The 144,179-nt window shown below is 35.5% G+C and overlaps 1 protein-coding gene and 1 long non-coding RNA gene across 4 annotated transcripts; one reads left to right on the top strand and one right to left on the bottom strand.

Moving 5' to 3' along the window:
• Positions 1-32,385: 32,385 nt before the first annotated feature.
• Positions 32,386-109,857, bottom strand: LOC149555964 (methylthioribose kinase-like). 3 transcript variants are annotated; one of them, XR_016364596.1, is made up of 7 exons: positions 109,547-109,857; positions 55,056-55,365; positions 54,704-54,878; positions 54,345-54,546; positions 53,141-53,355; positions 52,284-52,762; positions 32,386-32,741 (listed from the first exon to the last, which is right to left on the bottom strand). XR_016364596.1 is itself a non-coding variant. In XM_089830083.1 (6 exons), exons 1-6 carry the CDS (start codon positions 109,745-109,747, stop codon positions 52,597-52,599), a joined length of 1,269 nt encoding a protein of 422 aa, XP_089686209.1. In that variant the 5' UTR covers positions 109,748-109,857; the 3' UTR covers positions 52,240-52,596. The 3 variants fall into 3 exon arrangements, 1 of the variants encoding a protein (XP_089686209.1); XR_016364597.1 differs by having other exon boundaries at positions 55,056-55,368; positions 109,547-109,668; XM_089830083.1 differs by lacking the exon at positions 32,386-32,741 and having other exon boundaries at positions 52,240-52,762.
• LOC149555963 (uncharacterized) lies at positions 52,225-118,543 on the top strand. Its single transcript, XR_016364598.1, has 4 exons — positions 52,225-52,362; positions 90,233-90,405; positions 117,873-117,948; positions 118,109-118,543. It is a non-coding gene; the product is annotated as an uncharacterized LOC149555963 (long non-coding RNA).
• The last annotated feature ends 25,636 nt before the right edge of the window (positions 118,544-144,179 follow it).

Below are 144,179 nucleotides of genomic sequence, written 5' to 3'. Positions count from 1 at the left end.
CTAATATATCAAAATAATTGAGGATCTCCCCAAGAAAAACCTTACAATATAATTTCTTCAAAAAATACATGGGGACCTTGTGATTGTTGCAAGGAGGGGCATCAAAAACCATCCACCATCTATCTCAAAAATTATTTCTAATAGCATTGTGTATGCACCAATGGATGAGGAATCATTTAGTACGCTCTCTAACAGTATTTTTCTCACCGAGTTTTCTAAATAATGCACATATCTAACTGACCACTAACTGAGGCTAGTTGGGTCTTAATGGATTCGAGGGATGATGCCAATTGAGCCCTCATTGGATTGGTTTGTCCAGATTCTTTCAACCGAGCAATGAGACCTTCTAATTCAATTTTTCCTCTCTCTATTTCATTTATTATATTTTCTTGTGTGCCTGGCGGAGGTCTTGCAATTGGTTCAGGTTGTGGAATGTGTTCTTCTTCTTGAGGAGGGTTTTGGTTTTGAGGTTGTTGAGGGTTTTGAGGTTGTTGTAGATTTTTTGGTTGATTATGGACATTTCCTAATAAAAAATCAATTGAAACCCAAATAAATAAACAAATCTAAATGAAATTTGTAAAAGCCCTACAAAACAATATGAAAAACATATTAAACAATGCAAACTTAAGTTTAGATCACATACAGTGTCAGTGTGGGTGCACTTGTGATCTTGGATTTTATCGGCGAGGAAGCATATTGGCAATGGATGGTGCAAAAATGTTGAAACTCTAACCCACATACACGCTACTCTGCGAGAAAAGGGCAAAAAAAGATGGAAATGATGGGCTGCAGGTGTGCAGCCCATCATATATAAAATTTTTATTTTGCTAATAGCGTGTACACGCTATTGAAAATAGAGGAAAAAAAAAGTTGGCACATTTTTGGCACCACAACTCGGTGCATATGCCCCAATACTTTGTATACTTTATTTGCAATATAGGCAATGGAAAGCAATTGAATAAGGGGGAATGGTGAGGCCTTACTAGGTACAGGACCTCATGAAGCATGAGGCCAAGAGGAACAAGAGTATCCTCTCCTTAGCTATCACAATAAGTAGAGGATCCTTAATCATATGAGATGAGTAGAATTGTGAACGGACATGATGTTAAGTTCACCCAATAAGGCTTAAAATTCTAAAATTCTTCAAGGACTTGGCCCAATAGGGAGGAGATTTTCAAATTTTCCTAATAAGATTCTTGCCCAATGCATGATGTATTTTCAAAAACTATTTGAAGTTTTCCTAGTTGGGCTATTATATCCAAAATTGTGGCCCAATTACCCTTCAGATTCTGAAATGGGCTATTTAGCTTGTAAATCTTGATTTTGAAAAGCCTTGGAGGTTGGCCTTGGAGACATTAAAGTTATAAATGCTAAACATTAAAGTTTTGATCTCATTAACAAGGGGCTACAAAATTTAATGAGGCACAAACTAAGTGTGAATTGCTACGATTTTATTGAAGAAATTGCTATTAATTTAGATTGTTTCAATAAGGCCAAATCAACCTTTTGGAGCAACACCTTTTCAACACCTAGAGGTATATAAGTTGGGTGTTTATTCCAATACAATGCCCAACCCAAATCATTTATCCAAGAGAAGATCAGACATTTAGGTCAGTGATGATTTCTCCTAAAGCAACACCAAAACTTCAATATGAATTTGAACCTTGGGGGAGTTACTTGGAAGCAAATCTGAAGCACTTAAAACTTGGGTGACTTGAGGGACATTTATATCTGAAGGAAGTTGACCTCAAAGAAATTAAAGTCATTAAATGGTAAACATTAAAGGGTATGATCTCACTAATGAGGGGCATCACAATTTAATATGAGGAGGCACAAATTAAATGTGAAATGTTGCAATTTTATTGAGGAAATTGTTATTAATTTAGATTTTATCTCAACAAGGCCAAGTCATCCTTTTTGGAGGGGCATCTTTTCAGCACCTAGAGGTATGCAAGTTGGGTGTTGAATCCATATAGTCCCACTGGTAAATGGTTTTTTGGAATGGGAAGAAGATCGAACATAAGCATGTGGATTTTATCAATCTCTAACATACAATAGCTATACAATTTTATCAATGGATGCAAATAATATTACCAATAGTGTTCATTAGTTTCACCAATATTTTATTTTATAAAAGTGTGTCATGGCCAAAATATTAGGGAAAAAAACACATGGATTTTTTTATTTTTTTAAAGGTTAATTAACCCACTATGTTAATACATGTTTGACTAAAGACACACACAAGACACATTAGGTTTTCTAAGGTTCCATAATTCATTTTGTGTGTTGGTTAAATCTCCTACTTGAAATAGGTTACATCATTTAGAACGTTTGTCTAAAAACCTTAAAACTATTACCATTATTTAATTGAACTTTTAAACAAGTTACAATCATTTAATATTGACTATTTCAAAATTATTCAAGATATTTATTTCATAGGTTAACTCAATGTTATAATATTCATCTAACTTAGTCTTAACCCAAAAAGCTATTATTCTTAGTTACATATTAAACTTCATCAAATCTATAAATCATAGAAATTAAATCCCCAAGTTCATTATCTTATTTAAATTTAATCATAAATACTAACTTGCAACCTCTAACTTACCCTTAACTAGCAACTCATTTCACCTCCCCTTATAAACAATTAAATATGTTAAAATGAAACAACCATCTATTCCTTTATTTAGATAATACTATTTTTAAAAATAAAATACAATTAACAAGAGAAAACATCTAAGAGTTTTAAACTAATAAAAAATGGCATCACTATTCTTAATCACATACTAGTCCTAACTAAACAACTAACTTATCCTAACAATCCACCATTCTCATTTTAATAATTTAATATCTAAAATGCAAATCACTTTTACAACTTTATTAAGCTAAAACTATAACTAATACTAATTATAAATCTAACACTTAATGAATAAAACTTTATCTAACACTAATTACTACTAACTAACCCTTACTAACTAAACATTGTAACATAAACTAACCTAACATAACTACTAAATACTTACTAACAATTCCCCTAACTAACTTTTTCCCCAAACATGGGTGGCTTCACAAGTGGGTGGCCCATCAAGCTGGGCCCTCGATTCGGCAAAATTGAACAAATGCTTTTGGGCTGGTAACATACCGATCTATCTCTCCACACTGCCTAAGAAAGTTCACTCATTGCCCAAGGCAAAAATCATGTCCCCAAGAACATTCACTAGGAAATAAGGGAAGCCAAATTATTTTCCTTTCAAATCAAGCTTGAACACTCATTCCTCCCCCCAAGTCAACGTGTCAATCAAAACATTTTGCAAGGATAGTATGGTGTGGTTTCCAAGGCAATCTTCTTGCCCATGTGAGAGAGGAAAGAGGATGAAACAACCTTCAATGGATGGAAGGTGGCGGGAGCGAATAGGAGAATGGGATTGGGTAGGTGGGGTGTTAGGGAGATGGGTACTTAGGCTTCATAAATGCACTTCACTTTGTACCATGTCCACAAAAACCACTCCACACTCTACCATGAATCCAAATCATGTGGGGAAAGCTTGGAGTGAATGGGGTGACATCAGCAAGAGTGAGTTATGAATTACAGTTAATAGGGTTAGGGTTGAGATAAGGTAAGACTAGGATAGGATAGTTTATAGTTTTAATTAATTGATATTTATTTTTATTGCATTTTATAACTATTTATCTCTTATTTAAAAATGGTGTTTAAAATATTAAAAGGGAATCTTTTTAGAGTAGTCTCTATTACCAAAAGAGAATTTAAACTTTTACATATAAAAAGCACAGTGCATTTTTCTCTAAAAATGATAAATTTTCTTAAGGGTCATTTTTCTCACCAAGTGTTGAGTTTTCTCATACAATTTTTAACATGGCATAAGGGGGATAATGTTTTGTTCATTTTCATGGATGAATTAAAGGCATAGTTTTTGATGTTATATTATGCATTCAGATAGGAGTATTTTTTTTTTCAATAGTTACTAACAATGCAAAAAAAAGTAACATTCATTTAAACTGAATTTTCTCTAACACCTAATCATAATCCAAATGCATAACTTCGTGTAACATCTTTTTATCTAACTCCAATTGATCATATGCATATGAAATAAATTATCAAGGGTACAAGGAATGTCATAAGAAAGGAATTGGTCTTTTTTTTCAACATACGTGGGCTAGCCACTTCATAAATATATTTCATTGAAAAACCTAATTCAAGGACTCAATTGGGAAAGAATCAAGAAAGAAACTCAATATCATTATCATTACAAATATAAAGTTAACAATGAATTTTATATCAAGATCATTTTCTTGATGAGAATTCTCCATAACATTTGACTCAAGGACACCAAAACTCTAACTCCAGTTTGGCTCCATATCAAGGTATCAACTACGCTATCTGCAAATTTACATCAAGATAACCATGGAGAATCGAAACTAACCGAATGATAATTAGATTCAAACATGTAGACATATTCAACCAACTAATCTCATCCTAGGTTTGCACAACAGGTTACTTATCAAACCAAGACTAGGGAGAATGTGGATATTTCCAGGGTAGGATATATCAATCACAACACCAAAAAAAAACCTCTTTCAAGGCTTATAATCACAAAGAACTTTTGTTCTTTCACTCCTTATCTCTCCAAACACAAAACATTTTGTATTGAAGATTAGGGGCCCATAACACCCTACTTTCTCTCTCTCCTCATCATGAGGAGAGACTCTACAGTGACCTAGAGTCCAACTAGAGCCCTCCTCCCATACATGGCCACTTCTGCCCTATCTGAGGGTGACTAATGTCACAACAATCCTTACAATTTTCCCCACAAAACAAAATAGAAAACATCAAAGGAAAACAAATAAGAACCCACAATAACTCATCCTCATGTGTTTCATCACACACATGCAATACACACACATGCAATAAGCCTACTTAAGAAAATAAAAACAAAGCATGAAGAACAAGGCCGTGAAGGATCCTACCTTCACGAATGGTTATGACAAATGGAGTTTTTGAGAAGAGTTAATCCTTCTTCCTCCTTCAATCCTAGCTTGACTCTCTCTAAATGTAGAGAATGGGTGAACATCCTTCAACCCTCAAATTGGCAACTAAATAGGCTTCTAAACTCACCCACCTAAAATGGTAATAACTTTATACTTGACTCAAGCATTCTAAGGTCTTCCAACTTGATTCTACCATTAAGACAATATTTTTGGTAAAATGTAAACTCATAGAGATGTTCAATTTTAGCACTAAAGGAAAAATGAGATATTTAAGAGGTCATAAAAGTCAATAGAAGGATTTAGAAGGGTACAAAATGTCCCCAACCCATACACATACGCCTTAGGCACTTGGTTTGCATTAATTTAGGCCTTTAGGGTAATTTTAGGACATATTAATTTGGATTGAAATATTTGAAATTTCTAAAAACCCTAGGAATGCAACTTTTCACTAAACCCTAATTAGGGTAATTTATCTAGGTTACCAATAATTAGTCTTAGGTTACTAACTTAATCAATCTCAAATTGTTAGGTTACTCAGCTAACCCTAATTATCATGTTGATACACATATATGAATTATGAGTGTCAAGTGACACCATAAGATTCATTGTTATGCAATATTAAACACCTTACAATTACCAAATGATACATTTAGATTACGATACAAATAAGATATGAAATGACAAGGTCTTCATCTCTTCATTAGAATCAACCCTGAGTTTCACAGATTATACATAGGATCAATTTTTGATTCTCCGTTAGATTCCATGGTTAATAATCCTACACACTGAATTCGCACATCAATAGCTTGAGAAAAATCACAAGTATATATTTAAAACTCATTTGGATAATCACATTAATCAAATTTTTTTTATCTCATTTCTACTCACATATTTAACCATTAAAAATTGCATAATTGAAGTATTAATCATATTCCTAATTATGAATTCATTTACTATAATAAACCATCATTATGCATACTTATAAAATATCAAATAACATGATTAAGCATTTTAAAGTAAAGCATCACACCACGTAAAATAATATAATAATGTCTAATTCATCAAACAATGTCTCAACATATCAAGTCATAATGTGTCAAAATAAAAATATATCAGATGTGCTCTAATGGGTTAGGGCGAGGCCTCACAAAGTGGTTAGCCACTATAATTTCACCAATACTACTCACCATTGTTTTAAATATATTTTAGTATTTTAGAGTTCAATTACTACCCAATCACATATCTTGGTAATAGAGCTCAGATAAGATAACAATACATTCCAAATAGTAGTTGTACAAAATCAAGTGTTATCCAATTGAAAAATTATAAACAAACACTCCAAACTATTAAAATAAATGAAATACCTCTTTGCACAAATTCATCTTTTCTGTGAACTAATGTTTGAATGATTTTTTGTCCCTCCCACATAAACACAACTTGTTCTCCCTTCATTCTACGTGCATAATTTTGACAATTCAGTATTTGCAAATTTCATACTCCATTATTTTTACTAATGGAGCATCCAATCTTAAGTTTTGATATCCAGTTTGAACCACCTTTTACAAAATCCATTTAAGACATATCCTGCAATAATTGAATTTAAGTCATCCTATTTTCAATTTTCATTTTGTGGAGAATGGAATATTATTTCCATTGTTCTCATCAACACACCCCCTTTCTCTTGGGCGATCTTGCTAGAAAATCCAAACAATTTGGTTGGATTTTTTGAAAGGAGACATATAATCCATACACCTTTATACTAGTCCATAGAAATAAATGTGCACTTCCCACCTTCTGATAAATACCTTGTGGTATAATATTTGTTTGAGAATGTAATAGCGTTAATGGAATTTTGTACAAGATTGAGCATCACAAGAAGATATCCATCATTTTGTAGGGTCCTAAGGTGAGGTTTTCATTTTACAGTTCAAAAGGTGTGATATTACATGAAAAATTAGTATGTAATATGTTATTTTCTAGATTAATAGGTTTTGAGTGACCCTTAGGTTTAGGTGGGCTAAAACATTCAAATAAAACACACCATTCCCATGTAAGGCTAAATGTAGATTAATGGTGTTCTTTTTTTAATTCAAAGCATAATGGACGAAATACCATTGAAACATCTTCTTGAAACACAAGATTACTTATTCTATGCATTGATTCTATCAAACAATTTTTTTTTAACACAATCAAACCAAATGTACCTTCGACAATGTTGATCAAAAGTTGTTCCCCTTCAACCCATCCGCATGCCCGCAATTCACTACGTCAAAATGAAATGAAGTTTCACTTTTATTTATTTTTCTTTATATCTCGATATCATAGAAATTTCAACTAAGGTAATTAAGCTTTGTCAAAATTTCAAGAAAAAACTTAAGTTGCGTCAAAATTTAGACAAACATTTCAAGTATCATCAAAATTTTGACATTTTTGGGATCATATTAAAAAAAAGTGAATTTGACAAGCCAAATTGGCTTGTCATTAAAAATTTAGGTCAAAACTGGGATCCAAATGTACTAGTCCCAACAACAAATGGCATACATCCATCATGATGATGTCACATAAAACCTTGTCATGGTAACTCCCAATCTTTAACTTTACCAAACATTGTTCACTAATAAGGACCTTATGATCATCCTGCACCTAGGCAATCTGATATGGATGGGAGTATTTCTCCCTCTTGAGCTTTAGCTTTGAGACCATCTCCTCTGACACCAAGTTGTCAGTGCTCCCACCATCAAAAATTGCATCACAACATTTACCCTCACTCTTGCACCTAGTATGAAATAGACTCCTCCTTTGTCTAGATTCAGCCTCACTGTTTAGCAAGACCCTTTCATTAACCAAAACCTCTCCTCTTTCTACATTCTCTGAATGTGATGACTTAGCATCATCATCTACATGAGCAACCCTTTCTTGACCATAAACTCTCTTATATGTCCTTCCTTGGTGTTGAGGGCACTCATAGGCATGATAGCCTTCTTCATTGCAGTGAAAACATGTACCACAAAAGTCTCCTCTTCCCAAACCTTGTCCACATCCTCTACCTCTTCCTCTTTCATCTCCAAAGTTTTGATCATGAGAGTGGTTGAAACCCTCATTCCTCCAGTTTCGACTGATACCCACATCTTCATTTTTCTTCTGCTCCTCATTTCGGCCTCCAAATGACCTACCACTATCCCTTCCTCCTTGACCATGACCTCTTTTCCTTAGATAAAACTTTTTGTTTATATTCTCCTCAACTTGTATGGAAAGCTGGTATGCCTCTTCAATGCTAGTCATTCTAACCAGACTTAGCTCTACCTAAATGCTAGGTGTTAACCCTTTAAGGTAATGGGCAAGCTTCTCCTCGCTTTCTTTTACAAGCCCCATCCTAATAAGGACTCGGTAAAACTCCTCTATATATTCCTAGATAGATTTTCCTACTTGCTATAACCCTTGCATCTTCTTGAACAAATCAAGCTCGTAGTCAACAAGAATGAACTACTTCTTTAGTTTTTTCCACTATGTGATCTCATCTTGTGATTTTCTCCTTCCCTCTTTTATTCCTTTTTGACTGAATCTCTTGCCACTAGATTTTGGCATTACCCTTTAGTCTCACCTTCACAAACTTAACCCTATCAAGGTCCTCAATATCCTCATACTCAAAATTATCCTCCATCTCATTAATCCATTTGATCAACTCATCGGGGTTTAGATTTCCCAAAAACATGTCGACCTCAAGTTTAGTTCTTTTGACCAACTTGGAAATGGCCCTAAAAAGCTTCTCCTCTGCCTGGTTCAGGACTTCTCCTTCTTCTTCCCCTTCTTGTGCAACATTTCCCTATTCTTCATTTTCCTCCTCACTTTCATCCCTGATGGAAAGATTCATCCCTCTACGGATCTTCTCTTGCAATGCCTAAACTTGTCATTGGAGGGCTCTAACCTCAAGGAGAAAAGCTCTAGCTTTTCCACCATGCTCTCTTCATGGAGGCATCTTTTCACTATATCAAAACCTATAACCACACAATCCTTATGCAAACTGCCTCACAATCGGTGCTCTATCTACACACTCAAGAACTCTCGCTCTGATACCACTTGATGAGGGCATAACCTAAGACAAAATGAAGACAACAAGAAAAGGAGAATTTTATTATCAAATATGATATGTTATTACATTCATTTTAGAGAAAATAGTCTCAACTACATATCCTATAGGCTTACAATGCTATTATATTCTAGAGAAAAATCCTTCTCATAGTACCTTCTCCCAAACTCTATAAAAACCATCTTTACAATGCAATAAATGACTTAAGTAACTCAAATTAGGTTTAGGGTTAGGAATAAATTTTATAATATTCCATTTGGTACCTACCCCCAAAGCAAAAGGTTCAAAAAGATACGTCAGGAGTAGGTGCAAAATTAGAAGAATCTAGAAATCGTAGTCCAACTTCTAGGAAGCATAACATTTGATCTGAGACTCTGATTAATGAATCGTTTACATTTTTGGAAAGCTCTCCAAGAACTCTATAGCCTTACTAATGAGCTTAGATTGTCCCCCATTTTTTAGGACCATACAAGGTCATTTAGAGCCTCAAATCTTACTTTGAAACACTCTTAAAGGGTCTCTAGGCAACTTAATATTGCAATAAGTTTCAAATCATAAAGCCTTTTGACCTAATTCTTTTTTCTAAAATTCTTTAAACTTACAAGTACAATCATCTCTCCAACTTACACCCTCTAAATCATCATAATTATTGCTAAACTAAAAAATAACCTATTTTTTATAATGGCACATATTCCAAGATGCTCAAAAATACCAACCTAGGAAACCAATAGTGGAACTATAAGAGTTGGAATCTCTATTTGGCCCAAATGGGTATTCAGAAATACAAACACATTAGACAAAAACTAATACTAAGCATATTTTTGAGTGATATAGGATTGGCCTTACACTACTGGATGCTCCTACATTACAAACTCGATGTCTTATCAATACCAAAATATCCATCCAATCCACCATAATGCTTTTCCTTAATCAAATTAACTCTCATGGAACTTCTTGATATACACAACTGAATTCTTTTGAACAACATACCTTCTTGAATGAAATAATCTTCATACTCAATTAATTTGATAAATTTGGTGCTCTGCACTCTCTCCACACCTTAAAAAAATTAGGGTCTTTATCATACAACTTCTTCGTCTCATCAAAACCAATAGGTTCAACCTTAATCTCAGTCAACAAAGAACATCTTCTTCTCAATGCATCTAAAAATCAGTTATTAACTCCACTCTTATGATTTATCACAAATGTGAAACTCTGAAAATACTCAACCCACTTCATATGTCTTAGATTCAATTTATGTTGACTTCCCAAATAGTGTAAAGCTTTATGATCAGTATACAACACAAACTCTTTAGGAATAAAATGATGTATCTACTTCTTCAAGGCTTGAACAACAGTATAAAACTTTTGATCATACACAAAATACTTCCTTTTAGCATCATTCAACTTCTTACTAAAGAAAGCAACATGTTTACCTTCTTGACTCAACATAGCTCCTATTGCACTACCAGTTGCATCACATTCTACTTGAAATACCTTATTGAAATCAAGAAAATCCAATACAAGTAACTCAACAACCATTTGTTTCAAAGTCTTAAAAATTTGGTTAGCTCCATGTGCCCACTTGGAATCCTTTTTATCTCCTATCATAGTCTATGTCATAGAATTACAAACAGAACTGAAATTCTATATAATTTTTTTTTTGTAGAAACTAGTCAAACCATGAAATGATCTTACCTCACCCACATTCTTAGGTGTAGGCCATTCCAAAATAGCTTTAACCTTCTTAGGATCCATTCTCAAACCATTAGTTGAAATCACAAATCTCAAATACACAATCTCTTCTTGTAGAAAGTAACACTTTTTCAAATTAATTTGTAGCTTCTCCTCTTTTAATCTTTGCAATACTTGTCCAATATGCTCAAGATGATCTTCCTTAGTCTAACTGAATATTATAATATCATCCAAATAAACAATCACAAAGTTACCTAGGAATCTCTTGAGAACTTCATTCATCAGCCTCATGAAAGTACTTGGTGCATTAGTCAAACCAAAAAGCATTGCCAACCATTCATAAAAAAAAAAATTTATCTTGAAATCGGTCTTCCATTCATCACCTTCTTTGATTCCAATCTAGTGATAACTACTCTTGAAATCAATCTTGGTAAAATACTTTGCCTAACTCAAACAATCAATTATGTCATCCATCCTTGGAATAGGAAACCTATACTTCACCGTGATCTTGTTAATAGATCTGGAATTAGTACACTTTCTCCATTCTTCATTCTTCTTAGCTGCCAATATAGTAGGTACAATACATAGACTCAAACTCTATCTTATTACCCTTTCTGCAACAACTTCTGCACTTGTCTGTCAAGTTCTTCATTCTTAGTAGGTATCAATCTATATGGTGCTATATTTGAAAAACTAGCTCCAAGAATCTCCATACAATGACTTATACTCCTTACTGGTGGTAAACCATCAAGAATATCTTTGGGAACAATCTCTTTATACTTATCAAGAAAACTTTCAATTTCCACTAGAACTCGGCTTACAATATCCTTTTTTACTGTCACTTGGCCTTTACTATCTTTTGTTGCTCATCGTCTAACTGTCACTCGCTCACTATTGGACTTTGTTGCTTGGTCATTAATACCAGAACTCGACCCTCTAGGGATTATAGAAAAACATACTTGGTTATTTTTTATTTCCTTTTTAAATTGTTTTGCATTAACCATGCAAATTCTAATAGTAGTACAATTTATCTCATCGGGAGATTCAATTGAAGGAAACAATATTTTCTTTTCTCTATTCACCCAAAGTGTATATTTATTTAATCTACCATCATGCACAACATGTCTATCATACTACCAAGGTCTACCCAATAGAATATGACAACAATCCATAGGCATAATATCACTCAGAAGTTCATCAAAATAGTTTGCAATCTTGAATTTCATAATACATTTTTCACTTACCAACAATTTATGTTTATCTTTGACCCATGAAACATTATAGGGTTTAGAGTGTCTCAACCTTTGCAACTACAACTTTGTAGCTAGCTCTTTTGATGCCAAATTTGTTGCACTTCCACTATCAATGATCACTTTACAACATTTGAAAAGACTTCTCCTTAGGATAGGTTCCTCATCAATAGTCTTATCACACAAAGTTCTTCTTACCATAAGGTTTTCTCCAACCTCTTGTTGATAAGGTGAACCCTCAATATCCCCTTGAATCACAATATTTATATTACCACTTTTTTTCTCACTAGAGTATCTACACTTAAAGGATCTATGCCCCTCTTTTCCACCTCTGAAATAATTACCACAAAAACCACCTTTAGAATAAGAATTACCTCTTCCTCGATAAGGAATAGCACCTCCTTGGTAAGAACTACCACCTCTCCACTCAGTCTTTCCTTTATCATCAAATTTCCATTTAGATTTACCCATATGTGAAAAATTTTCATATCTGCCACCTTCTCCAAAAGATCTACCTCTATCTCAAATCTACAACCTCCACCTCTATGTCTTTGATTATGCTTCTTTATCAAGATCTCTTCATCTTTCAAGGCATTTTGATATGCTTCTTCGACACTTCCCAATTTCACAAAGCTTATCTCATCTTGAATTTTAGATCTCAATCCATTTAAATACCTTGCAACTTTCTCAACCTCATCATCCACATGTGCAGATCTGATGTCCAACCTATAGAATTCCTCAGTTTTCAAATGCTCCCACCACTGTGAGGGATGACCTTTCAACTTAGTAACTACAATCTTCACCTTTCTATTATCAGAAGTGCCTTCAAACTCAAAGATCTTCTCCATATCATAAATCTAATACAACACAACATTAGTGTCCAACTTTCCATCATAAGGAACAACTTGCACAGTAGGATTTAAATGTGCCCTAGATAATACTATCAACAATCTTTCCTCATCTTGATCTTCCTTGGGCTCTGAATTAGGATTTGGTGCAATTATTTTATCATCAATCACATCATCAAGATGCACTCCTCTTCTCTAGGTTGTCACCTCTAATATGGTTGGAATTTGCCTCAACATGTCCATAATAAAAGTGTCAACACTTCCTCTACCTCGAACCATCTTGACAAACAAGTTCCTACAAGATCGTAACCCTCTACAAGTTATAGGTCAAATCCATAGATTTTTCACCCTAAAACCAAGTCAACTTGGGGTTCTACATGATCCAATCTCCTCAAGGATGAACTTAAAGCTTTGATACCACCTGACACAAGGAGAGATGGAAAGGCCGAGGCTAGAGACACACCTAACTATCTAACCACCTCCTTGAATAAACACAATGGAAGCAAACAACATAGAGAACAACACCAAGGGGAGAAGAAACACAAATTCTTTATTGATTCATCAAGTTATCAGCATACATACCCAACTATAAGGTCATCTAGGTTACGACCAATTCAAAGATACAACTTCAAGATCCACAATCCAACTCTAAATTCTCTCTTTCTAGAACATCTAATCTAAGCTCTCTAAGTGATACCTAATGTAAACCTAACATCCCTACTTATGCTTTCAAAAACAACTTACAGAAGATTCTCGATCATTACATAATAGAAGTTCAACCTTAAAACATTCTACACACTATTGGAAATATAAGAGGAGTAACTAAGGGGAGAGGGGTGAATCAATTATGACTAAAAATAAATCTCAGATCCCTTAGATGTTAGTACAAAACATAAACTCTACTGAAATAGTTGTCACTCGATTAATACACAGGCACTCGGTTACCATTAACAATATGTTGTAACTTAGTAAATATTGAATTAACAATTGTAACTTGGTAAATATTGCACATGCATAACTAAGGATGATAAGTATGATTAACCTTAATTAACTTAGTTGCATACACATAAAATAAATAGCATGAACACAAGTGACACCAAGATTTATCGTGGAAACCCAATTTGGGAAAAACCACCAATTGCAACTAGTTACTATTTTTTATTTTTCTGAAGTGAGCCCTATTAGGAGCTAGCCCTATTAAAGGTTACAAAACACACTATTAGATGTGACCCTGTTAGAGGATTTAATCACCCTATTAGGAGTGGCCTTGTTAGAGTTCTTTAGAGACTTCAATCTAGAAATGTCACCTTGTTAAAAGATTTGGAAAATAGTTGTTAGGCTAACTTTGTTAAGAGATTTAGTTCACTTCTACAATGGTTAGAGAATAATAATGAAATGACCTGATTGCTTATGCAACTGTATTTCTGATTTCAAATCTCAATTCTAGCTCAAATACTTGATCCTTCTTGATTAGATTAATCGTTGTAGCCCAACACGGATATTTTTTTTATCCTTCCAATTCACTTCCTTTAAGAATCTTCTTATCTTCCACACATCTTACACATTCAATCCTCAACTTAACCTTATACTTATATCATATACACTGTCAAGTTGGGTTGAATACAACTTACAACAATTAATATTCATTTTTCAATCAGCTAGAACAAAAAAACAAATTTATTAAACTCAATTTTCTAAAACAAGAAATTCCTTTGTTAGTCGACCTAGCTTGGTAGATAGTAACACTGAAATGATTTTTATGTGTTAACCCAGTGAACTCAGTTAACACTGCATCTTTGCAAACTTCCTTTGGTAATCGAGTGAGTTTGATTAACACTGGTTCCATCCAACTTTCCTTTGTTAACCGAGTGAGCTTAGTTCACACTCAACTTCTGTGAACTTCTCTTAAGTACTTAAGTGAACTTGGTAGACATTTTCTTTTGAACTTGGAAAACACTGGAATGCTAGGCAAACACAGGAAACTGTCTTCATTGCCTGATTGAGCTTGGGATACACTGACTAGTAAAGATATGACATTTTGTGTAACATCAAAGATAATATTTAATTGATCAATTATTTTCAACAATCTCCCTCTTTGGCATTAATGGCAACACAAGATGTCATAATACAATGAAATTTTAGAGAAAAATAATAGCAAGGATAATATCCTTGGTTTCATTCTAATTCTCATCCATGAGAACTCCTTCTATCAGTGTGAACTCCCTCTATCAGCAAACTCTCAAATTTTTCTCTATCTTCAACATTTTCTTCTGATAGAAAACTCTCCCTCTTTGATGTCAGACCAAGTTCTCCTTCTTTGACATCTTTCACAAATTCACCTTCTTTGACATCTTCAAAAAAAAATCTAGGATATGACACTATACTCTCCCTCTTTGACATCTTATGCCAAAGACAATATTCAGTGAATTCCAATGTACATATGTACAGATTCATATGTAGTATGTCCTTTCATTATTGTATCAACTTGACTAATTTTCAACATGCTCTAATTGATGCATCACTAAACTTCATTTAGTGAGCTTCAAATAGGGGAATTCCCCTATCTTACATGTTAGATACAAAAATGCATCCTTAGGTAATGGCTTGGTGAATATGTCTACAATTTGTTCTTTAGTATTCACATATTCCAATCTCACCTCTTTTTCTTGCACCAATTCTCTTAGAAAATGATATTTTATTGCAATGTGCTTGGTCTTGGTATGCATCACAAGATTATTTGATATATTGATTGCACTAGTGTTATCACAAAAGATAACCATTGGATCCTTGATTTCTACCTTCATACCTGCCAACAGTAGTTTGAACCAAACAATATTGGAACTATTAATTGTTTCTACAACATACTTTTCCATTGTTGTAGATTGAGAGATGCAATTTTGCTTCTTACTTATCTAAGACACTAGTCTCTTACTAAGAAAGAATGCTCCACCACTGGTGCTCTTTCTGTCATCAACACTTCCTGACCAATCTGCATCAGTGAAGACTTTCAAATCTAAGTTGCATCCTTTCTTGTACCATAATCCATAATATTTAATACTCTTTAGAAACCTCATGATTCTCTTTATTTCCATCATATGGTTTTCTTTAGGATTAGCTAAAAAGCTTGCCACCATACCAACTCCTAATGCTATATCAGGCCTAGTATGTACTACATACAAAATTTTTCCAATCAATGTAGATCTATAAGTGGTCTGATCTACCTCCTTGGAATCATCCTTTTTGGAAACCTTATGTCCAGTAGACATAGGTGTTCCAACTGGTCTTAAATCCTCCATTCTAAACTTCTTAGTATCTCCTTGATATACTTAGATTGAGTAATGTAGATACCATCTTTCTTCTATTGAATCTACAAGCCAACAAAGAATTTGATTTCTCCAAAAATTGACATTTCAAATTCCTTACTCATTTCCTCTAAAATAGATTTGCACAAATCATTATTTCTAGTAAATAGTGTATCATCCATAAAGATTTCTACCAACACAATCTTGTTATCTGGTCCTTCTTTAATGAATAGGTTGTTGTTATCATTTGTCCTTTGAAAACCAATCTTCATCAAATAGTTTTGAAGTCTATCATACCAAGCTCTAGGAGCTTGTTTGAGATCATATAATACTTTTTGCAGTTATCCTTTTTGCTAGGATCTACAAAACCTTCAGGTTGCTCTATGTAGACTTCTTCTTCTAGAATTCCATTCAAGAATGTAGATTTTACATTCCTCTAATATACTTTAAATATTTCATGTACAAAATAAGCAAATAGAGTCCTAACACTTTCTAATTTTGCAACAGGAGAAAAAAGTTTCACCATAATCAATATCTTCCTCTTGAGAGTAACCTTTGAATACTAACCTTGCTTTGTTTCTTTAAAATTCTTTATCTTCATTCAACTTATTTCTAAAAACCCACTTAGTGCCAATTATATTATCATCCTTGGGTCTAGGAACAAGATTCTAGGTCTTATTCATTTCTATATGTTATATCTCTTCATTCATTGCTTCAATCTAGCTTTCATTATCCAAATTATCTTTAACTATTCTAGGTTCAAATTTAGTAAGAAAACATGTACCTTTCAATTTTATCATTGTCATTGTACCATCTGATTTGTCTCCAATGATCTGCTTAGGTGCATGGTGCCTTCTTATCTTGCTAATACATGCACTTTGGATTTAGAACTTATTCCACTTGCCTCACCATGACCTTTTGCATCATGCTTGGGTCCCATTATCTATGACTCAAGTCCTTTAGACTCAGACTTGGGTTGCACTAGTTGCAACTCAACAACTTTTGACTGCAACTCAGATCCTTCAAACTGTGACTCGGGTTGCATTGGCTACAACTTGGGTGCTTCTAGAGATTTTGGGGACTTGGTAGGTGAAGTCTATTGACTTCTAATTGGATTAGGCAATGTATCAGGTTCAAACTAGATAAACTTTATGTAGTCTTCAGGTTCTTTGATGCTCTGTTTTTCACTCTTTTCTGCAAACTCATCAATCTTCACATTTTTACTTTCTATGATCTTATGAGAATTTATATTCAAACATTTGTATGCTTTACTTCTACTGGAGTATCCTAGGAATATGCCTTCATCACTTTTGACATCAAATTTACCTTTTATAGTCTCCTTCAAAATATAACATTTGCTACCAAATACTTTGAAGTAACTTACATTAGGTTTATAGTCATACCATAGTTCATAAGGAGTTTGTTTGAGTCTTTCTTTAGTTTGTACTCTGTATAAGGTATGTACAATTGTATTGATTGGTTCCTTCTAGTATTTGATTGCAACATTCTTTTCTATCATTAGGGTTCTTGCACAATCCATGATTGATTTGTTCCTTTTTTCTGCTATACCATTTTGCTAAGGTGTACCAGGGGCTGATACTTGTCTTTTGATTCCTTTTTTAGTGCAAAATTCATTGAATTCATTAGAAATAAATTCTCCTCCTCTATCTAACCTCAAACACTTATTTTTCTTTCTTGTTTCTTTCTCAACTCTAGCCAAATACCACTTGAACTTTTGAAAAGCTTCAAACTTATCTTTCAAATACATTATTGTCATCATCCTAGAATAATCATCAACAAATTAAATGAATTTTTTTTTTTATGTCAATAGGTCCACAAAGGTCTATATGAACCAGCTCCAAGACTTCTTCAAAATGATAGTTCTTGCTCTTGATACTTGTCTTGCCCATCTTACCAATTTGACAATTCTTGAACATGCCCATATTAGGTTTCCTCAGACTAGGAATACCTCTTACTCTTTTGTTTTTTCTTATCTTGATCAAGTTATCAAAGTTCAGATGACACAATCTTTTATGCCATAACCAGTTTTCTTTTACTTGAGCAATGAAACATGAACTCTCACTTAGATCTAGGTAGAATAAGTTGCCTTTTGTTTGATTACCTGACCCAACTAGATTTATTTTTCTATCTAGTAGCTTGGCCTTCCCATTCATGAATTCTACCTTGAACCTAATGTTATTCAACTATGCCACACTCAATAGATTATGTTTTAGTCTTTCAACCCAATAAGTATTATCACATTTGAGTTCATTGGTTAGAGAAATACAACCTTTTCATTTTATGCAACATGGCTCATTGTTTCCAAGTCTTACACTCCCACCATCATAATCTTCCATATTTCCAAACTTTTTTTTATCATTAGTCATATGATAAGAACAATCACTACCAATAATCCATGTATCATTTTTGCTAACATGAGAAATAAGTGTTATCTTATCTTCTTCATTATCTAATTCATATTTTACAACAATATAAACCATTTCATCATCATCAGTACTTGATGTTCTTCTTTTCTTCATTGTTTTCTCTATTTGGACACCTTATAGCAATGTGACCAAGTTTTTCACAAGAAAAATAGATTAGAGAAATTTTTCCTTTGTACTTTTCTTTTCTTTTGTGATATCTTCTTACAAGCAGGGCTTCAATGGCTTGAAGATCACTGTCAGAACTGTCTTCCTCTTCACTTTTAGATTGTTTTCCTTTAGACTCTTTAGCCTTCTTCTTGAGTGACAACTTAGCTTCAAATGCAGACTCAAGATTACTAGAACTAGGAACATAATTATCATAGTTATCTAGCTCAAATGCTTTCAATCTTCCCACTAGAGCATCCAAGGTTATCTTATTATTTGGATCACATCTCATCTCTTGAATAGCTGTCACTCTAATTGCTTAGATTGGAAAAAGGGTTCTAAGTATCTTGTTGACCACTATCTCATCATCAATTTTCCCTCCAAAGGATTTAATTACACTTACACTAGCTTTGATCATTTTGACATATTTTGCAATGTTTTTGTCTTCCCTCATCTTCATTTGATCAAACTAACCTCTCAATCTTTCTACCTTGGCTCTTCTCACATTATCATCACCTCCATAGATATCTTTTATTTTGGTCCACATCTCATGAGTAGTAGCACATCCTTTGACTTCATCAAATTCAGCATAGTTAAGAGTAGATGCAATGCCAATCATCATAATGTTATGATTCTTGTTTTCAACAATCTCCTCCATAGTCAATGTTCTAGTAGGAGCCTTATATTGGGTATTCAAATATTTTAGACCTGGATCATTAATGATTGTTAGATGTAGCTTCATAAGTTCCTTTCATGCCTCGAAGTTATCTCTATTCAACTTTTGCATCTCTCTTCTATAAGACATCTTGATCTTTAGCTTAGGTCCATGAAACCTTCTCTACAAGCACCAAAAGCTCTGATACCAATTTTTGGAAATATAAGAGGAGTAATTGAGAGGGGAGGGGTGAATCAGTTATCACTAAAAATAAATCTCAGAGCCCTTAGATGTCAATACAAAACATAAACTCTGTTGAAACTGTTGTCACTCAATTAACACACAAGCACTCGGTTAACACTAACAATATGTTGTAACTCGACAAATACTAAATTAACAACTGTAACTCAATAAATACTGAACATGCATAACTTAGGTAGATAAGTGTGATTACCCTTAATTAACTTAGTTGCATATACATAAAATAAATACCATGAACACAAGTGACACCAAGATTTAATGTGGAAACCTAATTTAGGACAAACCACCAATTGCAACTACTTATTATTTTTCACTTTTCTAAAGTGAGGCCTGTTTGGAGCCAACCTTGTTAAAGGTTACAAAACATACGGTTAAGTGTGACCCTGTTAGAGGATTTAATCACCCTATTAGGAGTGGCCTTGTAAGAGCTCTTTAGACACTTCAATCTAGAAATGCCACCTTGTTAGAGGATTTGGCAAATAGTTGTTAGGTTAACTCTATTAAAAGATTTAGTTCACTACTACAATGGTTAGAGAGTAACAATGAAATGCATTAATTATTGATGCAACTATATTGCTAATTTCAAATCTCAATTCTGGCTCACATACTTTATCCTTCCTGATCAAATTAATTGTTACAGCCCAACAAGGATATTTTGTTTATCCTTCCAATTCGCTTCCTCTAAGCATCTTCTTATCTTCCACACATTCTTACACATTCAATCCTAAACTTGACCTTATACTTATATCATATACATTGTCAAGTTGGCTTGAATATAACTTACAACGATTAATATTCACTTTTTCAGTCGGCTAGAACCAACAAACAAATTCATTAAACTCAATTTTCTAAAACATGAAAATCCTTTGTTAGCTGACCCAGCTCGGTAAACACTAAAATGATTTTTCTAGGTTAACCTAGTAAACTTGGTTAACAATACATCTTCACAAACTTCCTTTGGTAACCGAGTGAGCTTGGTTAACACTGGTTCCATCCAACTTTCCTTTATTAACCGAGTGAGCTCGGTTAACACTCAACATTTTTGAACTTCTCTTAAGCTCCTGAGAAAACTTGGTAGACATTGTCTTTTGAACTTGCCAAACACTAGAATGCTTGTTAGACACAGGAAACTATCTTCATTGCTTGAGTGAGCTTGACATACACTAACTGGTAAAGATATGATATTTTATGTAACATCAAATACAATATACAATTGATGAATTCTTTTCAACATCCCAAGACAAGATCCTTACATAAAATTCACGATCCAAATTAAATACATAAGTTGACTCAAACTAAGAAACAATCACAATTAAACTCAGTCAAAGAAGGAATCAAGCATCAACAAACATCAGGTTCACTTGGCAAACAAAGAAACGCTTGGCCAACACTAAACAACTCGATACATACAACAATGCTCGACCAACACTAAACAAATCGACACATATGTAAGGTCCCTCTTTGCATGTACTTATGAAATATGAATTTCCCTTTTAAATATGTTATAGGAGATTGGAATGGATATGAAATGATGTTTTATATTTTAGAAGTCCTAATAAAAATTGAGATTAGTTGATACGTTCATGTCTGAAATACTCTGTGATCTGAGAGCTAGTACATTTTCTCGACTTTTTAAACATTAATTTGCACTAACGATGATATCAGGTGTTTCACTTGATAATGATGATGTTGATTATGGTACCTTGATGATTAGGTTATATGCATTCAGATTGTTCAATATTCCTTAATTGGTGATGTTTATGATGCTTAGGTATATGCATGCCTAATAATGATTATTCTAGTATTTTAATTCAAAATAATGAATAGGTTAGGTTATTGATTATGCAACTACTGATGATTAAATGCAATTAGAAATGATATAAACAATTATTTAAATAAAAGTTGATGTTTTGATTTATGTGATTATACAAATGAGTTTTAAATATATGCGGGTGATTTTCTTGAGCTACTGATGTGTGAAATGAGTGTGCAGGATTATTAGTCAAGAAATCTAACGGAGAATCAAAACTATACCTTATGTATCATTTGTGAAAATTAGGGTTGAATCTAATGAAAATGCAAAACCCGTTGTTTCATACTTCTTTTGTATTCTAAATTGAATGTGTGTATCATTCTGTAATCATTAAGTGTTAATGTTTTGTAACAGTGATTTTATAGTGTCGATTAACACTCGTGTTGTATATGCATTTCGGCATGATAAGTAGGAGTAACTGAGTAACCTGAAGATCTAAGTTGGACTAGGTTAGTGATCTTTTTACTAATCAGTTAGTAATTGAGATTAATTACCCTAACCAAGATTAGTGATTAGTTTGCATTTTTAAGGGTTGTAAGAAAGTCCAAAAATTTTAAGCATTTTGATAGGTCCCTAAATAGTCCTAGAGGCCAAAAATCATGAAAATTAAGTACCTATCAGGTATATGTATGGGTTGGAGTCATTTTCCACCCCTCTAGCCCCTTTTGTTGACTTTTGTGGTCACCAAAATATCTCATTTTTGCTTTATTGCGAAAATTGAATGTTTCACCATGAGTTGAATAAATTAAACTCCACCTTGAGGTTAGCCTTATGACAAGATTGAGTTAGAAGACTCTAGAAGCCTTTAGGCAAGTGGGGGAGTTATTGCATTTTGTAGGTGGTTGAGCTGAGATTCTGTTTAGAGGCAGATTTGAGAGAGGAAGAGTGTTCACCTAACCTTTAGTTTTAGAGAGCAATTTAAGATTGAAGAAGAAGGAGAAGGAAGGGAAGCTCATCTCAAATTTTAGTTGCCATAACCTTACTGTGAAGGTAGAAATCCTTTAAGCTCATTTTGTTCATGTTGTGTTCATTCTTAAATAGTTTTCTTTGCATATGGATGTTCATGTGTTTGATTGAACATGTTTGGAAGGGATTAAAATGGGTTTTTCCTTAATATTTTTCCTTAGTATTTTACTTTGATTTTTGAAGGGATTGTATGGGTTGTATTGGCATTACTCACCCTCAGATAGGGTAAAAATGGCCATGTACAGGAGGAGGTCTTTAGTTGGACTCTGGTAGTGCAGAGTCTCTCCTTAGGATGAGGAGAGGGAGAGAGTAGGGTGTTATGGGCTCCACCTCATCAGCACAAACTATGTTTTGAGTTTTGAAATTTAAGAAATGGAAGAACAAAAGTTATTGTGATTATAGCCCTAAAAGGGCACCGGTATGGTGTTGTGACCGACGTCTTCTGTTGGAAAAATCCACCTTCTCCCTAGTCTGGTTCAATGGCAAACCTATTGTGCAAACCTGGATGTGAGTAAATGTTTGATTTTGTTTTCATGTTTTATTATTTGTCTCCTAGCCAGTTTCGTTCTCTCCATGAATACCTTGACGTGTTGCAGATTTCATAATGGCTACCCGGTTGTGGAGCCAAGCAAGAAATTCATAGTTGTTTTTAAATTCAAATATGTTTGGGAGTTTTCTCCTTGGGATTAAGATCCTATTGTAAAAATGTTATTGTTTAATGTATTTTTGAAACGATTATGATCTCGGATTTTCTTCCTTGGTTCTTTCCCGAGGGAGTCCTTGAATCAAATGAATAAATCTTTAAAAAAATGTTTTTCTTTCATATGATTTTCTTGTAATTCAGTTGTATGCATGTGTTCATCGAAAATGGATACAATGATGTTTCATCCTTCCTGAGGCATTCTTATGTTTCGAAATCGTATTCATTTTGATTATGGTTAATTAGATAAAATGGTGAGATATAATTATGCAATTTTAGTTCAAAATATGTTTTAAAAAATTGTTGTTATGATTGGAACTTCATTGTATTTATGTGATTATTAGGAAATAAAATAATCTTACATTATTGTTTAAACAAATTATTAAACCCGATGCTATAATCAGCTCTAAAAAATATATAACTCCCTTGGTTAAATAGATTTGTTTTGCTCAAATCCATCACTTTAAAAAAAATTATTATTCCCTTAAAAATGAAAACATATTTGGCATTCAAAATCTACACTTACAAAAAAATAGACAAAAAAATTTACCCCCTAGAGCAAATATGCTCCCTAGAATTTGTATGGAGAAAAAAATTATTTCCCTTTTCAACAGAGAATCTTAAAGATTCTTGTAAATATCTTAGTTGAACATAATAAATAATTTAAATTTAAATTTAAAAAAAAGAAAGAAAATACATTAAAAAATATTTCTAAAATATCCTACCTACTAAACTTTTTACCATAACTACCTTTTTCGTTGAAGTTCTATCTACCCACCCCACTTGCATATTACCTTTATTTTAGGCGTCAAAATTGGTAAGTGTGAAGGGACATGGAATAAGTTTGTTTTTAAAAATAAAATAAAAAGTCAAATCAATGCTTTAAATTCCCTCCCATCACCCCACCTTTTGGTTAGCACTTAATGTGGAAGGAAGATGGTTTGGGCAATGTGCCCACGTCGGTGGCATGGGGAGGTTAAAGTCAAGCTTGGCCGTTTTCTTTTTAAAAAATGCAAGCTCCTTTTTATTTTCTTGGTCTACATGCATGTTGGCTAGGAGAGAGGGGTAGTGGTTGGTTAGGTTAGTAGGTATATTTGCAATGTCATTTTCTTTTAGAAGTTTAATTGTTAGTAATTAGTAAAAGGTAAAAGTAAGTTAGTTTAGGTAATAGAAATTTAATCATTAAAGGGTTATAATATTGTTAAATGTTAGTTTATTAATTGTTTTAATATTTATTTATTTTATTAAAAGTATAGTTAGCAATTATAGTTAAAGTTGGATGTAATTAATTAGTTTTAAATTTTTTGTTTTAATATTATAGTTAAGTGTTAGGTGGAAAGTTAATTTTTATTTTGGGTTAAGATCTTTTATTTTGTAATGTTAGTAAGTGTAATTAAAGTTAGAATATAATAGATGATAATATTAGTATAGTTAGTTATTCTTTTGTTTTTTTAATATTAATATTATATTAGTTAGTTTATTATTTTTACTTTACAATTAGTAGTTAAATTGAAATGTTAGAATTAGTAAAGGTCTATTTCATTCAAGATAGTTTTATTTTAAGTATTTTAAATTGGTATAGTTAAAGTTAGTGAATAGTAAGTGATGTTAGACATAGTAAAAAAAAAAAGATAGTTATTAGTTTTATTCTATTTTAAAATTTTATATTTATATTTGTATTGTGATTTAGTTGTTAAGGTTTAGATGTTAGATTTTAAATAAGGTTTTTTTTTTTTATAAGTGTTAGTGTTTTAAGATGTTCTTAGTTAGTAATTATTTAACAAATATTATTGTTTCAAATTAGATTAATTTTTTAAAAAAATAACTTATGAATGGAAGCTTTATTTATATAATCAATTGTTAGTTAGAAATTAGATATGTTGCTTTTAGATTATATTTATTTTTAAGAAATTTATTTTTTGGTAAATGATGTTTCATTCTTGAATATTTAAGTATTAATTAAGAAAATAAAAGTGGAAGACTTAGTGTAGGGAATAATGTAATATTTTTAATGTTGAAATTGATATAATAAGTTATAAGTTGAAGTTGAAATGTAGACTCATGGTATTGTTAGAGGAACCTATATTTGCATTTCAACGTACCATAGTTTAACTTGTGAATCAAACATATCGAATTATATCAAACCTAATGTGACTTATGTATGTCTTTTAGTCAACCGGTTTTAACATAGTAGTTTACTTAATCTTTAAAAAAAATTATGTGTGTTTTTGCCTTGTATTTTGGGCATGACAACATACAGGAACTCGACAATGACTGCAATTCGACAACCATTAGAACTTGACATTAACTAGAAAAATGAACAAAATGAGTAGGATAGCAAGGCAACCTAGGATGATCCTGTATCAAGAGGGTATCCTAGTTCCACATTGGTCACATTAAGGGCTCAAGGTCTAGAGTGACCATTCTAGGGTAACTCAACCCTTGAGGGTCTAAGGTCTAGTGAGAGACCAGTCCAGAGTAACTTATGTAGTTTGACCATGTAATGACACTCTCGAATATGTAGGTTAAGTCTAATCCATAAATTTTGTATTTTCCTCTAATAGGTGTTATTTATGGTTGGTGGTCAGTACTTATTGGTTGTTACCATTTATTCATTGGTTATTATTCTTTTGGTGATTGGTATCTTGATTTGGATGTTCATATTCTTCAGTAGTTGTTCTTCACTAATTTTGGTATTTGTTTTGAAGTTGGTATCTAGTTGTGGGTTGTGTATGCAGTTTTTCTTTTGGTCGATTGTTGTTTCAACATTTGTGATCTTTTATTTGTTGGTAGTTTGTGGTGCCCTTGAGTTAGAAAGAGCTTTTAGGATTCTTTCCTAGGAATCATTTTGTGACTTGACTTCTGTGTGTGGATCTTACGTTATCTCCCCAACATGGTGGGAGTACCCGCACAAGGTTAGGAGGTAGCAACTCTCTTATTATTGGGGACCCACACAAATTTGCACCAATGATGGATGTTCCATTGTTGTAGTTGTACCATTGTTATTCTTATCTCTTGAATGCATTCTCTACATTTAGTTAATATATACATGTAATCATGTATTTTTTAGCAATTTGGCTAGGAGGATATGAAATGATGTTGTAGGGTTGTCTTTTGGTCGATTGTTGTTTCAAAATTTGTGATCTTTTCTTTGTCAGTAGTTTGTGATGCCCTTGACTTAGAGAGAGATTTTAGGATTCTTTCCTAGGAATGATTTTGTGACTTGATTTTCATGTGTGGATCTTACATTATCTCCCTGGTATGGTGGGAGTACTCGCACAAGGTTAGGAGGTAGCGACTCTCTTATTATTGGGGACCCACACAAATTTGCACCAATAATGGATGTTCCATTGTTGTAATTGTACCATTGTTATTCTTATCTCTTGAATGCATTCTCTACATTTAGTTAATATATCTATGTAATCATGTATTTTTTGGTAATTTGGCTAGGAGGATATGAAATGATGTTATATGGTTTTCATTTATAGCAACATATACCCGCTATGAAGAGGGAAAATATAAGATTAAGTTTTAGATGATTGAACTTAAAAAATTGTCTAAGTATATAAGAGGGAAAAGAGGGAAAATATAAGATTAAGTTTTGGATGATGCAGGAAAAGAGTGAACAATCATGCATTTTGGTTTAGTGTGGTTTACTGGAAGAAGATGAGGTTATGTGCAACTAAGGAGAGCAAGGTTATAATGTAATGAGCATGTGTCTAAGAGCACAAAAGAATATTTGATGAACAGGAAAAGTTATGACAAGTTTTACAACTACCAGTTATATAGGTAGAATAGAGAAGTTACCAAAGTAAAGACATTTTGGTTAAAGGATTGTTTTGGTTACCAAAACAGTGACTTAACAAGGTAGGGATGACATCCTAGATGTTAACCTTCACTTAGCAAAAGTAAATTTGAATTTTGGGACACACATAAAGACTTGAAGGCCAACAGAACAAAACAATTTAGTCTAAAGGAAACAATTTTGCATGTGAAGTTGTGTGATGTCTTTGAAAATGAAATATACTTGTTGTATGATGCAAACTTTGTATTAGAGCAAAGCAAAGGAAGTATATGTGAAGTTTTGTGAAGAGAGCTACAAAGAACAAATCAGATATGGAAGATATCAGCATTGTAAAGAGGTTGTGTATATATACCTTTTGTATATAGAATATATTATTGTAAATGCATGTTTTTGTAGTAGGCTCATCTTGCTACTTTTATATTTGTAATACCAACTCCTACTAGGGTTGTGGATTCTATCAAGGCCTAGTCATCTAACAAGAACAGATACACTATATGGATGTAATAGACTCCTAATAGGGTCAATATCTTTCATGAGATACTTTTGAATAGTGGATCATTTTGTGGGTACCATCCCCACCAAGGTTTTCCCTTGGCCAAGGTTTTCCCTTGGCCAAGGTTTCCCTCGTTAACAAAAAATGGTGTTATGAGTTGCAGTGTGTTGATATTATGTTTAGTTTTTAGTTTTATTACATATATATGTTTAAATATTGTTAAATATATCCATAGTTGGGCAAAATTTTGTGAAATACCGATTCATCTCCCCCCCCTCCCCTACTTCTCAATATTTCTTATTTCTAACAGTATTATGTATTTATATCTTGAGGTCCTTATGGGATGATGTATTGTATTTGTTTTATTGTTACATTCCCTATGAATGTGCGTGGATGTTGTGTATTTGGATGTACTTCATTGTATTAGTTGTACCTATGTATCTATTATGAAATCGTGTATCTAATATTTCATTATAGTTGTCAACATTGTAATAAAGATTAAATCTAATTAATAGTATTTATATAAATATGATTCAATGTGAAGGAACCCTTGAGAATTGAAAATTGTAATTATGTTGTTTTTGTGTACAAGATGTGTATGTGTTATATTGCTTCCACATTGTTATGTTGGTGTTGCATAAATTTTTAAGAAAAAATTATTCACTAAGCACTGTTACATAATAGGTTAATTCTCTAGGGTTCTTTAGTGGAGTGTTACAATATTTTTCAAAAGAAAGTGTCAAGTGATGGAAAGCACATGTAGCAGTACCACCTCCAACAAAAAAACATTGCATATGTAATATCAAATGACTATGTCATGGAGGAGGTAGATTTGGGAGAGCCCACAAGAGAGGGTGGAAAGGCATTGGTTTCTTTGGCATCAAAACAATTATTCAAATATATTGATCAAGATGAGAGTCAGATACAAGAGTTGAAGAAACAAAGTCAAGTACTTGAGGAATTCATTTCAAAGATGGTTGGTCCAATTGACCTAGATAATCTAGAGGCCACATCATAGGTTGTGCTCAAAAAGTGAGTTGATCTAGAAATTCGTTCATCGCCTTCTTTTGTAAAGGCTTGTATAGATTGGAAAACCAATTTTGAGTCATTTAGTAAAGAGACTTTGAGAATAATATTGCAGCATTTCCAGTCAATTGCAAATAGAAAAGCTCAACTAGGACACATAGTTGAAGGTGACGACAATTTACTGGACATGATGGAAGCACAAGAGTTTACAAGAACACATTTAAAGAAGATAAGGAACTAGAGCTTCCAGGTTTTGATCAAGTTATATGAAAGTGTTCAACTGAACAATTTTTGTAATTTGTTAAGTATGACCTACATTGGTGTTACAGAGCTTGCATCTATTTACGAAAAGATTGAAGGAATTAGGAATGATAAAATTATGAGGGTTGCTAAAGATCACACCAAATCTACTATCTCAGGTCACACAAGATCTGTGAGATCCTACAGAGATCGCACTTGACAACAATCTTCTAGAGTACCTAATTTCTCTAATGCCCACCTTTCCATTATGGACTACTTCTTGCCTGTGAGGAGTTCTTAGTTGTTGTTATTCTTTTCTTGGTTCTTTTGTTGTTTTGCTTTCACGTTCTTTCTGCAGACACTGTTTGGTGCTCCCCCTGCTGGTGTTTTCGCTTTGTACTATTTTCAGCCCCTTAGAGCCTCATTGGTCTCTTGTTGGACATTAATAAATTTATCTTATCTTATCTTAAAGGAGATAAGTTGTTTGATGGACTCGATCTTGAGACATATCAAAATGAGGATAAAACCCAAATGTATCTAGTGGAGAAAGTTCTCCAATAGTTCAAAGGCATCATTTAAGCAGTAAACACAGAGGATGATATTCAATAATTATTCAAGTGCAAGTAAGATATCCAATACATCATGGTGTCAAGGGTCAGTGATTTGGAGAACTTCACCATCACCATAAAGAAGTTCAAAAAGGACCAACAAAAAAAGTTGACATCCTTGTTGATGTTGAACTATGGAGAGGTCAAAGAGATCATAGACATGTTTCTTGCACAACACCCAAGGATCTTACAAACAACTAAGGTCAAGTAACAACAAAAGACAAAGTAAATTTTCCCCATACTTCAAAATTTTTGAAGTTCATGTGATGCAGGAGCATCCTGGGTGTAAGAGCAATCTTGCATCACCCAAAAATATTTTATTTTCAGTCTTTTCCATTTTAATAAGGACTAGTAGACAAGGTGGTTACTATTTATGGGAACTTGTTATTTTTATTAAGTTTTTCATATGGGCTCAGAATGTTCTCATTTTCTACAGGAAGGTTCATTTTAGAGTTATAAGTCTGCAATAAAAATCTCATTGCTCCAGCTTAAGTATCAGAGAAGTTATTGCAGATTTTTGGTGGAAAAATTTGCAAACAAATATTCAATCTCACCATTAGAGGCCTTAGAGTGCCTAGATGATATCTGAAAACTTGACAAAAGGGCACTTGCGTAGTTCCAGACCTATAGATCACAAGCTAGCATTTTTGAAAAATGGTTATAATAGCCAATCAGAGCAATGGTTCGAGAGTTATCGCCTTCCGAAGTTGGGCTACCCGAAATATCTAAAATAATTATCAAAGATGTACTTGGCCGACTCTATATGTATTCTTAGGGTCTGTCAGCCCTAGGTATTAAGTTTGAATGTCTAGAACCTTCCCAGGTGGCATAAGATTGCTTATTTAAGAAATGCCCAAACATTGTCTAGAATAGCTCTGGTTGATAGTTTATAGCTTAGTCTTGCAGATTACTGTAATGAAGGCACCCGTGTGGGTTAGCATTTTTTATAGTTCACAACTTAGTTTTGCATATTACTGTAATGAAGGCGCCCATGTGGATTAGCATTTTATACTTGCGAATTCTATAATTCCACATTTGCGGCGCAAATAAGAAGTCCATATTTTGTTCTCGCATTTGTTGTTGTTTCTTTGTTTCTGTTATGAGTTTATGGTTTTAAAGGGAGCACCCTTCATCATCATGACAGAAAAAAGTTCAAAATGCAATTCCACACTTTGCTAATTTTTGGACTTCAAATGTTTAGAGTCGAAGTCGGGTCCAATTTTTTTGGATGCTTAGATTTTTTTATCGATAAAAGGATGAAGCCAAATTTTTTATTATTAAATTATAAATTTTATACATGGTTCCTCCATTCAAATGGGCATTGGTAGGAAAGAAAGGAGTCAAGAAAGCCTCTAGACTTGGCTGAGGACTTATGTTCATTAAAGATACATAAATCAATATAGGGGCATCCCCCTATTTACAAAACTCATGAAGTGTATAAGGATTATTCCTTAGTTCGTGCAATTTGAGCTTTCCTTTGTATGTTTCTCTTTGTATTTTTATTTTAGTAATTTCATTTTTGTTGCTTTGTCTTCATATTTGATTGTTCTCTTTTTGCCTACATACACTTTCATCTTCACCAAGATCATTGTTAGAAGAAATCGATAAAAAGTTATACTATTTATGTGAATTAATTTAACTTATCCATCTTAACATGACATGTGAATCTTAGTCTAAATGATAAAGAAAATTAAGTCTAAATGCATTGAAAGGTTAATCTTTTGTTTACTTCAAAAAGGAAGCTTCATGTGTATTTCCAATGTGATGACTAAGCATTTGATCTTGACCTTACCCTCATAATCAAGTTGTAATATTTAAAGTATATAAATGAGCCCATTGTAAACATGTATAGTTCATAACATATCATCACCAATTAGTGCTTTTAATTGAAGATTCTCATGATTACTCATATTGCTAATTTCTATACTCAAGTATTACATGCAGGCTAATAGATACAATTTTAGATTTAATTAGAAATGTAATATTCTTAGTGTTGTTCATCCTAGTAATAGTTTACTCCATCATATGTGACAATGTCACATTTTATCAGTTACGTTATATCTTGCCCAATTACCATAGATAGACACACATTTTTGTGTTTTTGCATGTTGAATCTATGTTTGGGTATTTTGCATGTGACTTTGGGGTCATCTTTGCATGCCTTAAAGTTATCAATCAGCTACATACACACAAGGGCTTCCATGTGCAAGATTCAAGGAGATATTTTAAGGGTCAAGTTCAACTAGAGATGAAAAATAATGGAGTTGCAGTCTATTTTTCTCCATATTTGGATGGCTTAGTTGTTCTACATAAATACATGTTGTAAATGGATATAAATCTTTGCATGATAGTTAGCAACTAGTTTAGAATTATTTTTTCATAGAAAAATAAGAATTTTACTATATTTTCAATTTCATGCATAATTAAAACCCTAGCTACAAGTATCTTATTTCTAGAGATCAAGCACTTTAAATACACAATAAAATAATGCAATTAGGGTTGATATTTTTTGTAATAAAGCTATATGCAATTGGTGTTTCATTCATGGTGTGAGAATTCTTCTATCCGCGCAAAATTTGTAAATTAGTGTCGTTAATTTATTCAAATTTCAAAGAGTCAATTGTGCTTGTGATCAATGTTTGCAATCATTAGTTTTGAAGTTTATTATTGCTCTAATTATCTTGTTGTGACTAATCATTGGGAAGGTTTTATATTCAGTTCTTTGAGATAAATTTATATCGTGGGTGTGTACATATGTGGTATCTTCACAATTTGATGAGTTCTGAATATATCTTAAATTTTCATAGTCTTTTCCACTAGTGACCTAGATTTTGAATAATCTTATTTCAAGTTTTGTGGGTTTCCTTCATCTTTGTAGCAATTTATCTTACAAGATGATTTGGTGAAAATTTATGTTTGTTAGGTTTTAGTTACTAATATTGCTTCTAGCCTACAATTTTCTTCAAACCAACAAAGGTCTTGTTGCGAACAATTCACATAAGTCTTCAATCAACTTATTTAGGTGGTTGACAAACAACTTGAATGAACCTTGGGAATATTTCTACTATTCTTTCATAATAGGAATTTGTTTCTCAAATGAATGTTGTGTTCCCATGTAATAACTACGCTCAAAAGAACTTTCCAAAAAGACATAAAATGAGAAAACCTAGAGATAAGACACATGTTACAAAAAAAAAATGCAACCAAAATCTTCAAAACTTGCATGATCTAAACAAAGATCTCCTTCATTGCTTAAGAAATTCTGTTGCAACTGATAACCAACCATCTGCCAAATGTATTCCATGTTCCTTTTGCTTTCAAACACTTCTTTCAAATTGTCAAAGTAATCCAAAATCGTACCATAGCTCAGGTTGGGCCCTCGCTCATTTAAGCTCTGTCAACAAAAAATGATAATTACAAACATTTTTACACCTCGATTCCAATGTATCCAAGTACATGTCAATATTAATGGCATCAATTTTCATGCCTTTGACTTCAATAATACATCAAACTGAAACGAAAAACACAACCTTAGTCCCATGGTGCTAAATGTTGTGTAATACAACACTTAGAAACATTCAACTTACAATCACCTAAGAAATCCTACCCAAAGGCTCGCCCCTACCACCATAAGTATCTTGCCCTTTCTAATGACATTAAGTCATTCAAAATAATCAACAAAAATTCCAATTTGCAATTCAACTTAAGCACTTACATTAACTTATAATGCAACTTCAAGAGCATAGTGAGGAACTTGTGGAGCACATTTTTTATTTCATAATTTGACTATCATTCAATTATCATTGTGTTTCAGATTCAAACTATGTTGATCATGGATTGAAATCTGTCAACATATGTTTTTGATTCAACTGGTGTTATTCTTGGATCAAAATTGAATGTATATTCATGTCTTATAAAGCCAAGACATGCATCATACAATCTAAGTGAATTTAATCATGTAGTCCAACTAAATTGATCAAATTCAAACTAAATGTTATCAAAATCAACCAAATGTCAACAAATGGAATTAATCATTTCTTAATCAAATGCCAAGTTATCATGTAACCAAGTATGTATCAAATGAAACTTGATATTGATTCAAAAACATTAATCATCATGCTTAACAAATTAGTGTTTGGGCATCAAGGATGACACAAGGAGAGGAACAACACAATGTACCATGTGTTACTGTTTTTGATTAAGGAAAACAGGTTTTGAAGGGTGCCTAAAACCCTGTACATTGCTATAGATATCCAATGATCATAGAAACAAAACTACGGCTAACCAAAGAGGAATAGGTCTCCCCCCAAAAGGGTAAGCCTGAGGTGACAGAGAAGCCTATCACCAGCTGGAACCAAGAAAGGAAGCAAAGATCTGAAGAAAGGACCTACTTCCAAAAAGGCCAGGCACAACAAGGAAGCTCAAGATACTCCCTTTGATTTGGAGTCTCCCTTGCTAGACCAAAGATACATATCAAAAGGCAGAATGGAGGGCTTAGTCTTTTTTCTTTTTACCTCAATCCAACCATCCTCCACCCTAGCCACCGCACCAAACCAATCCCCAGAAGAAACAGAAGAGTGGAAGCCAAGGGGAGCAGGACCAACAAAAAACTCCCTAGGAGAGGAGGGCTGGTCTCCCACTGGAGCAACAACCGAGACAGGGGTAGGGCCAAGAGAGGAGCCAGAGGCCAGACTCGAAAACCTACCAACCTTAGCAACCAATGGCATCGAATCAACAAGAGGAGAAGGCCTGACATCCACCACCACCTCAGGCTCTAGGATGTCAATAGCATGGGGATCATCCTCAGCCTCTGAGGAAACAACCGAAGACACGTCTGAGGGTTTAAGCACCATGTAGTCTTTAGGGGAGACCCCAGCCCACCAGGAGGGTGGATGCCTTGGATTAGACTTCTGAACAACACAAGAAGCAACAATGTGTCTTGTCATATGACATTTTCTGTAGCGAAAGGGGATACCTTCGTAACCAACATTTGAGTCCAGGAGCCTTGTGGATAGGCCAAACAAAACTTTTTTGGAAGGCCCTTTGAGACGTTCATCTCAACAAGAATTCAAGAACACATCAAATGAAGAACATCGAAAGTGGCTGAGTCAACATATAAAAATTCACCGAGAGATTCCCCGATAGTTTCCAAAACAGAGTCTATCCAGAGATGCATTGGGAGGTTTGGAAGCCAGACACAGATAGAAACCTTGTTAAAGGATTCAGAGAGCGGATCAAAATTTATATGCCACGGTTTGGCCATAAGTGGATATCTATCTTGCCATGAAAAACAATTATGACACAAGATGGACTTCTGGTCCTTAGCACTTGCAAACTTAACAATGAAGAAACCTCTAGCATTAGGAAAAATCTAAACACCATGGTCTAAAATAGGTTCCCAGTGCTTGGAGATCCAAGCGTGGAGATCAGCCATAGAGGGCCAAAAACCCTAGAAACGGAAAATGGCAGCAAGGGAAGAGAACTCCTTTGTCGTATTAAGAATATCTATAGCAATATCAATGTCTAAAAGGACCATGATGGGTTTAGAAACACATACAAGAACAACCTTACGAGGGCGAGAAGGCCCAAAACCAACGAGAGCAGCACCATGAAGACCTGCTTCAAAGGCTGCCACGTCGGCATAGGAAGCAGTCCTACCCCCTGATAGTGCAGGAAAAGCCATCCCAGAGTCATCGCCACCAAAACGAGTTGCCAAGGGAGAGCCGACAGGAGGCCCTAAACCAACCCCCGAGACAGACCCATCTGGCAAAACAGGCACAACAGTTCGAGCAAACACAATGGCAGCCAAGGAGGACGGGGAGGAGGTGGAAGGCCCTAGAACAAGCCCATGAGCTGCAAGTCCAGACACATGAGAAACCATGGGCGGAAGCAGGGAATGCGTGAGCGGGAGCGGCATTTCAAAAGTCGCGTCACACTTTGTGTACCATGTGTTACTGTTATAAAAAGTTTAATGCTTGATATCATTTATATTGAATCAAATTTTGTCTAAACTGTGAGAGAACAAGACATATTTGTATTCAACTCTAGTAAAGAGCATTGAGATTATGTGGATAATGTGTTAATTTATTTGTGTTGTACTTATGATTATTGTTTTCTATATTTGAATACTATGTAAATAAAAAATTTGACGCGTGATTTTTTTGATGTAGATTGAGTGAATGACTCAAATAGTCATAGGTCCACAAATGGGTATGTATTAGCCATGTTTAGAGGAGGTGAGTTGAATGTGAAATACAACCCATAGTTGTTATATCCACTACCACAACAAACTTATAATTATTTTGAAGCAATATGCTTAAAATGATTATGCCAAGTATTGTTTCTAATTATGGGACAATTCAAAATGGTTTTGATAGCTAGTGTACAAATTGTCCACCAAATAAATCTTATGTGTCATGCCACATTAAGCATTTGTGTGTTTAGTACTACTTTTTTTTAAAAATGATACAAATGAACAAATTTAGTTTAAAAAAATAATTACTTAAAAGAATGTTGTACTTAGTCTTACCAAACCTATAAGCATAAAAAAATTCATTTAGTATAATAGATACAAGCCTTATTTCTTATAGATTGTTGATTTTGTTTTCTCAAAAATATGTATACAATATAAATCTCAAGTGAAAAAAAATAGATCTAAGGTGTTATCAACCTTAGAAATATTTTCATTTAATTATTTTGGATGACAATTTATACACATTTATAAGATGTTCTATTGACAAGTATTTATTATTTACTGATTAAAACCATATTTTTGTAATTTTATGATGATAAAGGTTAAACTAGGTGCTCCTAATTTTTAAGAATAAAAAGTCAATGAAACTAAAATAAAGTCATATGACCCTTTATAAGAGTCTTGGTTTACTGCATTGGAAACTTTTCTTCAAACTTTGAAACATGATTTTTTACCCATATTTGTAATATCGTTAATGGTGATTGAGAAGAATACAATTCATAATTGTTATAAAAGTGCTTGAAAAAGGTAGATGGTTGTAGAGTTTCACAAACTCACAAACTTTGACAATTTGAATGCTCAAAAATTAGAGTGAGTGTCTTGTCTTCTTATTTCATTTTCAATTGATCTTATTCCATTTAATATTATATAAATCTCTTAAATTTATTAATTTCTTTCTTATTTCTAATCACATTTCCATAAATCTCTATTGGATCATATGGGATAAATTTTAGGTTTGTAGTGTAAAAATTATATTTCCATATTATTGTTGGTGTCTTCATTTCAAGCAAGTGTTCCTTTAATCACAACATCTAGATATTTGCAATTTAATTACAATCCAACAATAGAGCTTTGGGGGTCAAATTGTATAGGATGATGAGACTTCCTACCCCTACCAACCAAATAGGATCATTGCTAACCAACATCAATACATAGGTGTAAACATTGTTTTATAAAACCTCAAACCTAAACAAGGGTCACGTAGTAGCTAGTATTTGTCGATAAAATTTAATATTTAGAAATTTGATTATTAAAACATAGTATGAAAATAAAATTGATTATAAAAGCATAGTAGAAATGAATAAAGAATCAAGCAACAGTAATGTCAAAATAAGAAGAAACATTTTATGATATTTTCCAATTAATTAATAGTTTAAATATAATATAAATATAAAAATAATATTTATTTAATATTTAAATTTATGTGATTCCTACGACATTGATGAACATAAATTAAGGGAATGATGAGGAGAAGCGATGGATGTGTCTTGGGTTAGGGTTCAATCCCTAGCCCCTATGCTTGTTTGTCTTTCTTGCTGAAATTTTTTATTTTTCTTTTTTCGATTAATGGATGCTAGGTGGAGTAAGTGTGGGCTCCAAATTTTGGTGAACATTTGCAGACATTGTTGGATTGGGGATTTTATTGTTCGTATGGCAGGGCATGGACTTTCTTCTATGTTGATAATGGCAGATGGATCTTCTTTTCAAATGCATGCAACCAAATCTGAATCATTTCATGTGGGACAGGACTTCAAGCTAAAAAAATGTTAATAGATGTATTCCACGAAGTTAGGATTGCCATGTTCTGGTTATTCCTCCAGAGGTTGTGAGGGAGGACATTAAGTATTGGACTAAGCATGCATTTAGATGTAAATTTCTTGGAGTGCAGATATCCTTATCGACTATTGAGGCATGGATTCGATGTTCATGGCAGGTGGATGGGGATATGGAGATCATGTTGGTTGGGAATAGCTATTTCTTTATAATGTTTTCTTGCATGTATAATCAGGATCGTTATTTGAAGGCGGCCCTTATATTTACAACCATGTGGAGTTATTTGTTAAACCTTGGTATTCAAGATTTAATTCTGTAGACGATCACCCCTCAAAAGTCCCAGTTTGGGTTCACTTACCTCATCTACCTCTTAAATTTTGGCAAGAGGCCATTCTTCATCAAATTGCAACTTTTCTTGGAAAGCCAGATGTGATAGTGCATCAATCCCTAGATAAAAAGGTTATTTTGTTTGCTCAAATTTGTGTTGAAATTGATTTGAGTAATCCATTACCAGATTCCTTAGAGATTTGTCTTGGGTCTTCTTCCTAGGTGCAACAACTAGATTATGAATACTTCCCCTTTCGGTGTTAGATATGTCATGAGTATAGTCATTTGCAATATCAATGCCCTCGGGTTTCAACGTTTAAGGAGGTTGATGGTTTTGTTGCTAGTAACAATGGTGCATAAACGAATAATGCATGAAAAGGAAAATATCAGATGGATAACTCAACCAAGGGGAATATCCAAGTGGGTAATGCAAGTAAAGGAAAAGCCCAAGTGACTAAGGTAGGCCCAGATTAGGATGGTTTTATTTAAGTTTGTGTGCAAGATAAGGGATGGACAAAAAAGACCCTTCAAAGAATGACAAATTGATTCTAGTTTTAATCAATTCAAGGTCCTTGATAGTATGGCCTTAGAGAAGGGTATGCCTCGTAACCTCTCTTCTAATCCGATTGGCTCAAATGGTGGATTTCTAACTCATGAATCTTGTGCGTCTTCCCAGATGGTGGTTCATCAATAGAGTGAGGCCCCTACTACTCCTGAGTCTAGAGCTTTGGTGACTTCTATTGTGCCTTAGGATAATGACAAAGTTTTGGCAGACTTGGTTAAGGGTGTGCTAGCATCTGAGAAAGGTAAGGGGTCTCCTCTACCTTTGGGTTTGATGCAAAGGCCTTTTAAGTGGATTAGTTTTACTCCTTTAAAGAATGGGCGTAAAAATGATCGAGAGAAGATCAAAATAGTAGGAGATGTGTTGATAGAGTTTGGGGTTGTGAAACCCTTGGATGCTCATTTCCCCTAATCTACTCAATGATGATTAGTCTCTCATGGAATGTTCGGGGGTTGAATAGCATCCCTAGACAAAAGGTTATTCACAAGTTGGTGATTGATCATTCTCAAGATATCTTTTGAGTCTAGGAGACTAAGCTTTCAATTGAGTCTTTGATTCAGTGTGCCTCTAGCATTTGGCGTCACGGGCAGTGCCAGTGTGTTGGTGCCATGGGGAGGTCTGGTGGTTTGTTTGTCTTTTGGGATCCACGAAAAATATCTCGTCTTGGTTAGATATCTTCTCACTCTGCCCTTTCTTTGGTGGTCTCTTCTTTGGATTGTGGTGAGGTAGGTCTAATTACTAATGTCTATGCCCCTATGGACTACATGGGAAAGGTGGGACTATGGTCACGTATTCAGTATGTAAGAAATTGTCATCCTTACCATCCTTAGGTTTTGGCAGGAGATTTCAATTCAGTTCTAAGTCTTGAGGAGAAGATGGGTGGTTAAGCTCATTTGGGGCCTTCCTCTAATCTTCTTCATCAATATATTGATACGTTGCCTCTTTTTGATAGCAAGCCAGCTAATGGGCTATTTACATGGAATAATAGAAGATTTGGGATGGAAGCTATCTCTAATGTTTGATTAGATTCTTGGTTTCTTGCTTCTAGGTTAGTGGCTCTCTTACTCTCTCTTCCGTAGGCGGGGTTCTGATCATTGACCAATTATAATTTCTACTACTAGAGTGATTATTCCTAAGAATCCTTTGTTCAAGTTTCAATTGATCTGGCTTTGAGACTCCTCTCTTTATACTCTTATGGTTGGTCGGTGGAGAGAAGGTGTCCCTGCCTATGGTACGCCTATGTATTCTTTCTCTAAAAAGCTTCAATATATCAAAAGACAACTCAAAAAAATGAAATAGAGAATGTTTTGGGAATCTGCATACCACAAAAGGGAAAGCTCAGGAGTGTCTCAATGTCATTACCATGCAGATTAGGGATCTTGGTTTCTTTGAGGCTTTGGATAAAATTGAATCCCTTGCCTCTAAAGATCTAGAGGAATGGGAGCTTCGTGAGGAAATATACTCGAAGCAAAAAGGCAGAGTTGATTGGCTCCAAGAGGGTGATAGGAACATTGCCTTTTTAAATAAAACAACGCAATCTTGTGAGAATCAAAGCTATAATTCTTCTTTGGTTAACTTTGAAGGTCTTCAGTTGTCTTCCTTGCTTTCTTTGTTCGAGGAGGCCACCAAATACTTTTATGCCCTCTTTTCTAAGGACTCTATGTTGAAGTAAATGAAGAGACTATTTTTTCTTGTATTTCGTCCCTTGTTAGCCAAGAAATGAATGATTTTCTCATGTGACCACTCTCTATGGCTAAGTTGAAGGAGGTGGTCTTTGGTATGCATAGAGGAAACACTCCTAGTCTTGATGGTTTTCTTGTTGAATTCTTTCAAGAATTTTGGGATATTATTAATCATGATTTGTTGGAGGTGGTTAGGGAATATTTTTCTAGCAAGCAGATGCTCCTAGCCTTAAATTCTACCTTCTTGGCTCCCTACTATTATCCCAAAAGAACAAGGAGGTTTTGTTGCAGGAGGATAAATTTTATATGGGATTGTTATTGCTACTGAAGCTATTCACTCTATAGCTAGTTCAAGTGAGGGATCTATGTTTATTAAGTTGGATATGGCCAATGCCTATGATAGAGTTCCATGGAGTTTCCTCAAGAATATTCTTCTTGCCTTTGGCTTTAGCCTAGAGTGGGTAAGTTGGACTATGAGTTGTGTTACTACTACATCTTCCTATGTTCTTAATAGTCAACCTTCCCAATTATTTGGTGCCTCAAGGGGTTTGCGCCAAGGTGATCCTCTCACCCCTTTCTCTTTATTATTATGGCTGGGGGCCTAGGGAAATTTATTAAGTATCAGCTTTCTCATAATTCTATTCATGGTGGGCATTGGGATAATGGGTTGCCTTCAATTTATTGTTGGCATTGCACTTGGGAGGATTGATAGGGTCCAAGAAGCTAAAGCTATTTGACATACTCTTGACATTTATTTGGTGGTGTTAGGCCAAAAAATTAATGAACATAAGTCCTCTTTATATTTTTCAATTCTCCTCAAGCTATTCAAAGTAAGATTTCGAATATCTTGCGGTTTTAGATTAGGTCGCTACCCGTGACATGTCTCAGTATTCCTATTGATGTTTCTAGGCAACTACATCTCTTCTTGCAAAATCTACTTAAAAAGCTTCAGGAGACGGTAAATAATTGAACTCGTAGATGGATTTTTATTGTTGCTCATGTTACTCTTCTTCAATCTGTTATTCAGGCTCTTCTTAGTTATAGGAGCATGGTTAAGGTTGCAACTGCGTACTTTCTCAAGGAGTTTAATGCTCTTTCTCCACAATTTCTTTGAAGTGGTAATTTTTGTAATTCTAAATGGAGTTTAATCAGTTGGGAGACTATTTGTCAGCCTAAGGATGGTGGTCTTGGCTTGTGCTTTGCTATCTTAAGTGGCCAAGCTTTGGTTGTTGAACTTTATTTTCATTGGTGCTTTGGAAAAAATCAACTTTGGGCCTATATAATCAATTAGCAGTATTTCAGGGGTGTTGATCTACATTTTATTTCCTCGCTTCCTTTAGAAGGTCGTGGCTTTATGGTATGGCAGACTCTTAAGAAAGGTGCTCAACTAATTAAGAGAGGTCTTTTTTGGATATGTAAAGGAGGCTTTGAGACTTTGTTTTGGTGTGATGCTTGGGATGGTAACCCTCCTATCTTGTTTGTGTACTGCCATCTTCATGTTCTCTGTGATTCTTTTCTTGCTACTAGATGAGATAGGGTGGTTCATTATAAGGCCCCTTATCACTTGGGCCTTGTTGTTGGCTATAGATGGAAGGCCTCTTTAGATTGACCACCTAGGGGCTTAGAAGAGGACCACCTGGATCTTTTTAGGATTTTGGCTTCTAGAGAGTGTTGCTCTTTGCTAGGGTTAGATGTTTTGGCTTGGGGTAGTGTTGCATCTGGTAAATACTCTATTTTTGTTGGGTACTAAGAGCTTACTAGACAATTATCTAGAGATGACATGGTGCCTTGGTGGAAACCTGTTTGGAATAAATTTTCTTGGTCCAAATGTAATTTCTTCTTGTGGCTGGTGGCTCACAACTGGTGTCTTATGTGGGATAATCTTTGTAAATGTGGATTTCATGGCCCCTCATTCTGTGTGTTGTGTGGTAATGGGGAGGAATCTGTCTCCAACCTTTTCTTCCATTGTTCCTATTCTACCCTGATTTGGCAGATTTGGTGGAATGCTTGAGGTTGTCCTTATAGGCATGCTTCATCCTTTTCTGCTTTCTAGGATCGCCTGGGGAGTGCCCCCACTAAAGCCTTTCCTCTTCAACCTGCATGGGTTGCTAGTCCTTCATTTATTCTTTGGCATTTTTGGTTGGAGAGAAACAAGAGAATCTTAAAAAATGTTTGGATCAGAATTATGCAACTCTAGTGGTAGATTTCTCACTCTTTGCATGAGACAATTCAAGCTAAGTGTGTATTAGATGGGGGTATGGATCCTAGTGACATTACCATCTGCAATTGCCTCAATTTTCACCTTCAGGGAGGGGTCACGAGGGTTGATGGTCAATGGTTGCATGGTTTTCCTAGACAACATAGGCGGAAAATGAAGCGATGAGTGAATTGTGATGTGGCGTTGGACTCCTCTTGGAGTTCTAGAAGTCAACACTGATGGTTCTTCCTGAGGGAATCTAGGTCCTATTGGCATTGGGGGAGTGGCTCATTGTAGTTCTAGCAATGTTCAATTTCTTTTCTCAATGCATAAGGATTTTCATACTAATAATCTTATGGAGGTGTTGGCCATTTCACATGTTATGGAACAACATTGTTTGAGGGGTTGGCATAGGATTATTTGTGAGTCTAACTCCTAAGCGGTCGTGGACTTGTTGAATTCGTAGGCGCTTCCAGATGTTAATTGCCCTTTGGCTTTAGTTGTCAAACTAACTCTCCTCTTTTGTAGAACATTAGAATTTGTTAATTTTACTTACATCAAGGACGACACAAGGAGAGGAGCAACACAATGTACCATGTGTTACTGTTATAAAAGATTTAATGCATGATACCATTTACATTAAGTCATTTTTTGTCAAAACTATGAGAGAACAAGGCATACTTGTATTCAACTCTAGTAGAGAGCCTTGAGATTATTTGGATAAGGTGTTATTTTATTTGTGTTGTACTTATGATTATTGTTTTCTATATTTGAATGCTATGTAAATAAAACATTTGACATGTGATTTTGTTGATTTAGATTGAGTGAATGTTTCAAATAGTCAAAGTTCTAAAATGGGTATGTATTCGCTATGTTTGGAGGAGGTGAGTTGAATGTGAAAGACAACCCATAGTTGTTTTATCCACTACCACAACAAACTTCTAATTGTTTCGAAGCAGTTTGGTTAAAATGATTATGCCAAGTATTGTTTCTGATCTTAGGACAATTTAAAATGGTTATAATAACTAGTGTACAAATTGTCCACCAAATAAATATAATTTATCATGCCACATTAAGCATTTGTATGTTTAGTACCACTTTGTTTAAAGAATGATACAAATGAGCAAATTGAGATTAAAAGAATGTTGTAGTTAGTCTTACCATACCTATAAGCATTAAAATATTCATTTAGTGCATAATAGATACAAACCTTATTCCTTATAGATTGTTGATTTTGTTTTCTCAAAAATATGTATACAATATAGATGTCAAGTGAAAAAAATTAGATCTAAGGTGCTATCAACCTTATAAATCTTTTCATTTAATTAGTTTGGATGACAATTTATACATATTTATAAGATTTTTTATTGACAAGTATTTATTATTTACTGATTAAAAGCATATTTTATAAGTTTATGATGAACAATGTTAAACCAGGTGCTCCTATTTTTTAAGAATAGAAAGTCAATGGAACCAAAATAAAGTCAACTCTAACCCTTTATAAGAGTCTTGGTTTAGTGCATTAGAAACTTTTCTTCAAACTTTAAAACATGATTTTTTACCCATATTTGTAATATAATTAATGGTGATTAAGAAGAATATAATTCATAATTGTTATACAAGTGCTTGAAAAAGATAGATGGGCATAAGAGTTCCACAAATTCACAAACTTTGACAATTTGAATGCTCAAAAATTAGAGTGATTGTATTGTCTTCTTATTTCATTTTGAATTGAGCTTTCTCCATTTAATATTATAGATAAGATAAGATAAATTTATTAATGTCCAACAAGAGACCAACGAGGGTCTAAGGGGCTCGAAACAGTGCAAAGGACAAACACCAGCAGGGGGGCACCAAACAGTGTGTACAGAAAGAACGTGAAAGCAAAACAACAAAAGAACCAAGAAAAAGAAATAACAATAGCTAAGAACTCCTCACAGGTGAGAAGTAGTCTAGAATGGAAAGGTGGACACTAGTGCAATCAGGTACTCTGGAATGTCGCCTCTGAGGTCTACTAGAGGGACGTTGTCGAGTGTAATCTTTGTGGGATCTCATAGATTTGGTGGGAACCGAAACAGTGCAGAGAGGTCGCTTCGATCCTCGGGTAGGAACTGTAGGACTGAAGAAAGAGGTGATGAGCTGCGTAGGAGTCGATGTCGAGCAAAGCTAGAGTTGTATAGTGTGCTCATGAATCCGCATGGTCTCCTGAAGGTAGAGTGCAAGACAATGTTGGTCAATATATTTGAAGAATGAGGGAAGAGATTGGCACTCTCTAAACAAACAATAGAATCTCCCTCAAGTCTCATAGTAAATGGGACAATGAAAAATAAAGTGAGACTCAGTCTCGACCTCCCCGAGGTGACAAAGCCGATAGATCTTGCCCTCCCTACCAATCTGGTGATCAGTCTAAATACGTAGCTGGTGATATCCCACCCTAAAAGATCCCAAGGAGATGCAAAGAGCATATAAATCTCTTAAATATATTAATTTCTTTGATATTGCCAATCACATTTCCATAAATCTCTATCGGATCATATAGGATAGATTTTAAGTTTGCAATATAAAACTTATATTTTTGTATTATTGTTGGTGTCTTCATTTCAAACAAGTGCTCCTTCAATCACACCATCTAGATATTTGCAACTTAATTACAATTCAACAATAGAGCTTATGGGGTCAAATTGTATATAGGATGATGAGACTTCCTACCCATACCAACCAAATAAGGTCATTGCTAACCAACATCAATACATAGGTGTAAACATTGTTTAATAAAACCTCACCTAAATAAGTGTCACGTAGTGGCTAGTATTTGCAAATAAAATTTAATATTTAAAAATTTAATTATTAAAACATAGTATGAAAATAAAAATTGATTATAAAAGCATAGTAGAAATGAATAAAGAATCAAGCGATGGTAATGTCTAAATAAGAAGAAACATTTAATGATATTTTTCAATCAATTAATAGTTTAAATATTATATAAATATAAAACTAATATTTATTTAATATCTAAATATATGCCATTGCTACGACATTGATGAACATAACTTGGGGAGTGATGACAAGAAGTGATGGATGTGTGTTGGGCTAGGGCTCGATCCCTAGCCCTTGTGCTTGTTTGTCTTTCTTGCTGAAATTTTTTACTATTCTTTTTTTGATTGAGGGTTGTTGGGCGTAGTAAGTGTAGGCTCCAGATTTTGGTGAACATTTGCAAACATTATTGGATTGGGGATTTTGTTGTTCACATGGCAAGGCTTAGGGTTTCTTCTATGTTGATAATGGCAAATGGATCTTCTCTTCAAATGCATGCAAGCGGATCAACTCATTCCCCAAGCTAAAAAAAGTTAATGGATGTATTACACGAAGTCAGTATAGCGGGATGACATTAAGTATTGGACTAGGCATGCATTGATATGTAAATTTCTTGGAGTGTGGATATCCTTATCATCTCTCAAGGCATGGATTCGATGTTTGTGTAAGGTGGACAAAGATATGGAGATAATGTTGGTTGGGAATAGCTACTTCTTTGTAGTGTTTTCTTGCATGTGTAATCAGGATCATGTTTTTGAAGGAGGCCCTTATATTTACAACCATGTGGGGTTATTTGTTAAACCTTGGCATTCAAGATTTAATTTTGCAAAGGATCTCCCCTCAAATGTGCCAGTTTAGGTAACCTCGCCACGTCTCCCTCTTAAATTTTGGCAAGAGGCCATTCTTCATCAAATTGTATCTTTATTTGGAAAGCTAGGTGTGATAGCGCATTAATCCCTGGATAAAAAGGTTATTTCTTTTGCTTGAATTTGTGTTGAAATTGATTTGAGTAACCCATTACCAAATTCCTTGGAGATTTTGTCTTGGGTCTTTTTCTTAGGTGCAAAAACTAGATTATGAGTCCTTCTCGTTCTGGTGTCGAATATGTCATGAGTATAGCCATTTGCAATGTCAGTGCCCTTGGGCTTCAGCGTCTAAAGGGGTTGATGGTTCTACTGCTCTTAATAGTGGTGGCTAAATGAATAATGCAAGAAAAGGAAAGAAATTAGATGGATAACTCAACCAAGGGGAATATTCAAGTGGGTAATTCAGGTAAAGGAAAGGCCCAAGTGACTAAGGTAGGCCCAAACAAGGATGGGTTTATTTATGTTTGCTTGCAAGCTAAAGGGACGTGGACAAAAAAGACCCATTAAAGACCAACAAATTGATTATAGTTTTAATTGATTTGAGGTGCTTGATAATATGGCCATAGAGGAGGGTATGCCTCCTAACCTCTCTTCTAATTTGATTAGTTCAAATGGGGGAGTTACACCTCATGAATCTTGTGTGGCTTCCCAGATGGTTGTTCATCAACAGAGTGAGGTCCCTAGTACTCTTGAGTATGGACCTTTGGTCACTTCGGTTGTGCCTCAGGATAATGACATAGTTTTAGCAGACTTGGTTAACGATGTGTTGGCATGTGGGAAGGGTAAGGGGTCTCCTCTGCATTTGGGTTTGATGCGAAGGCCTTTTAAGTGGATTTCTTTTACTCCTTTAAAGAATGGGCGTAAAAAGGATTCAGAGAAGATTAAAATAGTAGGAGATGTGTTGATAGAGTTTGGGGTTTTGAAACCCTTGGATGATCATTTCCCCTACTCTACTCAATGATGATTAGTCTCTCATGGAATGTTTGGGGGTTGAATAGCATTCCTAGACAAAAGGCTATTCACAAGTTGGTGATTGATCATTCTCAAGATATCTTTTGTGTCTAGGAGACTTCGCTTTCAATTGAGTCTTTGGTTCAATGTGCCCCTAGCGTTTGGCCTCATTTTCAATGCCAGTGTGTTCATGCTATAGGGAGTTCTAGTGGTTTGGTTGTCTCTTGGGATCCATGAAAAATCTCTACTCTCGATTGGATATCTTCTCACTCTGCCCTTTCTTTGGTGGTCTCTTCTTTGGATTATGGTAAGGTGGTTCTAATTAATAATGTCTATGCCCCTGTGGACTATGTGGGAAAGGTGAGACTTTAGTCACACATTCGATATGTAAGAAATTGTCATCGTTACCATCCTTGGGTTTTAGAAGGAGTTTTCAATTCAGTTCTAAGTCTTAAGGAGATGGGTGGTTTAGCTTTGTTGGGGCCTTCCTCTGATCTTCTTCATCAACATATCAATATGTTCCATCTTTCTAATATCAAGCCAGCTAATGGGCTATTTACCTAGAGTAATAGAAGATTTGGGGTTGAAGCTATCTCTAAACGTTTGGATAGATTTTTGCTTTCCTGCTTTTGGGTTAGTGGCTCTCTTACTCTCTCTTCTGAAATTCTAAACTAGCGGGGTTATGATCATTGACCAATTATACTTTCTGCTGCTGGAGTGATTATTCCTAAGAATCCTTCGTTCAAGTTTCAATTGATCTGGCTTTGAGACTCCTCTCTTTATGATTTTGCCCCTGCCTACAATACTCCTATGTATTCTTTCTCTAAAAAGCTTCAATATGTCAAAAGGTAGCTCAAAAAATGGAATAGAGAATGTTTTGGGAATCTTCATAACATGAAAGGGAAAGCTCAAGAGCATCTTGATGTCATTACCATGCAAATTAGGGATCTTGGTTTCTTTGAGGCTTTGGGCAAAGCTGAATCCCTTGCCTCTAAAGATCTGGAGGAATGGGAGCTTCGTGAGGAAATATGCTAGAAGCAAAAAGCTAGAGTTGATTGGCTCCAAGAGGGTGATAGGAACACTGCCTTTTTATATAAAATGGTTCAATCTCATCAAAATCAGATGTATATTTCTTCTTTGGTTAACTCTAAAGGTCTTCAATTGTCTTCTTTGCTTGCTTTGTTCGAGGAGGCCACCAAATACTTTTATGCCCTCATTTCTAAGGACTCCTCCCTATAGTAAATGAAATGACTATATTTTGTCTTGTATTCCATCCCTTGTTACCCAAGAAATGAATGATTTTCTCATGCAATCGCTCTCTTTGGCTAAGTTGGAGGAGGCGGTCTTTGGTATGCATAGAGGAAAAGCTTCTTGTCTTGATGCTTTTCTTGTTGAATTCTTTCAAGAATTTTGGGATATTATTGATCACGATTTGTTGGAGATGGTTAGGGAATCTTTTTCTAGCAAGCAGATGCTCCAAGCCTTGAATTCTACCTTCTTGGTTCTTATTCCAAAACATGATGGGGCTAATCAACTGGAGTTTTTAAAGCCTATTGCTTTGTGTAATGTGGTCTACAAAGTTGGTTTATTGTTGAGAGGCCCAAAAGGTGGCTCCCTACTATTATCTCAAAAGAACAAGGAGGTTTTGTTGCAAGACAACAAATTTTATATGGGGTTGTTATTGCTACTAAAGCTATTCACTCTGTGGCTAGTTCAAGGGAGTGATCTATGTTTATTGAGTTGGAAATGGCAATGCCTATGATAGAGTTAAATGGAGTTTCCTCACGACTATTCTTCTTGTCTCTGGCTTAGCCTGGAGTGGGTAAGTTGGACTATGAGTTGTATTACAAAATCTTTCTTTGTTCTTCTTAATAGTCAACCTTCCCAATTATTTGGTGCCTCTAGGGGTCTACGCCAAGGTGATCCTCTCACCCCCTATTTCTTTATTATTATGGTCGATGGCCTAAAGAGATTCATCAAGTATTAGGTTTTTCATTATCCTATTCATGGTGGGCATTGGGATAATGGGTTACCCTCACTTTCTCACCTTTAATTTGTTGATGACATTACTCTTGCGAGTATTGCTAGGATCCAAGAAGCTAAGGCTATTCAACATACTCTTGACATTTATTTGGTGGCATTAGGCCAAAAAATTAATGAACATAAGTCCTCTTTAAATTTTTTTAATTCTCTTGACGCTATTCAAAGCAGGATTGCTAATATCTTGTGGTTTTAGATTGGGTCGCTACCCTTGACTTATCTTGATATTCCTATTGTTGTTTCTAGGCAACTACGTCTCTTCTGGAAAAATCTACTTAAAAAGCTTCTAGAGAAGGTAAATAATTGGACTCGTAGATGGGTTTCTACTATTGCTCAAGTTACTCTTCTTCAATTTGTTATTCAAGCTCTTCCTATTTATAGGAGAATGTTTCAGGTTGCTCCTGTGTACTTTCTCAAGGAGTTTGGTGCTCTTTCTTTGCAATTTCTTTGGAGTGGTGATTTGCATAATTCTAAATGGAGTTCAATCAGTTGGAAGACTATTTGTCGGCCTAAGGAGGGTGGTCTTGGGTTGTACTCTACTATCTTAAGTAGCCAAGCTTTGGTTGTTGAACTTTATTTGTGTTGATGCTTTGGAAGAAATCAACTTCAGGCTCGTATAATCAATTAGAAGTATTTCAGGGGTGTTGATCCGCATTCTATTTCCTCTCTTCCTTTGGAAGGTTGTGGATCTATGGTATGGCAGACTCTTAAGAAAGGTGCTCAATGAATTAAGGGAGGTCCTTTTAGGATATTTAAAGGAGGCTTTGAGGCTTTGTTTTGGTATGATGCTTGGGATGGTAACCCTCCTATCTTGCCTATGTACCCTCATCTTCATGTTCTATGTGATTCTTTTCTTGCTATTGGATGGGATAGAGTGGTTCATTATAAGGCCCTTATCGCTTGGGCCTTGTTGTTGGCTATAGATGGAATGACTCATTAGATTGGCCACCTGGGGCTTCAAAGAGGACCACCTAGAACTCTCTAGGATTTTGGCTTCTAGAGAGTGTTGCTCTTTGTTGGGGCCAAATGTTTTGGTTTGGGATGGTGTTGCATCTGGTAAATACTTTGTTTTTGTTGGGTACCAGGAGCTTACTAGACAATTATTTGGAGATGATATGGTGCCTTGGTGGAAACCTATTTGGAATAAATTTTCATGGTCCAAATGTAATTTCTTCATGTGGCTAGTGACTCACAACTGGTGTCTTACGTGGGATAATCTTTGTAAACATGGATTTCAGGGCCCCTCATTCTATGTGTTGTGTGGTAATAGGGAGGAGTCCGTCTCCCACATTTTCTTCCATTGTTCCTATTCTACCTAGATTTGGCACATTTGGTGGAATGCTTCAAGTTGTCCTTGTAGACATGCTTCCTCCTTGTCTGCCTTTTGGGATCGCTTGGGGATTGCCCCCACTAAAGCCTTTCCTCTTCAGGTTGCATGGATTGCTGATCCTTTGTTCATTCTTTGGCATATTTGGTTGGAGGGGAATAGGAGAATCTTTCAAAATGTCTAGATCAGAGTTATAAAAATCTAGTGGAAGATTTCTCACTCTTTGCATGAGACAATTCAAGCTAAGTGTGTATTAGATGGGGGTATGGATCCTAGTGATGTTACCATCTACAATCGCCTCAATTTTCATCTTCAGGGAGGAGTCTCGAGTGTTGATGGTCAATGTTTGCATGGTTTGCGTAGACAACATAGGCGATAGATGAAGTGACCGTTGAACCATGAGGGCTATTGGACTCCTCTTGGAGTTCTAGAAGTCAACATTGATGGTTCTTCCAAGGGGAATCTAGGTCCTACTAGCATTGGGGGGGTGGCTCATTGTAGTTCTAGTGATGTTCAATTTCTTTTCTTTGTGTGTAAGGGTTGTCATACTAACAATCTTATGGAGGAGTTGGCCATTTTACGTGTTGTGGAATAGTGTTGTTTGAGGGGATGGCATAGGATTCTCTGTTTTTGACTCCCAACTGGTGGTGATGTTAGTTGGCCTCTGGCTTTAGTTGTTAAACTAACTCTTTTCTTTTTTAGAACTCTAGAATCTGAGAATTTTACTTACATCCCTCAAGAGTGGAATGGTGTTGCAGATTGCTTGGCTAAATGGGCTTTTGATCATGTGCAAGATTGGAATGTTATGGATAGGAGGCATTTACTTCCCAAATTATCTTATGGAATTGATGACTTTATTAATCGAGATAGAGCTCTTTGTTGAAATCTCCCTTTTGTGTCTCTTCTTATCTTAATAAATTTTTTACCCCTTTATTAAAAAATATTATGTATAAATAATAACTAAAAAATAAAAAATAACTTTGTATCAATATTATGAAATTCTGTAGGTTTAAAAATTACTTAATTTAACAACAATACATGAAAATAATATTTATTTAATCATTATTAGTATTTGTCATTAGGCAATACTATTGTAATAGTGTGGAAAATAAAATGACTTCAATATTTTTTCATAACATATAACATATTATTAAAATTTTAATGAGGTAGTGGATCCAAAGAAATTGCTTCAAAAGTCCTAATAGACATAGCCTTTCTGTAAAATGTAAGGCCTCAAATTTATTAACTAACGAGTGAAGAAAAATAATTTTCATCATTTTGTTATTTAAATATTTTACACATTATTTTGGAATAAAAATTAAGAATACTAGGCAAAAGCTTACAACGCAACGGTAACTTGTGAGCCTCTCATGTGGGAGGTCTTGGGTTCAAATCTACTTTCGCTTAACATATAATAATAATTAATTATAACAAATAATAATAATTAATCTAGGTTTCGGCCGTTAAAATTAATTTTATTAATAGCTAGTTAACCAATCTGAATACAATAGTATATGTCTGTCAGCAATTACCGAAAATACATACACTTAAAATGGTGCATGTTAAATTTGGCATTGTAACTTGTTGAACATGTATCAAAAGTATGATACAAGCGAAATTGTAAGGGTGCGATCATCAAACTTTATGGTGCATGTTAAAATTGGCATTGTACCACAACTTAAACATATGGGTCAAAATTATGAGACCACAAAACAAATTATGAAGGCATGATTAACAAACTTCCAATTTCATTGTGTTTTCTTCAGAACTTTTTGTTTTTGGTAGTGTAGAAGATTTAAACTCAGCACCATCTACATTCCTAGAACATAGACTTCATCATTAGACCAAATGTCCTTTGACGTATATGTTAAAACTATTGATTAGACAAAAGGTAGAGCTAGTAAGGCAAAGGATGCCTTTAGGGGTGTGGCAAAAAGATGAGACAACCCAATTGAAAGAATAAGGTTCAATTGACAAAGCTGCAGCCCTAGACCATAAAAATATACCAGACCTGCTCAAAATCTGTGTTTTAGGGCTTCCTTTAAATCTAACTCTTCCTTATTTTTTTGGTTGCAAATCCTGAGACGATAATTCTGAATAAAAACAAAATGACAGATCAATTTTTAAGGGAGCGTTAATCATACCTTAGCAATGCCCTCAAGTAGGTTTGGTTCTATCTGCTTTCAGAGACTTCAAGCTTCCACAGTCTGTTGTAATTAACAGGTAAGCTTCTGGATGAGTGTAACACTTGTTTCTGTTTCATCAATAGTAGTAAATACCATTATGTAATACTGGATTTTTGCAATGCTTAAAAAAGGTCACCATCACATAAAAAGCATCAAACTTGTTTCAGAAAGGCAATCTTCTAGTGTATTTATGTCCAAACACTGAAGGAGATCTCTCTCTCTCTCTCTCTCTCTATATATATATATATATATATATATATATAAGGCCTGATCATTTTCCTTGAATAGCCTGTGCAACTTGGCTGATTGTATCAAAGTTACGTCTTTCCTTCATAATCTTCTTTGCAAGATTGAGAGCTTGGCGCTCACATTCTGCTCTCTTGCTTGCATCTTGTATTGACTCAAAATTTTCTACATGAGCCACCCCCACAATTCGCCTGCACTCCAGAACACAATTTGTCAGATTCTTTTCTCCAAATGGGTTGACCATGTACAGAACTTCTGAATGTAGAAAGTGAGCTACAATATGGACTAGCTGAAATCAGCATATGGAGCGGTAACAACATGCTGTCAGGATATAAGCAATGTTGACAACTGAAAAAAAACAGATACTTGCAAAGAGATGCAAAAAGAATACATGTAGATGACAATATTACAAAAGAAACTTGTATTGACATGCATGTCATGCATCTAACATGAAATAAATCTGGAAATAACAAGCTTATTCTTTCATTTTTTATTACACCTAAGACAGACAAAACTTACGAAGTTAAATAGTACAAGAATGTAAAATTATGCATAGTTGCCATCATAACCTGATCATTTTTGCAGCACCAAAGCCAAGGCTGTCATGGAATAGGTCTTTCATGTACTTCTGCTGCACAATCAATTTAAGTTCAGGGGTGTTGTATACGGCTTCTAGATAAGCATCTCCACAGTGTTCTGTGTTGTTATTCCATAATGCAATAAACTTTGATTCAAAAAGGTTCCATGTTTCTTGTATGCACCTCAGAATCCAATGTTTATAGCCCTGAAAAATCATTATCACAAAGAATCCAATTCCTCAGCATATAGCATAGCATACATAAAACCAATATAAGCCATAATGTGGATAAAAGGCATGATATGGAGCATAAGTGAGTATCAGTTGAACTGTAATCAGTTTGCTAGAAATATTTAAAACAGTGATAACCTAAATATTTAGAAACAACAGAAATAATAGAACAGAAGCCTGGTTATGCACCTAACATGTCTACATGCAGGCTAAAGTTTGACTTTTCAATGCCTAGATTCGATGGTGTTGAGCTATGTCAAATGTGCACGTAAATTACATACATTAGGGGAAAAAGTTAGAATGAAAGTATGAAATAGAGAACCAGATTCATAAAAGGCAACATTGACAGGATCAAGGGAGCAAAAAAGTTTTCAAAAAGGTTTAAGAAGATTCAATGAAAATAGGAATAATCAATGTAGCAATATCTATATTTGTGATTGTTAAATTATCCCTAATATAGCTTCATTGATTTTCTGCAGACATTTCCTCACTTTCAGAATCACCTCATTGTTAGCTTAGCATTTCTACTTTTCTCCCTTCTTTAGTTTTTTACCATCTAGATACGTTTTGTACAGGGAAATCCTTCAATTCTACAGTTCTCTTCTAACATTTATCTAGGGTTCATTTTGAGAAACCTTCAGAATGCAAATTTTAACCTTGAGTCCGAACCCCAAACCAGGTGAGACTCAAAACCCAACATGTACTTTTTTGTTTAGGGATTAGACCTCTAAATAATTTAATTTATACATTTTCACAAAACTATAGAAATAAATACAAACAATTTAAAAACTAAAAATTAAAAGCTAGACAAATGGCAGCTACAATATTTGAAGCTGTTCTTCTTTGAACTGTCTTCATCTGCTGTTCTCAATTTTTAGAAAATCAGAGATTTTTTCAGTTCATTAGCAGCGCACGCAAGAATAGAAGAAAGTGATAGCAAACAATATATTGAATTTTATACTTGCCTCACGCTCATTTGCATATCTGCTGTGTCCATCTTGTGCAAAATAAGCTAAAATTAAGTTCCCAAGAAAGGCACCTATGTCAAAACCCATAGGCCCATAGAAGCCAAACTCTGGATCTATAACTTGAGTTGAGTCACTTGTTACCATTATTGATCCAGTATGTAAGTCTCCATGAATAAGAGCTTGTGTCCTTTCACAAAACCTATGTAAAAGATGTAATAGATGCTGAGAGATATAGCCAACATTTGAGAAAGGGATAATAAAGAGCTAAAGAAAGCCAAGTTATATTTCACGCTGTATATGCTACTCAAACCCAAGTAGAACACACATTTTTCTAGAATAGTAAAGTGAAACAATACTTTGATTTTAATTCAGCAATTTCCAGCTTCAACTGATTATCTTCCCGTACAGCTTTAACATCTTCATCAAGATAAGGAGTAGTCCAACGACTGATTGGAGATATCATATAGGGATCTGAAAATACAACCTGCTCTGTAAGCCTGCACATCTCCACATTGTTGCAGAATCGAGCAACTGTACAGAAAACGCAAATACAAAAAATTAGGAATAAGCTAAATTAAACATAGAATGAAATTCACTATACCTATCTCCATACATATGCTCTGAAGGATTTTTATACAGTATTTTAAATAGAATCTATGCACAGATGAAACTAATTGACCACAGCACTAATAAGGAAAAATTATTTACCTGCAGCTTTGTGCTCTTTAGTAGAAAGATATAGAAGAGAGGTGTGGAAAAGAGTTTTGGAAATATAATCTGATATATGCTCTGCCAAATATGGGTACTCGATGCCAGCAATCAGGCCTTTGCGCAGAATAATGTGTGGGGGCTCCACATAGCACATAGCAATTATAGCCATTGTAGAATCAAAATGATACACTTCTGGGACATGTTTTGGGCACAACTGACCGTGCTCTTTCAGAATAGAAGCCTCAAAATATGCACGATCCTTTGTCATTGACCATGACTCCCCCAGGCAGCGAACATAAGGTAGAGCCTACTGAACACAATAAAGTTGTAAACCATGCCATCATACATTTTTTTACTCTATAAAGTCATAGACATGCATTGGTACAATGTAAATAAAAATGTCCCAAAAACATACATTAAGTTTATACTCATTCAGAAACATTTAGTAAAATACTATTAAGGTTCCCCATCTACAAGGAGATTTATATTAATGTTCAACAGATAAAGCAAGGACAACACCTAAAATAAGCTAGCAAGGAATATATCAAAACTTCAATACAGTTCTGACCATATGATATGCAAATCTATCAGCATGGATTTCTTGCCTAGCTTGCTAATAAAAAAGAATCAGTCAAACTCTATATTTGCCCTTGTTGATCATGTATTATAACTTATAAGTGGTGATCATGGCTGATGCAAGAAGACAATTAACACACCTAAAATAACCAAACTCTTCTTCCAACATGTTTGGGTACACTTTAAGGTCATCCTCTCCAATATGTGTATCTAATTGAGATCCAAAGTTTGTAATCACTTAAAGCAGTTGTTGTGGGAAATATTAGAGCACACGATTGGTTAGGTGGACATTTTATTGTACTAAAAATAAAGGGCAAATTTATTTTTAAAAATTACACAATTGTTCAATTGATGTGAATCTGCAAGATGCTCATTTCTAATGTCCCATTTAGGGATAATCTGGAATTCGGGACAATTTTCTTGCAAAACCAATTGCAAGGGACCTATTTTCTTCAGGTCTTTAGAATTGTGTTCTATGAGACAACTTATGAATATATTCTTGCTGCAAGAACAAAAGAGGACCGGCTTTTGTTACTTAAAATTGTGCGCTTATTTACAGAACACTAAAGTCTAAAGATCCAAGAGAAATCTGTGTTTTTGGTTCCCTACAAAAATGAAGAGCATACTTCTTTGCTCTCTGAGATCTCCTAAGGACTTTCTAAGACTCAATACTCTAACAACCCGGGCTGATTTCTCACTCTGAAATCTTATGTCGAGTTAAGCAAGTAACTCGCTTATATAGGAAAACATCACCACCTTTTCATGCATTGTCATAAATTAGGATTTGAAATCCACCCATAGAAAGAGGATACTTGGCAACTGGCAAGGCTTATCCAGATGAGATGTCCACTAAAGGGTAGACCCCAATATCTCAAATGCAAGACAAGCACAATTGACAAATAGACAACCATGTGGTACTGGAACATGTGGTGCGTTGCTATACATCCGAAAGTAGATATGGCAAAAACTCTTTGATCACAGGAAGTCTATCCTGTTGTTACAATGAGGTGGTAGCCTTACCCTTTAATCTGTGGTGTGGTCTACGTCAACCTTTTGCTAACCAAGAGATTGATGGCTCAGATGAGTGACAGACCCACTCATTAGCCATCACTATCAACTATTCCTTCAATACATCTTGGACAAACACAGTCATCATGTATGTGCTGGAGGATCAGGTTCTTTCCACATAATCTTCATGGTTTTGGTTTTGCAGCTGCCGTAGATTCCCTAAGCTTGGTTATTGGGCTCTCCAAATTCTTGTTGAGAAGTGACAGTGTAAATCCAGATTGCCTGCTGTGAATTGTGAAGATGGCAATATCTGGCTCCATTAGTTCAATTTTGGACCATTGGTTCTGATCCAAGTAGTCCATACTGATGGTAAACATACCGGTTGAATAAGTTAGCATGAAATGATCCAGGGCAAAAGGCCTCCTTTATATCCTGAGATATAAAATTGAAGATCTCGTGGATATGGTCCCTGGAGTAAATCCCTTATATACTGCATTCCATTTTCTTGATTCGTCCATCTTTCAGGTCTCTGAATATGAGGGTTCGAAAATTTGATAGGGATTTGAAACTGAATTTCTAGGGACAAGATCACCTCTTTGATTGTTTCATCAACTGGGTCATCTTGTGTGGGTATGTGGAAAAATCATCTTTGGTACCAGATTCCTGGGATTGTTAGGATTTGCTTTGCCTGCAACACTTTATGGCGATCAAAGAGATAGTCATTAGCCAGATCAAAAATTTCTTTAGTCACTTCGTTGGAATGGGTTATTATAGAATTCTAGATAGGTTTTCTCGTACCATCTTTTTTCACAGATTTTTATGACATGAACATTATTAGTGGCAAATACAGTGCCTTCTCTAGAAATAAAATCAACAAAAATATTCTTTTTTCCTAGATGTTCTATGTCAAAATCAAAAGTATTTAAGAATTGAACCCATCACAACAGACGACCACAAATTACTTTATCTTTTGATTCTTCCTTGAAGAATCCTTTAAGGTTTTGCAAATCACTTCTTATCAGAAATTTCTTATCAGCTAAAACATGTGAAAAGCTTTTAAAGAGTTTATTACAGCTAGAATTTCTTGATGAGTACTGTCATAGTTGACTTCACTTCCCTTGAAACTGCCAGAGGTATACTTGACAATTTCTTCTTGGCCTTGAGTGGTTAATTCCTTTAGGATACCTGCCCATTTGTGTTCACTGGCCTCTGTCTCTACTATGGCGCGGGATCCTGGTAGCCGAAGAGCTGGCAGATCTCCATATACCAAAAATTACTTTATCTTTTAATTCTCTCTTGAAGAATCCCTTAAGGTTTTGCAAATCACTTCTTATCAGTAATTCCTTAAAGGCTAAAACATGTGAAAAGCTTTTAAAGAGTTTATTACAGCTAGAATTTCTTTATGAGTACTGTCATAGTTGACTTCACTTCCCTTGAAACTGTCAGAGGTATACTTGACAATTTCTTCTTGGCCTTGAGTGGCTAATTCCTTTAAGTTACCTGCCCATTTGTGTTCACTGGCCTCTGTCTCTACTTTGGGGCTCGATCCTGGTAGCCGAAGAGCTGGCAGATCTGCACATTTTGTTTTAATTCTCCCTATTATTGCATCATGCTTGGCTTTCCAAGTTGGAGGATTCTTCTTAAATAAATTATTCATCTCGGTCCTGTCTTGAGCAATATTAGAGTAGAAACCAGAAATGTAATTGACAAGACCTAAGAATCACTAATTTCTTTTAGATTTGTAACTGGTAAATTGACAATTTGTGATAAAATATGTTGTGTTTCCATTCTCCCCCTAGGAAGAAGACGAATGCCAATGAAAATAATGGAATCCTGAGCAAAGTGGGTTTTAGTAGGATTAACAACAAGACCATGTTGACAAGTTGAAGGAGCTGACATTAGGTGCTCGGGATGACTAGATGGACTTTGACCAAACACAAGGATGCCATCAAAGTAAGGTAAAATGGATTTGGAGTACTGACAAAAAATTACGTCCATGTGTTGTAGGAATATAGGAGTTGTTTTAATACCAAATGACAAAATATTCCTTTCATACAAACCTTGAGGAACAGAGAAAGAAGTTTTATAACAGTTGGCTGGATGGAACGCTATTTGCCAGAATTCCTTGGTTAAGTCAAATTTAGAGTAAATATTGCTCCCTTGAATAGTTTTCCATATATGATCTTTTCCTGGCAAAGAATGTTGATTGTCTAAGAGAACTATTTAGAGGTTTATAGTTAACTACTAACTTCTTTTCTTGCAATTCGTTTCCATTTTCATCAAAATTTTGAATTACATGGCATGACAGGAAAATGGTGAGGAAGAAGGTAAAATTAGTCCCAGGGTAAGAATTTCTTCAATTTCCTTCTTACACGATTCTGATTCTTGAGGACTTGTCAAAATATAGTTAGGTTTGGCTTTAGGTAATAGTTCATTACCTTCAAAGTCCTAGTTGAGAGGTAATATGTTGACCAAATTGCATTGTTTCTTTTTCAAATCCATTATCATTACTGTGTCTGCAAATTGTTTTCTGAGTTCCCTAATTTCAGGTTCAATTGCAAGTGCTTGCTTTGTCATCCAGATAGTATTTCTCTTTTTAGTGTGCAAAGGCAGACTTATGCTTGTTTTGTTAGTAACCTGGGTACTTCATGCTAATTTAAGCTGATAGTATTTCTAGTAATCAGAATTGGTTCCCAATTCTGCATGGATTTGCTACCTATCACTCCATCAAATCCATCAATCTCATAATGGACAAATATGATTTCATCAATATGACCATTAGAAAATTCAATTGGAGCTTTGTACACAAGGTGAGATGCATGTTTACCATTACCAAATGTAATCTTTGTGTTTGCTTCTATCCATTGGTTAGCAAGAAAAGAGTTACATCATGCAATATTCAATTCTGCAAAAATATCCCATAAGAATGCTAATAGATAGGATTTGATATGTTGTCAAGAGAGTGGTTCTCCGAATCTCCAGCATCTGGACCAATTCCATCTGCTTGAATGGCTGCTTCATTTGAGAACTGTAAGACTTTTCTTGACAAAAAAGAGAAATAGTTACTGGATTAATTTAAAGTGAATTTTCTTGAAATACTCAATTCTATCTTGAGATAGAGATGAATTATTCCATCTCTTTTCCCTTACTGAGTTCTTCAGTAAATTATTCATTTTCTTCATCTTCCAGTTCTTGTATTTCTTCATTTGTTGGAATGATAACTTTCTGAAGAAATTCTATTATGTGCCGACACCATAGTTGTCTAGCCATACTGCCAGTGGCGGGGGCTTCCTCTTTACTGCCCAGTAGGAAGTGGGATCTCGGAATATCTAGATCATCGTGTAGTGGATGAGGATGCCTATTGTTACTGTCTTCGAAAATGATGCTTTTGTTCTTCTAGATTGGCCAGTTTGAGTTTTTTTTTTTTTTTTCCATGTTTCTAGACCAATATTCATTTCATTCTGAATTCTTTCTAAGTTACAAATTTCCTAAATTATATTTTCAAGAGACTGTTGACTTGAAGAAGTCCTTCCTTTTACCATTCTACAAAAGAATGATACTTCTGAGAGATCAGAATCAAATTCTGATTGTGGTTATTGTTCCACAGTACCTTCAAATTGTTCTTCAAATTCATCTTCTTCTTTATCAGATAAAACAATACCCTCAGAATCATGAATATATACAAATTCTTCTAGATTTTATAATCCAGCTTCCTTTACCATCCATGCTTACCTCTGTGTTTGTCTTTATTCTTTTCAAGGCACTTATTGGCAAAATATGAGCTTTGCAAATATAGCAAGTTGGTTTCCACCTTTTTTCCCCTTGAATTTGTCTTTTTTGCCAAAATACCCTTTCACCTAAAGAACTTCATTCTCTTCGAAAATTTTCCTTTCTATAAGAGCACTCGATACATTGCGTATATCTAAATTTGTGCTTTTGGTAACACTTTCCACAACCAAAACTTGGAGTTAATGTCTTACACAGTAGGAGAAATTACAAGTTTTACCCTTTTATTTCCTTTTGTTGTTTGACTTCTTTACACACTTGTTCATTGATCTCAGTTAAAAACTGAATCAGCTGAGAAAATGTAATTTCGCCTACAGTCAAATGTTCTGTAATAAGATTTTCCAATACCCTTTTATGATAATATTCTCTTCGACCTTCAAATGAAGGTTGTGTACACAATTTCATGATTTTGTTCTTACCTTGACTGATTAATCTTTTGAAATTGTTCAGCACAAAACTGATCAAACTTTCAGGTCACAGCATTATTATTCATCAATCTATTGTGGGCCATTCTTTCAATTGAATTTGTTCTGCCTAGGAACATTCTTATCAGCAGGGAACACACTTGATCTATTCCTCTATTAAATAAGTTCATTCTTGTAGGTGTCAACTAGACAATCCCAGACTCTTTTTGTTGTCCCAAAAATTGAATTCAGGGTTTGTCTTATGACATCTTCTTCACTCACCCCTGTACTAGTAGCAATATAATTTGTATTCCATGCCCTTGTAACATCTATGCTTCTCATATTTTTTATTTCATCAAACCTGCAAAATTAAAAAGCAGTGGTGTCTGAGCCTTATAGTTTTGAAGATTTCTATAAGGTGAACCAGATCCATTGTCATTGCCATCACCTCAGGCCATATGCATTAAACCCCTTTGTTTTCTTCAAGTGTGGCATCTCTCATTGTTCCAGTGGTTGTATCCTAGATTTTTCTATAGGTTGTTCAGGTAAATTAGGATTAACGCTTTTCCCTTTGTGTTGGGCTTTTAGATAACCAGCTGAACAAGTAGGAAAATTCAATCTTTTAACAAATTGAGCTACTTGGACATTTATATTGGAAACTTGAGATCCAACATATACTACCTGAGTCTTGATGTTCTCAACTTAAGTTTTAATATTAGTGGATTCTCTTATGACTGTTTTCTACGTGCACTGTTGTTTAGCTAATGTGTTGAGACAGAACTTCAAATCTCAGCATTTTGAGATGTTGTTCATAGGTGTGTTGTGTTGTTTATTGGGCTATCCAACAGGCCTCTTCTTGCTGCTTGAATGTACTCACTCAACACAGAGCTGGGAAACTTCTTTGAGCATAGCTTTTCACCATTCCTCAGTAAGGCGAGACTCAAGAATTTGCAAATGAGAAAGAATAGAATTGTTATTGGTTTGATAGCTAGCATAAAGCTTATCTTTGGCAAGGGTATCGGCTCGCTGTTGATAGCGAATATCCTTGGTAAGCAACATATGTCTATGCATACATTGGTTAGACTAAGTTCAGAAGTTTACTTTGTCTGGAAAGTTAGCTTTCACCTACTGGAGACCCATGTTGAAGCCATGAACCTATTGGGAATTTTCCTATCATGTCATATTGCATAAAATCTTTGAATTGAGGAATTAGGCCTGAAATGATAGGCTTACCAACAGAAGTATCAATTAGAGTCTCCCCAGTATTGGTATTATTAGGAATGGGAAAAGAAATTGCTTTATTGGACATTGTCCGGACTTTGTGAGAGGGAAAAAAGTGTTAATGTTGTAGCTTCAGTTGGATTTAATTGATCGAGAGTCAATCTCCTATGGTTATTGGTTAACATTATTGCATTTGATTGATCCTCAATTATATATACATATATATGCCTTAGCGCATGTTGGGCCACTATCTCCTCCTGAACACTACACCGGGAACCCTTTGATGGGTGGACCCTACTATCATTCTAAGGGTTGTCATTCTAGCAATAGGTAGCAAAAGCGGTTTCTCTAGCAGGAGCAGGGATATGGGTCGCAGCAGATATATATATATAAAATCTCTAATGGAAATTAACTTACAATAACCAATATTGATTAACACAGAGACATGTCTGTTCTACTACTATAAATATGCATTCATATCTGCACTTGGAAAACACATAAAAGCATATAGTGCCATTACATTAGCAGAGATCTTCAATTCTTTAACATGGCATCAGAGCAGGCTGCAAATGTTTGGCGGAACTGTTGTTGGACGACATGAATAAGTATTAATTTTGAGTCGAATATTGAAAGCAAATATAATTCTAGAGATGAGACCTCCAGCCAGATTCAAAATCATTTTCAAAGTATGTGAGAGTATGTGTATGTAGGAAACCACAAGAATTGGGATTTGCCTGTCAAATAACTACCTCTTCAATTGTCGTTTGGGAGTACCAACTTGGGAAATTTTCAGATGCCTTCATTATTGAGGGAATGTTGAAACACTACTGGGAATTTTCCTATCATGTCATATTGCATTAAATCTTTGAATTAAGGAACTAGGCCTGAAATGATAGACTTACCAACAAAACTATCAATTAGAGTCTCCCCAATATTGGTATTATTAGGAATGGGAAAAGAAATTGCTTTATTAAACATTGTCCAGACTTTGTGAGTGGGGAAAAAGTATTAATGTTGTAGCTTCAGTCGAATTGAATTGATCGAGAGTCAATCCCCTATGCTTATTGGTTAAACATTATTGCATTTGATTGATCCTCAATTATATATACATATATGTATGTATGTATGTGTGTGTGTATAACAGTATATATATATATATATATATATATATATATTGTTGTTAATAATGTCTAATGGAAATTAACTTGCAGTAACCAATATTGATTAACACAAAGACATGTCTCTTCATGAGACATGTCTTTTCTACTGCTATATATATGCATTCGTATTTGCACTTGGAAAACACATAAAAACATATAGTGCCATTACATTTGCAGAGCTCTTGAATTCTTTAACCTTGTATCAGAGCAGGCTGCAAATGTTTGGCGGAACTATAATTGGATGACATGAATAAGTATTAGTTTTAAGTCGAATATTTAAGGCAAATATAATTCTAGAGACAAGAACTCCAGTCAGATTCACAATCATTTTCAAAGTATGTCAGACTACGTGTATATAGGAAACGACAAGAATTGGGATTTGCCTCTCAAATAACTACCTCTTGAATTGCCGTTTGGGAGTACCAACTTGGGAAATTGTCAGATGCCTTCATTCATGAGGGAATGTTGAGACTTGACTGGCATCTCTTGGACGTCGCTTGAGTGCTGATGAAAGTTGTGTTGTGTATGTGAGACTTTCAATATTGGCAACCACAAGGTTTTATATTGTTTGGTGGAGTATATTTTTGGTGAAACCAGGCTAGTCCACTGTCAGATAGGACAAGGAGAGAACAAGGCGCACAGTCAGCATACAAAAAGAGTCTGTCAATCCACATTTGTGTCAGGGGTCTATCGTTATAGTAATGCCACAATCTGTGAACCCCAAAAGACAGACAGACCCCCAATCACTGTGAGGCATGCACATCAATCCAACCGTCCAAGACATAAGATGTCCAAGCAAGACAAGGTGTCTGCATTCAAGTTATGGTGGGTGGGGCCAGATTCTGTGGTGGAACACATTGAAGACAAGATCGCCAAAGTGTTCGGCAAACTTAGGCATTAACATATTCACAAGGATCAAACACCAACTCATTCTCTGAGTCCCGCGCATAGTATTTAGGTGTAGGGTATGGACGGACCAGCTATACAGTATGTGGCAGAGACATCCACCTCAAACACAATCCTTAAGCCCATTTTTAATAGCAGAGACATAAAAGGCGAAACAGTTAACACAAAGGATAAAGCAGCACCTTTGAACTAATATCTATCGCTGAATTCACTAGATCAGATCAAAGACCCTCAGGTATTTGTCGCAAAATCCCTTTGTCAGATTGGGAGCTGGAGTATTAATGTGTTGATGTAATCTATGCATTGAAAAGGACAACTAAAATAGAAGTTGATAAAATCTAGGGCAAGCCATATAGCTGGTTGCCACCTCCCTACCAAAGTATATCATTATTGTGAAGAGAATTATAACGACGATAAAGTTATAAGGAGCAGCCGACAGATACAGGGAATATAAATTTTTCCACCATCTCATATTATTATATTTAATAGATTCAAATAAGAGTTTGAGAGTTTAATAATTAAACAACAAAAGTGTAATAAGAAAATGAGTATTGGAAGAAATGAATAGCATATGAAATGAATTAGCTGAGTGAATATAAAGAAATATATAGATAAGAAAAAAATAAGGGTACCATCAAGGACATAAGGATGAAGGATTTTCAAAATATATTATAAGTGACTCAAAATATTTCAAATATTAAATTGGAACGAGAATCAAATAAGGGTGAATCCTAAGGGATCATTACCGTGGGAAAAGAATATGGAACAAAATAGTTTCAGCCTGGTCAGCATCCAATAAGACATCACATAAACAGGGAGATTGCACAAGATTTACCTCAGCATGTGCAGAGGGAATAATGGATCATCAGACAAAAAGAGATGGAGAAGTCAGTGGAGATAAGGAAAAGATAATCCACAACACCAATCAAATTAACGCTTTGAATCCTACAATGAGCTGCTAAGTAGAATGGAGGCCAGTCATCGATAGACATTTGAGTAACAACAAACTAAGGCGAGATATACAGACTAATCCTCAAGGATGGGAGGGGAAAGTATATCATTTTCCAAACTCAACGATAATCATTTATTTTCCGAACTTAGCGAGAAACATATGGAAGAGATACAGACACTAGAATATCATAAGAACTAGTCTCAAGGAATCAATAGTTTGGCCATTCCATTAGAGACTAGAATTCACTGATTCAATAAAGATTGCTATTGTTTTGAATGTCAATATTCACCTGCTGATCATTATTCCCTGTTGAAGAGTGAAATCCCAGTCTTACATGAAGATTCACTTCCAGATTAATCGAATAAGTTTCTTCTGGACTTGTATTGGTAACTGCCTTCATTCTCACATATTTGGGTGTTCATAAAAGTTCAAATGTCAAATAGAGGATTGAATGTGCAAGCTAATGGATCTGCTGTTATAGATGATTGCAGAAGATTGACTGGATGCAGACAGAATAAGTAGCCAAAGACTGTTCTCAAAGGAAACGTTCAGCAGTAGAAGACGCCATCGATGAGGAGGCTAGTGAAACATACACATACATTCATCATCAGATGAATAGTCTGTTATTATGGAAGAGCTTTCTTGTTTTCTCCAGACATCTTTGACTGATCTTCTTGGCAGTAATTTCACTACACTTATTCAGGAACAATAACTATTGGTGTAGTCATTATTCCCGATTCATATTCATGTTGTACCTTTGTTATCAGCAGCAAGAGAATGCAAACTGAAAGAAATATAATGCAGTAGAAATCGAGGCCAATAGCTCCATATCTACAGCAACACGCTCTGTTGCTATAAGCAAATTATATTTTTGTCGAGGAGGCATTATGATATAGATTGTCGTTGGTAGAAATTGTGCATCGGCCGACAGGTCCCTTCGGTAAAAGTCTTGTTATGTAGCCGACAGGAAAACAGTTTGTAACGGGTATAATGTACTTAGCCGACGGATACCTTCGGGAAGGTTCGTCGGAAAGTATTTATAACCCCTTCGGGAAGCATTGTAATGATCATGGGATAACATATCATATCTATGGAAGTGGAATGTACTGTTGGCATATGCGAATAATAGAAGTTCTGCTATTTGTTGTTCGGTGTTCGTACCGATTTCCTGTGTGCGTTGCTTAATTAATCCATACGGTAAACATTTGGCGACGTTGCCCGATGGATCTGGCACGCAGGCAGGCGGAGATGAATTAAATGCCGAATCAGTTGAACAAAGACAAGAGTAAGTTAAAGCAAAAAGATGACATACGCGTTGCGCAGGAAAATTTAATTTTGGCTCAGCAGATAGAGCGTCGAAGGAGGTTTCAGAAGATTTCCGACGGAAGCAAGAGTGCGGAAGGATTGTTGAAGGAGACTCGACAACGGCTTGATTTGGTGGAAGAAGCGAGGGAGGAGTTTCTGAACCTGCATACACCACGGGAAGAGAATCCTGACGGAAGCAGATCGACTTGCACGGCTCGGAGTGCAGAAGGAGCACGAGCGTGGAGTGACCTCTTCGTCCGAGATATACTTCCGGAACGAACATCTACGGTTGACAAACCCTCTTCTTCACCAAACAGCGCGGAAGCAAAAAACTGCGCGGGTGTTGGAAATAGCGCGGAAGCCGAAAATAGCGCGGGTGTTGAAAATAGCGCGGAAGCAGAAAACAGCGTGGGTGTCCACAATAGCGCGGGTGTACAGAACAGCGCGGGTGCACAGAACAGCGCGGGTGCACAGAACAACGCGGGTGTTCAGAACAGCGCGGGTGCACAGAACAGCGCGTGTCCAGAACAGCGCGGGTGTTCAGAACAGCGCGGGTGTTCCGAACAGCGCGGGTGCTCAAAATAGCGCGGGAGTGCAAAACAGCGCAGGTACACAACAAAACCCTCGACATACAGTAATAATGGCAGGTCCGAAGGAAAAATTGCCTAAATTTGATGGTGATGAAGCAGCTGATCCCATTCGACATTGTAAAACATGTGAAACGATTTGGAGGGCGAATGGCATAACAGATACAAACGAATGGATCCGACAATTTCCCGCAACCCTACGGGGTGTTGCCATTGATTGGTTTACTGATGTTGATCCCCAGAAATTGAATAGTTGGGATAACATTAAGAAGGAGTTCATCGCAGAATTTCAACTTTTGCGTGATGACAATGAAATTGTCGCAGAGATATTCAATACCAAACAAAAGAAGAATGAAACTGTACGGGTCTTTGCTAGGAGGTTGAAGGACTTAATCAGTAAGATGGAGAATAAACCAGCTGACGGGTTACAGAAACGATGGTTCATTGAAGGCCTTCACCCGAAGCTGCGGAAGAAGATGAAGATTGTGCCGCCATCCACATACAATGAAGCTTACAACCGAGCAATGAACCTCGAAAGTGACCAGAAGACAAAGAAGAAGAAGAAGACCAGCTCGTCCGATTCAGATGACGATGCATCCTCCGAAAATGATAGCAGCGATGACGAAGGAAGCAACAAGAAGGTTCGTGCCCTTCAGAAAGACATGCTTCGGATGATGAAGGAATTCAAGAACATGAACAAGGAACCTAAGGGTAATGACCTATGGTGCACGGAATGTAAGAAAGAAGGCCATACGAAGGGGTCCTGCCCGAAAGAGCAATTTTGCGAGATCTGCCAGATTATGGGACACTCAATAAAGGAATGCCCTTTCAATTTGAAAACAAGAACACCACAGCAAGTGTTCCTGACACAGGAGGCCTCTCCGTTCGGAGGGAACGGGAACACCAGTACGGAAGGTGCCACATCAGGCGGATATAGAAACAACCGGCGCGGTCCAAACAACAACAGCACTAACAACAATGGTGGCAACAACAACAATGGAGGAAGGAGTCGAATTCAGTACGATGCAAATGGTCGGCCAATTGTTCAATGCCGCGCATGCAATCTGTGGGGTCACTTCGCCCGGGAGTTCACAACAACAAATACACCGAAGTTACTATGCCGCTGGTGTGGACCTGGTGATCATGATGATACCAAGTGCCCAAAGTCTGGAGTAAATTTGATTACTGTAGGAACAGACGAGGAAGAAGTTCTGGTCATCACTCGGAAGCAAGCGAAGCTATATCCTGACCCAGCGGAAGAAAAGAGGAGACTGGAGCAAGCAAGGGCAGAAATCCAAAAAGCAACACAGGCAGATACGGCTCACCTAAAAGACACGCCAAGTACTTCCGTACGAAATTGTGCAGAACAGAACATTGTACGGCAAATATTGCATACGGAGATACCTGTCAAGATAAATGATCTATTGCTCACTATGCCTCAACTCCGTACGGCTCTCACAAATATAGTTCCGAGTGTTAAGCAACCTGTAGAGCAAGCCAATGACAAACAGGTGGGTACAAGTGCAGAAGATCCGATGTTGTTAGCCCTTTCATCTGGACACTATCCAGCCGTTGTGGAAATGGGCCTTCTCGGGACGGTGCTAACAGACACGATCATCGACGGAGGATCCGGTGTCAATGTGTTATCGGAGGATACTTGGAAAAAGTTAGGACGGCCGACATTATGGCCACCTAACTTCCAGCTGTTAATAGCCGATAAACACGGAATCAAGCCCTTGGGCATACTCACAGCGCAACCAGTGACAATCGGAACACAACCATTCCTGTTGGACTTCGTTGTGATTCCTCTCAAGCGGAAGGGGTACGATGCCATTTTGGGTCGAGGATGGCTAATACAAGCAAAAGCAAAGCACGATTGGAAGAAAAATACTTTATCACTGGAAAGCAAAGGCCGAAAGTATGTCATTGATTTACACACTCAGATGGTCGGGGAAGAAGGCCCTTCGTCAGATTTTGAGGGAGAAGAGGATGAAAAAGGGCAAATTATGGAACCAGATCAGGAGGGAGTTTTACGGCTGGAAGGAGACGACGATTTGGATTCAGTAAATGGTCTGTACCATTGGCAGATAGAGGATTATGAATTGTTTCCAACCTGCAATGTACTGACAATAGAAGAAAACAAGATCAATGCCTTCCCAAAGGAATTTACTGAAATAAAGGAAGGAGATGCGTCACTCGATGTGACACCGGCACATCAGTTCACTGAAGGAGAACCCATCAAATATAATGAAGTCGCGTTGCAGACCATGAATTTGGGAGATGAAGCCGAACCACGGAACATATTAGTAGGGGACAATTGGGACCCAGTACTAAAGGCAGCGGCCTTCAAAATATTTTTAGAATATAAGGATGTCTTTGCATGGACATACAAGGACCTGAAGGGCGTACCACCTGAATTATGTGTGCACTGCATTCCATTGATCGAAGGAGCAATACCCGTACGGAAAAGGCCCTACAGAATGAACAAAAATTATGCGGCCTGGGTTACGGAAGAAATCAATCGAATGTTAGAAGCTGGAATTATTTTCAAGGTACAAACCAGTGAATGGGTCTCTCCGATCGTGATCTCCCTGAAGAAGGACTCCATTCAGATACGAATATGTGTTGATTTCCGATGTCTCAATGCGGTCACCATCAAGGATCCGTTCCCGATCCCATTCACGGATAGCATTCTGGAGGAGGTAGCAGGACACGAGACCTACTCATTTATGGATGGTTTTTCCGGCTACAATCAAATCTCAATCGCAGAAGAGGATAAACTGAAGATGACATTTGTCGTAGAAGATGGAGTCTATGCCTATAATCGGATGCCGTTCGGCCTATGCAATGCGCCTGCCACATTTCAGAGGATCATACTACACATTTTTGACAAGATGTCCGTCGGAAACTTCGAGGCGTTTCTGGATGACTGGTCCATGTTCAGTACGGAGGACAAACATCTGGCAGCCCTGGGCGAATGTATGGAAAGGTGCCGTCGTGCATGTTTGGCCTTGAACCCGAAAAAGTGCAGATTTATGGTCCCGCACGGAAGGTTGCTCGGACACATCGTCTGTAAGGAGGGACTAAAGACAGATCCAGACAAAGTACGGGTCATATTGGAGATGCAACCGTCCACCAATGTGACAGAGGTAAAATCTTTCCTTGGACATATAGGGTATTACAGACGGTTCATCAAAATTTTTGCCAAAATAGCATATCCGTTGGATAGATTAACTTGCAAGACAGAATCGTTCCGATGGGACAAGGAGCAGGATGAAGCCTTTGAGGGAGTTAAGGTACGGCTGGCTACAACACCTATTTTAATATATCCAGATTGGAAGAAGGAGTTTCACATACATGTGGATGCATCGAACTATGCAATTGGAGCAACCCTCGCACAGACGGGAAGCCATGGGTTGGATCATCCGATCTATTTCGCCAGTCGGTTGCTATCAAAAGCTGAACAAAATTATAGCACCACCGAACGGGAAGCCTTGGGGATGGTCTATGCTGTACAGAAATTCCGACATTACTTGCTGGCCACTCCATTTGTGTTCTATGTAGATCATCAGGCCCTATTGTATATGATCAACAAACCAGTCATTCAAGGCAGAATCAGCCGATGGTTACTTCTGTTACAGGAGTTTACTTTCAAAATCATTGTCCGACCAGGAAGAAAACATGTAAGCGTGGATCATTTATCACGTATCAGAACAGGGGAACCGACAGACGGTGTAAATGATGACTTCCCTGACACACAACTATTTCAGATCGCTGCACTACCAGAATGGTATACAAGCATCGGCGAATACTTGTCCACAGGACAGTTTCCAAATACCATGCCACCAAATGAAAAACGAAAGTTGGTGATCCGAAGTGGAACGTTTCAGCTGATTAATGGATTGTTGTATAAAATGGGACCCGATCAGATCCTGAGGCGTTGTGTCCTGAAGGAGGAGATTGCACGGATACTGCAGGAAGCGCACGAAGGACCGGCAGGAGGACACATGGGGCCGGACACAACTGCACGAAAAATACTTTTAGCAGGATTATGGTGGCCAACAGTATACAATGACACCAGGGAATGGGTTATCGCATGCGATACATGCCAGCGAGCTGGAAAACCCTTGAAAAGAGATTTCATGCCTTTGAATCCTTCTCATGCTCAGGAACTTTTTGAACGATGGGGTTTGGACTTTATAGGACCCCTGAAGACGAGCCGAACCAGAAGATGCCATTACATTGTGGTTGCCACGGAGTACTTGACTAAATGGGTGGAGGCGCGTGCACTACCAGACAACTCAGCGGTAAGTACAGCACAATTTATTTATGACCAGATTATTACTAGGTACGGCATTCCATTACAATTAACCAGCGATAGAGGAGGACATTTTGTAAACCATGTGATCCGACTGCTCACCACGGAGTTCAAAATTTACCATTCGCTGTCAAGTCCGTACTACCCAAGGGCAAACGGGCAGGCCGAAGCTACCAAGAAAATCCTGGTATCAATTATATACAAATCCTGCGCCATCGAAGGGGAAGATTGGGAGGAGAAATTACCTTCTGCTCTGTGGGCTTACCGCACGGCATACAAAGTCACAACCGGACACACGCCGTTTCAACTGATGTTTGGACAGGAGGCCGTAGTACCAGCGGAATTTATGATACCAAGCTTGCGGATAGCACTAGAAAACAAGTTGGGCGACATGGAAAGCTTAAGAGAGCGGTTGTATAAACTGAACAAGTTAGAGGAAAAGCGATTATTGGCACAGTGGGCGACTGAAGTAACACAGAATAGGCGAAAGGCATGGCACGATAAGCACCTGAAGCTGAACAGGTTTCAGCCCGGACAGTGGGTATTAAAGTACGACGGCCGAAATGAGATCAAACCGGGTAAGTTCAAGGTTAAGTGGGTCGGGCCGTACCAAATTCGAGAAGTAGGGGACAATGGAGCAATCAAATTATGGACTTTAGATGGACATGAAGTGCCTCAAGCGGTGAATGGGTCGAAGTTGAAGATCTATCACGACCGGAAGACTTCTGCATCAGGAAATGGCCTTCGCAAGACCCCTCCGTCACTGCAGACTGACGGTGACAACGGTCGAACGGAAAATTGACTGTTTTTTTTTGTTATTAAAAAAAAAAAAAAAAAAAAAAAAAAGGAAAAAATTTATATTAAAAAAAAAAGAAAAAAGAAAAAAAAAAAGGGGCACCGTACGGTTTTCTTAAATGAAGTACGGGTTTTAAAAAAAGATACCGTACGGTTTTTAGACCGTACGGCTTTCTTGTACGGTTTTAAAGGCACCGTACGGTTTTTGCACCGTACGGATTTCTGGAAGGGAGCACAGGTTTAAAAGGCACCGTACGGTTTTGGAGTACGGGATTTTGGGGAATGGTACGGTTTTAAATACACCGTACGGATTTCCTAAGTGGAGTACGGTTCACAAAGCACCTTATTTCTCACCGTACGGACTTTCCTTGCACTGTACGGTTTCTAACTTTGTATGCACGGAAATTTCCACAAATTGTACAATTTTCAGGCAGTGCGGATTCCATCAGAAATACATCCCTGTGGTGTACGGATTTCAGGAAGAGGGGAACTGAAGGGATTTTGCATTTTTCACAGGCGGGCAATGAATGCAACCACCGTACGGACTTGAGGAGGGAAAGTTTGGTACGGATTTGTGAGGTGCGGCTTTGTTATTTCATTCTTCTTCCAACTTCTACATTGAGCGGATTTTCAATCTCTTCCTGCGTGTACGGATTGGGATAATCATGTCAAGGGTGGCAATTTTCCATACATATTTTTGAAAGAACTCTTCACCATACGGACTAATTCTTCACTGTACGGATTTGGGGAGACCGTTAGAAAAAGATAATGGAGTCTGCAGGTAAACGGCAGTGGAAAAAACAATTAGCGCAGGCCAAACTTGAGGAAGCCAGGAGGAGCATGGCAGGTACAGGCAATTTGAATGAGGGTTCGAGTAGCAGCAAGGAGAAGCGTAAGGCGGTAGCACCTGCAACAGCAGAAGTCACACCACAGACTATACAATTTGAGGGATTAAATGGAACGGATTGCCGGAAATGGTGGCAAGAAACCCCTGATGACCATCCAGTTAAAGCAAGCATCAGAAAAGCGCAGGTGGAATGGGCCATTCAGATGCCTGTTTTTTGCATTCGAGATTATGAAGGGTATCTGCGTACCATGATTGAAACATATGGCAGAACCTCTCGCAGAAGCACATTTCAGTATCTGGGACGGAACTTAGTGGTATCATTCAAAGCAACAGATTTCACATGGGTTTTTGGCATTCCAGGGCAGCAGGGCAGGAAGATTCAACCGAAAAAAATTCCAAAGGATGGAAAGCTATTTTTAATCAGGTTAGTTTGTGGAGATTTGACTGAAGCAGAACAGACGGCATTAGCCGAGACATCCAAGGGAAGGGGTTTAAAGAAAACCGACATTCAGGAAGGGCCATGGCGGTGTTTAATGGACTTGGTTAAAAGCAGGCTCACGGGATCCTCTAGGGCATCGGATATCACATTTCCGCAAGTATCTATGATGACGGCATAATGACTGGGAAAGTGAATGATTGGGCGTCTGTACTAGCTGAACGGATGCATGAATTCATGACTCTCCAGCACAAGACATTCTATATGCCTCATTACGCCATTGGTCTATTCTTGGATGCTATAGCACGGGTGATTCCATCAGAAGAGTTAGAGGCGAAGTCTGGACCATTGGCTCCAGGAGAACCTCCTATCATGCAATGGAAGCACTTGGACACAATCTCTGGGCAGAAGGGTTCAGCAGGTCAAAAGAGGCCACGGGTAGACATGGCAGGAGATAGTGATAGCGGCCGACAGGAGACATCTTCTGAGCAGAACAGTATGGAAGAAGATGAAGGGGAGGGCGAGGATGATGAAGAGGTTCAGATCGTCACGGCTACTCCCTTGCTATTTCCGCGTACTACAGTCCCTATGACTTCCGAATTGACACCCCGGGGTCTGCACATGGCTCACATTCCAGGGTTTGGACAAACTCGGCAATCGATATTGATGACTTGAGGATCCCACCAGGCAGTTACACTAGCCGTACCATGGCAACATGGGGTACGACCTTCTCCTGTCCGACCAGGGGCAGGATTTGCGGTCGGCTTTGCCCACCTGGCCGCACCCGTGGACCGAGAGACTTCGTCAGCTCCTGAAGCACTTCCGGTAGCAGCACCCGGGGCGTCTGCCCTAAGTCAGCCAGCAGCAGTTGTTACAGTAGCACCGTCAGCAGAAACCCAGACACTCCCAGTAGAGAACGTATCAGACGGAGGACCACAGGAGTGTATGGACCCAGCACAGCCAGAGGTTATGGATAGAGCCAGTGTTTTTCTGAGGCAGCAATTCCAACTCGTCCCTGACAAGCGTGGCCCATCCATTCAGTCCCCCAGCTATTCTGAAGTAACACCTGTACCCCAGCCCCAGTCTCAGGAGGAGGGAACGCCACATGCCGTGATTGCACCAACAGCAGAGGAGGTGGCACCGGATGTGGGCGTGGCTCCCGCTGATAAGGAGGACAATAGTGACCCCGAATGGTCATTCGAGGACTTCGCCAAGGAGGATTATGGGTCAGATGAGGACAGGTGCAGGGACTACCTCCTGCATTGAAGAAGGGGCATGATGTGGCCATTCAGGCTCACTCGGCGAAGGGAGTGGCATTTGATTCGAACGTATATTCGTAGGATTTGTCCTGAACGATTTCAAACTTGTTTTGTAGATAGAGGTTGGCCAACCGTTGAGACACCAGAGATGTTGGCGGACTGGGCCACTGAGCCAGAGTTGGGACCGAGTGACACTCCAATGATGAAGTTGGCACATGAGATCGTGGGACTGTACAAAGAAGTTTACTATGCGCGGCAGCGCGCGGAGGCGGATAGGGCCGCAGACAGTGTTATAGCTCAGAGATCCCTAGCAGTTGAAAAAGAGGCCAGAGAAAAGTTAGCCACTGATTTGGCCGACTAGCAGGCAGCATGGGTAGCAGAGCGAGCAAAACTCTTAAAGGATATGGCTGCAGTGGTGCAGGAGAAAGACGCAGCTATCCGGGATAAAGATGCAGCAGAGCATGAATTACAGTTGGCCAAGAGACAAGCTATGGATGCTGCGCTTCTCCTGAAGGAGGCCGTAGAAGTTAATTCACAGATTCAGACAGATCTGCGCATTCGGACTGACCAGGTGTATGAGTTGCGTCGTCAACAACACTCTTTTGGGACCCCTCCTCTCTAGTATTTCTTCTATTCTTCATTATGGATTGTCTCGTAATTTTGCTAGTCGTCAGGAGACGAGTTTTCTTTTTGGGGGGGATGATGTCGTCGGTAGAAATTGTGCATCGGCCGACAGGTCCCTTCGGTAAAAGTCTTGTTATGTAGCCGACAGGAAAACAGTTTGTAACGGGTATAATGTACTTAGCCAACGGATACATTTGGGAAGGTTCGTCGGAAAGTATTTATAACCCCTTCGGGAAGCATTGTAATGATCATGGGATAACATATCATATCTATGGAAGTGGAATGTACTGTTGGCATATGCGAATAATAGAAGTTCTGCTATTTGCTGTTCGGTGTTCGTATCGATTTCCTGTGTGCGTTGCTTAATTAATCCATACGGTAAACATAGATAAGATGGTTTCTCTTGTTGGTACAGCTTATGAATTGATGCTCCGTATTCTACCTGCATATGTCTGTGATTGGATTATCAGTTTATGTGATTGTCCTGCAGAAAGTTTCATTGAGGTTTTCACTTCAACATGGTGCATTCATCAACTACTCGATGACGTGTTCTCCAAGACTCAAGCAGCTGGGTATAATCAACTTTTCGGTGGTTGTGAGCTATGGTGAAAATAAGAAGTTTTCCATATTTAATGTGATGCGAAAAAATTCAACAATATAAGAGAGGGAATTTTACATTGTGGAGGGAAAATAATAAACAATGTTCCATTCCCACTTAAACCATCTTTAGAGAGGAGATGTTCCATTCTTAAATGTCTATGGACTCTCATGTGCAGATAAGTATTCTTATCCTTGAGTATTACATTTATCTACTCGTTGAAGTCTCTCTCTTATTTGTAATTCTATGCATACTATAAGAGTTATTTGCCTTGATCTTTTCCTTTATGTTTGACGAAGTTCCTACAGGAAAAGAAGGTTGGTACTTTACACATGCTACCAAATATTGTGTAGACTCAATCTTATGACAGTAGCTCCAAAGAAGTTTTGATCTAGAATTCATTAGTTAACTGATGAACAGTCTGGATAAAGTGAGGCTCTTAAAGTGAATATCTTTGATGATTGAGATTATGAGTATCCTTCTATACCAAGAGGGAATCTGATACCAGTTTTAGGGGGACTAACATTCCATCAAAAGCAACCTTGGACGGAAAAAGTCAACAGTTGAGAGGGAGAAGTTTGAGGTGAAAACCCTTGTTCCACTCTCTAGGAGCAACTATGGTGGATCCACCCTTTGACATGGTTCATGGTGGAGATCATGTGAGTTACTACATGATTATGTTGGAAAACATCATGAGAGGTGATAATATTTCATCGATGTTTGTTTATGGTCACTATTGTAAGGTAATGATCTTAACAATGGTGTGACATGTTGTCATGATGGACTACATTAAGTGGTTGTCCCAGAGATCATGATGGACTACATTAAGTTGCTGTCCTAGAGATCATGATAGCTTACTTGTTATTATGATGGACTACATTAAGTTGTTGTCCCAGAGATCATGATAACTTACCTATTATTCTGATGGACTACATTCAATTGTTGTCTTGGAGATCTAATAACATGTATTCGACTTGGAAATGACATGGTGTTTACACTATATGCAAATATTCTTTTGGTAGATATCATGGACTTGATGCCTGTGCACATACCAAGAAAATATAAGTATGATATATATCATATGATTGATATTCCATGTAGAATTATACTTCTAATAATATCGAAAGATAAAATCTAATTTGGTGGGTATGATTTGATATCCTTAAATATGTTATTTCCAAGAATATCATATTGAGATGATATCACTCTTTATGCTTGAGAGCATAATGTGTTCTATAACAATCCTCCCTTGCTACGAGGGAGTGTTTATGGTGTAGCTTCAAATAGATTGAATTGATCTAGAGTTGATCCCCTATAGTTATTGGTTAAACATTATTGCATTTGATTAATCATCAATTAGATATATGTTTACATATCTATATGTCTATATAAATATATATATTGTTGTTAATAATGTATAATGAAAATTAACTTACAAAAACCAATATTGATTAACATAGAGACATGTCTCTTCTACTCCTATATATATGCATTTGTATCTATAGTTGGAAAACACATAAAAACATAGCGTCATTACATTTGCAAAAATCTTTAGTTCTTTAATAGAAAGAAGCTATAAATTCCACATTTCAATTGTCCATCCTCAAGTTCAAAAATATGTACATGTGAACAAGTAGGATTGAGACCAAATATTGGCTCTCTAGAAAGATTAAAACACATACTAGGAAAAGAAAAGAAAGACTCCCATCTTGTATTAGGTATAACTATAACTAGTTGTTGAGAAGCTACAGTAAATATGGGTGAGATGACTAGGCCAGAGTGACTACTGGAAGAAGCATATCTCATAATTTGGGTTCACTCACACCAAGAGTTGCAAAAGTTTAATACTACTTGATCATCTATTTCTTCAATACTTATCCCTTACAACTGTGGAGGTTTCCAGGTTGAGAATCCTTACTCCATAATTCCAATGCCCATTGAGTAGGCATTTTAATGTCTTTGTATCTGACTATGTTTTGGGCTCTTAACTGAGTAGTAGGATTTGTGAATTTCCAAATGGTGGACAAAACTTCATCAAAAAACATTACTCTCTATGGGTTTATCATCAAAAAGAGAGATTTTTTGTACAAGCAATAGTGAATAAGGAAAGTCAGTGTATGATCTACTAACTAAGTCTTCATGAACATGAAACTCACAAGTCAGAACATCATTTAGGTTTGCATCTTTCAGACTTAAATAATAGTCTAATGAACAATCAATATAAATTGGCCATTTTCCATTGAATAGTAGACTCCTCCTAACAGGGCTTGAGATGTCTGAGTCATACGAGCATCTTTAAGGAGCATCATAATTATTATGGGCAAAGCCTTCCTATGATTACCTAGGATCCCTATACACACATATGACATGTGCATTAACTGAAAGTTTTTAGGATCCACTCTTGCTTGTCTTTTTAATTCCCTTATTTCAGTTTGAGTAAATAGTTTCAAACCCCTTCTTAACTATTTGTTACGGTGTGTTGTAACTCGGCAACCGTGTATTTACTAGCATGCTTATAAGAAAAGACCTCTCTTAGCCCCTTAGATATATCCCTACAAATCTTAGAAGGATTAATTTTAGGAACTCTAAATTCTTTATCAGCAAATCTTTCACCATAATCTAAACTACTAGTAGACGCTAAATCATCTAAACCACTCGATTAAGATTCATGTAAAGTAAAATTTTGTTCATTCTAAGCAAAGAAGTTTGTGAAACTTGCCTCTACATTTCTTGAAGATGTTTGATCTTGAACTCCTTTATCGGCTATTGGGCATGCTCAAATGCCTATTCTGCTCAAGTTGTGGTAAAGACTCCAACGGCGCCGTTAAAGTAGCTATACTAATCAGCACTAAGGTTTGTGTCTCGAGCTAATTTGTACCCATACAAAGATTTAAAATTCTTTGTCAGTCATGTTTAATCATTAGTTCATGCCTACTTATATAGCCTCAACTAAGCAAGTCGGCTAAAAAAAATCAACTAAACAAAACCACCTAAACTTATGTCAGCATCACCAGGTGACCTATAAATGAAATTATTTAATAGTAAACTTTATTACTACTTATATTTATTTAATAATTTATTTGGTTATTTACAAAATAGACATGAGAAAATAGAAGGGTGACGACCCTCCTAATTGAGGTCATCATAGAGCAACCGATGGAAGCATGTAAAGTTATGGACAATACATCTAACATAATGAAGAGAGGAATATGTAATGTGGAGCATATAAATAATTGTCAAGGGAAATCAACTTCACTAGAAATAAATAGGAAAAGAAAGAGTAGATGGCAAAGGCATCATATTTCATTCTTTGTGAAGGCATTTTCCAATGTATGATCTACTTATTCAAAGTATGGACTACTTTCAAAGGGACCCCACTCTGCATTGTATGATGACATAGAGTAATTTATCTTTTAGACTTTTACAAACTACATTTTTAATAGTACGACCAACTTCACTTTACATCACGACATTTTTCTATTTGCAACATATGGTCCCATCAACAATTCCATTGTGTACACCAACTCCCTATATAGCAACATAGTATACAACAACTTCACATTGCATCAGTACAACAGCTTCATCCTACACATTGTGTGCAACAGGTTCTTCCTTGCACAACAATATCATTCTTCTTTGTAACGTGGACTGTGGAAAAGAGTCGCGATTTGCAGCACAGCTAATGCATCCATTTCTTGAAAAATAAAATATTGTGTCTTTTGTTCATTGAAGGCATAGAGATTATTTGCAGGCAAAGCTGATCCTCTGTAGTCATCAAAACAGTTGGTGAAGTATCTCTGATTTAATTTGTACAGTAAGATTTTTAATAGCATTCATTGTTTGACAATCAAGGATTCTGTGAAAGATATATATTTTTCTTCATCATTGTCTGATTGATCTTCCTTTCAAAGAAGTTAAACTCCATTTAGACTAACATTGAATTGCATATGTGATTTAATCTTCTACATGTTAAATTTGGAGCAATTGATGATATCTGAATAAATATATCGTCCTACAAAGTTGCATTAAAAAATTTGCACTGTGTTAGACTCTGTAACCCAAGGAAACAAGGAACTGATCTTTAAGGCCATTAAAGGATTGTCATCTGTTTTGTGATTGGAATTAGTGACTCATTTCTGCATTTCTTCGTTACATGCATAAATTCAGTTCTCTCCTAAACTACACAAGCATTCTAATTTCTGAACATTGATATTTAATGCAATTTTATCTAAAGCATCTATATTTTGAAGCTATCATTAAGAGTTTTGAAGTAAACATATTTCCAATACTTACACATATTTGTTCTAAGTGGTCGAGACTAAAGGCTCTTCATATCCTTGCCATTTGGAGAACTTTATTGCATCAAAAATCAAACAATCTGCTATAAAAAGCCTAAAGCTGAAGGAGTGGGCTTAGGAATAGGTTTTCCCGCCTTGGTCCTGAAGAACCAAAAGTACAGAGGATGTGGATCAAGTTGATCAATCCTGTCAAGTTGGCCATAACCGATTGTATATCCCAGCATTGAGATTGGCAAGGCTCATAGGATTTCAATCTATTTTCAAGCTTTATCGAAATTGTTTATGGCATCTTAAATAATCAATAAAATGATGTGTGCAATTGAATTCTATGTGGTTCTAAAGGTCTTAGTTTGGTATTGGCAATGCGGGCTCCACCCCTCCACCCCAACCTATATTGTGACTAAAAGTGTGCTTCGTGCTTCCCCTCAACCCCAGGAGGGGCCCTTCCCCTCGACTCCAATAGAGATGCTACTCACAGACCCCCACAAGGTCACTGCCCCTCAACCACACTAGGGACACTGCCCCATGAACCCACTAAAATATTCCAAACTAGGATATTTCAAATCTGATTTGAGCTTTCAATTTTTTTCACGTTTTGCTTCATTTCATCACAAAATAATAACTTACAAACATGCAAAGGAAACAATATAGATTTCCAAAAAAAAAGTGATTACAAACTCAAATCTATTGATAATGATTATGATATAAAATATGTATGGCTGTTACATCGAATATATTATTGTTATAATGATAGAACATACATAAGTTTTCCTCCAAAACCTGTTTAATACGATGTGAATCTGCTTAATGATGAATCCTGAGTGAGCCCAACTCTCAAGTAGCATTGGATTTCTGTCCAACCTACAAATATCCAAGGGCTTCCATCCTCAAATATGGCTGCTACTGACAAACCAGCAACAATGAAGAAATTATCAAGTATTAAATCAACCTATCATAATAGAATTGAGACTGAAAACCCCAATCTAACCTTTTATATATATCCACAGCCAAAAAGCTATTGATTTCCTCCTAATTTTTTTTACTTGGAAACTTACGTAAATAATAATATTTGTCTCGCATTTGATAATTCACCCCCGATTTCTCCTTTTATTTAACTAAACGCTTAACCCCCTTTATTAACTTAACATTTTAGCCTATGGGGAGAATAGATAATAAGCTAGCATTAGTCTTTATTTATTTATTGACGTGCTTGGCAAAAAGGGGGCATTAAAGTCCACCCTTCTCAGAGATTGTTTGTCCTTAAGCAATCTGCACTTGAATACTGAAACCAAATGCATGCATCCTGTCATGTTCCCAAATTTTAATGTAATAATTTAATTATATTAATTAATTAAATGGTCCTAGAATTTAAATAATATAATAAAATGACCTTTAATTAGTTACTTTAATTAATATATATGGGGCCCAAGTTAATAATATTTGTATTTGTGGACCGATTGATTTAGTATATCTCAGACCCGTTTAATTTTAATTGTTTATGTAGGTGTTGTTGTCGGCTATCGTTGTAAAGTTAAGCCCTCGGAAGTTCCTCCAAAGGGTATTTAAGCACATGTAGGTAGTAGATGTCATGCGATTTGAATTATTTTCTTTGCACTGTGAATTCCTATTGGAGTTTCTGTTGTTTGTCATTTCGGAAGTGAAAGATCTTCCCTACTTGGCTAGTGTGGTTTCGGTGGGATTCAAACCTCACCCTATTTCAATTCTCTATATTACTTCGCTCGGATCTAGCAAATCCACGCACCATCTTCATTTGCACTTATAAATATTATTTGTGGAACTTCCTCAATTCTTTTGGCATCTATTTGTTCTTGCAATCTAGAGTACATATTTAATATCGTTGATCATTTGGAATCATTTGTGCATAAAATCAGTATTAAAGAACTCATTGGCGTAAAGGCATTGTACAGCTCCACATACTTCACTAAACTACCAGTCACTTCCATACGGACTCGCCCAACACCGTACTCTTTTCACTACTTCATACCCTCCTGATACACCGCATAGGATCACCCTATCATACTGCCTTTTGCATTACCGTATGGCCTGTAGTCCACACCATAGGAATTGCCTTGGCTCTATCGTACAGGCTGTTCATTTACCGTATGAACAACATTGAGTGTTGTTTCAAAGTGTGTTCAACTTGCAACCTGTGCGCTAAGTCAGAGTATCTCAAAGTTTTCCTTCGGACCATTACAGTGGTATCAAAGCAATTGCCGCCGTGCCAAGATTGTCGAGATCCCCTTCGGGAAGTCATTGTCTTTGGGTTGAGCTCCCCTTTGGTCTGAAATTGCCTTTGATCGAGATTACCTCCGAACAGAGATCCCCTTTAGGTCGAGATTGCCTCTGGACAAACATCCCCTTCAGGTCGAGATTGCCTCTGGATAGAGTTCCCCTTCAGGAAGAGATCCCCTTCGGCTTGAGATCGCCAAGATCCTCTTTGAAAAGTCATCACCTTCAGGTCGAGATCCCCTTCGAGAAGTAATCACCTTCGGGTTGAGATCCCCTACGGACCAAGATTGCCTCCGAATAGAAAGCCCCTTTTGGACAAGATTCCCTTCGAGTCGAGATTGCCTTCAGATCGAGATTGCCTCCGGACAGAGATCCCCTTCCGGATGAAATCCCATTTCGGTTGAGATCGTCAAGATCCCCTTCGGGCCGATGTTGCATTCGGATCAAGAGTGCCTTCGAGCCAAGATTGCCTTCGAGCCAAGATCACCTTCAGGACATTACACATCCCATATCAACTTTAGGTACACAACTCCACCAATCTGTTGTACTACTCTAATAATAACAAGTTACAACATTATACCCGACATTGTGAAGCAACATGCTTTGGATCCTTTTTACATCTTCTATGCTATGATGCACAAAATTTGCCCCTTACCAGTTGCATCATCAACCCATGTCTCGTGACTTATCTGCCAAAACTTAAATGTCAACATTAGGTGACCCCATAACATTGTCTTTTCTATGATTATGGGTTGTATTATCTTGAGGATGAATTCTATAATTATGGGCTACATTATCTTGAGGATGGGATATATCACTTTTGTTATAACAACCAGACAAGCACTTCTTCATTGAAAACTTCATACTCAATACTTCTAGACTTCTCTACATTAGTTATTTCATGTAAGTACTACAAACACGTGTGAATGAGAAAGTAAACTATCGTCATCCCAAATCATAAATTTTGACCTCTTTACTTTCTTTAAAATCATCAATCGCCACCAGATTTTGGTTTGAGTCATTTTCTTCCCAAATAATTAAAGGTGGTAGTGTCTCAAATATATCATCTTCCCATATCGAGGGCCTGTGCGCCAAGTTTCTCAAGTATCCTAGAAAGCCATGTTTTGATTTTTCCTCATGTGTAGGAGTTGTGTCATTATAGGAATCAACTAACACACAAGAAGATCACTCAAAGGATCTATACCATTATTGTCCATATCAAACTCATGCTTAAGATTAAGAGAAGTCATGTTCATCTCTCTTCTAGGATCATCTTTGCTTAAACCCTCATATGGCTAAAGTTAAAAATTAGTTGCATCTTCAAATGGATTCTCCCCATTGTGATGATTTACATGCTCGACGTCAATGACTTCAAGACGTTTATTGTTATTATGCCTCTTATCCATCTTTTTAGCTTCTTCCAAAATTAATTTCTCTAAAAATAATGACATATCTGATTGATATTTTAAAAAAAGCTTGAATGAAGTCATTCATACCATTCATAAGTTTTTCCATATGTTGATTATTTCTTTGTAGTTTTTTCTATCCCTTTCTTTAGTTGTTGAGGCAGAAAGGAAAGTACGTGTTGTGGTTCCACAACGCACACCCCTTTTACATTTTACCTTGGTCTTGCATCCTCCGTCCTCTAGGTTTGTCAACTTACGGTCTCTTCTAAGGGACCTTGGTAGTCGAGAAGCTCCGGGGTTATGTCTAGTAGGTTTCTAGATTAGTCTTTTGGCTAGCCTTAGTGCTCTTTGCACTTATGCACCATATGCAAGTGTGTATCTGTGTAAAGTGTGAAGTTTCCCTTAGTGTTTTTGCTTTGTTTATAATCCTTGTGCATGTTGTGCATTTGCGGAGCTCTCCAATTGCATAAAGTCCGCGAAGTCCAGTCGTTGAAGATTTAAGGAACTGGTTAAAGCATGGATGCCTCTATGAAGTTGCGTAAGTGCGTAACTCCAACGCTTACCTGGGGATCACCTTCCTCGATGCTAACATTAGCAGCCTGGAAACCTATAGAAGGGCGTCGACCCTCCTCATTTGTGCACTACTACTCTCTGCTTTCGAGTTTGTGCACTTCTGAGCTCTAATCCTCTTTAGTCTCTGGTCCTTTACGTACTTGGTGTTTTGTCTTCGTGTGCAGGGGCGCACATAGCTTCCTCCACCCACATTTCAAATCATTTTTGCTAAAATCCATTATTTCTACCTACACACTTGCAGGTCCGTAGCCTCTACATGCCACGTATGTCCTTCTACTTGTCTTTTGCAACCCTAGGGATTTCCTAATCTTAGGCTTTGCTCAACCGTGTACCTACACAGGTGCATAGATGCAATTTTTGCTTCCTTGGAATGCATTTCTGCACACTTGCACAGGTGGACAGCCCCTGGGATCCCCTTTTTTCAGTTTTAGAGCCTTTCCGCCTCACCACTCAATTTGTTCTCGTCTTTTTTGGCTATTTTTCATGTATGGGCTTGTAACTTGGTACTCACAAGTTGTCTTTATGTAGGTAATACAATGGCATCCTCATCAACAGCGCGGGCTAAAGTCGCATCTCTTAGGCTCATAAAGTATAAGTTCAAGGTGGTGCCTCTAAATCCAAGTTTATGGATCCACACTCTAAGATAAAGGACACAGAGCTTGGTAATATTGATTGAAACCACTTAGCATCTATAACAACCCCCAGGAGAGATCAGAAATGATGTCTTCTATGGTGATGGTAGGCTTAGTAAATTTTGCTTCACCCCCAACATCAGTTCAATCCTTAGAACTCACCTTTAAACTGGCCAACCACTATGTCTCGGATGAAAAGTTGGTAAAAAGTGCGACTGGAGAGATTGTGTTGGACATAAGGCCAGACAATATCGAGAAGGTCTTCCATCTCCCCATATCTGATGAATACTATGCCATCTCTTTCGAGAGTGCCTAAAGGTGGTACAAGGACAATAAGGAGGTTGATGAATTGGTCCAAACGAAATATCTAATCACTCTAACCCCACATGTAGAGCTAGCAGGGTGGATTTGAGTTGAGGTTATATGATAGCAGACATTGGCTATTGTGTTGCGTTATTGAGTAGAGTCGAGGGATTGCTTGTCTTGAGTCATTTAGAGACGTGGATGATCCATTTCATTGAGAAGATCGAAAACAGGAGCAACAGGATAGATTGCGGTACCATAATTAGTGACTCTCTTGATGAGCAACTCACTCTGGTGAAGACAAATCCCGTTTCCACATGACTTCCTACTTGGATTATTTGTTGGTTGCTCAGGTAGAATATCCAAGTTTGTCAAAGAAGGGAAGCCTGCAGAACATAAATAGTTGACCTTATATTGTATACCCTCATATAGTGCCAAAAAAGCTCTCAAATAAATACTGGATTATCAATTATGCTTTCAAATTTGCAGTTATAAGATTTGTGGAAGGAGATTATGTAAAGAGATTGTATGTTGAGGTCGTTGAGTGTGTGACATAGCTTGGCACATACTTCATCCAATTCAAGACATTCACATGCATTAGAGCAGTTGGGACAACTTCACATTCCAAGAAGCTTCCAAGATATCATTCAGACAAGTTGATACTGTTGGAGATCAGCCGACAATTGATAACAGCTTATGAGCGATGCAGACTAAAGCATTGGAAGACTTGGGACTAGCCTGTTTCGATCGGGCCATACACTATTAATTAAGGAATATAAAGACATTAAGTCTTTTGAGTTAGAATAGGAACAATACCCATTAGAGGACTTCCCTACTACTCATCCCTATTCTGATCCTATTGGAATGTACACCAATGTGATGAGGCGGCAGTTCACCCTTGATGCTACCGTGGAAGATCATTGGCTCAATTGCACAGATGATTATGAAGTGAAAATCTGTGATCACTGCCAGATGATCCTACCCCTCCCAGAGGCAGCACTTGGCCTCAAAATTTCTACCAAGGTTTGGAACATAGTTACACCACCTTGGGGGATGGGGGGACAGGGGAACGGTGGGACAAGTTTCTAGGACAGGGGCACAGAGGGGCCTTAATTTGGGGACGGTGGGGGGAACGGCAGTAGGGGACTGAGGGGGTTGTATATACTATACATATGGTACTTAAAATGCTAGTTATGAAAAGATGTATTGCAATATAAGATATAAAGATGTAAAAGAGTAAATACTTGAACATTGCATTGAATTGGAACATCGTACATTGAACATAAATGGTCAAATCAGCAAATAGTTAACATTGGGACGTGCCCCCCATCCTCAGCGGATGTGGTGGAATCTGGAAGTACTGCTAGGGATGGGGGAACAAAGTCCCCAAGTACACGATGCGTCCTCATTCCCAATGCATGGGGCAAAAAGGGGGGGTGCATCCCCATGTTACTATGGTTTGGAATAAGGATTCTCTAGATGTTTTGGATCCCTTGTACAAAACTGACAAGATTTTTTACCAGCCCATTTTGAACGCCGCGGTGGACAAGACAAAGAATGATGATATTCAGTTTTGTGCAAGGCATGTGGTGGAGTTGACCAACAAATGGGTCAACAAACCTTACCCATTAGATCTAGTACCAAACATACCATCTTTGGTAGTGCCAACATGACCAGAGAAAGGAAAAGGAGTTAAGGTTACAGCTCCTACCTAAAAATCTTCCTCACTGGTTAAGCCAGATATAGTGTTCCATCATGAGAGGGATGTGGCATACCTTAGCCAGGAGGAGAAGGGAAAGGGGAAGAAAAGAAAATTTCTCATCGTGGAAGAGGAAGAGGCACCTACAAAGGAACAAATTGCACCCAAAGGACAGTACCAGTAATGATAGAACCTAGACCTGTAAAGGGGAAGATATACAATAGAAAGAAGAGTAGTTACATTTCGCCCACCACCCTCAAGGCAATCCCTAAGGCACCAGAAGAAGAGGCAGAGGCTCTGGAAGATAATGTTCCTCTCATGAGGAGAACTCGTATTGGCACGATTGTCAAGGCTAAGAAGAGAGATTCCAGACACAGACCCCTCCTGCACAGGAACAACTGATTCACGTTGATGAATCTACAGATCAAGGTAAGGATGAGGCACCTGAAGAATAAGGATCGGATGCGTTTGAATGGTCCGATTTTGACTTTACACCCGTAGGAGCGAGTGGACTAGACACGTGGAGGAGCCTAAGAGCAATGAATCCACTATTCAGTCTACTGTAGGAACACCCCATCCTCCTCCAGAACAACAACAACAGGTGCCTCCACCACCTCCTAGTAAACTAGCCACTCCTTAGCCTCCACCTCTGAGCAAGATAACATAGTTGTACCTCTACCTGCAACAAATGATCAAAATCAGGAAGTGGATAAAGGGGAGGTGAATACAGACAAGCACCACCACAAGTACAGATTCCTTCGGTGCAAGTACCCCCATATCCACCTATACAAATTGAGATTACATAGGTGGTAGAGTAGAGGTTGGATGAGGGAACCTAGGGACAGAGAGTACATAAAGGAAAAGAGCCCGCTTCCATTCTTCACTGTCTCCATAGCAATCAGACCCGTCGTAGGACTCAAGGCCGAAGTGGTTATCCAAGGTAGTACACCCAAGGAAGAGAACCTATACCTCCATGAAGGACATTACTGTGTTAAAAATTCAAGAAACATTTCAAGCACTTGTCTTGCCACCAGAGCCTCAACAATTAGCATTCATGGCACGGGATAAATAGGATAATTGGGTGGCTCAAATAGCTATACCTCTTGCGCAAGGGGACCCATCCAATTTTGCCCTGGGGGATTATCAGTTGCAAGAGATTGTTCTGGGAAGACCTACTCGTGAAGGAGGAAAGGCACTAACAATGCTTGGGTTATGCCATGTATTCCACAAGTTCGATAAAGGTGAGGCTGAGATACAAGTACTGAAGAAGAAGAATGAACTTTTAAAGGAGTATGTAAAAGAGATGGCGGGTCCCATTGACCCGACCGACCCAGAGACTGCTCTTAAGGATACCCTTAATCAATGAGCTCTAGCCCCTCCATACAGAGATTCAAATTTGGATGCTTGCTACAAATGGCGTCACAGTTTTGAAGAGATAGGGATAGAATGTATAGAAGAAGTGTTGCGGCTGCTACATATTATGTTGGATAATGCAATAAGGTTGGCAAATATGGTTGAAGGTAGCATTGTAGACCAATTGGAACAGTGGATGCAATTGAAGTCTGCACTAAGGTAGATGAAGAGACAAAAGTTTCTGATGATGCATGCAATTTTTAATGGAATAGAGTTCAACAGATTCGATGAATGACTCGCAAAGATTGGATCCAGGGCAGGAATAATGATTAAGATGTTTGAAGAAATTCAAGATATCAAGGAAAGAACTGCAAATAAGATTGTTGAGGTCGATGAGTTCTTCGGTAGAGCAAGTTTTGGAGATTTTTACTAATAACTCAAAAAGTTACCTATGCCCAACCGTGATGGTTGTGCAGCTATTTTGCGCTTTGTTCAAGTTGGTGTCTACTGAAGATGATCTAAGAAAGACATTTAAGGCCGAGAATGGATTGAAGAAATTGGAGAAGACAAAGAGTTTTGAACAATTGCGAACAAAGATCTGAGAATTCCACTTGAAGACAGAGGCTGAGCTAAAAGATCTCAACATGCTAGATTTCTCCAAAGTGACTAATATTGTGTAGAGGTTTAAGAAAGCATACCCCAAAGTCAATGTAAAAGATAAGGAACAAAACTCATGACTCTGATTTTGAGAATTTTGATGGAGCAATTTTGAATTTTTAACTCCACAAATCCACATTTTTAAGTCATTCTGGTGGTCAACACATTTTCAATCTGCAGCTTCAATGAAATCCTACAATTCTGGGCTACGACACAAGTTTACTTGTTTTAAATTGTCAGTACTTAATTCAGTAGCCTTCTTCTTCCGAGTCCAAATTTTTTGAGTTCGTTGTCAATTAACTGAATGATGCCTTTTTAGAATCCCTTGGAGTTCGAGTTTTGAGCTCAGCTTGCTAGAGTTCTCCTCTTTTCTTATCTTCTTCTTAGTTCAGAGTTTTAAGTTATGTAAAGGTCCATGCTCCATGGGATAATGAAAATTAAAAGTGCACGCCTACTTAGCGCCATGATAGGAGGTACTTTGTACATAATTAGCAGAGATTTAATAATTTTTGCATACTTTTTGCAAGAGAGAAACAATAGCTTTGAAAATTACATTTATGGAGAGGGTTCCCTATATATATAGTGTTGTAATATATAATACATGCTGGTTTTTTGTGCAATAAAATATATACAATTGGTGCTCTTATTCTGTGTGTATTGTTTCTTGTTGGAATGTGTGTTTTCTTTATGAATTTATGTTCATGAATAGTGATGGAGCCAATTGTCTTATTGTGTTGAATGTTTGTACTATCTTAGTTTATTGGAGTTTGTCACGAATAGCTGCATAATACCTCTGTCGTAACAAATCGAGGAAGGAAAATTCTACAGTATGTTCATAGCAATCTGTCTCCTGTGCACGCACATCATTGGTGGCTGCATGATTTATTGAATTGTGAAATATCATATAGAATTTAAAAGTTCCATCGACGATTGCATTAGTGAAGTTACGGTTGTGCTGGTCCGAATTTTGTTGGTTTTCTACCATTCCCTTTGAAGGTTTAATTCAAAGACCTGTTGCCATTGTGGCTTATGTCCGTTGAGGATTTCATTTTCAGCGATTTGCTTACAATTCTCGTTAGCTTACCTCTTTTTCAAGTTATTTACAAATCTGGTTAAATTAGTAATTCATATTAGTTGCATGTTAGAACTTGCATTCATTTAACAAAAAACAGAAAATACAAGAATATTGTTTCTCTACAAACATTTTCCTAGTTTTTGCAGAATTACAAATTGATCTTACAGTACCAGCAAAGGCCTCCTCGTGAACAAAAACATTAGCCTTCAACTCAGTTATCCAAGCAGTTGGGAAAAACAGCCTCTTGGAACCTTGGAGTTAGTCATTATATCAGCTTTTCAAGAGAGAAATTTGCAAGGATTTATGTCATCGTCATCATGTAAGAACAATGCTCAATATTAGGTAACAATCTCCCATGTTTAAGTTTAGTCATTGATGTAATCTTTTATGAACCTGTTGTAGACGTCTAAAATAAACATTGAATTTGTTTCCTTTGTTCCAAACAATATACATCTGAGTTCATATCAAACATGAGTCAAAATACTAGCATACAAAGTAAACCCATCTTCTAGAACTGATCAGAATTGTCATGCAGTCAAATCCAAAAATTGGTATTGCTTGAAAATGGTATGAAAATGAAACCCACTTCGTTAGACTGATTTAAAAGTAAAATGCAACCATCTAGGTATCCACCAAATTGACTTGCAACACAAATCCACTAAATAGGAGTGCTCAGAAATAACATGCAATAGTAACCCTCTTCATAAACTACTTCTAAATGACATGCAACTGAAAAAGCTGATACGCAAATTAAAGAGCTGACATGCAACCTCATGGGCTGGCAAGATTAGTAGCTCTGATAGCACTGAAATATCCAGAACTAGAATATTGTTTTAAATCTTATTTGAGTTTTCATTTTAATTGTTTTTGCCATGTTTTGTTTCAATTCATTGCAAAATAACGTGCGAACAAGCAAAGGAAATGATATATATTTCCAAGGAAATAAGTTCTTACAAACATGAATCTATAGATTATGATTCTAATATAAAACATGCATGGCTGTCATATTAAATATATTGGTGTTTCAGTACTAGAATTTGCATTAATTTTCCTCCAAAACCTATCTGAATGATGCAAATATGCTTAGTGATGAACCCGAAGCGAACCCAACTCTCAATTATTGTTGGTTTTCCGTCCAACCTATGAATATCCAAGGATTTTCATCCGTAGATAGGGATGCTACTGTCAAACCAGAAGCAATAGAGAAATTATCAAGTATTAGATCAACATATCATAATAGAATTGAGACCCAAAACCCTAGTCGATACTTTTATAAAAATCCCCAGCCAAAAAAGCTATCGATTTCCTTCTAATTCTTTTGTTTAGCAACTTAAGTAAATTATAATATTTGACTCACATTTCATGACTCACCCCCATGGCCTAGGAAAGACTTAAGTCATTACTTAAGCTGGCCCCTTTTAATAATTACCAATGAATAATTAAATTCATATTAGCAATAACTATAGCTTTTCCTCCTTTTATTGAATTAATTACTTAACTTCCTTTATTAACTTAATGCTTTAGCCTGTGGGGAGAATAGATAATAGGCTAGCATTAGTCTTTAGTTATTTATTTATGTGCTAGGCAAAAAGGGGACATTTTTTTACACCCACTTGAGCCATTGTCCCATGACTGCACTAGAGGCATTACCCCAAGGCCCCCTTTTGATTTTTCAAGTACACTAAAAGTTTGAGTTTACACAAGTCAAGTCATTGTCTACATTCTTGTCATCTTCCCGAATATTGCTTGATGTTTACTTGTTTATAAAATGACTTTTTATTTAGCATACAATGTTTATAGTTATGTTTGTTAATATTGATTTATCTTACAATGTATTAGTTGGTTGTATTTTTCCATTCTCGTGTAGTTATAAGCATCAATTGGTTGACACATGTGCTTCTTGTCGGTTCCTTCAACTATGTTGTGTATCGTCAAGTGGTATGAAATAGTGGGGTCAACTCTAATCCTTAGTTGACCATCTCTAGTCTTCTTGTATATGAAAATTACATGAGCAAATAAAGACATATTGTACTCCTATATCCAGTACACACAATCATCTTTATTATTACTTCATGTATTCATTTATCACATGGCAATAAACACCATCACAATGATGATAAACTTTCTCTCATTCAACCTAAGTTATCGGTATGGATTTAGGGACAGGTGCTGGTATGAGAACCCAATACATGGGTATGTTTAAAGAAAAGGGATCTGGGTATATATGGCTTTGTGTGTGTGTGTGTGTCTATATATATATATATATATACACACACACAAAATTATAAAACTCAACCATTTCATAATATGATACTTAATCATTAATCAATGCCAAATGCAAAATGCCAAAGATAAATATTAAATGCCAATTGATAGTGGAAAAGTATTCAAATAGACATATACGTACCCAACAAGTACCACAGACATACTTGTACCCGATGCATACTCGAACTCAGTATAGGGCCTATGGGTATGAACTTGGTAATGTAGCATTTGAAACAAGACTTGTAAAAGTGAAGTTGTTGCTTGTGCTTTAAGAGTTAAAAAATGTTTAAAATTGTTGATTGTCATTCATGAAGACAAGGCCTCTACAGTCTAGACTACTTCATCCACAACTCTTTGACATAGTAAATCAAAAAAATTGGCCATCTCAATTATGGCTATCTTCTTGCATTGAGTAAAAGAGATGTGGCGCAAGGACTTCCCCCATTTGGAAAAAAAAAAAAAAATTCCAATTCTCTTGCCAAGAAGCAATATCGGGTTCTTTTCCTTGTTATACAAACACAAGCCTCTAGTCCCTTGGAGTTGGTGTACAGTAATTTATGCAAACCTACAGCAAGCACTCATAATGGTGCCTAGTTTCTACTTTTCCAAGATAACTACTTCAAAAAAAAAAAAAAAGTGGAGCTAAATTTGACTTGCAAAAAAATTAAGCTTTTGAAAAATTCCAAGCATTTCAAACCCATTCTAGTCCCTCTCTTAGAGCCCCACCACACTACCCCGCCCTCCCCCCCCCCGCCCCCCTCCAACTCACTAGCAAGGACTTTTCACATTGTTGAAGTTAGCATCAGGAGGACAAACCCCTCAAAAAGATATCAAATCGTCTCAAATGATGCATCACATCACTTGAGAGTCGAGACAATGACCAATTATCTATCAGCTTACCAAGAAAGAGAAAGTATTTGATAATAATTAATTATCTTCATTAAGTAACCAGTTATATATGTAACATCTACTACTAACAATGACTACTATTTCAAAGGGTGCAATTAATAGTTATCCGATAATTATTATTGAAGGGATGCGACTCCTTCCAAACAACATGACTCAAGGATATAAGATGATATTAAGATTGTCTTCTCAAAGCACCGAAGTCAATATACATACAGCAACAATAATATATATAGCAGAATACATACGAAAACATCAATACATATGGAAATTGATATATACACTTATTGGAAATTGACATATACACTTATATAAATAATCGATGCGTGTATGTGTGGGTGGGTGTAAATCAGCATCGAGAAGACAGATCAGTATGTACGAAGGTGTTCACATATTATCTATTCAAGATCAGACCGCTGAGGATATCAATCACATCAAGAGAAGAGTGCAGATTGTGATATCTATAGGGAGATATACAAAAATATTAAGAGCACATCATTACTACATATTGATTGACATATAAGAAGACAAGAATACATATTGCAGATCAATACATACCTCCAGATATATACACACTCACAACAACCACTATGATTACATATATACTACAGTCAATTCAGACTGAAGATTGTATTAAGGAGTCGAAGGTTATTGCAGTTGCAGATTTGGCCTTGTGAATGGCCACAAAACTTGGTCACATTGTAATTAATTATTTGCATATATACAAGATATATTGTTGCCAGGGTTTTTACCTTCAAGTTGGAAGGTTTTCCCTGGGTATATACTGTGCATTTTGTGTGAGTTAATTTAATTATGTGTTATTCATTAATCTGATCATAAAAAAAACATGGTATTAGGGCGGGATCAAAAAAGATCGTGATCAGATTCACTCCGTTAGAAGTAAAGTTCTTCTCTCATCTTCAAGGTGCAATATCAAGACTTAAAATGCTGTTCAGTCTCAAAGTCGAAGATAGACTTGACAGTGCTTCAAACTTCATGGAAGTTCAGAGTTCTCATTGCACTTGAAGAAAATGATCTTCAGTTTGTGGAGGAAAGTTTATCTGAGTCGGATGATCAAATAAAGAAACTTCAATTTAAGAAGAATTTCATTAAAGCAAAGAAGCTCTTGATTGACTCTGTAAGGATCACTTGGTGCCTATAATTTTCAAAATGACAAATGAAAGGGACCTGTTCAAAACTTTGGAAAGTCTATATGACATCAACAACACAAATAGAGCTCTTGTATTGAGGAAACAACTTCATCAAGTCAAAAATAAGTCATATCTTTCTTCATGAAGATCTCAGAGCTAATGGATCAACAAAGCGTCATTGGAGATCAAGTTATGAATAAAGACCTTGTCATGCTAGCACTTAATGGTCTCCCTCAAACATGGGAACCTTTTATCCAAGGTAATCCAAGGTACCAGTGCAAGATCTAAACTACCTAAGTTTGACCGTCTTAGGGCTATGTGCATTAAAGAAGAGTCTAGGTTGGCTGCAAGGGGAATTGTCAAAAGCTCTCAAAATAAAGACACTCATATTCTTACCACTCAAACTACTAAAAAGAAAGGGAGATATTGGAGAAAATGCAACTTCAAGAAGATGAAGAAAGATCTTCGGTGCTTGAGTTTGGTCACTACACGAGATTGTTTTTCAAGGCCTAAGCAACAAGTTTGGTCATATACATGATAGTAATTGTAAAGGTTATGCTATGGTGAAAAAATAACAAGTGTACATTTCATAGTACTGAAAGTAGGTCAAAAGAAATATTAGAACTTGTACATTTTGATTTATGTGGTCCAATGTGAATGGCATCACTACATGAATTTTGTATTATGTGACTTTTATAGATGATTATTCTAGGAAGACTTGGATTTATTTGTTAAGGTCTAAGAGTCAAATGAAGTCCTATGTAGATTTAAAGAGTTTAAGGCACAAGCAGAAAACTTGTCTGTAAAGAGAATCACAATTTTAGGGTCTGATAATGGAAGTGAATACACTTCTAATAGCTTTCATGATTTATGTATTGAGGTAGAAACCAAGAGGTAGTTTTGTGCCCCTTACAACCCATAACAAAATGGGGTTGTAAAAAGAAAGAACAGATCCATTATTGAAGCTGCAAAAGTCATGATCCATAATGAAGACCTTTAAACTTTCCTATGGGCAAAAGCCTCCAGAACTGCAGTATATGTTCAGAATAGATGTCCTCATCAAATATTGTAGACTATGACTCCAGAAGAAGCCTTTTCAGGAGTTAAGCCTAATGTTAGTCATTTAAGGATTATTAGTTGTCCAATATATGTCCATGTACCTAAGGGCAAAAGAATGAAGTTGGAACCTTCTAGCAAGAATATAAAGCCTACAAGATTTACATTCCTGGCCAAAAATAGATAAAGGTAAGTAGTTACATTACATTTGAGTAAGATATTGCTTTCAAAAAATCTAAAGGTTCATGCATTGAGATAGATGATGACCAAGAAATTTCTCAAGACATGGAAATTGACCATGTCAAACTAACTGTCAATGTTCCCCTTCAGGATTCATGACATGGCTTAACCGCCTCCTGTGTTCTATAAGTTTAGTAGTCGTATCGAGCATTGACCAATTGATCTTTTGGTGCAACGACAACCCTAGCTTGTAACAAGGGGTATCAGAGCTTGGTCACAAGTTTGAATATCCTTCGGTAACATTGAGGGGGGGATTGTTGGACTAACCACCATTGTTCCCCATCAGGATTTGTGACATGGCTACACCACCTCTTATGTTCTATAAGTCTAGTGGTTGTATCGAGCATTGATAGGTCAATCTTTTAGTGCAATGGAAACCCTAGCTTGTAACAAGCCACACCTCTTAAGTTTCAGAGGGAGTCCACAAAATCTAAAGAGAATAATGATCCAATTGAACCTTTGTATCCTACTAATGAGACTAGAGGTATTGTTGTGAATAAAAAGAAACCACTTTGGGCAAGGAAAACTATGCGGGAGGTAGAAAAGTTTGCAGCTCCTAGAAACACATTTAAAGAAAGTAAAAGACCACATAAACTCTCTAGTTATGTTGCATTAACGTGTAATATTATTGAGACTAAACCTTCTAGTGTTGAGGAAGCCTCAAATCAACAAGCGTAGAAAGATGTCAAGGATGAAGAATATCATTCCATTATTCAAAATGATGTTTGGGATATTGTACCTAGACCTAAAGGGAAATCAGTTCTATCTTCTAAGTGGCTATTCAAGATTTGTAGCATGTGGTTTCCCTCAGAAAGAAGGAATAGACTATGAAGAAATATTTTCTCCAGTTGCTGAGTGTACTTCTATCAAGACTATCATTGCCATTGCAGCAACAAACGGATCGAAGCTACATGAGATGGATATGAAGACAACTTTTCTCAATAGTGTTATTGAAGAAGAGGTCTACATTGAGCAACATAAAGGCTTTGTGATTCATGAAAAAGGGTCTCATATATACAAATTAAAGAAAACTTTAGATGGTCTTAAACAGACTCCTCAAGCATGGTACGAAAGAATGGATTGATACTTGATTAGTCTGGGATTCTACAAGAATTGATGCAGATCTGAATCTTTATTTCAAAGCAGTCAATGGTCAAGACTTAACCTTGGTTCTATATGTTGATGAAATTTCTTATTGGGGAAGAACATCTCATGTCTAGATACAAGGACTTGACTTCAAAATTTGAGATGAAGACCTACGACTCATGCATTTCTTTCTAGGTTTGAAAGTATGGCAGAGATCTGATGGGATCATCCTAAGGCAAGGAAAATACAACATTGACATCTTAAAGAGAATTGTGATGTTAGGTTACAAATCTGTGTCTACACCAATGGAAACCAACTTGAAGAATTTGAGTGAATCCGTAGCTAATTCAGACCTTGTGGATCCTACTATGTGCAAAGAAGTGATTAGATCCTTGATGTCTCTAGTTGACACTAAAATAGATATTTGATATATAGTGAATGCACTTAGTCAATTAATGTGTGAACCAAGATAGATACATCTAGTTGCAACCAAGCATATCTTGAGATACTTGCATGGCACAGTTGGATATGGCTTGAAGTATTCTTCCAATGTCTACATAGATTTACAGGGCTATAAGGATTCAGATTGAGCAGGAAGTGTTATTGATCAAAAGAGCACATCTCGTTGTTGTTTCAATTTAGGATCTGCTATGATTCCCCTGTACAACAAGAAACAGTCATGCATTGCTCAAAGTACAATGGAAGTTGAATATGTTGCAGCTAGTGTAGCAACACGAGAAGCACTGTGGCTTCAGAAGCTTCTTGCAGGATTGTTTGGACAATTGTTGGATCCTAAAGTTATTCATTGTGATAAACAGAGTTGTGTGAAAACTTTATTTCAATCGTGTGTTTCATTACAGAACAAAGCATGTGAAGAACAAATATCACTATATTAGAGATACAATGCAAAAGAATGTTATTCAGTTGAAGTACATTAGCATTGATGATCATACGACCGATATTCTCACCAAGCCCCTTGCCAGAGTTAAGTTTGTGCATTTTTGAGACAAGCTTGAAGTTCTAGAGGATGAAGTCCTTGCTAAGGAGTCTCAACATCAGTGATTCCTTGAGATGTACTATATTGTATTTGTTGATTTTTTGGTAGCTTTAGCAGGATAAATCTATGAGATCAAAGAGAAATCGATATAATCACAATAATATATATATATATATATATATATATATATATATATATATATATGATTAAGTTTGTCATTATATTAATTATATTAATGAATAGACATATCCCATGAAGGGACATGTCTCTTCTTGGTTTATTCCTTATACAAATTCAAAGAGATCGATGCATTTGGGAAATACATACCAAATATAATGGCAGTGCTTAGTACATTTGCAGCAGATCCAGGAAATCAACATGGTATCAGAGCCATACTGCTAATGTAGAAAAGGAAGCATGTACATGATAATGGGAAAACTTTTACATTCAAAGGGATGGTCCACATCGGTTTGCTATAGGCAGGCTAGATTGACACAGCATTGAATTCTCTATTTATTACTGTTGCTGCTGAGGGAAGCAAACAACACAAGAAGAGCAACTCCTTAATTCACAACATGGCACGATAGGAGTTTATTTGTGTTTTGGGGGATTCAGAGCACCATTGATAGGGTGTTAAATAAAAGGTGTCTAATACTAGGAGGAGTTTATCCCTATAGAGGTTGGGAAAACATATAGTGGACACAACAGCAAAAAATATTCAGTAAATCCTTAAACTCAGTGAATAAAGGAATTTTCATCTATTATGAAATAGAAATATTAGCCGCGGATGTGCACCAAACAATTTTTTTACAAGAGAACTCTCAAATTCTTTGAATAGAAAACCAAACATAAGCCAAAGATAATGGATTTGAGAGTTCAATTTTTTAATATAGATTCGGTGATCAATATTTACCACAAGCTGAAATGGCTTTACTAAATGTTTCTACAAGGATGTTGAGTTAAATATTGCATTTCTGCATTCAGCTATTAATGGTCATGATGAAGATACGCTCTGATACCACTGATGAAGGTATGCTCTGATACCACTTGATGAAGGTACGCTCTGATACCACTTGATAAAGTACGGCTTTGATACCACTGACCAACTCATAACCAAGAATGCAACAATATAAAGACAAAGAGAGATAAAATGCTTCCCAAGAAATTTTATTAAACTTGAAAATCCTTAGCAATTACAATAACCTTTCTACAAGATCTCTCAAGATCTAATCCAAACCCAAGCTAGTCTAGATCCACACTCTGGTAGAAACCTTTGAGATCTCAACTTGTGCTCACAAGCCACCAAGCAACCTCTTTGTTTCTAAACTGCATCCACTAGCTCTTCTCCAACTTTATCCAAGATCCAAGCGTAAACTGCCTCACATTCGGCGCTCTGTCTACACTCTCACAACTCCACCATAATCCTGCTGTAAACTGCCTCACATTCGGCGCTCTGTCCACAGACTCAAGAAAACTCACTCTTCACTTCCTCCTTCTCTTTCACACCTTGAAGCCTTCCAAGCTTTCCAAGCTACACCTTCCACAGCTTTCACCTTTCCAAGCTTTCCTTCCAAAGCTTCTACTTCTCGAGCTTTTCCTTCTCAAGCTTCTCCTTCTCAAGCTTCCACTTCTCGAGCTTCTACTCCTCGAGCTTCTACTCCTCGCACTTGATTAGAAATGCTCATAGGCCTTGCTTAAATAGGCACTTACCACCCCATGCATGACTTATCCACAACCTTCTAGAATTCCTCCACAACCTTCTACAACTTCAATAACCTTCTACAATATTCATAACTTTCTAGAATTCTACCCACACCTCGATAAATGAAATGACAACCATTTATTTTTTTATTTTTTTCTATTATGCCACCTATGCACCTCGAAAATAGAAATCCCCTTTTCCTTTCTTTTCTCCTTTTTTCCCCTTTTTATTTATTTTTATTATTTCTCCTTTAATTTTCGTCACTTTCTCTCTCCTCCACAATTTATTTATTTTTATTTTTTTCAAATTTTTTTTTTAAATTTTTTTTTTTTTCCCATGCAAGATGCTCCTGCATCAGGTCATGATATTGATTTTCTCCTGTGAAATGCTCTGTTTGATCAATAAAACCTATTGACAATTCATCCATAGAACCATATGTCTATACACGTGTGTCCAATCTTCTACCACACCATATTATGGTAGACTCTTTATCCCACAGTTCAAATGGAGATGATGCGTCACAACTCACCTATATATATTTTTCCATCTGATGTCTGCGATGAATTTTTAAGCTACAGTTTGAGGTACATAAACTTCAATTTTAAACATTGAATGTCAAATACAGAGGCAAGAATTTCGTGCGAGACGAGGAGAACGATTTTGAAAAATAAATTTTAAAAAGGGCGAATTCCCCTCATTTGACCTGTTGTTTTCATCCATTCACACGTGGCACTTGCCATCGAAGGTGAAAGTTGATTAATTGTTCTCAAACCAATTGTTACATCTACACAAATGCTCCCACCTGGACTCCACGGACGGGGAAATGGGGCCAATCATGTTGGATCATACACAAGCCATCACTACAATTTGGGTATTTATGTTTAACTAAGGGAAATATAAGACAAAAATAAATCAAACTGATATAGCATAAGGATTGAACTATATCGATGGCGTTGCCTTCTTGAACTACTTCCACGATGGCGGCATTATAGGGTGAAAGATCTTTATATTATATGAAAGTAGATTGAAAATAACGCTGATATAATATAATAAGATGACCACCAAGGTACATGTGGGTAAAGAAAGGTAAGTATAAAGGTATGAGTTCATTTCAAAAATATTGATTTCTATACAATCAATATTTATTAGATATTATTATCGAATATATATATATATATATATATATATATATATACATATATATATATATATACATATATATATATATATATATACATATATATATATATATATACATATATATATATATATATACATATATATATATATATATATATATATATATATACACACACACACACATTAATTATATTCGATTATTTTGATATATTTGTTAATTCAAAGGGATGATGTTTAATAAATATTTAAATTTGACAAAATGATCAAATATCTAATAAATATAAAATGCATATATATGTAGAAATATCTATTAATTTAATAATTTCACATTATTAAATGTAACAGGATTAGTTGATGTGCAACAAGATAGTAATATAATCTCTTATGAATATAAGTGAATATAGATTTAAGTATTAAATTAGATATTTATCTATATCACATTGGAATGATCTTATATTATTATGCAGAATTATTTATTATCCTTGATTATTTTATTTAACTAATCAATGAAGTCTCTCTCTTATTTGTATTTTTGTATATACTATAAGAGCCATGTGCCTTGATCTTTTCCTTTGAGAATGTTATTTCAGGAAGAATGAGATTGCAATTTAGAGGGAGCCTGACATTTCATTAGAGGCAACCTTGAAAGAGAGGGAGTGAATAGAGGACATGATTCAGTCAACATTCGGTGATCTCAGCCATATTAATTCAGAGGGAGTAAACCATGTTGAAATGGATTCTCAAGTGATCAATAAATCGTAACAGTCAAGAGGACTGTGATTCATGAATATACCTAGTGACTATGTGATTTTTATGGGCCTACCCCCTACTTACATCATGAGAAAGTGATGACTTCAAAATGATGTCACTTTTATTTGCAGAAGTTATTGAAAGGTGACGATCTTACAATAACTTAATTTTCTCTTATGATGGATATCTTACAATATCTATGCAGATCATGATAGATTATGCTTTACATGTTGGATGTTTATATGGTAAGCATTATGAGAATGTGTGTGCACATACCTTATAAACATTTTTTGGGTACATGGTGAATGTTATGCGAATTGATATTTCGAAAGGCCATTACACAGAGTACTTGGTGAATATCACACAAATTGATGTTCTGGAAGGCCATTACTCACAGAGTACTTGGTGAATATCACACAACTTGATGTCCGGAAGGCCATTACTCAAAGAGTATTTAGTGAATATCACTAATATTCTAGGAGACCAATACTCATGATATCAGATGAGATATCAAACATTTTTGAGTAATTGGTGAATATCATGTATTTTAGGAGACTAATGCTCATGATATCAAATGTGAATATTGAATGTTGATATTCTAGGAGACCAATACTCATGATATCAAATGTAATATCTAAAACTTTTTTGGGTACTTGGTTAATATCAAATGTTGATATTCTAGGAGACCAATGCTCATGATATCAAATGTGATATCAAAATGATGGATATCTTCTGATCAAAGATATCTTTAAAATCTGCCATACCTAACATTACCAATGGTGTAATACGTGTCATGTGTTTATCCGTCCTAGCTAAGAAGGAGTGCTGATGTTTTGGTAGCTTTAGTAGGATAAACCTGTGAGATCAAAGAGAAATTGATAAAATCACAATAATATAGATATATAACTATGGTTAAGTTTGTCATTATATTAGTTATATTAGTGTATATACTATAGAAATGTCCCATTAAGAGATATGTCTCTTCTCGATTTATTCCTCGTACAAATTCAAAGAGATCAATGCATTTGGAAAATACATACCAAATATGGTGGCTAGTAGTTAGTACATTTGCAACAAATCCTGGAAATCAACAGTATTCTTCTTTGTCAGGGAGAAGTTTGAGGTGCAAGCCTTTGTTAATACATTCTTATCTATAAAAGGGAAGTTTGAGGTGAAAGCCATTGTTCCACCCTCTGTGAGTAGCCCTGATGGATGTCATGTGAGAAAAACCATGACTTAGCACTTGTGTCTATTCACCTTCTAGGAGTAGCCATGGTGAATGTTGTGATGAGATGATGACATCAATTGAGTGATTCTGTGATGAGCACTTGTGTTCATTTGCATTTTCATTCATGTGAGTAGCCATGATAGACATACCCTTTGGGAGTAGCTATGGTGAAGGTCATGTGAGAGACTCCGTGACTTGGCCCTTGTGTTGATTCACCCTCTAGGAGTGGCCATGGTGAACGCCATGATGAGGTGATGACATCATGTTGAGTGATTCCATGATGAGCACTTATGTTTGTTTGCATTTCCATTCATGGGAGCAGCCATAATAGAGCCACCCTTTAGGAGTAGCCATGGTGGACATTATAACTCAAATATCTGAGAAGATGCCTCCCTAGCTAAGAGGGAACGTTGATGTTAGCTTTAGGAGGACTAACCAAAACATATCAAATCCTCTCAAGTGATGATAATCAATTATCTATCAACTTATGAAGGATGAGAAAGAGTTTGATAATAATTAATTATGTTGACTTCACTAAGTAACCAGTTATATATGTACAATCTACTAACTGACGATGATTACTATTTAGAATGGGTGCAGTTAATAATTATACAATAATTATTATTGAAGGGATGTGACTCCTCCCAAACCCCATGACTCACCAATATAAGATGCTACTAAGATTGTCTTCTCAAAGCATCGAAGACAATCTACATTCAGTGACAAAAAAAATAGATACTAACAGAAACTCTCTCTCAATAATTATTATTGAAGGGATGTGACTCCTCCCAAACCCCATGACTCACCAATATAAGATGCTACTAAGATTGTCTTCTCAAAGCACCAAAGACAATCTACACACATCAACAAAAAAAAGATACTAACAGAAACTCTCTCTCTCTCTCTCTCTCTCTCTCTCTCTCTCTCTCTCTATATATATATATATATATATATATATATATATATATATAAATATATATAGTGGCATCCATAAGAAAGATCAGTATATACAGAGCTATTTACATATTATCTATTCACGATCAGACTGCTGAGGATAGCTATCGCATGAAGAGAAGAGTGCAGATCATGATATCTATACAGTAAATGTACCTACAGATCTATAAACACTCACAGTGATCACTGCAATTATATATATATATATATATATGACAGTCAATTCAGATTGAATATTGTATTGAAGAGTCGAAGGTTATTACTATTGCAGATCAGGCCTTATGAATGGTCATATAGCTCGGTCACATTATAATTAGTTATTTGCATATATACAAGAGATATTGATTCTTGGTTTTTCACCTTCAAGTTGGAAGGTTTCCCCAAGGTATATACTATGCATTTGTGTGAATTAATTTAAATCTGCATTATTCATTAATCTGATTATAAAAACAACAGGCATAGCCTACAAGAACATGGGATCAAAAGATATTTGACTATTGCTTGAATGCCTCGACAAAATGTAAAGAGAGATAATCATACTATTGTTGAAATGGTGCGATGTAGGTTAAAAGTTGTTTATTTGGCTGCAACATAACATGGGATCAAAAGATATTTGACTATTGCTTGAATGCCTCGACAAAATGTAAAGAGAGATAATCATACTATTGTTGAAATGGTGCGATGTAGGTTAAAAGTTGTTTATTTGGCTGCAACATTTTGAGTTGGCGCGATTTATACAATTATGTAATTGTTGAATCAAGCGCTGACATGGGAGCTTGCTAATCTTCCACCAAGGAAGAAAACTATTTGACATAAATGGGTTTTCAAAATCAAATGTCAAATAGACAATAGCATCAACAAGTACAAAGTCTAAAATAGTGGCTAAGGGCTATGCTAAGAAGGAAGATAATGAATATGATTTAACTTTTGCCACCAAAACAAAAATCAAGACTGTCTAAACACTTTTCACAATGGCAACACAATCTGGTTGGAAATTTCATCAAATAGATGTCAAGAATGCCTTTCTTAAGGGAGATCTCAAAGAAGGGTCTACATGACTCAACTTGAGATGTGTAGTACACCTAGTTAGTAGCAAAATGTAATTGGACTTGTGATATCCTTCTAAATTCTAATGCAAGCTCCCCCACCTTGATACATCGTGATCAATGAGAATCTCCTTCAACATGGATTCACGAAGAATCCATAAGAACCTAATCTCTTAACTCAAAAAGCAATGTGACAAACTACGATTTTGATTGTATATGTCAACAACTCAATCATCATAGGGAGTTCTCCACAGATAAATGCAACAATAAAGAATGATCTCAAACAATCGACTGATATGACAAATCTCCCAACTCCTGCATCATTCTCTTGGACCTCGAGTGTTGCAATAAAAGAATTAAAATTTTGTCTCTACAATGAAATATCCCAAGGCATTGCTTGAGAAATTCAAGATTGAAGAGTGCAAGCCTATGCCAAACCCCATGGAAATAGGAATGCAACTTTCCCACAATGATTCATCAGTTCAGTTAAATGGTACTATTAATCACCAATTGACAGTCTCATGTACCTAAACCTACAAAAGGTCCAATATCAACTATGTTGTCAGCAAGTGTTTTTAAATTTTTTGCAGGAACTGCGGGTGCCTGTTGGAAAGCAATAAAGATTGTTTTGAGATGGATATGGTCACAACAGAATATGACCTAGACTACTAAAAGATTACAATGTTCTTCACACGAATATACACATGCAAAATATGCAAGTTCTGTGAATGACAGGAAGTCCACTTTAGGTTTTGTTTTCCTTTTGGGACCTATTTCCACAACATTAGGGAGAAACAAGCAAACAGCTGTTGCTCACTCTTCCACAAAGGCAGCTTGATTCTCCTGATTTAAGATTTTATATACTCGGTAATAAGTAGAATCCATAACCATTAGCCCTAGAATTCAAGCCTTGAAACCTAATTCCTAAAAGATAAGATCAAGAGCTGTGCTGCTTTTTTCTGTAAAAGTCATCGGTCACGCTGAAACAAGAGTGTTTACTACGACGACTAGAAGAAAATTCTTTTAAAAGTGTTTAGTTTCAAAGGTCAAATACCCAAAAATTGGCTCTATTATCTGTAATAAAATTTGAAGCAATAAATAATGACTAAATCCTTGCCCGCACCCACGTACACACTTTCACATGCTCTATTATGATAATAAACAGAGCAGAGCAGAATGGATCTACAGATATATAGTAAATGAAAGCAGCACATAAGTAACTATGCAAAAAATGTGTTTCAATTTACGTAATTTCAATGATATGATATGATATGATAGATTTTAATGACGTCCACGAGACTAAAGTAGTCTATGGGACCCATGCAATCGCCCTTCCGAGTCAGGAGCCAAACTAGTCAGTTGCAAAGTTTTGGTTAACTTGTCTCTTCTTCTCTGAATTTTGAAAATCAAATCTGCTGTTCTCTTCGCTTGATCTTCCTCAAATAAATAGTTGAAGTCCTTGTTCTGCAGAATTTTTGTATAATCAAATCTGATGTCGTTGTAAGCCAAGCATTCCATGACAAAGTGTTGCTCTGTCTCCACTGTTCCCATATTGCAGAATAAACATGTTCTGTCTGCCCACTCTTCCTTTGGAACTTGCCATCTACCAGTTTCACATCACAGCTGATGTGAACTAGTTCTAATTTGTGCCATCAACATTTTTGCTTTCCAGTTAATAGGTGCCCTTATATAGGCCTTTTCATCATGACTAGAAGTGGGATTAAATTCTTTAATGTAATAAGATTTTTTCCTCCCTATGTGTCTTGTCCACAGAATATTGCGAAATTTTTCATTGACAATTTTTTTTATTTCTTTAATGTTATCCGGGTAAGCTTGGATGTTGATATCCCATTTTTGCATCCATTTGTCATTTTGTTTCATCCATGTGCTTTTCTGCCTCACAAGTTTTTCCTCTATTACCAACTTGGGCCAACAATGTGTTTCTAGACCTTGGGTTTTCTTTAAATAGCTTAGCATTCAGATCAATGCGACGGCTTCTAATGGAAAGGAACCCACCTCCGCCAAAAGGATTTCATACGGAACTATGGTCTTGACTTTAAGATTGCATGTGATAAAGTGTTTTTGAATTCTTTCTACTTGCCACCATTTCTATTTGGACATACTACCGCCCCACACTTCACATCCGTATAGAATAACCGGAGTGACCAACAAACCAAACAAAGTTTTCATGGTCGTCCAATCCCATAATTCTGCGTTCCTGCACTTATTTTGTAAAGAGTATAACGCCTTCCAGCCCCCTTGGATCCTTTTCGATCTACAAGTATCCCAGTTGAGTTTGTTATGAAAATTGATGTCCAAGTATTTGTACTCTTCCACAATCTCAAGGGGGCTATTTTCAAACAGAAACTTGTCTTGTATGCCCCTATTCTTCTTTAGTGAGAAGATCATAATTTTGGTTTTGCTAGTGTTAACTTGCATTCCTACATCATGACAAAAAAATTCTAGTGCTTTCAAGTGCTCTTTCAAACCTTTAGCTATTCTAGCAAGAATTATGAGATCATCTGCATATAAGAGCAATCTTATCACGAAGTGGGCCAACTGCACCCCCTCACCATTGGTCTTGTTTATCCACTCTTCTAACTTGTCAATATAGAGCCCGAATAGTGTTGGAGAAAGCGGACACCCTTGCTTAACCTCGATGTTGCTGTCAAAATCTTCTGATATCCCTTCTGTCGTTCTGATTTTAGCTTTGACCTACTCATATAATCTGTAAACCGCTGACCTAAGTTCTTTAGGGACATCCAGCTCTACCATTCTATCCCATAGTTTATTACGTGGCACTGTGTCGAAAGCTTTTTTAAAGTCCACGAAACAACAAAAAGCCTCATTTCCCGGAGTGTCCCAAACTTTCTCTATCAAATGCTTGAGAGTGATGCCGTGATCTATAGTAGAGTGTTTCGGTCTAAAGCCTGCTTTCCCTTTTGCACGTTTGCCTTCTGTTTTAGCCCAGTTGCTGATTTTTTGTTCTACCAAACTACCAAATAACTTGCCAAATAGTGGATTGATCATGATGGTTCGGTAATTAGAAGGATTGTTTATATCTCCACTTTTGTGGAGTGGGATCACCACACTTGTAGTCCATTTTACAGGAAAACCTTCTCTATTGACACTGTTGAAAATCTTAGTGATGTGTGGTGTGAGGATTTCAACACCCCATTTTAAGTATTCCGCTTGTAGCCCATCTATATCTTGCGCTTTATCAACAGCTAACCTCCTAATGCCTTGAATAATATCATTTTCACTGAATAACTCCCCTGTAGTCTCTGTTTCCATGGTACTACACTCTCTTAGATCACATTCGTAGAGAGTCTTGGCATATTCCAGCCATTTGGTTCCTGTTATGTTATTCACTATCTGAGTTTTTCTTTGCTAAAGCTCTTTCCAAAATTTTCTGGGGTTGTTTTTACCAAGATTAATCAACTCTATTCTTCTCTTGTTCACATACTCTTCTTTCTTCTTTTTAATCAGTTGATCATACTCTTTTCTACTTTCTTTGTTCATGTTTTTTTTCCAATTCCTTTTTGCCATTTTGCACTCCTCATCAAACCAAGGATTGGCCGGAAAAGTGTTCTTAGCTTCTTTTGTGGCCCTAGATCTTTTACACTCCTCTAATGCTTTAATGATAGTAAGAACAAGATTATCCTTGTCCATGAAATGTTGTTTTTCAGACTCTAGATGGTTTCCCGGAACCCTAGACAGCCGCAAAAGAGAGTCTTGAAAAGTATCATGGTTTTCTTGTGTCATTAAAACTTTGCCAGTCGGAATCATCTTCCTCTTCTGTAAAAGTTTTGGAACAATATGTTGATCTTTAAAGTGAGTAGTCACCCTTATCAAGATGGGGTTATGATCAGATTTTAACTCTATGGGGCAATCTTCTATCTCAAAGTTAATTATCTTTGCGACATAGTCTTGCGAGCATATAACATAATCAACAACACTTTGTCCATTGTGTCTTTTGCATGTGATGCCTCCTGCTTTAGGCCACTTTTCCATACCATTGCATATAACCATGTTGTATAGGCAGCATAAGCCTAGTAATTCAACACCAAAATGATTAATCTTTCCCATGCTATCTTGTGAAGATCTTTCCCATTTTTGCGTCCCTTCTTCTTCGAGCCAAACTGGATCTCTGCTTTCATTGTAACTCTCCTTAAGATTGAGAGTTTGGTTGTTTGCTGTTCTAGCATTGAAATCCCCTATTAACATTATTTCCCCTAAAGAGCTAAAGGTTGTTATGTCTTTTTTTAGCACAACAAACAGATCTTCTCAATCCAATCTATGTTTTATATATATTTTTGAGCCTTTTGGAGCGAAGTAACATATAGCCACCCTTGTAGAAATTTGATTCTCTGTTATTTTTATCCAAATATACTGCTTGTTTACATCTTCTTTCTCTAAGTTTACAAATCTGCTCCAAGTTTCTTTTATTAGAACGGTGATGCCTCCATGCTCCTTACCATTATCTATCTTTTCATTCCACAGTGATACCTTCTTATACCCTTCAAAATTTGGAACTCTACATCCATCATGTTCATGAGTCTCGGTAAGCATAATGATGTCATTATCTTTAGCTATCGGCCCTAACCCAGGTCCTCTTCTCCAAGGATAACCTCTTCTTCGGCCCTGACAATAAGAGGCTAAACAAAAAAAAAATATTTCAAAATAAAATAATTGTTTTGTGCCCACATCTCTATTTGTATATGAGCTCTAATCACTCACAGAACGAATCCCAAAGCCACGTAACGTAAAGCATAACACAGAAAAGTTATCTGATCACTAAGAGAGTTAATCCTAAAACCAAGTAAACGAATTCAAAACATAGATAAAATTCCCGCCAGAGTACTAGTTTATGTTTCTTCAATCTGACAAAAAATAACAATAATTGAATGGAATAAAAGAGCAAAAGAAATGTAAATACCTGTTTCAAAACAAAAGATCCTTTAGGTCCATTGATAATATAAACAAAATTGAGATTGCCGTCACCCACTTCTTTGATTTCAAGCTCTTCGGCATTCTTGTGTCCTGTCTTTTGAGCTAAAGTAGGTGTGCTGTTAATGTAATCTATAAGGCTTCCTGTTCCATCCAATGCGAAGAAGGTTTCAAATTTTTTGCTACTCATTTCTGCAAGGGAGTTGGATGCGAAGCGGACTGGATTATCGACTAGAAGTTATTATTAATTCAGTGATGCAATCTACAGACTAAACTTTGTACAGTCGAGGAATGTGCATCCTAATGTAACTTAGAGACTACATATTTTGTATGTTCAATGAATGTGGTCAGAAAGGGATTAAATCGCTACTATGAGGGCCCGTTTGGTTGCAGGAATATGAAATCAGAATTGGCATCCGAAATCCTTGATTTGGGATTCTGGAACTTGAAATCCATGTTTTGATTTTGGGAATTTGATTTGGGCCCGTTTGGTTCACCAAGAATTCATTATGAGAATATGCATTTCCTCCGTTTGGTTGCACATTTAGGAATTGGAATTGAAATACCGACATGAACAAGTTATTTTTTTAAAGATGTGAATGAAATATATTTTTAATACATCATTTTAGCATGATTCCACATTATATGAATATTTTTAAGCAATTATATTTATTGTCATCAAAATTGTGGAATAATTGCATTGATAATATTTAATTTAAAATGGATAATTTTAAGTTATATGTAAAATACAAAAGTAAAAATTTTCTGAAGTCTATATAATATGTGAATTTAGTGCTAAACATAAATAATACTACTAATTTCTAATAACTTTATAACTTATTATTTTGAAGAAAATTGTAGAATCTAAGACCAACGAAATCTCAAATTTTATCTAAATTTTGTATTGTAAAATTTAATATAAAATAGAAAACGCAAGTATGCTTCTAATAATACAAATATATAAAATGTAAGGTTAAAAAAATAGAAATAAATATAAAATAACATTTGTGAAATATAAAATATCTTTTAATTTAACTAGAACAATTTAAGTTGTGAGAAACAAATATAAAAAATATTGTACAATATTTAAACAAAATAATATTTAAAATGAGTTAGAATATATAAGAATTGTTGAACATCTTTATATTATTTGTATTTTTCAAATATTTTTTACACAACATAAAATATATTTTATTTATAATTTCTCATATTTCAAATTTTCATATAATTTTCTTGAGATCGTTAATTTTGGAAAAGAAAGTCTAATAATTTCAAAATTTAAACTAGGAACTAAATTAAATTTACAAATTTTCTTTTAACTCAACTCATAAAACATATAACAAAGTTCTATCTTTATTTAATTGTTCTCGCATAAGGTTTCAATATACAAGGTCAAGTAAGAGGCCAAAAGGCAACACAAAACATGTAATAAAGTTCTATCTGTATTAAGTTCATTGTCGAAAAAGGGCCCAAAATACAAGGCCGAATAAGAGGCCAATAATTACACATAGAAGGTAGCATAAAAAGATAATTTCAGCCTCTCGTGCCTTAAACATTTTACACATTTCATCATGCATTTCATCTTTTGTCATTGAACCAATGTTAGCTCTGGCAACCTCTCGTGTCTTACACATTTTCCACTGCTTTTTTTCATTATGAGTAGTTGTAGAGTCGAACCACTTGAAATGTCCACAACCTCCGCTCCCCTGCAATACAAAATATTAGTTCATACTAATATTATTACATGTCATTAGTTTGAAACATACAATACATAACATGTCATAATTAATAACCTTTTTACTCTCAGGACAACACCAAAATTCGCGCCCAGGATTTTTTCTCGTGCGTGACACTTTTAATATGCACGCCCCCGCACCACATGGGCAATTATAAATGGGCACAACTTTCGAATCCATGAATCCTAGATCAAAAAACAATGCATCATGTCTTAATTGGTGTAGAGGCCAAACAAGCATACAAACATTCAAGAAATTAGTTGCAAGGAGGATTTATATTGTTATACGTACTAATGTATAAATGTTATGTAATAAATAATCAAATAAAATGTTTATCAAGTGGCTAAGATGACCTTAACTTGTTTCAACTTTACTTGCTTTAACTATGGCAAACTTCATGAAGTCCAATAAAGTGAAATTCAAACAGAACACCACCCTTCCACGTGATTTTAAGATGAATTTGATCTATGGTTGTGTTGAACCTACAACAGTTAACAACAGTTGATATCCAACCAGCAACATGTTAACAGCAGTTAAAATCTAATATCCAACCAGCATGTTAACAAAACAGTTAATATCCAACCAACATGTTAACAACAGTTATATCTGACCAGCATGTCAACAACAGCTCTCCAACCAGCACACATCTCAAACAATATGAGCAACATGATGCAATGGAGCATAGAATTTTCAATACTATTGATATAGAAAAAGAAATGTGATTCATACATTAGCCACAAAGAATTATGAGTACAACAAAAAAAAGTTCAGTGCCAAAGTGAGATTACAAAAAGATAGAAAGATTAAGGGCGTCACATAAGTATCTCATTCGTTTCCAACAAGAGTAAGTCTATTCCTTCTTTGAAAAAGGAAGGAACACAACAAATATGGTGCCCTAGGCACCATGACCTCACTCCAGACCCCATTGACAAAATCAAAGGCAATAATACTATAAGGCCTAGTTGAGGTGAGGCAGTAGATAGTCCCATTGCAATAAACTGTGTCATTGGTGGGCATCCATAAAGCCAACCTCACAGCATATTCACAAGGAACCTCCCCATCCACATTCCATGAATCTGCTTGATCTTGGCTTGTGCAATGGGGGAAGGTTTCTCCATTGCTTTGAGATTGGATTGCATACTGCAAAATATTGGAAATCCCCAATTGAACTCCCCTGCACAAGGAGGAAACCCCCAATTGCTGCCACTGGGATTCTCAATGACTTGGGCAAAAAAGTAGTGGAATGAAGTACCACTTATTCAAGATAGGATTATAAGCAGAGCAGCAGCCCCTGCAGTTGTATGTAGACAATGCAAATAGCCAAATATATAATATGATCAGTCTAAATGAACTATTTGAAGATTTTAGACTTCACAAAATTATAAAACTTTATTAGAAATTTTTTTATCAGACCTATAAGATAATTAAATTAAATAAGCACAGGAAACACACTCTCCATATCTCAGAAAATCAAACCTCATACCCAACTGGTCAAATCTACTTGTCACATATCAACATATAAGCAAACATTACATACAAAACTGTAGCTGTTTCATAAAAGAAAGGAAAGTTACAAAATTGTAGCTGTTTCATAAAAGAAAGGAAAGTTAACTTACTACTAATTGACGCTACTTGGTTAAATGCGGAACACACATAGCATAATTGGGGCTCAAGATTGAAGAATCACCAACTCTTCTTTGTTTTTGAAGTATTCAAAATAAAATCTGCTTAACATGCTGCTGCTAATTCAAGGATGTAACAGTAAACCTCTGGACTGGGTAATTCAAATCCCGACCACAATTCAGAATGTAAGAAAAGCACCTTAGTATTATTTTTATGTTAGTTTTGATAAGTTACTATAAAAAATTAAGGATCTTGACACCATAGTTTGTTCGGTTAAAAAAAAGATCAATGTGAAAAGCTCATAATATCTTGTAAGGAAACACATTAGTATACGTTTTAGCACTTTGCACATGTGATGGTCCAAAAATCAATCTGCCCAAGCTTCATTCCTATTTTTGCACAGTAAAAATGTTTTGCCCTCAACAATTAAGATCTTATCCTGTGTGCTATCAATAGCATTTATTGAGCTCACAATATTCCTCTTTAGAGGCATCCAGAATGAATCAGCTCTATGAGTAAGAAGAATAACAGATCTTGAATAATAGATCTCCAACAATATGACTTTCAAAAGCAGATAGAAATGACTATAATGATCGCCAACAATAGATGGATATATAAAACCATACGATTATATTCAGATCATCAAAACATAATTAACAATGCCAACTAAATATATGGACTATATGAAATAAAACCATACGATTATAAATCTGTAAATCCTTGGTCACATCCATCGAATGTGATGTGAACCACCAAAATTAAGCAACATCCAACTATTATAAAATGATTGTCATAACTATTTCAAACATAGTAACTAAAGCCCTAAAAACTTCATTCGAACATATTCTGCCTTTTCATCATCATTCATAATCAAGAACCCTTTGGCTTTATCAGAATCAGCCACAAAGGTGTCAAACGCCGTAATCAAAGTACCCATACTCAGTTCACCAGTGGCTTTTAGTGCAGCATAGACCTTTTCCAAATCTTTTGTCTTACGCTCTTCACTCAATTCAATAATTTGGGACTTGAGGAGGGTCTCGTTTAGCTTATCGATTGAATGAGACATCCCGTCCATAGAATTAGCCATAGTAGCCTTCATCCTCTTTGGCCTCCTTGAGGATGATGCTGAACGAGTATGTTTCCCAGTTGCTGCACTAAACTGATTGGATGTTGGAATACTTGTATCTTCTGCATCTCGATCAACAACAGCCCCAATAGGTGTATGAATTTTGTCATAATCATCATTAAGATCGACTGTCTCATCCATATTGTGTCCTTCTGCTTCTTGTGCAGTGCCGGCAATGGCACCCTCAGCGATATCATTGCCCACAATCAAGGCAAGGTCATTATAGTATTGGAAAGATTGCCTTTTAAACACTTTCGCACTTTTAAATTCCTTCCTCTGCATGTTGTCAAAGATATAGAATTTTTCATTTGATTATCAATAATAACTTAATTAGTCATTAAATAACATTAAAATATTCAAATGGACATGTTACCTTAAGCAACTCATCCCAAACAGTTTCATTAGCATCCATAGATTGCGTAGACTCATTCCACGCAAAACCACTAGTATTTTTCAGCTCCTTCATTATTCTGTAACCTTGTTTCCAAGTTTTGAGTTTATTTTTGAAATTGTCCTTAGACAAGCTCATGTTCATATTTGCATTAAACTTTCTTTCAATAGCTGTCCAGGCTTCTTTTTTGAAGCCTCCCTCTCCTTTCCTTCCAAGCGTGACTTGTTCATGTAGCAAGTCCAAAAGCTTACGTTTCATACACGGTTTCCAAAATACCTTTTTCATAGAAGGTGGTGTTTCAGCGACTTGAACGTCATCATTATCCATGCTCATCAGAAGCATTGTATATGACATCAACTATTGTGTAAATTTGTAGAGGGTAAGTTAAAAACATGTGTATTATAGTGTCTTGAAAGTCATTACACGTAAAACACAATCTTTTAAAACTCATTTGAAGATAGAAAATGTAATTGGGCATAGACAACTCGAAAGGAGGCAACATCTAAAGTTACCAGAAAATAGTTAGCCTATGGTGGATGGAACAGAAAAAAACTCAATGGGGAAATATGCTTGAGTAGCAGCTCACCAAGATTCTATATCCCATATCAAACATGAATGAAAATGGAAAGCATAAATGTGACTGAAAATATGTTTCTGGACAGCAGCAAACAATAAATTTTAAATCAATTCTCTTGTACAAGACAAACCCATTTCCTCGGTACTCTCAATTCTCTGTCATTGCCAATTGGTTGGTGGCTGAGAAATGATGCTAAATCTGTTGCATTTTGTAGCCTATTATAGAAAGTGTCTATTCTTTCTGGTTTCTTGTTGTGTATGTGCATCTTGCATTTTTATCTTTTAAATATGTTGTTCTTGCTGTATTGGACACTGAGTGCCCAACAATATTCATAATAAAAATCCCTACCTCAATGAAATTTCTTAAGCTAAAATGAAAAATAGATGAACTTCATTTTCTTTAGTATTTAGCATCTATGTTTTGCAATTAATTTTGCTACCCACGTTATTCAAGAGCATACATGGATTCAGAAAGACTACAAATGTTATGCTACAAGGTGTTCTACTAGCATACGGGCTTTCATGCCTTCATCTGTGTCCACAGAACCTTCATCAGACCAGAATGCAACAAAATCATATGATGCTGGACATATTTAGGTGTGTCTGTTATACTGCACATATATTTCATCTCTATCACCTTGAAAGTACATAACTTATTTCTATTTCAATAACATGTGAGTCAAAAACTAGAATGAAAACTAGCAATTGAATTGACCAACTTAGCAACTAGAATCAGACTCGCTTGGATTCTACAATAAAAAGTGAGATTCAGGGGAGAATTTTCAAAATAACCGGTGATTATGTCCAAATGCTAAATAACATTGCATAAGTCCCACAAAAATCAAAACTTAAAAGATACAGAAACATACATAGACAATTGCACCTCGACAGAAACATACATAGACAACTGCATGAAAAACTACTTGAACTATGCTATCAAATACAGTGTTTCATTCAGTCTTATGAAAAAATTTAATTCCTTTGCAAGGTAATCTGTATATTAAACTTCTATCTTGCTCCTATATTTATACTAACTGAGCAGGGTATTGAGTACTGAACTAAGATATGGAAAAACACAAGAATTTCTCTTTCAATTTGCTGATTACTAGCACATGTAATTTGTGAAAAAAGAAGGAATGATTCAAAATATGATTCAAAATGATTTTTCAAATTTAGAGCTACAATAAGATTGTCTTGATTGTTGTAACAAGATGCACGAACAAAAAATGGAGTTTACAACTAGTACTAAATACTATGCTTTCACAACTAAGATGGAGCTCTATAATCATCCCACATCCTTTTTGCTATTTCATCTCAAAACCTCCCCCAATCATCTCTATCATGTTGAGTCATCCCATATGTGTCAAGTATTGATACATCTATCCCCTCACGGTCATCTTCCTCTTCAACGTCAACTTCAAAAGTAATGTCGTCTTCTATGGTGATGAAGTTGTGCAGTATGCAACACGCCAAAACAATCTTTGTTTGGGTCCTAATTTGATATGATGTTGCATGTCTTAGGATAGGAAAGCGTTGCTTCAAAATGCCAAATGTGCGCTCTATTGCATTCCTGAGCGATGAGTGCCGGTGGTTAAACAACTCTTGTGGAGTGTTTACTGGGTTTGCCCCTGAGAACTCTTTTAGGTGGTAACGTGTGCAACGATAAGGCGCCAGAAACCCAGGTACATTGGGATATCCAGCATCCACTAAATAATAATTTCCTACATAAAATGAGGTATATTAATATATTTTATTTAAAAATTTCATATGCATTAGTATATAAATATATTTGACATACCAGGGGGGACTACCAATGGATCAGATCTTGACAAGGCCGAAGCTAGAACATGACTATCTACAGCTGACCCTTCCCATCCAACAAGGACATACTGAAACTTATAATCGAATGAAGACACACCCACAACATTTTGTGACAAATTTCCTTTTCTGTTGCGATATGGAGCTTGCATGTCAACATCAACAGTGACCGGAATATGAGTTCCATCAATTGCTCCCACACAATCCTACATTACGAAAATTTATAATCAAAAGGACATGCAATAATATAATTTAGATTCAAGGCAACAAAAGTTTACCAATAGGGTATGTACCTTGAAGTACGGATCAAAACGGTCTTTTCCACTAATTTCTGGAGGAGTGTGTGGACCAGGTGGCAAAAGATAATTCTCATGGAGTGCCAACACTGCCGTCAAGACCTTGTGGAAATATCGGCTGATTGTCTCTCCTGAGTGACCAAAGTTGTGAGCAATCTTACGATTCCTCAAATTATGGCCAAGAGTATGGAGAAACATCACCAGTTGTTCTTCTAGAGTTAAGTGCATGGTATTTGTGATGCTTCCTTTTTGCCTAAGAATATTTGCTAGATGAAAGAAAGCTTGTCTACTCATTCGAATTTGATCATGACAATCAGTCTCATTTGAATAGACAATATGTTTATAAAAGGGAGTCTCGCCTCTTTTGCGTTTGCATATGGATCTTCTACTTTCTTGTGCAATTGCTGCTATTGATGCGACAAAGGCTGCAAGACTAACTATAAGAGCACAAGTGACTCGTCTCTTCTTAGCAACGTGCCCTAGAATGCGTTTGTCTTTGAGTACATCCATCAACACCCAAAAACCAATGTAGAGAAACTTTTTATTAGATCCATGGAATTACTAAAATACAAATAAATCCCATGTAAAGAAAAGATTGAAATATCAATTGCACATACTAAAATAAATGTTAGTTATTTTAGATATAGGTGGCTGAATAGAGAAAGTGATAGGTACTTCAGCTGGGAATGCACATTTAGTATTTATCTCAAACACAAGGCTCCATGTTTTTTTCTGTTTTGTTTGGGCAGTGTACTGTATGAAGTATTTCCAATGTCTTTCTTAATGGAGCAGGCAGGGGGGTAGTCTTTCACAGGAAAGAAACGGGTATGCATTGTTTTCCATTGACCGAACACTAGTAATGTAACCAAAACTAATTACACTTTTCAAAGGATAATAGGACAAAATTATAAATAGTTTCCCTAGACAATATGATTGAGGGATAAAGATATTAGATGTCTTCTCATTTTGCTGTAACATTTGGCAGGCACTAGACATTATTCCAGCAAAGATTCATGAACGTTCATCAGTCTTCCTTGGGAGTTATGATGACGTAGAAGAGATTAAGGCTTTATATGCTCAAGAGGAAATAAAAGCCTGAAGTTTGTTGGCTGCATCACCTACCTGAGAATTGTATTTGTAGATCTGTTTATGGAATTCTGTCAATGATAATGACTAAAGTAAATTTTGATTAAGATGACTCGTGCAGCCAATGTGGTAAAGAAAAATTAAAGGGGTTTACTTCTTATGATATCTACACATGGACATGAAATTCGAATACTCACAACTCACTTCCTTGTTGCCAAGAAAAGATAATAGGGTATGCACTTTTTCCATCTCTTGTGTACTGAAATGAAAAGTAAAGAAAACGATTACTTATTGTAGTCTTACAATAGAAATAAAATTATTATTGTTATTGTGATATTGCTATCAGAATTTAACATAATATTTAACAATAGAACTATTATGTTTAGAGGAATTGGAGAAACCAACTTTTTGGATTTGTTATCTTTGATCATTGTTAATGACTAAATGCAGATTTATTTATTTCTATAACATAAGGCTACAAATACCAATGTATATTAGGAGATCACTGGAATATAAAGACTATAATGAGTATTCAAAATTTTGAATGGACTATGATACAGGGCCAATCTTCAATTGCTGATTGGCTGTCAGAAGCCACATAATATATCTGCCATCTGCAGGAGAAAGTGAATGAGCTTACAAAGAAACAAGATGAGATAAAGATGAGGATTAACGAGGAGAAACAATGTTGCTACAACAGTGAAGACAATGTAATAACATTATGTGAGTGTGAGGGATTTCCTCTACTAGTGAAAGTGACCCATGTGGGTTCACGAGTAGAGGTCACAACAAACACCTTGAAAGAACAGATGACGTTGTCACAAATTCTCCAACCTGGAACAAGCCACAGGAAATACCAAACTTCAAATTAGCTTCCACAACATCAATTTCTAACTACAAACATTCAAGCTATAGAAAATTAGTGAAGAAATGTGCAACAGTACATTCCAAATGCACTCCTCATGCCCATTTACAAACAGTTTTTTCTCTAATGTTCTCCAGCAAGGAGCCATACCCTTCTCCTCATTCATGCCTATGCAAATTATTTGTTCCTTTGCAAATCACTATGTCACTTCCCCAATGATTGAATCTCTTCTCTTTGATTTCTGATTTTGTTTCATTCTTTTCTATTCTTGGGCATTTAAAAACACCCTTTTCTCAAATTGTAACTCATAAGCATTTACTTCTTCCACTATTCCAATTCATTCCTATGCTTGGCACCTGGGACGACATCTCCCAAAAATGGTTATTTGAAAATCAAAGTTTGGACATGGTGCAGCATTAAATGCTCCACTCACCAATCTAGGCATTAACATTTCCCCCTTTCCAAATTTCTGATTTCTGATTTTCTTTCATTTCTGATTTTTCATTTTTTTTCATTCTTGGGCATTTAAAACCACCCTATTTCTCAAATTGTATCTCACAAGCATTTACTTCTTCCAGTATTCCAATTCATTCCTATGCTTGGCACCTGCGACAACATCTCCCAAAAATGGGCATTTGAAAATCAAAGTTTGGACATTGTGCAGCATTAAATGCTCCACTCACCAATCTAGGCATTAACATTTCCCCCTTTCCAAATTTTAATTTTAACATTGAAATTTGGGGCCACTAATCAACACAACAATATTGAAATGAAAGTGACACCAACCCAAAAACTTCTGCATTGAATTTTTAAAGACTTGGAGATGTGTGGAGAGAGCCTTGAAAACATGCTTGAAGATACAAAAAGAGACCATAACAAAATTTTGGAAAAAGAAAGAATGCAACTTTTTTTTGTTGTGTGGGATAGACTAGTATCAGATGTTCCTACATCATCTATGTGCTTAGTGAGCATTACAAGAAACCCTAAAAGTAAAATGTGTTTCCTCTTCAGATCCTACTGTCTAAAATATATGGATTTTGTTTGGTTTCTGCAACATTGCCGACCTTGATCTATGAGAATTTTCTTGAGTTACAAATATTCAAGCCGCTGAATTTGTTTTACATCATTGTGATATACCATTTGGTTAACCAACACTAAAATTTACTCAACTGAAGGAACCATTAGAAGACCTCATATACCACATTATGTGGCAATCATAACTTGGTCAAACTACATGTCACCTTCCAATTATATAAACCCACCCAATCTCTTCTATTTCCTTCTATTCCTCCAAATCTACAATGGTTCATGATAACTTTTATAATCAACCCATATATATCCTTGATTGAAATTTGAGAAATCTTTTTACATCCAGTGAAACTTGGACGCGTCGAAAAAGGATGTTAGATCCTTCTTGCATAAGATGAATTCCTTCTCCCCTACAAGATCTATCATAATCTGCAAGTTTGATGAATGATAGACATCATAAGGACCCAGCAATGAATGGAAGTCGCACAAGATTAAACCTGGAAATAAAGCCTTCACCCTCTTCAAGAAGTTGCAATATATTAAAGGTCAACGGAAAATTTGGAACAGGGAAACTTCTCTAAACATTTTCAGTGAAGAGTTCAAATTGAAGCAAGACTTGGCAGATTTGCATTCAACAGTTATTGAGTACAGTATGCATGAGTTGGAGTTTTAGCTTGAAACTAATTTAAATAGGCAGTACTCAGAGGATTTAGCAAGAGAGGAAACTTTTTTGCATCAGAAGTCTCGAGAGAATTGGCTTACTAATGGGGATAGAAAGACTAAGTTTTTCCATTATTCAGTTGAAGTTAAACAACCCAGCAAATAAAATATCTTCTATCAACAATGCAGATGGGGTAAGGTTAACTAACCTGCCAGCCATTAAGCAAGAAGTTGTCGGATATTTCTAGAATATTTTCAATTCAAACCATGCAAATAATGAGGATGATTCAAATATCTTGGATGTTATTCTACGCTTGATTACTGAGGCTCGGAATCAAATGCTTTATGCCCCTATTGGTAGTGAGGAAGTTTGACAAGTTGTTTTCAGCATGGGTCGTGAAAAAACACCAAGGCGGATGGTTTTCTCGCCATCCTTTTTAAAAAGTTTTGGAGCATAGTTGGGCAAGAGATTGTGGAGGTGGTTGAGCATATCCTACAAATCCTGGTATACGGCAACAAACAACCATCAGCTATAGGACATGGGCATCATCGTATGGCACAACCTAGTTCTTTACTGATGTATGAATTTATGATTTGTATTGAAGAATCTACCCTTAGACAAGAAATAGTTCCAACCCACCAAACAACATGATCAAATCATAAAACAAACAAAGAGGGCAATGGAGTTTTAACATAGAAAAGAGAAGGAACAACACAACTATTTTTTCAGAATAGAAGATCCGATTCCGAAACATATTTTGCCTGTTGATGATTCCAAAAATGAGCAGAGAACAAGAACGAGCATACTTGATAAACCCTAGGTTGAAAGTATTTTTCCTATCGATGATAAGAAATGTCCATACCTGTGTAGAGAATGAGCTGAGGCCGGGACGAGCAGAAGCCGAGACAAGCAAGGCGTGAATAGGCAAGATGTGCAACGAGCAAGGCGTGAACTAGATGAGGTGAGATGTGCAGAGGCGAGAACGAGCGAGGCCAAAAATGTGGTCGAGCGCCAAATATTAGTCCATCGCGGATCCGACAAAACATTTTTTTTGCAATAATTGTAATGCTCGATTTTGTTAAAATGGAATTAAAATGGGAATGTGGACAATTCCACCTATTTTGGTGGAAGACCAAATCCTTGTTTTTGGGGGCAAATAAGGATACCGGATCCCATTTTTTTCTAATTCTCATTCCCATTCAGTGGACCCAAACAACGGATATGAGAATCTTGAGAATTCCGTATTCTAATTCCAGCTCTAATCCACGAGCTAAACGGGCCCTGAAGGAACATGCTTGACCACGGGCATTATTCAAACAGGAGCTACATCATCACCTCCAAGAATCATGCTTTGCTCTAACAATAAATAAATTAGGACGCATTGCGTCTAGTTCAAATTAGAGTATTCTAAAAATATTAGACATTGTTAAAATAAATGTTAAATTAAATATTTTCACTTTGGTGGGAAAGAAACAAGCATATCTTTCGTCATGTTTCTTCACATATGAGCAAGGTGAAAGATCAGATTGAGAAATCTATATCCGAAAGCATTAATTCTTCAATTGCTTCTGTTAGTTTTAATCACTATTTATCAGCTTGGGATAGTAGTATCATTCAGAATTGGAAAGCTATTCGCATTCCTATGGGTACTCATTCAAATCCAAAATTATCCAGCAAAGTTGATAGATCAAATGTCAAGTGGACTCCTCCGTTATCTGGTTTTGTTAAGATTAACTTTGATGGTGCATCACGTGGAAACCCAGACAAATCAAGAATTGGAGCTTGCATTAGAGATGAGTGTGGAAGGGTTTTAGCAATTAAATCTCAACCTTTACCTCCAAGGACAAATAATATGGCAGAGGCACGCGCTTTGCTAGCTGGCTTAATACTAGCAAGAAGAAATGGTTTTCATTCAGTTCATATTGAGGGTGACTCAATGATTATAATTAAAGCATATCTCTCAAAAAATTCTTTCAATTGGAAAATTACTTATATCCTAGAACAGATTTGGGGGTTATTGGATTCGTTTCGAGAGTATCAGATATCTCATATATATAGGGAAGGTAATTCTGTGGCCGACTATTTAGCAAATATGGGATGTGATGATCAACATGTAGAGTTTGTTGCCTCTGCTTCACATCCCAATCTTAATTCTCATCCAATTATTCTATCTGCCTTTCCTGTTCTAGCAGAACTTTTTATCCAAGACTCAAATTAATGTCTCCAATTGCAGCCCTTTGTAGTTTGTGTTGTCGTAGGGGAAATCTTTTGTGGGTTGCTTTTCTTCTGCTTATTTCTTTTGTATTTCAACGAGGAAATGGGGTTTTCTTTGTAGTTCTTTCCCCATGGAGTTATCGAACTAGCTATTTTTATATATAGTTTGTGGTCCCGTCCACATTTGCCAATTTTTTTTTATTTTAAAATGTTGAATTAAATAAATAATAAAAAAAGTTAATATAATATTAATTATAAAGTATCATAGGAGAAATTTAAAGAAAGAAATACTTTTTATTCTCAATTCATTAGTAATCTTCATACTTTTAAATTAAATAAATCAAAAGAACCGAATGTTTAGAATGTTTAGTATTAGCCTACAAATGTACAACAATAGGAGTTCGTAGATAATAGAAAAAAAACATATAAGAACAAATGTTTAGAATGTTTAGTATTAGCCTACAAATGTACAACAATAAGAGTTTGTAGATAATAGAGAAAAAACATATAATAGAACATCAATTTGTTTCCCTGCATAATTTTGAGAATATTTTACTACGCCAACATAAAATAAAAATAACTCAAAAGTAATATATGAATTGCCATTTTAGAGGCACATTACCTTAGTGATACTTGTTTAACTTAAAAGATTGACATAATGTTTGACTATTTATATAGTTATAAGCAATAACAAAAAAAAATTATTAACAAAAAAAAGTTTTGAAAATTTCAAGTGAAAATAAAATAAAAATATTTATACATTAATATCTTATACATTATTAAAAGAAATTTAAGCAAAAGTTTAATGTTAAATTATAAATTATTTCTATAATTTTATAATTTTATCTCAGACTTACTTTCAAATATAATTAAAAATATTAGACTCATTGACAGATAATTAGGAATATTCATATTAGTGTATTAAAATTCACAAATATCTATAAAAGAGCTTAAGAATTATGCTTATGCGTTAATTGCATGGTATATTTGGTTCAGTAATTCTTCATTATGTCCTCTAATGAACATTTTGAGAAATATGTAATGGAATTAGTTGGTTGTTACAGTCAACAAGAATGTTATCATAGTCACACTTCAACTTGCAATTCAATATTAACCCAAAATAATAGAACATGTAATATTGAACAACGATAAAAATTCTCTTCTTCATATTAATTTTAGGACTCCAACCACTGCCACTATTTGACAATTGGTTTTTTAGTATTGACATCTGTTGGAATTTTCATGCAAATGCAACTGTGTGTTTTGGGTGTGGTTTTTTCTTTGACGAGGTTGTGAAGATAGTGTTTATACTCTTCTTAATGGTCTAAAAAATGATAGGGCAATTTTTATGCATCTTCAAACCTTGTACAATTTCCTTGTTTCAGCGAATAAATTTAGATGCCTCAAAATATCCAAGTTGGATGCATAGCGAAAGTAAGCCTCAAAATATCTAAGTTGTTGATTCGAACCGCAGATGTGGATGTGTGAATTGGGTGCACGGATGTGCAATTTTTTGGAAGGATTTAGGATGTATTTAGATGTGTTTATGTATATGCAAAGAAATGCAAGAAATATACAAAATTAAATCATTCAATAGTATGATACTTCACCATTGACCAAGATGTCTGATAAATATTAAATAAGTCATTTCATATGCATTTATGTTCACGATTCTAATGCAAAAGAAAATCATTACAATTAAAAAATCAATATTTAGTTCATGATTCAATGTTAAATCAAGAAATGATAAATATACGATATAAAGCGCATGTTATAAAGTGCTCTTAAGAAGTTTTTCTTGAAAAAATGTCAAAATTGATGTTTGGGTGCACAGATTCTTATGGAGGCTTCTAGATGCCCTATGCATGCTCACAAGAAGAGAGCATCTAGGTGCCCTGGATGCGCTTCCTATGAGCACATCCAGAGAGCATCCAAGTGCCCTCCATTCACTTCTTGTGAGCATCCACAGGGCATCTAGATCCGAATTAGCTTTTGGATGAATATGCTTTAGCCTTGTTGCCTAGTTATAAAATTGTTTCAATTTCTGAGCCATAGTTATTTTTGAAATTTTCCTCATTTTAAGCTTTAAATTGGTCTTTTCATGTTTGAGTTTTTGAAAGATCTTGTCCTTCACTATCTCCGGCTCATTCCCAGCTTTGCCCAGCACTTGAAATTTTCAAAATCAGACTTCCGAGCCACAAGTTATCATAGGTTAATGGAGAGACCCAAATTACGCATTTTCAAGTTTATCATTAACCATTAACCTCTCAAACAAGTTAATGATAACTCTCAAATCACACATTTTGGAGTAGGTTAATTAACCTCTCCAAAAACATGTATTTCTTAACCTCTCAAAAAGGTTAATGATAAGCTTCAAATTACGTATTTTGGAGTAGGTTAATTAACCTCTCCAAAAACACATATTCATTAACCTCATTGTTCAAAAGTTTAAAATTCCATATGTGATTCAAATGGAGTAACGTTTTTGCGAAGAAAGAGAATCAGGTTTGAAAAGATCACTTCGGCTCAGAATTCCATTGACAAAATTTATTTGCCACCTAGCTTGCACATTTGGAGATCAGCAACATAGGAGTGAAAACAACAAGGATTTTCGTGAACTCTTTGAAGTAATGAAGCTTTCTGGAGCTGAGCTCCATCATATATCCTTTGTTTTTTTTTTTTTTTTTTCATATAGTCATGTAGGCCTACTTGATGATGGTACTTCAATCACATTGCCAAGTCTAATATAACCCCCAAGATAGATCACTATGCAGGCACAACTAGTCTTATTAGCCTTTTTGGCCATCTCGAGCAATCTCTAAATTTTTATCATTAAATTGCCAATAAAACCTAATACATTTGTATGGACATGCTTACTTGGTGCTTGTAAAGAGGCAAAGGCATTGTTTACAAAGTGCAGCAACCTTTTGGTTAATTGTTCACATTGAGGGTGATACAGTTAAACTCTAAACAAACTGAAGGGAATAGCATAAGAAGGGAGTTCAAGAGCCTGTCAAATCTGACACAGGAACTTGGTTGAAATGTTGGAGACATGAAAGATCGCAGGTTCATTCTATATGGGTACATCTCCAATAGGGAATTTAAATGATGTATTGCATGAGATGAAACCCCCTCCAGTTATAGGACGAGATATTTGTCACAAAATTGCCATACACACAGCGCACATTTTATCATCCCTTCACAATGATTGCAAGATAGTGATTGTACAAATTGATATAAAGCGCCTATAGATGCCATATCTTTTGGACTGAATGTGACTTGTTTGACAGAATGCACAATTGAATTATGGTTGAATTGTTTAACCAAATAACAGGCTTCAACTGGCGGCTTTGTAAATTAATCTGGCAATTAGAAAGGTCCCAACAACATTGCACAATTGAATAAATTTGAGCCCACCTCCGAAGATTTAGAGAATTCCGCAATCTAATCTTGAAGATAATGTGAAGGAGGACGAGAAGAGCATTTCAACAACACAATTTATGTCCAAAACGGAGTTCATTTGACCATAAATTTATTAAAATTATGGTTTGGAGGCTGAATAGAATGAATAGCTAAAGATGAGATATCTAGCTCTCGAGCAATGTAAATGATGTTCAAAAGGGAGTTTGTTTGCAGAGTTAAGTATGTAGTGCAAAAGAGGAGATGCAGAGCTTCCGAACAACATAAATTTTGTTCACAATAGAGGTGTTTGATCTAGAGCTAATGTGGTATAAAAACATTGATGAAGAATTGTTTGGCATGCTTCAGATTGCGATGGTTTATGTCTCTCTTTCTCCAAACCTACGTCCAAAGATGAGCTATTTTGTGAAAATGATCGAAGACATCTGGAGAGAACAATCCCCAATGTACAAGTTCTTTGATTTGCTATCACAGTCACCCTCAATTTCCAAGGACATAGGAACAAAGTTAGTCACTAGCCTTGAAGAGGTTCATTCAGTTTCATATCTTCCACTTAGTTGTTCTGGAAAATGAGCAGAGCTCTTCTTTCTTTAATAGATTTGGAAAAGTTGCAAATTATAGTTGGCTCCAACATAGCTTCCACGTGCAAAACTAGTTATCTAATACACAACCAACATCTCCAATGTAGGCATTCTTAGTAATTCTAGCTAAAGTTTTGTTTTTGGAAGCTTTCCTTGTATAGGTTATTTTTGTGGAGGTTAATTAACCTCATCCAAATCACGTCTTTGGGGGGTAGTTACTAACCACAGAAGGGTAGTTATTAACCTCTGTGTCTATATAAGGGCTCTTTTGGGCTTTGTAAAGGGACCTTTTGGCTTTGGAAAAAGGGAGCACTAAGCTGAAATTTTGATTAGGAGATGATATTTGGAAAGTATGTACAAATTTTGTCTTTGTAATCAGAAATTCCTCTTGAGTTCTTGGTGCAAGAAAATAAAGGAACGTGCAATTTGAGTTCTCTTCTTCTAAATCTAAATTGTTAGAAATGTTGATTCTCTTTGTAGTGAGCATTCTCATGGTATGGTGTAGATGTTTATGAATTTGTGGATCAACATTGTCCTAGTAATAGTTTTCAAGTGTAGATCTTGATTGTTTTTATTAGCGGTTTTAATTTAGTAGTTCGGGAAAGCCTTGGAGTCGTGTGGTGCATTTGTCATCATGAGTTTTAGATTCTTTATTCGAAAAGCTTCAAAATCATATCATACGAGGGAGTTGCCCCTCCAAACGTAGATGAAGGCCACATAACAAGGGCCTATCCAACTGTTGTGAACGATTTGCCACACACTCCATTGGGAAAATTCTATTGTGACAAATTTGTTTACCAACAAGTCTCTAGGCTTGGAAGCTGGGAGTCCGTAACAGAGAAAAATATATAATCACAAACTGAATAATGATCATAAACTAACCAAGGATAGCTTAGGTAAGCAAGATATCAAAATCAACTATTAGCAAATGGAAGCTCAACTAGACTTTGGTTGAATTGGATGCTCAATCAAATACTAGAATTAAAAATGAATTTTGATGCTAGCTTTCTCAGCAACATATAAAAGCATTATCTGCAAAGAAGCACGAAAGTGAATAGAAAAAGAGAATATTTTTCACTTGCATGTGTTCTACCACATCCTGCATCCATTATACGTGTTACAAAACTAATAACAATTGAAAAATGAAACTATCACAATGAACATCAGCTTGGGGGTTGCCATTTTCTTTTGTTGTGTATCCTTCACATAATATTTGACTCCTAATTAGTAATAAAGGATCAATATCCCCACATCATTCCCAACACTTCAAAGAAAAGAAAAGAAGGCATGTCCAACACATCTCCTTTTCCCTAAAATGATGGGGTGCAAGAATCACATCTTAGATCCCCGTGACACTCCATGAAACATTGTTTTGGTTTCAGTAACTTATTCAGTTTTTGGGCTAGAGGGAGAAGAGAAATGCATAATACATTAGAAACCTTGAAATATTTTTCAGAAATCCTAGAAGATCCTCAAAAATATAAATAGCAAAGAAAGTAGTGATTTCATGAAAAAAAATAGCAAGTCAGTAATATTCCATTTTAATGAATTAATTTGGATCTGTAGCATGAACCTATAACACTTAGAATTGTGTCATAAATACAAAACGATTTTAAAGATTTAGAGATTTCCAACTCATGCTGTCCTATGCACCAGGGGAACATAAGAAAGCAATTAATAAAAAATCTCCATTCTAATTTATATAACTATACAATCATTGCACAAGAGCATTGTAAATGAAGATAACAATAATTCAGCAGTTTTAAGAACATATATGGAAGGAACTATCAAAATCTTCCAGTAAAGTCTATTGTGTCCTTCCCACAAAGAATCAACTACATGTTGAAAATCAAAACATGGCACAGATCAAATTTATTGGCTTCCCTTTCAACAGACTGCCATACTATGCTAAGGAGTAGAATGAAGAGAGAAAAAATGACTAAACAATTTATCCATTTGTTTTACTACCACTCAATATCATACCATGCACATAAGAATGAACAACACTTGAATAAATTAGAAAATAAAATAAGAAGAAGATGAGGGATAAATTGAAGCATAACTTGAAGGGAGGCAAATTTCTTACCTCAATATTTGTTAAAAAATAGAGGTAACAAAATACTCATAGCTTCAAAGCTTCACACACCTGATGTGCAACCTCACTTAGGAGAGGCTTCTAAGAAGACATGAGATTGTATAAGTATGTGAATGTTCTAGATTGTGGAATTAAAAATCCCAATGGCTAATGCACATTTAATGTAGATAGTTCTCTTCTAAAAACTACATTAAATGTTAACATTGATCACAGATCAATCATAGCAAATATCTTGGGTTTTGGTACAAATTTATAAAAAAAACTGACTTTTTCAGATTTGGCAAGATTTGGCAATAATACCTGTGCTTTTTTTGACTCTTTTAGATTTGACAATAATAGTTGTCACTGTGTTGTACGTGAGCACAATAAAATTCAATAGAAATGTTTCCTTGTTTGATCAACTACAAGCTTTTAAAAAACCTTGAACACTGACTGTTCACTGTACGAACAACAAATGTAATAAAGAAAAATTATAGTTAAATAGAAAGATGTAAAAATTCAGAGATTTCATTGGCTAGATAAACTATAGAATAAACATCTCATGGATGCTATAGTATCCTACCTATCGACAGGAACTAATAATTATCATTAAGAATCATGCTTTACTTCAACTTTTATGTTTTCACGAGGTCAAATTCCTTTTTGGGCATGGACAATTGGGTCGAAGCTCTCTTTCAGGTTAGCCTAATTGATAGCTTCATATTTTTAATTGTAAAATTTAAAACTTATTGTTCAATTTTTTCTTTGAGGTGGGGATACAAGAAATTCATTTTTTAAGGATGGTAAAAAAATCCCCTCCTGGCTTTGAGGTTGGGAGGAAAATTCACCATTAATCTCAATCCCAAAATGTTGAAGAAATCAAATCATGGTGAGATAAAAGTTGTGATGTTTAAGTTCACTATAATATTAGGGATTATTTTTTATAGGTTTGAGAAGTTTATCTAGTTGAATGATGAAGTGATCACTTTGTATAAACAAAAAGGAAATTCAATTAAAAAAAAATCAACATATTGTTATAAAATAAGAGTTTCATAAATTATTAAGATGTTAGGTTGGAAAAGTGATTCCTAATTTGTTTTACCACTTAAGTGATGTGTATATTTATTAGTTTCTCCCTTTGGCAGGAAACTAATGGAATCATTAGATTCCATATTAGTTAAATAAATCTAAAAAATTGAAGATATACTAATATTTGCAAAAGTTATATTAATTTGAATGTTCTTTTGAAATTGAAAAATATAAAATTTTGAAAATTGTATTGGCCCATGATAAAAAAAAGTAATGAAAAAATTCAATTTACTCCAACAAAAATACAAATATTTTCTAACAAGTCTATTAATGAATGCATTAATTACAACTTTATCTTTTCTATGTTTGTGACAAGTGGATTAACCTTTTAAAAAAACATGCAAGAGCCTACAACACAATGGTAACTTGTGAGCCTCTCATGTGGGAGGTCTTGGGTTTGAATTCCCTTAACACATAAAAATAATTAATTACAACAAATAACAATAATTAATCTAAGCTTTGGTTGTTTACCGATAGTAAAAAATAAAATTAAAAACCAATCATTTTTATCTTCCACCTCACAAATGAATGTCTAATCAATATTAATTATCCCTATCTATTTTCCTTACCAAGTTTAAATATAGAATTAAAGTTTTTATATTTATTATTTTAAATATATTTATGATTAGTTATATTTTAACCAAATATAGAGTTAAATCTTTTATATTTCTTATTTTAAATGCATTTATTATTTAAGATAGTTTATGAAGAAGAAGTCATATGAATTTATAAAGTTAAATGTATTTTAAGTTGTATAATTTAGATATTTTAATCAAATATAGAGTTAAATTTTTTATATTTCTTATTTTAAATATATTTATTATTAGTTTTACATTGATGTTTATTTTTGTAATTTGTAAAATGTTATTTCTTTAAGTTTACACTATATTTTACTAACTATTTTACCAGGTTAAAATATAGAGTTAAATGTTTTTTATTTCTTATTTTATATATATTTCTTATTATTTTTATATTGATGTTTATTTTTGACAATCATAAAATGTTATTTTTTTAAAGTTTACACTATGCTTTACTAGCTACTATTTTACAATTTTTCTTAATTATTTTTAATACCATTAATACTACCCCTCAAACTTACTACATATTTTGGTACTTTGATTTAAGTAATCAACAATTTTTATTTTTTATTTAAGTACCTAAAAAAGTTTATCGTCAACAAATTTTTTTCTAAAAATTGTAACTAATTTAACTTCCCCTTTATGCAATACTACTTTAGTCAACCATAAAAACATGAAGATAGGAACTTTGGTGCATGCGCCCCTTGTTAAATTTGTGTTTTAGATCAAGAGGTGGGATCAATAAATAAATAAAATAGAGAATTGGATAGATTGTTGAGACATTCATTTGGAAAAGTAGTTTTTCTATTGACATGACTTTAATGATGTGTATATTTGATAAACATGTGTTTCAAGTGGAAAAATGGGATTAATGAACAAGTTGCATTATATTCTAAATTTAAATAGAAATTTATTATTACATTTGGCTAGAAGATTGAACTTTTAAAGGTGTGACTATAGTCAAACAAGAATTGAAAGAAGAAAATTAAGAGCGTGAAAATGTATCAAGTAAACCATAATATGGAATTAGGAAGATATTACTTTTAAGGAAAGTTATGACCTAAGTGAAAAAATTCACTCAAAAAAATGACTTATCTAGAGGGGTATAAAGGACCCAAGCAATGGAAGACAAAAATTCATATCATGTTAAAAATAAATGTATAACTAATGATCAAGGTCTCTAAAAATGGTGATATATAAATGATGAAAAGTTATAAGGCCTCTCTTAGTGGATATACAATAATGATAGCCTAAATAGTACATTGGGTTGTACAATGTATTTGAAGATAGGTTAAAAGGAAACTAAAGTGAAGAATATTTAATCCATGGGGTAAATGTAACTAAATGAGATAAATAACAATTAAATTACAAGATAAGTGTAGGGCAATATAGCAAAAAACTAAGAAGCATTGATCAATAAATTAAATAGAATATAATGAGAACTTGTGACATCTAAATGGAGAAAAGTTAGAAGGGTTCTCTTAGTGGGTATACAATATAAATAGGACATTGGGTTGTAAAATGTATTTGAAGATAAACTAAAAGGAAACAAAAGTGAAGAAGGTCTAATCCATGGAATAAATGTAAGAAATGAGTCAAATAACAACTACTCTATAGGATTTTAATAAAGGAAAATATATTATTAAAGTAAGTAGCATGCTTCAATAAATTAAAGAGAATATAATGAGAAATTGAACTTGTATAAATGAGAAGTGTAAGGCTATATACACTTATTTGAGGTTGATGTGTAGGTGTATAAGGTTTCCCTCAAATAAAAAAATTGTTGTGGGGTGGTTAGAGGTAACTTCTGGAGTGTTGGAAGTCTTATTGGAAAACAATATAATTGTATTCACTCATATTGTTAGAGTAATAAGATATTTCCTTATTAATTAAATCATTTTGATTTAATTATTAAGTCACTTATTATCTCTAGTTTACTTAAGCTAAACTTTAGGCATATAATAATTAATTATTATCATGCAACTTAGGTTTTTACCCTGTTAGGGTTTTGATCTCCTTTTATAAGGATTGATCTCTTTATAATTTATTCATTCACTTTTGATAATAGCACCCTCTCTTTTTGCTCATCAAGAATGTCTCATCTATGGATCTGGGAATTCTAGCCTCCATAGCCTTTTCTTCTCTCTTTCTATGATAGGTTTTTACATACAAGTGATTATTGGGAGCTATGGGGTTGATCTTTCATCAACTTCAACATGGTGTCAAAGCTCCAAATCTTTATGCTCCTATTTTGTTCTTGAGAGATTTGGCATCAATTTTCAGATCTATGGCTTTTTAGAGGCTTTTTGTATTGAATTTGGGGGTCACTAATTTTTGGTGCACTGTGGCCCCAAATGAACATCACCATTGAGCTTAGAGCGCCCAAAAATGTATATTTTCATATAAAATTTGTCGAATTTGAACACTGTTAGAATCTAAGGAAAAAAAAAATTGCTCCCATATTTGGCATGTTTCCCGAGTTAGTGATTTTCTTCTTTTTTTTTGCACATTTCTTGAGGTAGTGGTTTTCATATTTTTGGCACACAAATTGAGATTTTTGTTTCAAAATTTGATATTTTGGCATGTTTCCAGAGGTGCATGATTTTCTACAGTTTGGCACGCAAATTGAGATTTACTGAAGGATGTAAATAGGTTAACTAAGATCCATTTGTCACTTTGCAAACTCGAATTCTTGAACTATACAAAATTTATGGAAATAATGTAGTTTATTAGTTGCACATCATTATACTTGCAAATTAATATTTCCCACCTAGAGGTGTAGAGGCAAAAGTGAGGAAAGGTGATCAGTGACAATTAATACAGGATAAGAAACCAACCGAAAAATCATTATGGCTTAGGGAATACACAAGATTAAATCAGTCAACATCAAGGAATCTAAGGAACCATATTATAGGATTACTTTACTAAGGGGAAACATTAAAAACCATACTAGAGCATTATCTTCACTACCTACAGACATACTACTCATTGAGGATGTGAGTGTGTATTTAAAGGTAAAAATTATGTTGTTGGGAATTAACAAGATAAATGAAGTATTCTATACATTCCTTGAAAATGGAAAATTAAAGAAGAAACATAGACACCTATTGAACACCACATTACATCATGCAATATACATTCCTCACTTCTTTTAGGATGATTGGGTAAGACTTGTATTGAACAGATTACACAGTGAGTATATGTAGTCAGTTCGACCCTACAAGATCACCAAGGAAGTCATCCAAAGGGTAACTAGATTCAATGACTTTGGAACAAAGCTAACAATATGGACAGTTCTACGCGATGAAGTTGTAAGAGTCACCAAAGCTAGGAAGGAAGGACAATCAATTGACATAGATGGCATTCTAGACCCTGTAATGAGATTTTCTACAATGGTGCTAGCCTACCAAATCTATTACTCTAGCAAGGAAAATAATGTGCCCAATGGAGCAGCATATAATGCACACCACAATCATGCCCCACTTGACCTAAGTGGATGGTTTCATGATCAATTGATGATTAATTGTACAAAGACCAAAGAAAACTACAATCTACATCCATTCAATTATGGATCCATTTTGGTATGTGTATTCTTCTATTTTAAAACAAAATATCTTGGACAGACATCAGTCAATTGGTTGAAGGATATGCTCATCACTCAACAAATTTGTAAAATGTATATGCTACTAGTAGATGATAAAGATGATTTATTCAAGTCACATTTTAATAGATTTCAAAAGATTACGTAGAGAAGGGAAAATATAACCTTTACCCTAGTGGAAGAGTACAAGAATGATTTGTGTTTTTTAGCATGTACAAACTTCTACATGATACAGCTTGTAGAGCCTAGGACATGTTGGCTTATGACATTTCAATATGAATTGATAGAGCAAGAAGCAAGGCCCTCTATTAAGAAACTGTTGTCTATGCATGTAGACAAGAAGTTGCTAATGTGAGGCACATGTATGATGAGAAGGAGTGCATTCATAAGACAGAAGGACATAGATCAAGCAAAGAAGGATGCAAGAAAATCAAGTAAGAAGAAATGTGAAAATAAATCTCAAATCGGTACTAACAAGAAGAAGACAAAGATCACTAGTAAGGAGACACCAAGCCCATAAAGACATGAAGATGTAGAAATGATTATTGATTCAGGACGAGAGTCCTCCTCACCTAAACCCGAAATGATCACAGATGAGATAAAAAGGAAGAAGAGAAGGGAAGGAGAAGTAAAGAAGAAGGAACCCTCTCTAGTCCATAAGAGATCAAACCAGTCTACTTGAGAATCATCATCAAGGACAACCATACTTTTGAAGAGAGGTAAGAATGCACCCCCTCCACTCTTAATTGAAGACATTGTAAATGCTATAGTGCATAATGAAAATTACAACACAATAAAATATAGATATCCACTCATGAGTGAGAAAGATTAGAAGAGTCTTATTAGTGTTGTTCTACTTAGTATGAGGACTTATAGCAGGACACCAACAATGGTAAAGGATGAATTGCCAAAAGAGATACTGCCTATCAATTGGAAAAGTGATGCAAGAGCATCTTGCATCAGAAAATAAAGTGGGAAATAATTTTTTTTTGGTTTGTTTTTCAAAAAAAAAAAAAGAGAGAGAAAAAAATTATTAAAATAAATATAAATAAATAAATGAATTTGTGGATGAGAGAGAAAGTGACAAAAATTAGAAGAAAAATAAATTAAAATGGAGAAAAGAGGGAAAGTGCATTTAATAGGTGGCATTATTAAATGTAACTTGTGGCTAGAGGGTTTATTTAATGTAACTTGCTAAGACAACTTATGGCTTGAGGATTTATTTAATGTAACTTGCTAGTGGCCGACTTGTGGCTTGGTTTGGTATAAGTAGAGGGCTTTGTCTTGTCATTATTCATTCATTCATTGGGAGGAGGATGAGTGAGTGTGGAGAGTAGCTGAAGAGCGAGTTTTTCCTAAGTCTATGGACAGAGCACTGAATGTGAGGCAATTTACAACATGATTGTTATTATCATCTAGCTTGGAGCAGAGCATGGAAGATGGAGTAGTTGAGAGAATGAATTTTTCTAGGGTGTGTGGACAGAGCACCGAATGTGAGGTAATTTACACTTGGATCTTGGATCAAATTTGAGAAGAGCTGGTAGCTATAGCTTGGAAAATAAGGAGATTGCTTGGTGGGCTTGTGAGCACGAGTTGAGATTTCCTTGGAGGCTTCTACCAGAGTGTGGATCTAGACTAGCTAGGGTTTGGATGGGATCTTGAGGGATCCTGAAGAATTACTATTGTAATTGCTTATGTATTTGGTCGTAACTCGGAAGGGCCTATAGTCGAGCATGTTGGATGTAAATCTTATGATTATATTATGAGAATTGGCATTATTTTGGATCTAACTATCTGTGTTATTTTTTTTCCACTGTGTGGTTATTTGCTAGGGGCTAGGACATCTCCTTTTGGGATTCTCCTACCTTATACTACGTCAAGTGGTATTAAAGCAAAGGTTGTTCCTGAGCATGTAGATAGATCATTAAAGTTGAGGCAGTTTGCACCAAGGCCTTGGGAAGACATGCAGATGGATCTATGGTTACAAAGATGAAATATTCATCTTGTTAGGGAAGATTGATCTATTGGTGATTTTTTGTAGAGGGTTTGTGAAGATCTTGGAAGATGGCTCTGAGAGGATTGGACGCTGGGATAATTGTGAATCTCTGTGACATAGTGGAGAGGAGGATTAATGAGACAATAGCTTGGTTGGATGTTGTTGTGGATGCTTCTTTTCTAAAAGAGTTAAGGAACCAAAGAAGAAAGTTCTATGCTATTGGAGTTGGAGTCTATCGATCTAGAAGGGAGATGTCTGGCTAGTCAGAAGACTTGTTTGAGAGAGAAAATGACATAGCAAGGTCAAGGTGGAAGAGGTTGGTTTTGTTGATAAGTTTGTGGAGTTTGATATAGAATTTGTAGAGCAATTGGAGGTTGTTGCTGAGGATATTCCTAACCTTGCTGATGATGGGATGGAGATTTGTTTTCATGATTAGTTGGTTGAGTTTGACATGGAGATTCCAGAGCACTCGCTCACAGATGATTTGATTGCTAGTGATGGTGACTTGTATGTTGCAAAGCATCTTGTTATGAGAAATGAGACCGATGGTGTTGTGAGTTTGGAATGTGTCAATGAAGATCTACATATTGCTGCTGATATGGAGTTTTTTGTTGTTGGTGTGGATTCACTAGTTGCTGATGTGGATGAAGGTTTGTTGATGAAGCATTATGTCTAGTTTGTTCCTAGGAGTGAGCATGTTAATTGGGTTGTTGAAATTCAAGAGATTCTGATGGTTGACAAAGTGATGTAGATGTGGATGATTTGCAAGTTGGTTTTCTTATCTTTGTTGGAGTGGAAGCCTTTGGTGAAGTTGAAGATGGTTGTAGCTATTTCTGTTGGCGTCAAAGTGTGAGACACACTTTTCTATCTACCTGGGGAGTCTGATGCGAGATCATATTGCATAAGAAAATAAAGTGGGAAATATATATATATTTTTTTTTTCAATAAAAAAGAGAAAAAATTATAAAAATAAATAAAAATAAATAAAAATAAATAAATAAATTTGTGGATGAGAGAGAAAGTGATGAAAATTAGAAGAAAAATAAATAAAAATGGAGAAAAGAGGGAAAGTGCATTTAATAGGTGACATTATTAAATGTAGCTTGTGGCTAGAGGGTTTATTTAATGTAACTTGCTAAGTTGACTTGTGGTTTGAGGGTTTATTTAATGTAACTTGCTAGTGGCTAACTTGTGGCTTGGTTTGGTATAAGTAGAGAGCTTTGTGTTGTCATTATTCATTCATTCATTCATTGGAAGGAGGAGAAGTGAGTGTGGAGAGTAGCTAAAGAGCGAGTTTTTCCTGAGTCTGTAGATAGAGCATCGAATGTGAGGCAGTTTACTATAGGATTGTGATTATCATCTAGCTTGGAGAAGAGCATGGAAGATGGAGTAGATGAGAGAGCAAATTTTTCTAGAGTGTGTGGATAGAGCATCAAATGTGAGGTAGTTTACACTTGGATCTTAGATAAAGTTTGAGAAGAGCCAGTTGCTACAGCTTGGAAAACAAGGACATTTTTTGGTGGGCTTGTGAGCACAAGTTGAGATTTCCTTGGAGGTTTCTACCAAAGTGTGGATTTGGACTAGCTAGGGTTTGGATGAGATCTTGAGGGATCCTGCAGAATTACTATTGTAATTGCTTATGTATTTGGTCATAACTCAGAAGGCCTTATAGCCGGGCATGTTGGATGTAAATCTTATGATTATATTATGAGAATTAGCATTATTTTGGATCTAATTATCTATGTTATTATTCTTCCACTGTGTGGTTATCTGCCAGGGGCTAGGACATCTCCTTTTGGGATTCTCCTACCTTGCACTGTGTCAAAAAGATGACAAGCTAGAGTTCCAAGGCTTGCAATTGTTCTAGAGGATGCACTAACCAAGGTTGGGCCAGAATATGCCCCATCTAAAAGGAAAACATATGTGGAAGCCTATTTCGAAGAGTTTGGCACTCGGGAGAATGTTGCATTGATAACTATGAGTAGAGAGAAAGAAGAATTTGAACATGCAATAAGGTGTTGGAAGACTATAGGCAATCAAACATAAATAATTTGTGCATAGAAGCAAGGTGAGCAAGCCAAAACTCAAACATTGTCTGATCCCAAAGGAAAGGGCATTCAAATAGAAGAAAAGAAAGAGAAATTTGAGCCTGATAGATCCAATAGAGAAACTCAAGAAGAGGGATACATTTAAGAACTTCTAGAGATACCTATTGACTTCAACCTTTTCATATCACCAAGGAGAGTGGCATATGGTACAACTTGTAGTGGAGTTGCACTAGAAAAAGGAGAAATCACCTGATCTGATTAATTTGCAAATTACTTCAACAACAACTAAGCAAACTGATGCTCCAAAGAAAACTAAGCAATCATAGACAATTCATCCTGATAAATCGAGCCTGACACAAAAGGAAGAAATAAAAAATGAATTTTTTGCACAACCAGGTGCGTCAACCAAAAAATAATAAAAAAATACAACCCTAACAATGGAGAAAACATGAGAAGTGAACAATGATGCAATATATGTATTGACATCTCAAGAGGATAATGTCACAATAGATGATAAGAGTCATAAAATGGACAATCCACAAATGGTACATGATACAACTATAGAAGAAAAGACACAACAAGTAGTTGATATTGTTCAATTGATCATACATGCCTCAAAGGAGAAATCAAAACTAACTTTGGGCACACCTCATGATCTGCAAAGCACAATGTGGTCCAAATCCATTAAGAGAAAACTCCAATTGGACAAGGATGTTACACAACAAAGAAATGAGAAAAGGAGGAAAAGGCGAAGATTTTCATCCTCATATTCATCATCTTCAAGCTCTATAGATGGAGTATTATTTGATAAAGATGCCCACACAATAGAAGAACTCATCAAGATTCAAGAAGAGTTAGACAGGTTTGTTGGAAGACTAAAGAAGATGAGTAATGATAAACTCAATCAACATTGCATTAAGGTTCAAAAATATAAAGTATTAAGGCAATCCAACAAGAAACAAAAATGAGCTCAAACATTGATAGAATCACGAGAAGTGATCAAAGGGCTACTCAATAACATCCAATATGATACACATGTCAATCTTATAAGTCAACTTGAGAAATTACTTAAAGCTAAAGATAATGATAAATCAACTGGTAAAATTGGGACAAGAAAACAAAAGGAGAAGCTTACACATTTGACTGAGCAACAAACAAAAGAACTTGCAAAAGAAAAAGACACAGTAATAGAATTGCTAGAGGGTGATTCACCCATTCTACATAAGCTATCAAACTCCCAAAGTTACATGGAAAATTTGGAGAATACGTTGAGGAAACTCTATGAGTAATTATAGGTTATATAGACCTCATTTGACATCATGATGAGTTCTATAATAGTGTATACCGATAAGATACATGTGATCAACAAGGTAAAAGCGAAGTAAGTTAAGAATCTAACCTGTACACTTTTTGAGATACAATACTTCTTATCCCTAATGATAGGAATTATCCAAGACAATGCAAAAGAAGCTGAGGTACTATTATCCACTAACCATATAGATACCATCGAAGAAATGAAGATATGATTGTTAGAGGTGACAAGCCTAACACCATCACTTAGAAAACTCCACAACTCGAGGTAGGTGCATTTGGATGATGTGAAGACAAGGTATTTGACCATACTATGACCCTTTATCATTGATGAAAAAGGGGGGATATTTTTTATATGAGATGAGAATACAGGAGAAGAAAATGAACACAAAGTGGAGAGCATATAATATGGAAATAAGTCAAAAAGGGGGAGTATATAAATGCAGAGCAAAGGGAGTACATAGGAAGAGACAAACAAAGATAAGGGGAGTAATAATGAAAAAAATGCAGAAAATAAAAGGGAGTAGTATAATTTTAGCTAAGTCCATCAACTAGTGAAGATTCTACCAGTACCACTTTGAGGAAAGTTCAAACATGAAGGTGAACAAATCAAGAAGGATCATAAGTTTTTCCATCAATGCCAAAGGGGGAGATTGTTGACCCTACAAGTCTCATTGGTATTAAGAAGGGTAGTTGGTGTTTGTAATATCTTACTGACCAAAGTTTTGTCATTAATTGGCAACCGGTTGAGTGTGAAGTATACCATATTATGATCATTGGTAAACATCTACACCAGTCTGCATGGAGATGAAGATAAATCAAGATAGTTATAGTCAACATGATGAGACATCATTGTGACATGAAAAGAGAGAACATAGTCTACGTTGTAATGGGATTAGTGTTATGATGAAATGACAAAAATAAGAAAAGACAAAGAGGCTAAGGCCATACCTAGCACATAATAACATGGGTACCAATCTACACATTATGATGTAGATGTCACAGGTTGTTCATGAACTTCTTAGATATGCAAGTCAAATTTTGAATTCATTTTTTTTGGGTGTGATGTTTTAGGATTTTGACACCCATAGATGAAAGGATACATATAATAAAAAAGTGTGTGAAGAGTAGTGTCTAGATAGAAAAAGTGAATGGAAGATGTGAAGAGAAAATCAAATAGAGAAAGTGTTGTTGAATAGAGACATAGTGAAGAGAAATACTAAGCCAACAATTTTTTTTGGGTGCATTACAAATAGGGCCAAGCATAGAAAGGATGCAATGATACATAAGTTGTCTCTAAGATTTCCTAATCAACAAGAGTGGATCAAGATATCTTATGGATATACACTAGTGATCTATTAGGAAAAGTGTTCCATATAGTCTAGATCATATTTGATTGCTTTGTTTAGATTGTAATCATTTTGTAAGCTCTTTACTAGACATGCTTCATTAGTAAGTATATTTTAAATCCTCTAACAAGGTGCCTCTCTAAAGGAGTGCCAAATTACTTTAACAAGGTATCCTTAACAGGTTGATTGTAATCCTAAAAGGTTGCAAACATTCTTAATTGGATGTGTTCTCAGAAGGAACAAGTTGTATCTCTTAACTGGGGAACCCTTTATCTACACTAAAAGGATAGTGGAAATATTATCCCCACCATGATTTTCATGCTCTCATCAAGGGTTTCCACATAAAAATATGTGTGTCATTTGATGAATGATTTTGTGTGCAAGTTTATATGATTCTACTTTATTGTATTTTCCATTGCTTTAACTATTAAGTAACTATTGTTTAGTTTTTTTAGAATAGTCAAGAGAGTAACTAGTTTTAGATTTGGTAGTGATTCATCCCCCCTCTTAGTACTAGTTGTGACCAACACCTTCTGACCCCCTTCTTCCTTCTCTACATGATCATTCTTTACAGATTGATATGAGTTTGGATAAATTTGCACAATATTTTGAGGAGATTTATTTTCCTTCCAAGGTGATAAATATGTCTTATGATTATGTTATATTTTGGTTGTTTTAAGATCAATATGGAGACTATGGAGAAGTTTTTAGAGGCATCCTACATCTTGAGATTTCTACCTACATATTCCTTTCAAGATTAGGGAGAGTTCTTTCACATATCTTTAGTTTTCTTTCTTCCTAAATGGAAGAACATTATTTGAATATCATGGATCACCTTTTGCACAAGTTTCAAGTGTCTACAATTGATTACACATTGTGGAGGGCTCTATCTTTTCTTCCATTCGACTGTCCTAAAGATCTTCTTGGGGTGAAACAAACTATAGTACAATAGATCTCTTTCTTTATTAGCATCTATTTTGAGGAGGGTGAGCGGGGGTGTGTGCAAGTGTTATTCTCACTATGTTTTCCCTCTTTCTTATTCATTTGTAATTAGGATTTTCTTTTCTCCTTAGTTAGGATTAATGGGGGTGTTGGTGATTAATTCCAACTCACATGCGCTAATTTCAATTGCATATTTCTAACTACATGTTTTCCATAATTTGTGGAGTTCAGGTTTCTTTCTTCAGTGAGCTTGAGTCTAAGTCTAGTTTACTGCCTATGTTAGAGATAACTGGGACTACCTTCACCATAATTTATTCTCTCAAATAAGAGTTATTTTTTGTATAAACAATGTCATATTATGTAGATTGTAAATGCACAATCAATGATTAATAGATTATTTATTTTGTAGTTTTGTTTTATTTATTTTTTATCTATATTTTTTTTCTTTTTTTTTCAACAATATCTAATTTACTTTTCAAATTTAATTGCAAATTTTCACACCTATTTTTTTTCCCTTTCCTAATTTATTCTAATGAATACCATAAAAATAGGTGTTGAGTTTGAAGATATCAACAGAGCTAAGATGAGGATACTACACAAAGGGAAATAGATGCAAGACATGTTTCTAGGTAGGTTATTCCATTTTTTAAAAATATATCACATAAGTTAATCATGCACATGGAGAATGACTATTTATATTTTGCTTCGTACCTAAATTGTCTGGAAAGTGTTAAAAACTATTGGTCTGATTTTTGGATTAAATTGTGTTCATTTTTTTACCATCAATGTTTTGAATCATACTACATGATTCATCATTAGGATGAGAAAGCAGGAGATGCAAAACCAAGTCAAACCAATCTGATATCTCTTAGTGTTAAAAACTATCCCATAAAACTAACCTATCATACCTTTATGTGTATAAAAAAAATGGCACTACCTTAATAAGAAATTGTGAAATATTTAAAGTAAGTGATAGGTAAGTTTTCTATTTTTGTCTTGTGGTAACTTTCACATTTTAGAAATGTTGACATAGCTTTCTAAGTTTAAGATATCAATTTTTCCCAATTTTTAGGAATTTATAATATTATCTATCTGTCCCTATCTTTTTGTATCATTGTGTAACAAATTTTGAAGAAATCTATCTAATGTTTAATTTAGATAACAAAATTCTATTTGTTGCTACATTTTGATATTATATATAGAACTAACCTTTATCTTTTGAAAATCCAAAGCAAGAAAGCTCAAAAAATATAATTCATTCTTTCAAATAAGAGTTTTTTTGTGTGTAAACAATGTCATATTATGCAGATTGTAAATGCACAATCAATGATTAATAGATTATTTATTCTATAGTTTTGTTTTCTTTCTTTTTTATCTATAATTTTTTCTTTTTTCTTTCAATGATATCTAAATTGGTTTGCAAATTTTAACTGCAAAATTCTAGACCTATTTTTTCCCCTTTCCTAGTTAATTCTAATGCCTACCATAGAATAGGTGTTGAGTTTGAAGATATCAATGGAGATGAGATGAGGATACTATACAAAGGGAAATAGAATAAAGTCATGTTTCTAGTTAGGTTATTCAATTTTTAAAAAAAATTATTACATAAGTTAATCATGCACATGGATAATGACTGTTTATATTTTACTTTGTACCTAAATTGTCTGAAAAGTGTTAAAAAATTATTCATAAAACTGACCTATAATACTTTTATGGATATAAAAAAAGGGCACTACCTTATAGAGAAATTGTGAAATATTTAAAGTAAGTGATATGCAAGTTTTCTATTTTTGTCTCATGGCAACTTTCACTTTTTAGAAATGTTGACATAGCTTTCTAAGTTTAAGCTATCAATTTTCCTAATTTTAGCAATTTACAATATTATCTAACTGTCCCTATCATTTTTTTATCATTGTGTAACAAATTTTGAAGAAATCTATCTAATTATTCAAGTTCAGATAACAAATTCCTATTTGTTGCTACATTTTTATATTATATATAAAACTAACCTAATCTTTGCAAAAACCAAAGCAAGCAAGCTCAGAAAATATAAATTGTGTTTTCCCTCTTTCCTCTTCATTTTTAATTAGGATTTTCTTTTCTCCTTAGTTAGAATTAATGGGGGGTGTTGGTGATTAATTCCAACTCACATGCATTAATTTCAATTGCATGTTTCTAACTACACATTTTCCATAATTTGTGGAGTTCATGT

This window comes from Cupressus sempervirens, chromosome 5 (assembly GCF_028749045.1).
Source record: "Cupressus sempervirens isolate cs-2001-9-10 chromosome 5, ASM2874904v1, whole genome shotgun sequence".
In the NCBI taxonomy this organism is placed as follows: Eukaryota; Viridiplantae; Streptophyta; class Pinopsida; order Cupressales; family Cupressaceae; genus Cupressus; species Cupressus sempervirens.
This window is presented reverse-complemented; position numbering and strand designations above follow the sequence as displayed.

Excerpts from the sequence above, each read along its gene's own strand:
- LOC149555964 (XM_089830083.1), bottom strand. The coding sequence starts at position 109,747 with ATGAGTAGCAAAAAATTTGAAACCTTCTTCGCATTGGATGGAACAGGA. Across the intron at positions 54,547-54,703 it reads ATTGCTGAATTAAAATCAAA|GTTTTGTGAAAGGACACAAG; the intron begins GTATTGTTTCAC and ends TCTTTTACATAG. Across the intron at positions 53,356-54,344 it reads GATATGCAAATGAGCGTGAG|GGCTATAAACATTGGATTCT; the intron begins GCAAGTATAAAA and ends ATGATTTTTCAG.